This window comes from Stegostoma tigrinum, chromosome 46 (genome assembly GCF_030684315.1).
Source record: "Stegostoma tigrinum isolate sSteTig4 chromosome 46, sSteTig4.hap1, whole genome shotgun sequence".
In the NCBI taxonomy this organism is placed as follows: domain Eukaryota; kingdom Metazoa; phylum Chordata; class Chondrichthyes; order Orectolobiformes; family Stegostomatidae; genus Stegostoma; species Stegostoma tigrinum.
Window position 1 is genome coordinate 2,093,206 of NC_081399.1, and position 144,179 is coordinate 2,237,384.

Below are 144,179 nucleotides of genomic sequence, written 5' to 3' on the forward strand. Positions count from 1 at the left end.
ATTGTTCAGTCTGGTTCACTGTCACTTTCTGCTTTGATCGATTTGTGGTAATGTGCTGCCAGAAGATGAAAATTAAATATTGCACTGAGAAAACTGCAGCTGCTGTTCTACTGTTTATGAAAAATATTTATTCTACTGTTAATGAAAAATATTCCTTTCTACTTTGTATATCAGCCTGATGAATTAATTGGGAGTACACCATGGTACTGTTCTGTAAAGCCTAGTTTTTATAATGAGCTGAAATGAACGACGTTTCTTTCAACTCAATACAATTTTAACCCCATTACCACCATTTGTATTAATCATATTGTTGAACGCACTGACAGTCAGGCACATTCTATTGACAAGTCGAGTCCGAAAAGGACTGAGGAGTGTTAATAAGGGCAAAAATACTAGCGATCCAGAAATGCAGAGCAGAAGGAAGTCTGTGATTTTACTCTTCACCATTTCTGGTAGTTTCATACTTTTGTGGCTTGTCTATGTTTTATATTCCTTTGGTGTTGCACGTTACTTTGACGATTCTTCTTTTTACATTTTTGAACAAGTTGGGTACATGCTGCAGAACATCAACTGCTGCACGAACACATTTATTTACATGGCAACTCAGTCCAGGTTCAGAGAGCAGTTGCAGAGTGCTGTGAAGTGTCCATTCACACTGATTATTCAGTCAATTAACAAGCAGAAAATATGTTAGGAGGCTCTTGTGGTGTCCCTGCCTCTGAGATGGGGGGCCTAGCATTAATTGAACAGGCTCCAGAGGTATTCAGTAACATCTCTAAAGAAAATGTCGAGGCTAAGTAAGCTAAGGTAAGACCAGCAGTGAGCCTGAGTGATTCTACTGCGTGAGTGTTGTATTTTCCATCAACCTTCATCAACAAATCACCAACAACATTGTTGTCTCGATGAACAAAATGAGCTTGGCACCCCAAGTGTTGGTGGCCATGATGGGGAATGGACATCAGGGCTAGGATTGGGACAGCAGCCTGTTTGGGAATGAAGGCTTAACTGATTAGCTGTTCCAATACTTCCTGCCAGGACAGGAGGAACAGTTTACTGCGTTCTACCTGAGTGATTTCAAAACCGTCCATTCAGTGGAATCTGTGACTCAATTGAGCAGTAAATTCTAAATGAACCAATTGGTTTTCGGCAGCTCTAGGTTGGAAGATGGAGCACGTGTTCTCGGCCCAGTTTTCCATGGTTGCATACGGCTCTGCCAGCATGTTTTGAGGGTTTCCAAATAAATATCCTGCAAACTTTCTCGAGGGTTTTCATATACTTCCTTAAATATGATGCCCCGAACTGAACACAATACCACAAATGTGATCTGACCAATTTGTTGTCAATGTGCAGCATTACTGACTGACTTGTATTTTTAATACTCTATACTCCTGTTTATAAAGCCAAAGATTATATAAACCTTCTTAACTGCTGCTTCAGCTTGCCTTGCCACCGTCAGAGATTTGTGCTCTTGGCTCCAGATGTCCTTCTGCACAAGTATTCCACTCTAATTGGCACGGTTGAGCCTGCATTGTCTCTCTGTGTTTCTTCTAAGAAAAGGTATCAGTTCACATTTCTCTGCATTGTTAATTCAAGTGCCAGTTGCCTGGCCATTTGGTTGCTTGTCAATGTCCTTCTGAAGATTCTCAGCGTCATATTCACAATTCACCATTATCCCCAGCTTGGTACTATCTGCCAATTCTCCCTCAATAACTACCTCCACATTGTTTATATCAATCAGATAAAGTGAGTGTCCATATCGGATTCCCAATGAACACTATTTTCAAAACAGCTCCATTGATAGGAGTGCACACCTACACTCTGTTTCTCATCTTTTAGACAACTTGTAGTCCATGCTGCCAAGGATCCATCTATCCCAGAGGTTTCTAAATTGGTAACCAATTTGCCACGAGGCACCATTTGAATACTTCCTGAAAGTTTCGTTGCACAACATCAGCAGCACTGCGCTCCTGCACTGTCTGCATTATCTCGTCAAAGAACTCAACTAAATTTGTCAGATATGCCACACCCTTGACAAAGCAATGTTTTCTGTCCAGTATAAACTTACTTTCTTCGAAGTTTTTTTTAGCCTTATTCTGTATTGTAGTGCCCAGGTGTTTCCCCAGTCTTGATGTCAAGCTGACAGGTCTGTAGTTTCCTTTTGACCTTCTCTTTACCAACAGTGTCACATATGCAATCGTCCAGTCCCCAGAAATTAATTTTGAGTTCAGAGAGGCTTGGGAACTTTCTGTGAATGGCTTAGCAATTTTTTTCCCTCGCGTACCTCAGTAAACTAAGATGCATCCCATTTGGAACTGGTGTATTCTCGACCGAGAGTGCTTGCAGCCTTTGTATCACCTCTTCTTGATCTATCACGATACTGCTCAGCAGCCACATTTTCAACTGGGATATTATCAACAACTTCCTTGATTCTTGCCTTAGCATTTGTCACCGGTCCTTACTAACTCATCATCGTTTGATTTTACTTAAGAGCTCTGGTAAACTTTCTGAACGGGTTCTGCTATTTTTCATTTGCCTGCATCCTACCTCATGGATTGGACATGGATCAAATGACTTGAGCTCAGGGAGACTCTCTGCTTCCTATGTCGATGTTGAAGATATCCTGGTTACAATCTGACCAGCACCAGCAGCAAGGTTCGCTTTTAGTATAACAGCAAACACAACACCATTGTTATGACAGTGTAATGATTATTATTGTTATGTATCTTTACCTGTCATTGATTTTGAAGAATAGAATTGAACTGCCTTATGACATGGTGGGAATGTTGTCCAGTATGTTAAGGTAGCAGGAAAGGTGAATGAAGTGTTTAAGAAGTGCAGATGGGAACCTTGCCTTTCTTCGCCTGGGCAGAGAGCTTAAGAGCAGGAAGGCTATGCTGGAACTGTATAAAACATTGATTAGGCCACTGCCAGCATATTGTGTGCAGCTCTGGAAGCCACAATATAGGAGGGAGGTGACGGCACTGAAGAGTTTGCAGAGGACATTCATCAGGATGTTAGCTGGGCTAGAAAGTTTCAGTTATCAAGAGAGATTCTGAAGAAGTGTCTAGGACAGAAACATCAGCTTTCCTGTTCCTCAAATGCTGCTTGGCCAGCTGTGTTCATCCAGCTCTACACCTTGTTATGTCAGATTCTCCAGCACCTGTAGTTCCTCCAATCTCTTGGTCAGACTGGGATTGTTTCCCTCCAAGCAGAAGAGATTGAGAGGGTCACAGTTGAGATGTGTAAAGTTATGAGGGGTATAGACAGACAGGAAAAAACCTTTCCTCTTGATGGAGGGTTCAATGATCAAGGGAGCATTGATTTCAGGTAATGGGGGAGGAGGTTTAAGGGGATAGGAAGAAAAACCATTTCACCCAGAGCGTGGTAGAAATCTGGAACTCGGTGGCTTTAAAGTTGGTAGATGCAGAAGCCCTCGTAATATTGAGGAAGCATTTTGATGAGCACTTGTAATTCTAAGGCACGCAAGCTTTTGGTCAAGTGCTGAAGAAATAGGATTAGAATCAGGATTAGAATAAGGAACAGTTGTTGCGAGTGATGAGTAAATATGTCCCTCTGAGACAGGCAAGAAGGGGTAAGATAAAGGAACCTTGGATGACGAGAGCCGTGGAGCTTCTTGTGAAAAGGAAGAAGGTAGCTTACATAAGGTGGAGGAAGCTAGGGTCAAGTTCAGCTAGAGACGATTACACGCAGGCAAGGAAGGAGCTCAAAAATGGCCTGAGGAGAGCCAGGAGGGGGCACGAGAAAGGCTTGGCAGAACGAATTAGGGAAAACACAAAGGCATTTTACACTTACGTGAGGAATAAGAGAATGGTCAAAGAAAGAGTAGGGCCGATCAGGGATAGCATAGGGAACTTGTGTGTGGAGTTTGAGGAGGTAGGGGAAGCCCTAAATGAGTTTTTTGCTTCTGTCTTTACGAAATAAACGAACTTTGTAGTGAATGAAACCTTTGAAGAGCAGGTGTGCATGCTGGAATGGATAGAGATAGAGGAAGCTGATGTGCTGAAAATTTTGTCAAACATTACGATTGACAAGTCGCCAGGCCCGGACCAGATTTGTCCTCGGCTGCTTTGGGAAGCAAGAAATGCAATTGCTTCGCCACTTGCGAAGATCTTTGCATCCTCGTTCTCCATTGGAGTCGTACCTGAGGACTGGAGAGAGGCAAATGTAATTCCTCTCTTCAAGAAAGGAAATAGGGAAATCCCCGGCAATTACAGACCAGTAAGTCTCACGTCTGTCGTCTGCAAGGTGTTAGAAAGGATTCTGAGGGATAGGATTTATGACCATCTGGAAGAGCATGGCTTGATCAAATGCAGTCAACACAGCTTTGTGAGGGGCAGGTCATGCCTCACAAACCTTATCAAGTTCTTTGAGGATGTGACTAGAAAAGTTGATGAGGGTCGAGCTGTGGATGTGGTGTATATGGACTTCAGTAAGGCATTTGATAAGGTTCCCCATGGTAGGCTCATTCAGAAGGTCAGGAGGAATGGGATACAGGGGAACTTAGCTGTCTGGATACAGAATTGGCTGGCCAACAGAAGACAGCGGGTGGTAGTAGAAGGAAAATATTCTGCCTGGAAGTCAGTGGTGAGTGGTGTTCCACAGGGCTCTGTCCTTGGGCCTCTACTGTTTGTAATTTTTATTAATGACTTGGATGAGGGGATTGAAGGATGGGTCAGCAAGTTTGCAGACGACACAAAGGTTGGAGGTGTCGTTGACAGGAAAGAGGGCTGTTGTAGGCTGCAGCGGGACATTGACAGGTTGCAAAGATGGACTGAGAGGTGGCAGATGGAGTTCAAGCTGGATAAATGCGAGGGGATGCATTTTGGAAGGTCGAATTAGAAAGCTGAGTACAGGATTAAGGATAGGATTCTTGGCAGTGTGGAGGAACAGAGGGATCTTGGTGTGCAGATACATAGATCCCTTAAAATGGCCACCCAAGTGGACAGGGTTGTTAAGAAAGCATATGGTGTTTTGGCTTTCATTAACAGTGGGATTGAGTTTAAGAGTCGTGAGATCTTGTTGCAGTGCTATAAAACTTTGGTTAGACCGCACTTAGAATACTGCGTCCAGTTCTGGTTGCCCTATTATAGGAAAGATGTGGATGCTTTGGAGACGGTTCAGAGGAGGTTTACCAGGATGCTGCCTGGACTGGAGGGCTTATCTTATGAAGAGAGGTTGACTGAGCTCGGACTCTTTTCATTGGAGAAAAGGAGGAGGAGAGGGGACTTAATTGAGGTATACAAGATAATGAGAGGCATAGATAGAGTTGATAGCCAGAGACTATTTCCCAGGGCAGAAATGGCTAACAAGAGGGGTCATAGTTTTAAGCTGATTGGAGGAAAGTATAGAGGGGATGTCAGAGGTGGGTTCTTTACACAGAGAGTTGTGAGAGCATGGAATGTGTTGCCAGCAGCAGTTGTGGAAGCAAGGTCATTGGGGTAATTTAAGAGACTGCTAGACATGCATATGGTCACATAAATTGAGGGTTCATACATGAGGATCAATGGTCAGCACAACGTCGTGGGCTGAAGGGCCTGTTCTGTGCTGTACTGTTCTATGTTCTATGTTCTATGTTCCATGAATCGTTTGGGGCCTTTTTTCCTGACGCACAAAGTTCATGAACTGATAGGGCTTTTTCTGTACTGCCGCCCTCTATAACTATGAACATAAGGGAATCCATTCACTTGGTATTTAAATTGGGTCTCTGAAGCCAAGCTCTATCAAGCATCAAGAAGCAGGATTTCTGTCTGACTACAGTCACAGTCCAGGCACACAATTCCTTGAATCTGCTTAAATCTAGACATATAAATGTGGTCACCTCGTTTTGATTCATTCACAGTGCTTTAGAAAGCAAAGTGCAAAAAATCCTTTGAATACCTGTGAAGAAATGGTACTTTCATTGCAAATACTGATCACTTGTGGCTGAAAAATGTACATGGTGATGGCATTTGTCAGCTTTGTGTGTCCCTCTCGCTGTTTTCTGTCTCAGGTATGTCATGTGTGTGCATGCAGATTTACAGATGTTTAACACTCAATGCCATTTTGCACATTTTGTACAATGTTGGGTCATGATTAATCTCCCTGCCCCGATGCATCTGCCTAAGGCAGCATCGGGAAGAGTAACAATTACGCAGTCCCTATTTAGGCAAGAACTCGCGATCATAATTTAGAATTCTCATCATGTTATGTGGCACGAATACTGTTTGAAATGAGACCGATTTCGAACTGATTTACAAACTGAAGACCGGGAATCCATGAAGTGATGTGGGCCATCAGCAGCAGAAGAATTGTACGTTCACACGAGCTTCATTTTGTGACTCAGCCTATTCCCTGCAACTGCATTCTGTCTCATCAGTTAGCTATAAGCACATGTCAAGTGGTACATCAAAACATCCACTTGAAGACTGGTTATCAGTGACACATGAATTCTCTCAGCAGCAGTGAACTCATCAGAACTCATCTCTGATGAAGGGTCTAGGCCCGAAACGTCAGCTTTTGTGCTGAGATGCTGCTTGGCCTGCTGTGTTCATCCAGCTCCACACTTTGTTATCTTGGATTCTCCAGCATCTGCAGTTCCCATTATCACTCATCAGAGAATTACTATTTTGCTGAACAGAGAAAGAGAAAGGGAACATTCTGCCCAGGCCTCTCAGTATTCTGTACGATTCAGTCAGATTTCCTCAACCTTCTAATCTCCATCAAGCACAGACCCAGACTTCTCAACAGTTACTCATATGATAAGACCTTCATCCCCGGGGTCACTCTTGTAGTTGAGTTGAAATGTAGATAACTGTGAAATGAGGGTAACTGAAGAAAACGTAGTCTCCTAAGAGGGATTTGGACAAGTGTAATCGAGCAGTTGTGAGCTTTTTCTTTCATTTGCTGAGCTACCCAGCACTACCCCTCCACTTAGGAACACAGCAATGTCATTTTCCAAGCACCCACATCATTTAGGAAGCACATTAATGCTGACAGAAATGCCGGCCACAAGCTAAAACACTCTCAAAGGCAAGGTAAGGCCAATGCTGGACACCTGAAACCTGGAGAATCACAAAAGGTTTAGCCTTGTTTGTGTATTCGGAACAAGACTTGAAATGTTCAAATTGTTGCTCTCTCCACAGATTCTGCCAGGCCAACTAAGTTTCTCCAGCACTTTATTTTTCGTCTCATCCGAAATTATCGATAAAATGCCTGCATCAAAAGCAGGAAGCATTGTGGAGGAGGAGATGTTGATAATCAGGGATAGCCCTGCTGTCAGGGTTACTGAGACTGTAATCATTACTAGGGTACATAAGGTTACAGGACTAATGGAGATAATGCCAAATTGATTTCATCCTCATGCAGTTTCCCAAAGGGCCTGAAGGGCAAGTAGATCAGATACCCTCTCTGTACTCAGCCAGATGCGAAGTTATTGAGTGGACTGGGAGTTCCTCAGCTTCTATTGTTGCTTCTAAATTTGACCTGGTCATGCCCAATACTGTTCCAACTTGTATTCTATTGGAATTATAAACAAATCAACTTACACAATAGCTCGTGGTAAAGCCCACATTTGAACAGCCCAACAATGTGGTATTGAGGTGTATATTGGAACTCGATTATCCAGTTACACATATACAAGAAGTTGATTTGATAACAATGAGCTCAGGAGGACAGTCACATCACAGAAAGCTGGGGAGCAACTCTGAGTAAGAGGCTGTCATACTTGGAATTTAATTATTGAAGGGCCAGTCTAAGAAAATTATGAATTCCAACTGATGGCGTTTTTCAGCCGCCAACAGTATTCCTCGAGGAAGCAAAATTGATATTTACCTATGGGCTAAATATTGCAAGTAGAATTATATGAATGACGTTCAGTGCTAAATATATTTCAGCACAACAGTGAGCGAACTTGTGGCTGTATGTGCGTTCATCTGTTCTTATTTTGTCAATTTATTTCGAAGATGTTGCAATTTCAATATTCCCTGGAGATGCAGCCAGGTACAAATTAAAAGGTCTGTGGTTGCAGTAACTTGGAGTTTAAGGCAGAGGAGTTCCTACAGCACATACAGACAGTGACCCCTAGAAAGGAAAAATGTTTGAGACATTTCTTCGTGTCATGGAAATATATTACACAACGCTTGCTTTTATTGGCGTTCCTGGTAAGTGATTGACGTGAAAGTATATGTGAGAAATAGGATGTGGTTTATGTTTCACCTCGAATGACAAAATTACAGGCAAGGTCCTTTTGATTTGTGATGATTTATTTCCTGAATTCAAAAATACTTAATTCGAAAGTGCCCTGAATTTCAAATTTTATCCCATTGGAGTGATTGAAGATCAATATTGCTCAGCAATTCACAGAACGGCAGCTTTATTACTGTTCGCGGAAATGTCATGTGCTGGTGAATCTGTCCGGAGAACAAGCAGGTTTCTGAAGGAACTTCTTCAGATCAGTACTCGTCATTGTAAAGTTCAACGAGAGAGGGTCAATATCAAGAACAAAACATCTTGTTGCTTTAATTTTATTTTTTTCTCCCTTGGGGGAAGTCTGTGCTTGTGGATTTATTTTGGTTGGGTAATCACGCTGATACAGAGTGAGCTTTTCGTTTTAAATTATTAGATTGAAAACTGATTCTCCTGTGAAGGACCGGTTCTGATCGATCGTTCAATGTTTTTACATTTAGCCTTGACTAATCTGTTGCTATAGTTCAGTGCGTTCCATCCCTGGGAGTACAGACTCCTATCTTTTTATTAAGATGAATGATTGGAATTTAATAGCAGGTATATCAAGCCCACGCAAGGAATACCAATTTTGGTAAATGCAACACAATGGAATAAATTGAAAATCTGTCTCAGTTATTGTATCAGTTTGGATAATCAAATCCCTTGAAGCATTTGCCATTGTATAATTCTGCATAACAGAGCTAGGAGTGGAACTTGTATGTATTTTCCCGGCTGACACGCTTGATGCAAATAACCATGTGTAGTTATGAATACTTAACATACAGCCATCGTTCATCCAGCACAGATACAGGCCTTCAGCTCATCGATTTGCAACAAAAACAATTTTCTGAACTTGGCCCACAAGGCCTTCAATGTTACGACTTTTGATGTGCTTATCCAGGTACTTTTTCAAAGGTTATGAGGTTTGCTGCTTTCCTCCCAAGCAGCGCATTCCAGAGCCCCTGTCACCCTCCTCTAAACCCACCCTCTAAACCTCCTGCCTTTCACTTTAAAACAACGCCCCTCATCATTAACGCTTCAGTTAAGAGAACAGCTACCTCCTAGTCAGAGTGCCCATGCCCCTCATAACTTATACATCTCTGCCACGTCCCCCCTCAGCCTCCTCTGCCCTCTAGAAAACAACTCAACCTTATCCAGTCTCTCTTCATCATGAAACTGTTGCACCCCAGGTAACATATTGGTGAATCTCCTCTGCAGCCCACCTCACCCTTCCCAGTACAATCACATTCTTCCTGTCCTGTGGAGATCAGAACAGCAAACAGCACTCCAGCTGAGGGCTAACCATGCCGTTTTCAGCTCAGACATCACCTCCATGCTCTTGTTATCTGTGGCCTCAGTGATAAAGGCAAGCTTCCAATATGCCTTTTGACTACTATGTTAACCTGCCCTGCCACATTCAGAGATTTGTCGGCCACCACCCCAAGACCACTTTTTTACTCTGAGCTTGCTTATGTCATTCTATATTCCTTGCATTCAACATTCCCTCGTCTTCCAAAGTGCGTCACCTCACATTTAGAAAAGCTAAATTCCATCTACCATTCATCTGCACATCTGAACAATCGGTCTGTGTCTTCCTGCAACCAAACAGCTTTCCCCTCACTATCAGATACTTGGCACGTTTTTTGTTTTTGTGCTCTAGAACTACAAGATGTTACTCCAACTGTGCCCTGACCAAAATCCTGGTCCTGCATACCTTCAGCATGGCTTCTCTGTTCATATAATGCCACGCTTGATAAGACATTGTGGAGAACAAATGAGCAAGAATCAGTATTTGGAAAGGGAAGAAACAGCTGCTCCAATGAATCCATTATTTCAATTCCTTGAATCCATTCCGCTGTCTCTTTTGCTCTAACGGTATAAAAAGTTGGCGCTTAGGCTTTCCCTGGCACATTGTAATAATTCTTTAAATCACTCTACTGTTTTCTTTAAAACACATGTTCAGCTATTTCACAGAAACAAGGCCGTGCTGCTCGGGATGTCTTCCCCCACCCCCACCCCCCCAATTCCTCATGTTCATTTCAGAGATGATGATTGTCCATCTCATGATAAATGCTCTGTTGGTAAAATTTTCAGGACGGTCCAGGATTTTAAACAGTTAAGGAATAGCTTTAATTCCAACTCAGGGAAATACGTGATGTGGAGTGTAAGTTGGAGATGGCGATATTCCCATGCATTATCTGAGGATAATCCAAAGAGACTGTACAAGAGAGAACGACCAGAGTGAGAGCAGAGCCGCTAAAGGATCAAAGATGTTGATGTGTTGAACCTCAGGAGATGGGAGAGGCATTAAATTAACATATTGCATCAGTTTTTACTGGGGGGAAAGAAATGGAGTTGGACAGCTCAGAGAAATGAATATTGATATTTGAAAATCGGTCACATTACAGAAGAGGAAATACTGGAGGTTTTAGATAATATAAAGGTGGATAAATCTCTAGGACCTGATCTAATGTATCGGAGCACTTTGTGGAAGGTTAGAAAGGACGTCGCCGGGCCTTTTTGTAGAAATAATTCTGTCATCTACAAATTTGGGTGAGGTGCCAAATGACTGGAGACTAGCTAATGTTGTGCCTCTGTTCTTGAAGAGATGTAAGGAGAATCCTGGGAACTTTTAACCTGTGAGTCTGGCTTTGGTGGTGGGTATATTGTTGGCGGTGATTTTGAAAGATAGGATTTATATGCATTTGGAGAGGCAAGGAATAATTAGGGATATGGCTTTGTGCGACGGATATGGTATCTCACAAACTTGATTAAATTTTTTTGAAGAAATAACCAAATGGATTGAGGAGGGCAGATCAGTAGGCGCTGCTCATTTGGACTTTAGTAAAGCCTTTGACAAGATTCCACATGACAGAATAGGTAGAAAAGTTAGAACAAATGGGATTCAGAGTGAGCTTGCCAACTGGACACAATATTAACTTAAAGATAGGAAACAGGGAGTAATGAAGGGTTTTTTTTTCAGACTGGAGACCTGTGTTCCATGGCGTTCAGTGCTGGGACTACGTTTGTTTGTGTTATAAAGCTGAGTTTGAACCACACCTGAATTCTCAAGAGGTGCACCTCACCCTAAAATCTGTTAAAAAGGAGCCTGAAAGATGGTGTAACCTGCCTTTCAGCAACTTCTAGTCATTAAATAAAATAAACCCCAGTACCACTTTTACACTCAACAAATAACACTTTATTTATCTTCCTCTAACAGGGAACAAATTGACTAAAGTATTAATAAACTGATTCTAACTACTAAGTATTCCCAAATAAAACAAGATTCTAATGGTATACTATTTCAATAAGTACAATCCTCATTCCTATAAAATGATATAAAAATACAGACCTTAGTCTCTTGAAATTGCAGAATGTTCTGTGTCTACTGTTTTGAATGTTCTAACACAAATGCTTTCTCTGTAAATTCTCCTATTAGGAATGCTTTCTCTGTGACTTCTTCTATAGGAATCGTAGCTAGGAGCATCGTGGTGAATAGATGGTGCTTCCCTTAAGAGCTCAGAACTGTTGTCTGTTAGAGACGGCAGTTTGCTCTCCTGTCTTTGCCCAGCTGCGCCTTCTTTTACACCTTTGATGACATATCAATTTCTTACAACAGGATTGATCAGGTTAAAATTTAATTGGTTTTTGGTATCAAACTGCCTGATTCAAATTGCTTGGCTAAAATCAAAACTTATTGTATTGATAATAAAACAATGCTGTTGCTTTGCTTGCTAACAGCATTGTTTCTTATATAAATGTTTATATTCTAGGTCTCTTCAGTACACATGCAAACACAAAAGTTGCTTCCACAGACATTTTGTTCAAATCATTAAGCATAGAAAAAACACAAACTTTTAAAGGGACCATACAGTGCTGCCCCACCCCACCTCCCAGAATTTTACAAACATCAGATTCTAACTTCTGGCATCCCAATCCATAAGTACTCCACCCAAGTTCGCAATATTTTCCATTTTTAGAAATGATTTTGATGAGCGTTTGGAAAACATGGCTGGTGAGTTTGTGGATGACACCAAAATTGGTGGAGCAGTGGACAGTGAAGAAGGTTATCTAAGATTACAAACTGACCTTTATCAACTGTGTCAATGGGCTGAAGAGTGGCAAATCCTGTTTACTTCGGATAAATGTGAGATATGTCATTTTGGCAAAAACGCCAATACTTTTACAATAAAAAGTGGTCAGTGTTGTATAAAAGAGATGCCCGCGTGTTCAGGTGCATAATTCTTTAACATTTGCATGATATACATTGCAAAAGGTGGTCAAGAAGGCATTTAGCCTGCTTGCCTTCAGTGTTCAGAATGTTGAATTTAGGATTTGAGACATTATGCTATGGTTGTACAGGATGTTGGTGATATCCCTTCTGGAGTACAATGTCCAGTTCTGGTCACGCTGTAATAGGAAGGTTATTATTCAGCAGGACAGAGTTCAGAATAGATTTCCCAGGATGTTGCCAGGAATGGAGATCTTGAGTTGTGAAGAGAGACTGGATAGGCTTACAATTTTTCCCTCGGAGCTTAGAAAATTGAGGGGTGACCTTATAGAGGTTTATAAAATCATTATGGGTATAAATGAGGTGAATGGCAGGTGTCTTATCTGGGGGCGGGGTAGTTGATTAGAAGACTGGGGGGCATATTTTTGAGGTGAGACGAGAAATATTCAAAAAAAGACATGTAAGAAAACGTTTCCAAATGGGGAGTGTGTTGAATGAATTTCCAGAGGAAGTGTCAGAAGTGGCTACACTTAGATCGGTTAAAAGCCATATAGATAAGTAGGTGAATAAGAAATGTTCAGATGGCTATGGGCCAAATACAGGAAGTTGGGTCTACTTTAGTTTGGGAATATGGTCAACATGGGCAGTTGGATAGAAGAGCCTCTTTCTGTGCTGTATGTCTCTCTGACACGATCTGCAGCTTTTCAATTGAGACCCTGACTTGGAATGTGCTATTGAAGGAGTCTTTGTGAATAGCTGCAAGGCATTTTGTAAAGGTCACATACTGCAGCCCATATGAATCGATGGTGGGATTGGTAATGAATGTCTAAGGTAATGAATGGGATGCAAATAAAGTGGGATGTTTTGTAATGCATAATGTGGATTGTGCACTGTAATATTGAAGCTGTGCAGGTAACAACGGAATATTCCATCACACTCTTGACTTCCACATTGCCAAGGATGAACAGGTATAGAGGAGCTAAGAGATTTCCAGTTTTATGTTTGATTGAAAATCATAGATTTCTTTTCCTCGTATAAGATCAGCAAATTACTAGACAATTCATTTGACATCCACCGCATCCAGCCTAACACCCCTTCCCATCAGTCGCAACAACGTGATCAGGACGCTTTGTCTTCATTACCTTTTTATTCCGACTGCCTCAGAATTCAAAGGATCATTCTCCGCCATTTCAGGTAACCTCAGCACAACATCACCACCAAACACACTTTGGTCTCACTCGTCTGTCTCCATTTTTCAGGGGCGATTCCTTTTGGGACACCATGGTCCAATCTACAGAATCAACACCACCTCCCCTTTCCATGGCACCTTTCAGTGTAACCTCGGACGGTGATGCACTGCCCCTTCACTTCCTCCCTGCTCACCATCTGAGAGCCCGAACAGTCTTTCCAGGTGGAGCAGCATTTCTTCTGCACCTTCTCCAATCATGTGCATTGTATTTGCTAAACCCAATGTGGTCTACCCTACATTGGTGACGCCAAACAATGTGGCCGACTGTACACTGGGGGAAAAAAAACACATTCTGGGTGACTATTTTGTCGAACACCTCGATGATGTTCCAGATTCCAACCACCTTTTGGGTGAAGGGATTCTCCCTCACATCTATTCTGAATCGTTTGCCCTCTACTTCAACTTGATGGTTTCTGAGTCATTGATCCCACCATCAGAGGGAAATGTCTTTTCCAATCAACTTAATTGTACACTTCATAATTTTGCACATCTCAATAATGTCCCTGCTCAATCTCTTTGATCTAAGTTAAATAACCCTGGTCTCTTCAATTTGGCTTCAAAAATGAAATTCTCATTCCAGGCACAACCTGGTAAATATCTCCTGCACCTTCTGCAGCACTATTGTGTCCCTTCTATGTAGTTGCAATCCTAATCAACGTTACATTTTTACTTTGTGAGTGGCAGTCATTTGAGGATGGTTGCTTCTCAGAACACAACTTTAAATAATGGAGGTAATATTTAATGCAGAAGTCAACAGCATTAATTTCTGCTTTTAATGAAGTAAATAGAACTCTCCTTAAATCTGGCATGTTATGTTTATAATAATTGCTGTAGCCCCAGAGCATAGACTTCTTTTTTGTAAAATGTCAATTAGAATTTTACATAATTTTTCATAGAACATAGAACGTAGAACATAGAACATTACAGCACAGTACAGGCCCTTTGGCCCTTGATGTTGTGCCGACCTGTCATACCGATCTCAAGCCCATCTAACCTACACTATTCCATGTACGTCCATATGCTTATCCAATGAAGACTTAAATGTACCTAAAGTTGGCGAATCTATGACCATTGCAGGCAAAGCGTTCCATTCCCTTACTACTCTCTGAGTAAAGAAACTACCTCTGACATCTGTCCTATATCTTTCACCCCTCAATTTAAAGCTATGCCCCCTCGTGCTCGCCGTCACCTTCCTAGGAAAAAGGCTCTCCCTATCCACCCTATCTAACCCTCTGATTATTTTATATGTTTCAATTATGTCACGTCTCTAACGAAAACAGCCTCAAGTCCATCACCCTTTCCTCGTAAGACCTTCCCTCCATACCAGGCAACATCCTAGTAAATCTCCTCTGCACCCTTTCCAAAGCTTCCACATCCTTCTTATAATGCGATGACTAGAACTGTACACAATACTCCAAGTGTGGCCGCACCAGAGTTTTGTACAGCTTCACCATAACCTCTTGGTTCCGGAACTCGATCCTTCTATTAATAAAAGCTAAAACACTGTATGCCTTCTTAACAGCCCTGTCAACCTCGGTGGCAACTTTCAAGGATCTGTGTACATGGACACCGAGTTCTCTCTGCTCATCTACACTACTAAGAATCTTACCATTAGCCCAGTACTTTGCCTTCCGGTTACTCCTACCAAAGTGCATCACTTCACACTTGTCTGCATTAAACTCCATTTGCCACCTCTCAGCCCAGCTCTGCAGCTTATCTATGTCTGTCTGCAACCTACAGCATCCTTCGTCACTATCCACAACTCCACCGACCTTAGTGTCGTCTGCAAATTTACTAACCCATCCTTCTACGCCCTCATCCAGGTCATTTATAAAAATGACAAACAGCAGTGGACCCACTGTAGCTTGCGGTACACCGCTAGTAACTGGTCTCCAGGATGAACATTTCCCATCAACTACCACCCTCTGTCTTCTTTCAGCAAGCCAATTTCCCATCCAAACTGCTATATCTCCCACAACTCCATTCCTCTGCATTTTGTACAGTAGCCGACTGTGGGGAACCTTATCGAACACCTTGCTGAAATCCATATACACCACATCAACCAGTTTACTCTCATCTACCTGTTTGGTCACCTTCTAGAAGAACTCAATAAGGTTTGTGAGGCACGACCTTCCCTTCTCAAAACCGTGCTGACTATCCCTAATCAATTTATTCTTTTCTAGATGATTATAAATCTTATCCCTTATAACCTTTTCCAACATTTTACCAACAACTGAAGTAAGGCTCACTGGTCTATAATTACCAGGGTTGTCTCCACTCCCGTTCTTGAACAGGGGAACCACACTTGCTATCCTCCAGTCATCTGGCACTATTCCTGTAGACAATGACGAGTTAAAGATCAATGCCAAAGGCTCGGCAATCTCGTCCCTGGCTTCCCAGAGGATCCGAGGATAAATCCCATCTGGCCCAGGGGACTTATCTAGCTTCACCTTCTGAAGGATTTCTAATAACTCTTCAGTGTGAACCTCAATCCCTCCTGGTCTAGTACCCTGTATCTCAGTATTCTCCTTGACAACATTGTCGTTTTCTCGAGTGAATACTGTTGAAAAATATTCATTTAGCGCTTCCCCTGTCTCATCTGTCTCGACACACAACTTACCATTACTATCCTTGATTGGGCCTAATCTTACTTTCGTCATTCCTTTATTCCTTAAATACCTATAGAAAGCCTTAGGGTTTACCCTGATCCTATCCGCCAACAACTTTTCATGTCTCCTCCTGGCTCTTCTGAGCTCTCTCTTTAGGTCTTTCCTGGCTACCTCGTAGCCCTCAAGTGCCCTAACTGAGCCTTCACATCTCATTCCAAAATAAGCCTTCTTCTTCCTCTTGACCAGAGATTCCACCTTCTTCATAAATCATGGCTCCCGCGCTGTACAGCTTCCTCCCTGCCTGACAGGTACATATTTATCTAGGACACACAGGAGTTTTTCCTTGAATAGGCTCCACATTTCTAATGTGCCCATCCCCTGCAGTTTCCTTCCTCATCCTATGCTCCCTAAATCTTGCCTAATCTCATCGTAATTGCCTTGTAATTGCATCATAATTCAATTATTGTATAATCATTTTCTGCAGTTTTTTTTGGTTATCTTTATTATTGAAGGTATGATCTGAACAGTGTTTTAGTTTTATGTTGATGTTGGGCAACCAGCTAATCTGTATTTTTACCTAGAATCTTAACTCTGATGTGGAGAAAAGCACATTACTCAGCAGAAAAGCAGTCATGATCCTGTGTGTGCTTGCGTATGGTCTAATAAAAATGCTTCACTTGCTGACGATATACTTGGAAATCAGGTTGAATTAGTCGCAGGAATTGCTTTTAAATATTTAGACTGGCGTGCAAACATCTCTAAATCATTCATTTGTAATATTGTCCTGATACCAAGATGTCTGCAGGTGTGTGGATTAGAAAATGATTACTGGTAATGTTGAAGTAAATTTTAAATTATCATCAGGATTTGGTATTAATTTTAGTATCCTACTGACTGGAAAAAGGAAGTAATTAATTTTAAACATACTACTTTTCCTTTCTATCTTACAGTTAATTTAGTGGCAGCTGTGATCCTCTCTCAGGGAAAGTGTGGTCTCTCAAAGTGTACGTCTCACTACCTGGTAGCCATGGCATTGGCAGATCTACTGTTCATTATCACTGAGGTCATTCTGTGGCGGATCACTTACTATTTTTTCCCTGGGTGTTTCCTGCACATTACTCCAGTATGCAGTATTATTAATGTTCTCAGTCGGGTCACCACAGACTATTCTGTATGGTTCACTGTCATTTTTTCCTTTGATAGATTTGTGGTCATTTGCTGCCAGAAATTGAAAACGAAATTTTGCACGGAGAAAACTGCGCTGGCAGTTCTAATAACAACCAGTATCCTGTTCTGTTTAAAGAATGTTCCGAATTACTTCACACTTGAACCTAGACTGGTCACTGAATATGTACCATGGTTCTGCCATGTAAAACCAGACTATTTTATTCAGCCTGGATGGGTAGCATTTGATTGGTTTGATACAGTCTTAACTCCATTGCTTCCATTTGTTTTAATTCTGTTGCTCAATGCACTTACAGTTTGACACATTTTAGTGGCCAGTCAAGTGCGAAAGGGATTGATGGGTCAGAGCAAGAGAATGAGTCACAGTGACGCAGAGATGGAGAGTAGGAGGAAGTCAATGATTTTACTCTTCACAATATCTGGCAGTTTCATTCTTCTGTGGTTGACTTATGTTGTCGAATTTTTATATTATAACATTACGGGCACAGATCCCAAAGACTACACAGATTCAGAAAATATTTTTGAAAATGTTGGTGATATGTTTCAGGTTTTGAGCTGCTGCACAAACACATTTATTTATGGGGCGATGCAGTCTAAGTTTAGAGAACAGTTAAGAATGGTGGTGAAATTTCCAATTACATTAATCAATCATAAACAAAACTGAAGGCGTCACAGGTGTTTCCATGTTATGAATGAGACACACACCCCTTTCTCATGGGTAAAACACAGTGACCGGCATTGAGCATTGTTCAGTCTGTTTGGTGCAAAGGAATATTAGAATGTTTGAAGAACTGAACTATCTTATGAAGCATTTAATAGAGAACAATTTGTGTGTGTGATTTTATGGGTATGCATGGAAGTGCCTGTGGGTATGCGTTTGTGTGTGTCTGTGGAAGAGAGTGAGTGTCTGTGTGTGGGAGGGTGTGTGTGTTTATCGGTATATGTGTGTATGTGTGAGGGTGTTTGGATTGTGATACATTGTCAAGTTTGACAATCAAACACCTCATATTGATCTACGGCAATTGACATCCCTCCCATGAAGACATAAACATACACACATATATACATTCACACACACACACACACACACACACACACACACACACACACACACACACACACACACACACACACACACACACACACAGTCTTGCTGTCACTCACACTCACATTCTCGCTCTCACATACACACTCACTCTTTTAAAAACACACACGCACTCTCTCATACACAAACACACACCCACACCATGTACAGGCACACAGATTGTGTAATTGTGTGTGTACGCGTGTGTTTGTGTGTGCGTGCGTGTGTGTTTATTTCTGTATACATAATATGAATTACATATAATTGTGGTCACATTTTGAGGTACATCTTCCTTTTATTCCCATTGAACAATTGCTGCTCTCTCTGTGAATTTCAAAATCCAGGTGCTGAGGTGTACACTGTGGCACAAGAACAATGTAAAGGCTTGGCTCATGACTTACATTTATGAATCAGACACAGACTAGTAATTGAAAGCAATAACCCTGTCATCTGAGTTAGTAACTGCCCTCTGAAGCAGGAGGGTCCTGCAATGGTCCCCACATTTTCAATTTTGTCAAAGGTTCCCTTTTCTCAGCTTCTGAACAATTCTCTTTCAAGCTACCCCCATCAATCTCTCCTAGAAAAAAACAACACCTTGTGAGCAAGCACGCACCAGACAGGATGTAGGCACCGAAGTAGAGTTTTGGCTGTTCATGCCTGGTCTGTCATTCTGTCATATCACAGCTCAGCTATGTGTACTGTCATTTTTATATTTCCATCTTTATATTTCAATGGTTGGTTAGCAGAAGGATCTATCTTTTACCACCTTACAAATATTCGATGACACTGTCTCCACTACCTTTGGAAGCAGAGGCTATCTCTGAGATAAAATAAGTCTTCTCATCACAGTCCTAAATTAGCGTATCCCACTTTATCACAAGGTCTTTTAGTTCTGTATTCACCAAAAATAAATCCAAGTCCTTCTGGGGAAGTCCACCTTGCTAAAACCATTCAAGATCTTCCATACAGCAATCTCATCCCCCCTTTTACTTTCTAAATCCCAGTGAAACTAAGGTAAAACTAACATATATTTCCCCAAAAGACAATCTGCACATGCCTGTAAACCTCATTTGAGTTGTTTCCAATGCATTTGCAATCTTCCTTACATGAAGCTCAGAAAACTGCACACAGCATTTAGAATATGGTTTCACCAGTGTGCTTTACGTCTGTAGCAGAACGTCCTGAATGTCTCTGTTCAGTTCCTCAATGTAATAAAAGATAGCGTTTCATTAGCTTCTCAGTCACTTGTTGCATGTGTATACCAACGTTATCTATCTTGTACTCGAATACCCGGGTAAGTCTGCACTCAGTGTCAACAAGAACTGCAGATGCTGGAATCAGAGTCGATACAACGTGGAACTGGATGAACACCGCAGCTCAGGCAGCATTAGAGGAGTAGGGAAGCCAATGACCTGAAACGTTGACATTCCTGCTCCTCTAATGTTGCCTGTTTCTCCAGCTCCGCACTGTATTAAATATGTGATTTAATCCAGTGATCTGGATCTGAATCTGTGAGAATCCATGACCACCTGACAAAGACCCAAATATTACCTCATCCTTTTGCTTCCTTTTCACCAGCTACGATTCTATCCATGCTACTCTCCACAACATCAGCAACATTTTACATGACGCTTTATTAAATTCCTTCTTGAATTGTAACTATAGCTGACCACCAGATACCTTTAACCGACCGCATGCGTTACCTGTTGAAATATCTTCAACCGATTGTTCAGACATGGTAATCCACTCATTGAACCACGTTAGCGCTGATTTATGACCTTGAACATGTTCAAGTGCTCACTGACCTCCTCGAATCATATTTTCTAACATTTTGTTTTTTTAAAAATATTGAATTAATTTTCATTTCCTTCCCTGATCTCTCTCTCTCTCTCTCTCTCTCTCTCTGCCTCTATTTTGCGATGAAGGCAGTGCATCATGTTCGTTTTTTTCCACTCAATACATGTACATGTATCAAGGGAATTCTGGGAATTAAAACCAACGAATCTGCAATTTTGCGAACCATACCTTTTGAATTACGCGGATGATGACCATCAGGGTTCAGGAAGTTGTCATCGTGCGACTTCAATGATTTACTAAGCCCCACTGACCTGCCAGTTGTGATATTCACAAGTCCCTCACTCCAATCAAATTCCTCGTGCTGCTTCTGAAATGTTACCAGTGCATTCGATTGAAGCAATATACTATGAGGCCATAAGATCATCAGATGTCCATTCAGCCCATCGAGTCTGCTCCACGAAAAATATAGGACCAACATTAAGTTTGTTATTGACGTTCAACTTAAAGCAGCTTTCTGTCTACCCCGCCCAAGCCCCTCATGATCTTATGCACCCATATCAGATCCAAAGTGGCCAATGTGATCATATTCCACACCACTTCCCCACACTTTTCGTAAAACACCTGATTTTCTTGCTGATTAAAAATCGATCTCATGCTTCAATGCCACATGACTCAAACCTTTTCAGTTCTATGTATTAAAGTATGTGATAGATTGCCGATGCTGTGGGATTCCACAGAATCCTCCCCAGTCAGCCTTACATGGGCTATAATTCTGAGACCATACACTTTGGTACTAGACTGTCCCTGCAAAGGGAACTAACCTTTTCCGCATTGACCCTGTCGAGTCTTCTCAGAATCTTACACGTTTCAATCACGTCTCATAAAATTGTTCTGAATTCCAAAGTATGCATGCCAACGCCTGCAGTAAAATTCATCTGCCATTTTCTCATCTCATTTATTCTGAAATTTTGCTTTGGATGCTTCTTCAAATATTTAGAGAAATCATTCAATAATTTTTGATTGAACTCTGGTGCTCTTTCTGTCATACATTCCTCTACTTTTCCCCACCTTATCAATGGTTTGGCCAATGTTCACACAAGTAGCTTTGTTAAACAAAATCTATTGACCTGATGCCTGTCTTTGCCAACTTGTATTGGTTTACTCTTCGTGTTTGGCGTTATCTTTGAGAATTTTGTTTCACTACAGGTGGTGGGTCTATCCTTCTTACTGCTTCTAATGTCTACATTGCGTACATTGAAATTTCCCCTTAATGATCTGCTCCTACATCTCCATTGATCTATTCATCACCCAGTTTACCACTAGCAACCATAAGGTGCAGAGAAGAAGTAGGCTATTCTGCCCATCAAGTCTACGCCATCGTTCAGTGAGCTAATTGGTGATTTTTTTTTGTTCATTTGTGGGACGTTGGTATTGCTGGCTGTCCAGCATTTCTTGGACATCCCTCGTTGTCCTTAGAATGTACTGGTGTGCTGTCTTCCTGAACTGCAGTGGTCCACCTGATAGTTCTTAACTCCAGTTTCATGCCTTATTCTCCATTGCCCTTGCTGCTCGGACTGATTTTTATATTCAGTTGTGGGACATGGGCATCACTGCCTAGTTAGTCCATGAAGAGCTTGCTGCTTCAGGCTTGGAACCAAAACAGTGATAGCCCTCTGGTCACCATGTTACAGGAATACTGTGATCCCATTAAAAAGGCCACAATGGTTTGATCTGGGATAGAAGAAGAATTTTGTTTTGGTCTCTGAACTATTAATCCAGATTTCCAAGTGAAGTTCTTGGGGAGCTGGGTCTGAATCTTGCCATTGCAAGTGGGAGAATTTGAATTCAATAAAGATCTGGAATTAAGAGTCTAATGATGACCATGAAATCGTTGTTCATTGTCTGAAAAAATCCATCTGGTATATTCAAAAGTCTAATGATGACCATGAAATCGTTGTTCATTGTCAGAAAAAATCCATCTGGTATATTAAAGTTCTTCAGGGAATGAAATCTGCCTTCTTTACCTGCTCTGGTCTACATGTGACTCCAGACCCATAGCAATGTAGTTGACTCTTAACTGTCCCCTTCTGGGCGATTGCAGATGGACGACAAATCTCACCTGAGCCAGTGAAGCCCATGTGCTGTGAATGAGAAAAAAAAATTGACAGATACTGTATTTTTTTAATATTTTGGGAAAATATGTGAAGAGGTATTTCAGTGGCCAGTCGTGTCCGTACAGGACTGAAGGATCAGAACATAGACAAGAATCAAAATGACTCAGAAATGGAAGACAGAAGGCAGCCCACGATTACAATTTCTCCATATTAGGCAGTTTCATACCTTTGTGGTTAACATTTGTTCTATTCTTCATATACTATTACACTGCAGGAACCATTCCCAACGAATACGCTGGTTTTGTGCAAACAGTTTTGTATGTTGCACTTGTGCTGATGGGAATAAAATTGCTACACAGGCACATTAATTTCTACAGTGACTCGGCCTAAGTTCAGAGACCAGTGCAAAAGAATGTCGAAATATCCAGTCACACTATTGACACTGTGAATTAACGAAGTGTGAGCAGCATGGTGTCTCAGTGGTTAGCACTGCTGCCTCACAGTGCCAGAGACGGGGGTTCAACTCCACCCTCAGGGAACTGTCTGCATGGAGTTTGTGTGTTCTTCCTGTGTCTCTGTGGGTTTCCTCCAGGTGATGCAGTTTCCTCCCACAGCCCATTTATGTTCAGGGCAGATCAATCCGCCATGTTAAATTGCCCATAGTGCCTAGGGATGCTTAGGCTCGATGGCTTAGATGTTGCAAATGCAAGGGTAGGGGAATGGGTTTGGATTGGATGTTCTTCAGAGGGGCAGTGTGGACTTGTTGGGCTGAATGGCCTGTTCCACACCATAAGGATTCTAAAACTCGGAAATCCTAAAGGCAAGCCCCAGTTTTACCAGCACATGAAATTTAGATTTACCTTCCATCTTCTGACATATCCCTGCATCGAATCAGACCAATAAATGTTTGGGATGCCTGGCTAATCCTGGGGACTGCTATGTAGGGATAGAGTGCAGTCGCCTCCCTCCCTCTCTGATAAGATCAGGGGCTATTCCTGATTGTCAGGGGAGGAGACACATGACAAAGAATAGCGGTAAGAGTTCAAGAAGTGAATATGTGCAGAATTGAGGTAAAGGACTGATGGAGCGATGTTGGTATCAGCTGGTTGAGTGGTGACCATGTAGCCATTGTCATAAAACCCATTCAGTTCACCAATGTATTTCGGAAACAAAATCTGCCCTTTTTAATTGATCATGCATAGTCGTGGTTCCAGGCTGGCATCAATCTGCTTAACTCTAACCAGAAACTGACATCAAACAGTACAGGTACACTGAGAAGATAAATCTCCACTTTGCCAGCACCTCTCTGTATCACCCCACTGTCATTTATTTATCAGTCCTCACACTCAGCAGTATTGCAGAATTAGAAAGGTAGGAAGGAATGCATTCATTCCACAAAATGAGCTTGAATTTTTGAAGAGAATTTCAAGTCAGACTATTTACATTGTGAAGAAGTGTCCTTGGAGCAGAAACATTACCTGTGATTTCTCACAACAGATGTTGCCAGACCCGTAGAGCTTTGCCAGTAATGTCTGGTTTTGTTTCCAATGTAATGGTTGAAGGAGATCTTTGATTGAAATGTCTCGGCACTGCATTTGGAGTAAACAAAGTCAAGGACAAGAGATGGGGATTTCATCACTAAGCAGAAGATCCCATCAGTGTGTTTAATAATGTACCAGTGATGTGTAACATTCTCCTCAGAGAAAATGGTACAGTTTGGTATGTATCGGTGCGGGCTTGTTTCACGTAATGCACATCACATTTACACTCCTGAGGTAATTTCCCTCAATCATAACTGCCCTAGCGAATTTTTGTATGTTTTCACAAGTTATTGATTTGGAGAAATATATCCCATTAAAAGTTGTGCCATATTGAATTTCCAATGATTTTCAATCCATTAAAATTTATTACAATCATCACAATCCTTTCTATTTTTAATTTAAAATATTCATGGTCATCTACAAGGTTTTTAAAAATATTGTGATCATTTATTACACTTTGTATTTTTCTCTAACCTGTCATGAACGTTTTTCTGAGATAGATTTCTGAAGAAGGGTCTAGGCCTGAAACGTCAGCTTTTGTGTTCCTAAGATGCTGCTTGGCCTGCTGTGTTCCTCCAGCTCCACACTTTGTTATCAGCGATATTAAACGTGCTGACTTCTGTTTTGTAGTGCTGGGATTGGGGGGAAAGTTCTGAAACTCAATCCGTCCACAGTCTGTGGGCCATAGGGTTTTTGGAGCTAGTCTTTTTGACATGAAAGGTGTTTCTTCAGGAAAAAAAGTTTCGTGGACAGTTTTGATCAATAGTCTGTTGGGAAAAAAGGTCACAGAATGAAGTTAAGCAGTTTCAGATGTAGCTAATTAAACAGGAACCCAGGAAGGGGTCAAATCACCAATAGTTGGAGAGTGTACTTTAAAGTTGTCAGAAAGTGACTGAGATTCTTCAGCAATCCTTCTTCTTATGTTGCACAAGAGGTTTTGTAAAGGCCCTGAATTTGTTCTTGAATCTACCTTTGTGTTCCTTTAGCTGCCAATTGTTGTGTGTCTACAGGAGCTCAATGTAAAAACCTGAAGCCAGGTTATAACCTAACACCATTTGCGGGTGTGAGTTTAGCTTAATTAATTGAATGGTTACTTTGCAAAACAGTGCAGTGCTAACAGTATGGATTCAACCCCCTTTTACTGGCTGAGATTATTATGAAGGATTTCTCAGTCTCTCCACTAACCTGGTTCCTAGTGGTTCTCAGGTTGGATCACCCCCAATTATCTCTCTCTAATGAGAGAGTAGCTCTCTGGTCTGATAAGACTCTGGTGACTTGAATGCCATTACTATAACAATTATTTTAAGTAGGGAAGCCAACTCATAATAATTGTCACTGTGAGCCCTCCCAGGGTGACATACTGCTACTCCCCCTGTTTCCTGACTGCATTCACAATTGGAACACACCACATTGAGAAGATTTGAAACTGTGGCTCATATTCCAAAATATCTGATCGCATTCAGTCTATTGTTGTGGGTGATAAATTAAATAATTACTTCTTTGGTTCAGGAACTGCAATTATTTAGTGACAAATTTCCTTCATTTTATCTCCTGCTTTTACAGTCAATGTTTTAGCGATTGTAATCCTGTCGCTGGGAAAATGCGGTCTTAGCAAGTGCATCACCTGTCACCTAGTCGCTGTGGCAGTGGCGGATCTCCTACTCATTACCCTCGAGATTATATTGAGACCAATTAATGTTTACTATTTCCCACGGTATTTCTTGGACATAACCCCTGTATGTAGCATTCTCTGTATCCTCAGTTCTGCAGCAACAGACTGTTCAGTCTGGTTCGCTGTCACTTTCTGCTTTGATCGATTTGTGGTAATGTGCTACCAGAAGATGAAAATTAAATATTGCACTGAGAAAACTGCAGCTGCTGTTCTAGCAACGACATTAATTCCACTGTTAATGAAAAATATTCCTTTCTACTTAGTGTAACAGCCTGAAGAATTAATTGGGAGTACACCATGGTACTGTTCTGTAAAGTATTGTTTTAATACTGAGCCCAAATGATGGCATTTTCTCAATTCGCTACAGTTTTAACCACATTACTACCATTTGTATTAATCCTATTTTCCCTGACAGCTAGACACATTTTATTGACAAGTCGAGTCCGAAAAGGGCGGTGGAGAGTCAACAGGAATCCGGGTGACCCAGAAATGCAGAGCAGGAGGAAGACTGTGATATTACTCTTCGCCATTTCTGGAAGCTTCATACTTTTGTGACTCATTTAGGCCCTACATTCCTTTGGTTGAACGTTACTTTGATGATTTCTCTTTTTATATTTTTGAACAAGTTGGCTACATGTTGCAGAACATCAATTGTTGCACAAACACATTTATTGACATGGCAACGCAGTCCAGGTTCAGAGAGCAGTTGCAGAGCGCTGTGAAATATCCATTCACACCAAATCATCCAGTTAATTAACAAGCAGAAAATATGCTAGGAGGCTTTTGTGGTGTCCCTATCTCTGAGACAGGAGGCCCAACATTATTACAATCTGCACCATAGGTATGTAGTAACATTTCTAAAGAAAATGTCGAAGCTAAGTAACCTCAGGTAAGACAAGCAGTGAGCCTGAGTGATTCTAGTGCATGAGTGTTGTATTTACTATAAACCTACATCAAAGGATCACCATGAACATTGTTGTCCCGATGAATGCAAATGAGCTTGATGCCCGAAATGTGAATGGTGGTGATGGGGAATGGACAGCAGGGCCAGGAGTGGGGCAGCAGTATGTTTGCGAATGATTGTATGTTTGCTTAACTGATTGATTGTTCCAATACCACCTGACAGGACAGGAGTAACCGTTTTCTGCATCCAGTGTGAGCGATTTGTAAAACTATTCCTTCAGTGGAATCAGTGACTTAATTGCTTAGCAAACTCCAAATGAACAGCCTCACCAATTGGTACTTGGTTTCTCTGGTTTCGAACATGGAGCACTTGTTCTCTGCTCAGTTTTCCATGGTCACAAATGGCGTTGCAAGGCTGCCTCAAGGAGACTATGTTCAGTTTTTCTCATTCCAGTGTCATACAAATAAATCTCCCTTGAACTCTCTCTCAGATTTTAAAATTTTCCTTCAATTAAATGCTCAGAACTGAACACAATAGACCAAATGTAATCTGACCAATGGTTTTTAGAGGTGTATCATCATTGGCTTGAGTGTTTTTTTTTTAACTCCACACTCCGGTTTATAAGCCCAAGGATCATATAAGGCGTCTTAAGAACTGTTTCAACTTTCCTTGCCACCTTCAGAGAATTAGGAACATGACTCCAGGTGTCCTACTGTTCCAATACTGCATTCAACTTTGTACTGTTGAGCCTGCATTGTCTCTCTATGTTTCTTCTAAGAAGATGCATCACTTTACATTTCTCTGCATTGAAATTCATCTGCCAGGTGTCTGCCCATTTGGCCAACTTGTCAATGTTCTTCTGAAGTATCTCAACATCTTACTCACAATTCACCATTCTCTGCAGGCTGCTACCATCTGCCAATTCGCTCTCAATAACTAGCTCCACATCGTGTATATTAATCAGAAAAAGCAAGCGTCCCAACACTAATCCCTGGGGGACATAATTTCCAACATATCTCTATTCTGAGAAATGCCCAGCTGTGCTTACTCCCTGTTTCCCGTCTTATAACCAACTTCTAATCCATGCTGCCAAGGACTCATCTATCCCAAACATTTCTGATTTGGTAACCAATCTACCATGAGATTTCCCCTTTAAATGCTCTCTGAAAGTTTAATTGTACCATACCCATAGCACTATGCTCCTGCACTGTCTGCATTATCTCATCAAAGAACTCAATTAAATTTGTCAGATATGCCACACCCTTGACAAAGCAATGTTGACCATCTAGTATTAACTTACTTCTTTCGAAGTGTCTTTTTTGAACCTTATTTTGTATTGTAGTCTCCATAAATTGTCCCCAGTCTTGATATCAAGCTGACAGGTCAGTAGTTTCCTCCAGTATGTGAAGGACAGGCGAATAAAGTGGTTAAGAAGGCACATGGGAACATTGCGTTTTGCAGAGAGCTTAAGAACGGGAATGTTATGCTGGAACTGTACAAAACATTTATTATATCACAGACAGAGAATTGAATGCAGTTCTAGAATCCGCATGATAAGAGGGAGGTGATGGGACTGAAGAGGGTGCAGAGGAGATTTACCAAGATGTTACCTGGTCTGGAAAGTTTCAGTTATCAGGGGAGATTGGACAGACTGGGGTTGTTTCACTCAGAGAAGAGGAGATTGAGAGGGACACAGCTGGGATGCATAAAATTATAAGGGGCATAGATAGACAGGAAGAAACCTTTCCTCTTGATCGAATGATCAATGATTCAGCGGGTATTGATTTCAGGTAATGGGGGAGGAGGTTTAAGGGGATATGAAGAAATACCATTTCACTCAGAGGGTGGTAGAAATCTGGAACTCAATGCCTTCCAGGCATTAATGGGAAGGATTTGTGTCTGACTACTATCACGGTCCAGTCACAGAATTCCATGAAACTGCTTAAATCTAGATAAATAGCTGTGGTTCACCTCTTACATCCACAGTACCTTAGAAAGCAAAGTACAAGAAACCCTTTGAATTCTTGTGAAGAAGTTGCACTGTCGTTAGAAATATTGATTGCCTGTGACTGAAAATGGTGATGGTAGTTGGTAACTTTGCGTGTCCCTCTCGCTGTTTGAGGTCTCGAGTATGTAATGTGTGGGCGTGTAGTGTTACTTGCGGAATTATAGATGTTCTACACCACATGCCATCTTGCATATTTTATACATTGTTGCGATCATTAATCTCCCTGCCCCGATGCGTCTGCCTGAGGCAGTATTGGGAAGAGTGACTATTACACAGTCTCTATTTCGGCAAAATCTTGCCATCATAATTTGGATAGTCATCATGTTATGTGGCACGAGTACTGTTCGGGATGAGGCATTTTCGAATAGATTCACAAACTGAAGGCTGGTAACCCATGAGGTGATGTGGGCCATCAGCAGCAGAAGAATGGTGCGTTCACACAGACTTCAATTTGTGGCACGACATATCCCCGAGAACTGCATTCTGTCTTGTCAGCTAGCTGTAAGCACATGTCAAGTGGCACATCAAAGCCTCCACTTGAAGATTGGTTACCAGTAACGCATTAATTCTGTCTATGGAGGTGAACTCATCAGTGAATTACTATTTTGCAGAACAGAGAAAGAGAAAGGGGACTCCCTATCCAGTCCTCTCTTTATTCTGTAAGTTTCAATCAGAATTCCTCATCCTTCTAATTTTAACAAAGCACAGACCCAAGAGTTCTCAATGGTTCATCATATGAGAAGAACTCCACCCCAGGCATCATTCTTGTAATTGAGTTGGGAAGTAGATAATTGTGGAATGAGGGTAACTCGGGAAGGCATACTGGATTAAGAGGGACGATGACAAGTGTAATCGAGCGGTTGTTCTCCTTTCGTCTCTTTTGCTGAACTATCCCTCCATTTAGTGACACAGTAATGGCATTTTCCAAGCACCCACACACTTTTGGAAGCGCAGTAATGCCGAACGAAATGATGGCTGCAAACTTAAATGCCCCAAAAGGCAAGTTACTGCCGATGCTTGACATCTGGAACTTGGGGAAACATTCGGTTTTACAGCGTCTGTATGTTCAGATTAAGACTCTAAATGTTCATTTGGTTTCTCTATCCATAGATTCTTCCAGATCAACTAAGTTTCTTCAGCACTCATCTCATCCGAAAAACACAAATTAATTATCAGTAAAATGTCACCTTAAAATGGAACATTTGTGTAACCCGCTATAGGAAGATTATTGTCTGAACCATCTCTGCCTGTACAGATGGATGAAGAATGGACCAGTGGTGTGGGCCATTTAAAGAAGGAAAGAATGAAGAATAATCATTTGGTTGGGTTAGTCACAGAGATTGTCTGTCGAGGAAGAAATGCAGTTCAAAGATAAAGGAGGGTTGTGTCTACGAGGAAAGTTCACAAAAGCAGGAAGCATTGTCGATGAGGTCGCACTGATAGAGAGGGGTAGCCCTACTTCCAGGGTTACTGAGACAGTAATCATTATTTGGGTACATCAGATTACAGAATTTATGGAAATGATGCCAAATTGTTTTCACCCTCATACAGTTTCTCTCAGGACCTGCAGGACCATAATGTCAGATTTCCTTTAAGCACTCAGCAACATGCAAAGTTATTGAATGGACTGGGAGTTCACTCAGCTTGCGTTTTTGTTTCTGCATTCGACTTGAACATGTCCAATACTGTTCAAACTTGTACTCTTCTCAATTATAAACAAATCAGCTTACACAATAGAGCTCATCATAAAGCCCAAGTTTGAGCAGCCTGACAATACTTTATTCAGGTACATATTGGAATTCGATAATCCATTTACAGGTAATCAGTAATTTTATTGAATAACAGCATGTTAAGGCATACAGTCACATCATAGAGAACTGGGGAGGACCCCTGAGCAAGATGCACTCATATTTGGCATTTAAGTATGAAGGGCGAATCAAAGAAAATTGTGAATTTCAACTGCTTGCATTTTTCAGCCTCCAACACTATTTCTCGAAAAAGCAAAATTCATATTTACCTGCGGATTAATTATTGCAAGCAGACTTTTAGAAATGAACCTAAGTGCTAAATATATGTCAGCACAACAGCGAGAGTAATTGTAGCTGCATATGCATTCATTTGGGTTTATTTCGAAGATGTTGCAATTTCCATTTTCCCCAGAGATACAGCCAGGTACAAATTAAAAGGTCTGCGATTGAAGTAACTTGGAGTTTAAGGCAGAGGAGTTCCTACAGAACGTACAGACAGTGACCTTGAAAGGAAAAATGTTTGAGACATTTCTTCGTGCCATGGAAATATATTATGCAACACTTGCTTTTATCGGCATTCCTGGTAAGTGATGGACGTGAAAGTATATGTGAGAAATAGGTTGTGGTTTATGTTTCACCTCGAATGACAAAATTACAGGCAAGGTCCTTTTGATCTGTGATTTATTTCCTGAATTCAAAAATGCTTAATTCAAAAGTGTCCTGAATTAAATTTTTATCTCATTGGAGTGATTGAAGATCAATATTGTTCAGCAGCTCACAAAACGACCATGTAATTGCCTTTCATGGAAATGCCTTGTGCTGGTGAATCTGTCCTGAGGACAAACAGGTTTCTGAAGGAACTTCTTCAAATCAGTTCTGAGAAAGGGTTAGCGGACCCGAAACGTTAACTCTTTTTTTCTCCTCCACAGATGCTGCCAGGCCTGCTGAGCTTTTCTAGCAACTATGGTTTTGTTCCTGATTTACATCATCTGCAGTTCTTTTGGTTCTTCTTCAAATCAGTACTCGTCATTGTAAAATTCAACTGATCACGGGTCAATAGCTAGTACAAAACATCTTGCTGTTTTCGCTTTTTTTTTCTCCCTTGGGGAAGTCTTTGCTTCTGGATTTATTTTGTTTGGGGAATCACACTGACGCAGAGTGATGTTTACGTTTTAAAGTATCAGATTGAAAATTGATTATCCTGTGAAGGACTGGTTCTGATCGATGATTCAGTGTTTTTACATTTAGCATTGACTAAATCTGTACATATAACTCAGTGAGTTACATCCCTGGGAGGGGAGACTCCTGTGTTTGGATTAAGACAAACAATTGGAATTTTGTAACGGAAATATTTTACCCAGTGCAACGAATAGCAACTTTGGTAAACGCAAAACAATGGAATAAATTGAGAGTTTTGCATAGCTCTTGTGTCAGTTTGGAGCACCAAATCCCTTGGGGTATTCCTCATTGTATAATTGCACATAACGGAGCGAGGAGTTGGGCTTTTACCTATTCCCCAGGCTAAAACACTTGTTCCAAGTGACTATGCATTATTGTGAATATTTATTAAAGAGTCATCCTTTATACAACACAGATGAAGCTCTTGGGCTCATCTATCTGCAACAAACAAACTTTTCAGAACTTGGCCCACAAGACCTTCAATATTATAACATTTCAAGAGCTCATCCAGGCACTTTTTAAGGGTTGTGAGGGTTCCTGCTTCTCCTGCTCTACCATTCCACATTCCAGATCCCTCTGCCACCCTCTGGGTGAAAACATGTTTCGTCATACTTCGCTAAACCTCCTGTTTTTCACTTTAGTATAACACCTGTCATCATCAACCCTTCTGCTAAGAGAATGGCTACCTCCTATTCACTCTGTCCATGCCCCTCCTAACTTATATATCTCTGTCATGACCCTCTCAGCCTTCTCTGCTCCGTAGAAAACAACCTAAGCTTATCCAGCAGGCCAAGCAGCATCCCAGGAGCACCAAAGCTGACGTTTCGGGCCTAGACCCTTCATCTGATGAAGGGTCTAGGCCAGAAACGTCAGCTTTTGAGCACCTAAGATGCTGCTTGGCCTGCTGTGTTCATCCAGCTTCAGATTTTGTTATCTTGGATTCTCCAGCACCTGCAGTTCCCATCATCTCTGAGCTTATTCAGCCTCTCATTATCGCTAAACTGTTACATCACAGGGAACATGTTGGCCAATCTCCTTTGCACCCCTCCTCACCCTCACCCTCCCAGCACAATCACGTCCTTCCTGGTCCTGTGGGGACCAGAACAGCGCACAGTTCTCCAGCTATGGCTGAACCAAAGTTCTGTACAGGTCCAACATCAGGACCGTGTTCTCATTATCTATGCCTTGAATGATAAAGGCAAGCATCCTATGTGCCTACTTACTACCCTATTAACTGGTCCTACCACATTCAGTAATTTGAGGGCCACCACCCTAAGACCCCTTCATTACTCCGAGCTTGCTTGTGTCATTCTATATTTCTTGCATTCAAAATGCCCTCGTCTTGTTTCTTCATCCAAACTGAATTACCTCACAATTAACAAGGTTCAATTCCATCTACCATTCATCTGCCCATCTGAACAACTGGCCTGTACGCACCTGTAACCTAACAGCTTCCCCCTCATGACCAAATATTCGCTAAATATTTGTGTTGTGCTTGACTAGAACTGCATGCTGCTACTCCAGATGAGGTCTAACAGAAATCCTGGTTTTTCACAGGTTCAGCATGACCTCTCTGCTCTTACAATGCCACAATTGATAAGACATAGCAGAGACCAAATGAGCAATGATCAATATTCGAAGCGAAGAAACAGTTGTTCCAATGAATCCACAGTTTAAAGACCCTTGAATCCATACTGTCTCTATTGCTCTAATGGTGGCATCAGTTGCCACTTAGTCTTTTCCTCGTGCTTCATAATAACTCTATAAATCAACGCTCTGTTTTAACTTTGAAAAATATGTTCAGATATTTCACAGAACCAAGGCTGTGCTGATCTGGGCATCATTTCCCCCATTTCCAGCGATTATTCACGAGATGATGATTGTCCATCGCTTAATAAATACTCTGTTGGTACTTCTTCAGGGTAGTCCTGGATTTTAACCAGTTATGGATTGGCTTTAATTCCAAGTCAGGGAGATGTGTGTTCTGGAGTGTAAACTGGAGACAGCAATATTCTCATGCATTTTCTAAGAAGAGACCAAAGAGACTGTGCAAGTACATTAAATGTGAGGGAACAACTCGGGAGAGAGTAGTGCCCCTTAAAGATCAAGAAGTTCTTTGCGTTGAACCTCAGGAGATGGGAGAGACTTCGAATTAATATTTTGCATCGGTTTTGACTGGAGGGGAAGAAATGGAGCTGGACAGCTCAAGGAAATAAATATTGATGTTCTGAAAACAATTCATACTACATGAAGTATGGACTGTCTTATAAAATATAAAGGTGGATAAATTTTGAGGACTTGATCTATTGTATATTAACATTTTGTAGAAAGATAGAGAGGGAATTGGAGTGTCTTTTGTAGAGAATTTGTATTATCCGTAAATTAAGGTGAGGTGGCAAATGACGGGAAATTGACCAATGTTGTGCCTTTGTTTTAGAAGGGATATTAGGGAAGCCTGGGAACTACAGAAATGGGAGTCTGACTTTGGCAGTGGGTATGTTGGTGCAGGTGATTCTCAAAGATCGAATTTATATGCATTTGGAGTGTCAATGAATGATTAGGGACATCCAGCATTGCTTTGTGTGAGGGAAACCATGTCTCAGAAACTTGATTGAGTTTTTTTAGGAAATTAACCAGATAGATTACTGTGGGCAGATCAGTAGACCTTGTTCATTTGAGCCTTAGTAAAGCCCTTCAGAAAATTCCACATGATAGAGTAATTAGAAAAGTTAGCTTACATGGGACTCAGGGTGAGCTTTCTAATTGGATACAAAATTAGCTTAACTACAGCAGGTAGGGAGTAATGAAGCGTTGTTTTTCAGATTGGAGACCTGTGTTCCATGGTGTTCGGTGTTGGGATTGCTTTAGTTTGTGTTACAAAGTAGAGGACTAAACCCAAAATACTCACAGAGGAGAACCTTGCCCTACAATTTGTTAAAAAAGTAGTGTGAAAAGTGGTGTAACCTGCCTTTCAGCATATTGTAGACATGAAAGTAAACAAATCCCTGATCCTCACATTTACGCTGAGTATGTAACATTTTATTTATCGAACTCTAACTGGGAACAAATTAACTAAATTATTAGCAAACCAAATAAACCACTTGCAATGACAATTTTTTTTCATTAAAACAAGATTCTAATGATACGCTATTCCAATAAGCCCTAATGATATAAAATGATATAAAAAACACAGACTTTAGTCTCTCGAAATTACAGAATGCACTGTGTCTTCCGTCAGGAATCGTAGCTGGGAGTGTCATGGTGCCGTTATGGATAGATGGTGTCTCTCTAAGAGCTGAAATATGTTATCTCTAACAGATGGCAGTTTGCTCTCCTGTCTTTGCCCAGGTACCCCTTCTTTTGCACTTTTGATGACATATCCATGTCTTACAACATGATTGATCGAGAAATAGATAGGGCATGTCAGAAAGGCAAGGTCACGGTGATCATGGGGGACTTCAACATGCAGGTGGATTGTGAATAATGTTGCTGGTGGATCCAAAGAAAGAGAATTCATGGAATGTTTGCAGGATGCCTTTTTGGAACAGCTTGTGATGGAGCCCACAAGGGAGCAGGCTATTCTGGACTTAGTACTATGTAATGATCCAGGCTTTATAAAAGGCCTTAAAATAAGGGAACACTTAGGAGGCAGCGATCATAATATGGTAGAGTTCAGACTGCAGTTTGAAAGTGAGAAGGCAAAATCAGATGTAATGGTGTTACAGTTAAATAAAGGTAATTACAGAGGCATGAGAGAGGAATTGATGAAAATCGACTGGAAGCAGGGCCTAGCAGGGAAGACAGTAGAGCAACAATGGCAGGAGTTTCTGGGTGTAATTGAGGACACAGTACAGAGGTTCATCCCAAAGAAAAGAAAGATTATCCAGGGTGGGATTAGACAGCCATGGCTGACAAAGGAAGTCAGGAAATATATCAAAGAAAGAGACAGCCTATAAAGTGGCCAAGATCACTGGGAAATCAGAAGATTGGGAAGGCTACAAAAACAAACAGTGGATAACAAAGAGAGCAATAAGGAAGGAGAGGATCAAATATGAAGGTCGGCTAGCTAGTAATATTAGAAATGATAGTAGAAGCTTTTTTCAATACATTAGAAACAAACGAGAGGCAAAAGTAGATATTGGGCCACTCCAAATTGATGCTGGAAGGCTAGTGATGGGAGATAAGGAAATAGCTGAATAACTTAATAAGTATTTTGCGTCAGTCTTCACAGTGGTAGACATGAGTAGTATGCCAACAATTAGGGAGAACCAGAGGGCAGAGTTGAGTATGGTAGGCATTACAAAAGAGAAAGTGCTAGAAAAGCTAAAAGGTCTAAAAATTGATAAATCTCCTAGCACCGATGGGCTACATCCTAGATTTCTGAGCGACGTGGCTGAGGAAATAGAGAAGGCTTTGGTCGTGATCTTTCAAAAGTCACTGGAGTCAGGGAAAGTCCCAGATGATTGGAAAATTGCTGTCATAACTCTCTTGTTTAAGAAAGGATCAAGGCAAAAGATGGAAAATTAGGCCAATTAGCCTAACCTCGGTAGTTGGTAAAATTCTAGAATCCATTGTCAAGGATGAGATTTCTAAATTCCTGGAAGTGCAGGGTCAGATTAAAACAAGTCAGCATGGTTTTAGTCAGGGGAGTTCGTGCCTGACAAACCTGTTAGAATTCTTTGAAGAGGTAACAAGCATGTTAGACCAGGGAAACCCAGTAGATGTTATCTATCTAGACTTCCAAAAGGCCTTTGATACAGTGCCTCATGGGAGGCTGCTGAGCAAGGTGAGGGCCCATGGTGTTTGAGGTGAGCTACTGGCTTGGATTGAGGACTGGCTGTCTGACACAAGGCAGAGAGTTGGGATAAAAGGCTCTTTTTTGGAATGGCAACTGGTGATGAGTAGTTTCCCGCAGGGTTCAGTGTTGGGGCCACAGCTGTTCACCTTATATATTAATGATCTGGATGAAGGGACTTGGGGAATTCTGGCGAAGTTTGCCGATGATACGAAGGTAGGTGGACAGGCAGGTAGTACTGAAGAATTGGGGAAGCTGCAGAAAGATTTAGACAGTTTAGGAGAGTGGTCCAGGAAATGGCTGATGAAATTCAATGTGAGTAAATGTGAGGTTTTGCACTTTGGAAAAAAGAATACAGGCATGGACTATTTTCTAAACGGTGAGAAAATTCGCAAATCAGAAGTGCAAAAGGATCTGTGAGTGTTGGTTAGGATTCTCTAAAGGTTAACTTGCAGGTAGAGTCCGTGATTAAGAAAGCAAATGTAACGTTGTCGTTTATCTCAAGAGGGTTGGAATATAAAAGCAGTGATGTGCTTCTGAGGCTTTATAAGTCTCTCGTTAGGCCCCATTTAGAATACTGTGTCCAATTATGGGCAGCACACCCCAGGAAGGACATACTAGCCCTGGAGCGTGTCCAGCCGAGATTCGCACGGATGATCCCTGGAATGGTAGGTTTAATGTATGATGAACGGCTAAGGATCCTGGGATTGTACTCATTAGAGCTTAGAAGGTTGAGGGGAGATCTAATAGAAACTTACAAGATAATGTATGGCTTAGAAGGGGTGACGCTAGGAAGTTGTTTCTGTTAGCTGGGGAGACTAGGACCCGTGGGCACAGCCTTAAAATTAGAGGGGGTAAATTTAAAACTGAAATGAGACAATATTTCTTCAGCCAGAGAGTGTGGGGCTTGTGGAATTCATTGCCACGGAGTGCAGTGGAGGCCGGGACTTTGGATGCCTTCAAGGCAGAAATCGACAAATTCTTGATCTCAGAAGGAATCAAGGGCTACGGGGAGAGTGAAAGGAAGTGATGTTGAAATGCCCATCAGCCATGATTTAAATGGAGGAGAGTACTTGATGGGCCGAATGGCCTCACTTCCACTCCTATGTCTTATGGTCTTACCCCATGCTGCCAAAACCATCAGATTTAAATTTAATTACTTTTTGTTATCTAAGTGCCTGATTCAAACAGCTTGGCGAACATCAAAACTTATATTGATAATAAAACAGAAGTGCTGCTTGGTCTACTAGCTGCATGGTCTATGATACAAATGTTTCAAATCGAGGGCTGTCAGTGCAGATGCAAATCCACAAGTTGCTGCCCACAAGCACTTTCTCAAAGTAACTAAGCAGAGGAAAAAACCACAAGCTTTGAAAGGGACCACGCAATGCTCCCCCGACCCCCACAAAAACCCAGAATTTTACAAACACCAGATTCTAACTTCCTGCTTCCCAATCCATAAGTAGTGTGCCTAAGTTCGCAACATTTGCCATTTTGATGAATGATTTAGATGAGCGTGTAGAAAACATGGCTGGTAAGTTTACAGGTGACTCCAGCACTGGTGGTGCAGTGACAGTGTAGGGAGGTTACCTGGGATTGCAAAGAGATTTTTATCAATTGAGTCAAGGGCTGAAGCGTGGCAAATCCTGTTTACTTTGGATAAATGTGAGGTATTACATTTTGGTAAATGAAAAATGGCAAAGCCTTTCCAATTAAAAATATGGCCTTGGTGTTGTACAAAAGAGACACCCAATGATCCAGGACATAATACTTTGACATTTGCATCGCACGCGTTGCAAAACGTGGTTAAGAAGGTATTTTGCATGTTTGCCTTCGTGAATCAAAATGTTGAATGTCTCTTAAAGATAGTGGAATCAAGTGTTATGGGGATAAGGCAGGAACAGGATACTGATTGATGATGATCAGCCATGATCATAATGAATGGTGGTGCTGGCTCGAAGGGCAGAATGGCCTCCACCTGTGCCTATTGTCTATTGAATTTAGGATTTGAGACATTACTTTGTGTTTCTACTGGACGCTGGCGGGGCCTCATCTGGGGTGCTGCGTCCAGTTCTGGTCACACTGTTATAGGAAGTTTATTTTAAATCTGGACAGAGTTCAGAAGAGATTTACCAGGATGTTGCCAGGAATGGAGAATTTAAGTTGTAAGGAGAGCCTGGAGAGGATGACAATATTTCCCCTGGAGCATAAAAGGTTGACGGATGACCTTATAGAATTCTGTAAAATCATTATGATTATAGATAGGGTGAATGGCACGTGTCTTTTCTGGTGGGTTGAGGGGGCAGCGTTGCGGGTGTAGGTGATTAGAAGACTGGGTGGCATGTTTTTGAGGTGATAGGAGAAATAACTTAAAAAAATACATGAGAGAAAACTTGTCTACTTAGAGAGTGGTTCGTGTGTGGAATGAACTTCCAAAGGAAGTGTTAGATGTGGCAACAAATACAATGTTTAAAATGCATTTAGATAATTGCATGAATAAGAAATGTTTGAAGGGATACGGTGCAAGTTTAGTTTGGGAATATGTTTGACATGGACTGGTTTGACAGAACAGTCTATTTCCACGCTGTTTGACTCTCTGAAACGATCTTTCATTTGAGATTCCGACTTGGAGGTTGCGATCAAAGAAGTCTTTATGAATGGCTGCTGGACATTTTGTAAACGGTGCATCCTTCTGCCAACATGAATCACGGGGAGAATTGGTAATGACTTTCAAAGTCAACTAATGGGGTGGAAATGAAGTGGTCTGTTTGTTAATGCATAAAGTGGATTGTGCTCTGTAGTATAGGAGCTGTGCAGGTAACTAGCAAATATTCCATCTCACTCCTGACTTCTGCGTAGAGGAGCGAAGAGATTTCCTGTATTCTCCTGGTTTGAAAATGTTTGTTTTCTTTTAGTCATTTAAGACCAGGAAATAACTGGAAGATAGCTTTGATGTCGACCGCATGCGGCCTATCACCTTCTGCAGTAGCACATTCCCATCACTCACAACAACATGATCAACACCATGACCCCTTGTACTGATTTTTCATCCCACCAGCCTCCAAATTCAAAGGATCATTCTCAACTATTTCAGACAACTGCAGCAGAATGTCACCACCAACACACATAGGCCTGACTCCTCCATCTCTACTTTGCAGGGATGATTCCTTCCGGGACACCATCGACTACCAACATAATATTCCCTAGCAAGTTTTGAGAAGATCTGTAGCTCAGGTTAAGGTTCTGGATGTGAGTTTGCTCGCTGAGCTGGAAGGTTAGTTTTCAGACGTTTCGTCACCATTCTAAGTAACATCATCAGTGAGCCTCCAGTGAAGCGCTGGTGTTATGTCCTGCTTTCTATTTATCTGTTTAGGGTTCCTTGGGTTGGTGATGTCATTTCCTGTTCTTTTTCTCAGACGGTGGTAGACAGGCTCCAAATCAATGTGTTGGTTGATGGAGTTCTGGTTGGAATGCCATGCTTGCCTAGATGTTACCTAGAATGGTGACGAAATATATGAAAACAAACCTTCCAGCTCAGCAAGCAAACTTACATCCAGAACCATATTCCCTTTCCATGGCACCATCTGATGTAACCACAGAAGGTGCAAAGCCTGACCCTTCACCTCCTACCTGCTCACTGTCCAAGAGCCGAAACAACCTTTCCAGGTGGAGCAGCATTTCCTCTGTATCCTCTCGAATCCTGTGCATTGTATTCGCTGCACCCAATGTGGCTTACTCTACGTTGGAAAAACTAGGCACATCTGGGTCCCACTTTGCAGAAAAGCTCCAGTCTGTGTGTCAGCATGACCCTGGCCTTCCTATAGCCGGTCACATCAACACAACTCCAGTGCTCCCATGAATCACAGTGAAAACTGAAGGAACAACATCTCATCCTCAGACGAGGCACTTTACAGGTTTCTTGTCTTGAGTTCAATACCTTCAAATTGTGAATCAGCTCCAACTTCTTCCCTTCCTTTTAGCTGTACTTATTACATTCTCTGTCACTATGTCCTCTCTCTCCTCCTTTCCTACCCCTGTGGGACTGCCTTCTCTTTCCAGTCTGGTAGCTGGACACACCATTGTTTTGCTAGTTTCACATTCCAATCACTTAATCTGAATTATCAACATCTGTTCTCCACCAGCACTCTACACCTATTACTGCTTCGGTCCCCCAACTATAGAATACATATTTTTCACCCACCCTCCATACCTCAGCCCCGATGAAGTGATGTCTATACCTGAAACTTCAGCTTGCTCTCTCTCCACGGATACTATCTGACTCTCTGCGATCTCCAGAATTTGTTGCTTTGGGATACAATCCAGCATCTGCAGTAATTTCTCCTATTTTGAAGTATTTTGATTTGCTGGGTCGTAATTTATTTTTGCTCTCAGTATTGTCGTTGTGAACACTTTGTTTAATTTCTTGTCGGTAATACTCCAAGATGGTCAGGCGAATCTCTGGGTCATTGAGTGCTCAGTTCCACTCTCTTCCTTGGATGTTATACAGTCATAGAGTCATACAGCACGGAAACACACCCTTCAGTCTAACAAGCCCGCTCTGACTAGATATCCCTATCTGATCTAATCCCATTTGCCAGCATTTCATCCAGATCACTATAAACATTCTATCCATACACCTGTTCAGATGCATTTTAAATACTGTAATTGTATTGGGCTCCCGCAATTCTTCTGCCATTCATTCTGTGCACACACCACTATCTGCATGGTAAACTTTCATCATGGCTCCTTTTAAAAATCTTTTAGCTCTCACTTAAACCTATGCCCTCTAGTTATGGACTACCCAACTTTAGGAATTAGGCTTTCACTGTTCACACATTGTTCCATGCCCCTCATAGTTTTATAAAACCCTATAAGGTCACCTCCTGCGTGCTGGTTTGCATCATGCACTTATTTAATGGCTATGGTTTGACGTGACAACTCTCTCCGCTCCTTCTGCGAAAATGCATAGAGTCATAGAGATCTCCAGCATAGAGAAACAGCATTTCAGCCCATTGCATGCGCATTTGCTAAAAAATAACACGCACACACAACTATTCTAATGCTGCTTGCCAGCAATTGCTACAGAGCCTTGTTCTGTCTAGGCATCACAAGTGAACTTAAATACTTCAACATTATGAGGGTTTCCGTCTACCACCCATACAGGCAGTGGGTTCCAGATTCCTACCACCTTTCGGGGTGAAGGGATTTTTCCTTACATCTCCACTGAATCACTTGCTCTTTCCTTGGCTCCTGGTCATTGATCCCACCATCAGGAGGAAAAGGCTTTTCCTTTCTACCTTAGTTATGCCCTTCGTAATTTTATGCAACTCAATAATGTCCCTGCTCAATCCCCTCTGACCTAAAGCAAACAATCTCGGCCTCTCCTCTCTCTCTTCAAAATTGAAATTCTTTGCCAAGACAACATCCTGATAAATATCTTCTGCACCTTCTGCAGCGCTATCATATCTGTTCTATGTAGTTGCAATCCTTATCAACATTACGTTTTAACTCTGTGAGTGGTAGCCTTTTGTGGATGGATGCTTCTTCGATCACAACTTTAAATGATGGTGGTAATCCTGAATGCAGAAATTGACAATATCAATTTCTGCTTTTAATGAAATAAATAGGTATGTTACGTCTATAATAATTGTAGTATTGCCAGAACTTGGCTGTATTTTTACAAAATGCTGATTAGAACTTTACATAATTTTCTAATTATTTAATAATTGGTTCTGCAGTATTTTTTGTTATATTATTTTATTCTTAAATCTGTTCCATCAGATATAATCTGAGTAGTGCTTTAGTTTTATTTAGGATGTTGGTCAACCAGTTAACTGTATTTTTATGTCGAATCTTAACTCTGATGTGGAAAAATGCTCATTACTCAGCAGAAAACCAGTCATAATCCTGTGTGTGCCCATGAATGGTTTATTAAAATGGTTTACTGGTCAAAGACATACCTACAAAGCAGGTTGAATCAGTCACATCAATTGTTTTTAACGATATAAACTGGCATGTAAACTTCTTTCAATCATTAATCCATATTTTTGTCCAAGTCCAACATGTCTGCAGGTGTGTGGGTTATTAAATGATCACTGTTAAACTTGAAATAAATTTTAAGTCATGATCGGGATTTGGTATTAAACTTTTGCATCCTACTCACTGAAATAAGGAAGTAATTAATTTTACAAATGCTACTTTTCCTTTCTATCTTACAGTTAATTTAGTGGCAGTTGTGATCCTCTCTCAGGGAAAGTGTGGTCTCTCGAAGTGTACGTCTCACTACCTGGTAGCTATGGCATTGGCAGATCTACTGTTCATTCTCACTGAGGTCATTCTGTGGCGGCTCAGTTACTATTATTTCCCAGGATCATTTTTGGACATTACTCCAGTGTGCAGTATTATTAATGTTCTCAGTCGGGTCACCACAGACTATTCTGTATGGTTCACTGTCATTTTTTCCTTTGATAGATTTGTGGTCATTTGCTGCCAGAAATTGAAAACAAAATTTTGCACGGAGAAAACTGCGCTGGCAGTTCTAATAACAACCAGTATCCTGTTCTGTTTAAAAAATGTTCCAAATTACTTCACACTTGAACCTAGATTGGTCATTGAACATGTACCATGGTTCTGTGATGTAAAATCAGACTATTTCATTCAGCCTGGATGGGTAGCATTTGATTGGTTTGATACAGTCTTAACTCCATTGCTTCCATTTGTTTTAATTCTGTTGCTCAATGCACTTACAGTTCGACACATTTTAGTGGCCAGTCGAGTGCGAAAGGGATTGATGGGTCAGAGCAAGAGAATGAGTCACAGTGACGCAGAGATGGAGAGTAGGAGGAAGTCAATGATTTTACTCTTCACAATATCTGGCAGTTTCATTCTTCTGTGGTTGACTTATGTTGTCGAATTTTTATATTATAATATTACGAGCACAGATCCCAAAGACTACACAGATTCAGAAAATATTTTTGAAAATGTTGGTGATATGCTTCAGGTTTTGAGCTGCTGCACAAACACGTTTATTTATGGGGCGACGCAGTCTAAGTTTAGAGAACAGTTAAGAATGGTGGTGAAATTTCCAATTATATTAATCAATCAACTGATTCATAAACAAAACTGAAAGTATTGCAGATGTTTCCATGCTACGAATGAGACATGCAGCACTTTCTCAGAGATAAACTACACTTCTCAAAGATAAACCACACAAACCCACATTAGGCATTGGTCAGTCTGTTTGGTGTGTTGGAGTGTTAGAATGCCAGAATAACTGAGCTATCTTATGAAGCATTTGGTAAACAACAATTTGTTTGTCTGCCCTTGTGTATATGGATGTGTATATTCACGTCATTTCGTGTATGTGTGTGTGTGTGTGTGTGTGTGTGTGTGTGAGAGAGAGAGAGAGAGAGAGAGAGAGAATCTGTGTGTGTGTGTGTGTGTGTGTGTGTGTGTGTGTGAGAGAGAGAGAGAGAGAGAGAGAGAGAGAGAGAGTGTGTGTGTGTGTGTGTGTGTGTGTGTGTGTGTATGTGTAAGGGTATGTGAAAGTAATTAGATTGTGACAAATGGTCACGTTCGAGGATCAAGCACCTTATACACATCTACAGTAGAAACAGCAGTTGACATCCCTTCCACAAAGAGGTCCATCTCCCTTTTATTGCCATTGAATGATTGGTGCTCTCTCTGAATTTCTAAAGCCAAATAGTGCTGAAGGTGAACACTCTGGCATAAGAACAGCATAAGGGCTTGGCTGGGGACGCATATTGATGAATCAGGCACAGGCTGGCAATTGAAAACAACAGCCCTGGCAGCTGAGTTAGTGACTACACTGTGAAGCAGGAGGGCCCAGCACTGCCACCAATAGTTTCAAATATTGACTAAGGTTCCCTTTCCTCAGCTTCTGATCCATTCTACTTCAAATCACCCCCATCATTCACTCCTATAAATAAAGTATCTTGAGAACAAGCACGCATCAGCCAGAGGATAGGTACAGAAGTAAAGATTTTGGCAGTTCAAACCCAGTCTGTCAATCTCTAGTATCACAACTACATTGTGTGCACTCTGATTTTTGTATTTCCACGTGTCTTTCATAATGTTTGGCTATTAGAATAATCTGTCTCTTCCCATCTTGAAAATATTCAATGAGTTTGTCTCCACTACCTTCTGAACCAGAGGCTGTCTTTGAGACAGAATATGTCTTCTCATTACTGTCCTAAATGAGTGTATCCATTTTTAATGCAGCTTCCTACAGTTCTGGATTCACCAAAAATATATAAACGTCCTTACGGGGGTATCCAACATGTTAAGGGCATTCAAGATCTTCTATACAGTAATCTAAGCACCCCTTGTCCTTTTGAAACCCCAGTGAAACCAAAGTAAAACTGACCAAGCTTTCCCCACAAGGCAATCTGCACATTGCCATAAAACCTTATTTGAATTGTCTTCAAACCTTTTGCAATCTTTTTTTACATGAAGCCATCAAAACTGCCTGTGGTTTCATCAGTGTGCTGCATGACTGTAACATAACGTCCTGCCTTTTTATGTTCAGTTACTCCATCTGAAATAAAGGTGACCTTGCATTGATTTTGCAGTCACTTGTTGCCTGTGTATACCAACGTTGTCTATCGTATTTAGAATACCCAAATAAATCTGCACTCATTGATAGCGAGAAATGCAGATGGTGGAGCCAGAGCTGATACATTGTTGAGATGGAGGAACACAACAGGCCAGGCAGCTTTAGAGGACCAGGAATGCTAATGAGCTGAAACGTTGACCTTCCTGCTCCTCTGATGCTGCCTGGTCTTCCGTTGTCCTACAGCTCCACATTGTATTAAGTTTGCACTCACCTGTTATGCATTTATTCTGTAATGAAATAATATTCTGCTTTTTTATTCTTCCTATAATCTTCACAATTTCCCAAATTGTACAATTTGCGCCAGATAATTTCTATCTTACTTAAACCATCCCTGAAGCTCATCGCATTTCTTATCTATGCAAAAGTCTTCTGGAACTATCCTCGTGTTATCTGAAAATTAAATCACTATGCATTCCCTTTTCTCACTAAATTATTGCCATATAGAGACCAACAGAGACCTATGAAAGATCTCACTCAATACATACTGCCATGTGTGAAAGAAGGCCCATTGAAGAACTCTGTTTTCTGTTGGTCAGATGGCCTTTGTTGGATCCAACATTACCATGACCTCTTATTGTGTGCAAAAAAAAAACTTTCAGTGGAACTTTGTTGTATGCCTCTTAGAAAACATTAAAGGACTCCCCTTTATCCATAGACCATGTTACTGCTTCAAAAACTTTTAATAAATTGTTCCTATCTTTCATATTTCCTCATCACTAAATATATTCTCGCACGTCATCAGTGAACTTTGGCAGCCATATCTTCCGTCCCTCCATTTAAGTTATTTATACACGGGTCTCAGTAACCATTCTATTGCACAACACTTAATGCACTGCCACAGAAGGCTGTGGAGGCCAGGTCATTGAATATATTTAAGAACATAATAGATAGGTTCTTGATTTTTAAGAGTATTAAGGGTTCCGGGGAGAAAGCGGGAGAATTGAGTTGAGAAATTTATCAGCCGTGATTGAATGATTGAATGCCATAGCAGACTTGATGGGCTGAATGACCTAATTTCTGCTCCGATTTCTGATGGTCTTATCTTCCAATCATTAGTACAGAGGATGCCCTTCAGCCCATTGAATCTGCACCACCAAAACTATAGTACTAACATGAAATTTGTTATGAACTTTCAACTGATAGCTGCTTTCTGTCCAGCCCACCCAAGCCCGTCGTTACACCTAATATACACCAATATCAGACTCACCATTCCGCCAACTTTCTCTGCTCCAGTAAAAACAATCTGATCTTGTTCAGTGTCACTTCACTGCTGAAAAGCTCCATCCCAGTGAATCTCTTCCACACTCCCAGCAGTGCAAATACAATCTTCCAGAAATATGGGGACATCAACTTCTTCATTCGTTAATGAGATGAAAACATTGCTGACTAGACAGCATTTATTTTCTATCCCTAATTTCCCAGTGAGCTGTTTAAGAATCAACCACATGACTGTAAGTCTGGAGTCACATGGAGGCCAGACCACGTAAGATAAGAGCTTCCATAAGTAAAGAGCATCAGAGGTGTTTTCCCTACAATCAGCATGGGGCTTATGGTCATCATTAGATACTCAACTTCAAGAATTTTTATTGAATTCAAATTGCACCATCTGCTATGGCAGGATTAGAACCCAGGGTCCCCAGAATGCTATCCAGGTATGTACATTAACAGGCTAGTAACAATGCCACTAGGCTAATGTGTCATTACATTTCTTTATTTCCCATCCCGAGTTGCCCTCAGAAGGTGGTGATGAGCTGTCTTCTTAAGCGCAGTTGTCCACCTGATAGTTCTTGACTCCACTTTCTTGCCTTAACCCATTGCCCTTTTTGATCTCACTGATTTTATATTCAGTTGTGGGACATGGGCATCACTGGCTAGCTAGGCCATGCAGAGCTTGCTGGTTATGAGGCCGGACCATGAGAGTGATAACCTTCTGGTCACCAAATTACAGGAATACTGTGATCCCATTAAGGAGGCCACAACATGCTTCGTGTGGGCAAACAGTTTGACCTATGATGGAAGCCAAGTGGTTTTATATCTAAACTATTAATCCAGTGTTCCAGGTGATGTTCTTGGGGACCCGGGTTTGAAGCTTGACATGGCAGATTGTGGAATTTGAATTCAATCAAAATCTGGAATTAAGAGTCTAATGATGACTGTGAGCCCATTGTCGATTGTTGGGAAAAAACCCATCTGGTATATGAATGTCCTTTCGAGAAAAAGTATGCCATCCTCACCTGGTCGGGCCTGCACGTGACTCCAGACTGACAGAAATGTGGTTGACTTTTAACTGCCTTTTGGGCACTTGGGGATGGAAACTAAATGCTTGCTGTAGCCAGGGAAGCCAATATGGTGTGAATGAGAGAAAAAAGTTGACAGTGTTTTGCGGAAATATTTTAAGAGGTATATCAGTGGGTCAGTCATGCTCTTAAGGGACTGAAGGATAGAACAAGGGCAAGAATCAAAATGACCCTGAAATGGACATCAGAGGAAGTCCATGATTATACTTTTCTCCATGTCAGGCAGCTTTATACTTCTGTGTTTAGTATTTGTTGTATTCTTCATACACTATTACATTGCAGGAACAAATCCCAACTATTAGGCTGGTTCTGTACAAATCTTTTTGCATGTTTCACTTATGCTGACAGGACTAAGTTGCTGCTCGGACACTTTCATTTATACAGTGACTCTAGCCAAGCTCAGAGACCTGTGCCAAAGTATGTTGAAATATCCAGCACATTGTTGACACTCTTAGTTGGACGGCATGGTGGCTCACTGTGCTAGAGTCTTGGGTTCGATTTCACTTTTAGTTTGTTTGTGTGTGTGGCGTATGTGCATTCGCGCTGTGTCTGCTTGGGTTTCCTTCAAACGTGCCAGTTTCCTCCCACAGTCCAAAGATGTACTTTTAGGTCTGTCGGCAATGCTAAATTACCAACAGATGTTTAGTCTAGGTGGGTTGGACATGGGGAAATGGAGGTCTAGAGGAATGGGTCTGGGTGGGATGCCCTTCAGAGGGTTTAGTGTGGACTATTTCAGCTGAATGGTCTGTTTCCACACTGCCCCACAAGATGTTAGGAATGGAGGTACAGGACTAATGGAGTGATGTAGGTATCAGCTGGTTTAATGGTGGCCATGTAGCCATTGTTATAAAATCCATTCGGTTCACGAATGTTATATAGGGAACAAAATCAGCCCTTTTCAATCGATCACATCATTCATGGCTTGGGACTGGCATCAATATGCTTGACTCTTATCTGTTCAATGAAAAAGCTACATCAAACAGTACGGATACACTGTGAAGATAAGTCTTCACTTTTCCAGATACTCTCAGTAGTTCCCCACTGTCATTTATTTATCAGTTCTCACTACGTTTAGCATTGCAGAATTAGAAAGGGAGAAAGGAATGGATTCATTCAAGACAATGAGTTTGAAGTTTTCAAGAGAGTTTCAAGCCAGACTATCTCCATTCGGAGGAAGGGTCTCAGGAACATTAGTGCTGAGTTCACATGATAGTTGCTGCCAGACCGAGTGGCATGGTGGCCCAGTGGTTAGCACTGCTACCTCACAGCTCCAGGGATCCGGGTTCGATTCCAGCCTCGGGTGCCTGTCTGTGTGGAGTTTGCACATTCTCCCTGCGGCTGCGTGGGTGTGTTCCAGTTTCCTCCCACAGTCCAAAGATGTGCAGGCTAGGTGGGTTGGCCATGCTAAATTGCCCATAGTCTTCAGGGATGTGTGGGGTATAGGGGGACGCTTCAAGGGGCGGTGTGGACTTGTTGGGCCAAAGGGCCTGTTTCCACATTGTAGGTAATCTAATCAGACCTGTTGAGCTTTGCCAATAATTTCTGTTTTTATTTCCAGTGTAACAGTTGAGGGTGATCTTTGATGGAAATGGCACGTCACCGCCGTCTGGAGGAAGGAAAGGGATGGACACGAGAATCTGTTTTCACCATTAAGCAACAAATCCTTTCAGTGTGTTCAATCATGTATCATTGATTTGCAAAATTCTCCTCAGAGAAAATGATACAATTTGTCATATATCCATGCAGCTTCACGTAATTCACATCTCATTTACATTCGTCAAGTGGTTTCTCTTAATCATGACTGCTCCAGTGATCCTCTGCACGCTTTTACAAGAAATTGATTGAGAGAGATATATCCCATTAAGCATAGTGGAATATTGAGAATCGAAGCATTTCAATCCACTAAAATTTATTGCAATCTTCACAATGCTTTCCAAGTTTTTATTTAAAATATCCTCATCCTCTATAAAGTTTCCAGAAATGTTGTAATCATTTATGGCAGTTTGTAATTCTTTTAAACCTGTCATGATTGTTTTTGTAAGAATTTTTAGTGTTTCTCTAACAAGTCACGACATAACATATTCCCCACACTTCTAATACTTTATGAAGAGTATAATCATTTATTTTCTTCTATAATCCTTTTTAAAAATACTTTTCCACATTTCTTTACCAGCTATAATCCATGGTAACTTCGCACAACGAATAATCATCTAATTTAAACCTTTATAATACCTCATAGTTCCACATAAACTTTTCTAACTTTAAATTTGTTCTACACAATTTGAAAGAACTTAGAATCCTCATCATAATTGTTCCCTCCCTTGTAGGATTTTTCAACACTTTATTGTCATTTGTAATTTTTACAGAACAGGAAATAGGACCAGTCGTTCGTTTGTGAAATGAGGAGAAAGTTCTTCTCTCAGAGGGTTATGAGTGTCTGGAACCTCTTGTCTCAAAGAGCTGTGGGGTTATTACATTGTCCATGATCCTAATGAATGGGGGAGCAGGATAAAAGGGGCCTGTTCATGTTAGTATTTCGTATGGCCATATGGAGCTTGGCTAATTTTGTCACGTTGTGCACTCTTATAAGCCATTTAGATGCTATATAATTTTATATAATCCTTCATAGCCATTATAAAACTTATAATCCAATATAATCCTTCAAAACCATCACTAACAATAACCCTCTCTAACACTTCAGAATTATCTGTAACGATTTGCTGCATATTGTAATATTTCCATCTTTGTACAACCACTTTCACATTGGTTAGAATCCCGGTCATTACTTATGACATGTAATATTGAATAACCAATTGTCACACATCATTCCATTTGAGCATAAGTTATGTATTTTTATATCTCTTTAATCCACTGAATCAGGTATGATCCAAAACTTCATTTTTTCTATCCATCTTTGCACCACATATTCTCCTTTGAAATTCAGCAGCTTTAATTATTTTCTTTTTAAGTATTCCTATTGACTTAGAACCCATTAAGGTTCCTAAAGATGTTTTATGAGTGACAACCATTTCAAACCCAGTCAAAATCTTCACATGACCAATTTGCGGTACTATTCCCTAATAACATTTGCCACTTGGAAAAAATTGGCAACTTACTTTACTTTCAGGAAACGGGGTCTTCCCAATCCTTTGGCAAGACCACATGGAGTTGATGGGCCATGGTTGACGTGAGGGTTCAACTTGATCTGTCAACTATCAAACTATTAGCCAATTAACCTGCATTTGGGAAAATCAATGTTAGTTTGAGAATTAATAATAATAGGGAACGAGGCTGAAATTGAGACTTTGCACTACGATTTTTTCACTTTATAAAGTGCAAAGCATATGGATGGAGCCCCACTAGCGAGAAGCACTGGGTACTGTCTATGAATGCCAGCAGCTTTTGCTGGCTGGTTAGCTCAGTTGCCTGAATGTTTGGTTTGGAACGCAGATGTATGCCACCAGCGTTGGTTCAATTCCAGCACTGCCTGAGATTTCCATAGAAGGGCTGTCCTTTCCAACCTTACACCTTGCCTGGAGAATAGTGACTGTCAGGTTAGACCAGCATTAGTTGTCACTCTATTTTCCTCAGAGAGTAAGACTGTGGTACTTTTATGTGTAACTTCTCACACACAGAACTGAAATACACAATAAGACCACCTTTAACATTTGGAGTAAATTGATGCTTTTCTTCAAAGTTAAATTTCTTGAATCCTAGTCCTGACGAATTCAGGTTGAAAAATGTGAAATTCCGTTTATCTTTTCAGCAATTTATAACATCTGGAATTCCAAGCATAATCCACAAAACTATCAAAATGATACATTACAGAAAAGCCTCATTCCACCCAACTTGGCCATGCTGACATTGACACCTAGATGCCCTTTCTAACCCCACCTTTCTGCTGACAGCCTATTGCCTGTAGTTTACAGTGTTCAACATGCAAGTCAGGGTATTATTCAAAGGGGTTTAGTGTCTCTGATTTCACCACGAAATCAGGCAGTGATTTCCAGACAGCCACCACCCTCTGTGGAAAAATACATTTTCTCTAATTCTTTTGCCACTCAATTTTAATCGATGGCCAGGGATAACGGGAACTGTAGATGCTGGAGAATCTGAGATGAAAAAGTGTGGAGCTGGATGAACACAGCAGGCCAAGCAGCATCTTGCTCCTAAGATGCTGCTTGGCCTGCTGTGTTCATCAAGCCCCACACTCTTTTAATCGATGACCCCTGGTTTTTGATCTCATTGTGATGGGAATCAGGTCCCTCCTCTATCTACTCTATCTCTACCCCTAACAATTTTGTTTATCTCAATCATGTCACCCCTCAGACTTATCTATTACAAGGAAAACAACACCAACCTCTCCAATAGCTCCTCATGGCCACGTTCTTCATCTTGGCATCGTTCTAAACAAGCTTCTCTGCTCTCCTTCCAAAACAATTACGTTTTTCCTATTAATGTGGTGACCAGGATTGCACACCATACTCCAGTTTGACCTCAGCAGTGTCTTATACAGTTTCATCATTATACCCTTTGTAATCTATATCTCTGCCAAAGAGGAAGAGCATTCCATATGCTTTCTCTCTGTCCTGTATTGCTACCTTTGGGGACTTGTGTACTTGCACACCAAGATCTTTCACTTTATTTACTCCTTTCATTGTTTTACTGTTTATTGTTGCATTCATTTTCATTGCTTAACCTTTTTAAATGCATTAGCTCACACTTCTCAGAGTTGAAATCCAATGGCCACATTCCTGCAGACTCAATTAACCCATTCATATCATTTTCAAGCTTGCAGCGATCCTCTACCATTCTGCAGTACACGGCCAGTTTTTCTCAATGAGATTCCTTGGAGGATGTCCTTGCTGTTGAACTTTGGATCAGGACATTGTATCTCACCTTGATGCCACGTAAAACCTCCCTGATCTGTGGATATTGACAGGCAGGACCAAAATTGACTTCTGGACAAGCAGACAGCTTTTGTGTCCAGCACTTTCAGCAGGTGCTGATGAAGTCTTGGCTGCCTTGTTCCATTTGAGGAACATCCAGTGTAGCTCACCAGGAACCCGTCGAATGGGAAATATCCAGAAGGTTTCCAGTTGGGTCTCTCCACAGCTTTTCCCCCAGGTTCAGGGCACTTTGCGGAACCCAGATTGTGGAAAAAGTGGAGATTTCTTTTGGAGCATCACCTCCATGTTTCGTTTTGTCTTCAGCACATTGTCACTGACCTGGCCAAGCACACAGAAGACATGAGCACCATGAACTCTGGTCACAACAATCAATATGAAAGAATCCTCTCCTGCTCAGAAACCGAAGAGGAGACACAATGCTGGGTCCTAGGAGGTTCAGGGGAACTCCTATGGAATGGGTTGCTCCTAGGTGGTTGAGGGTGAGGTGAGCTTTTGTCTTAATTCAATCATAGGACGTGGGCATCTGTAGCTGAGCGATATGCAACAGCCAGCCCCTTATTCTGATTGGCTTCCTGCGGCCATTGCCGAGGGAAGTAAGAGTCTACTAGGCTTGGAGTCACATATAATTCACATCAGATGAGGACAGCAGATTTCCTTCCACTGACAGCTATTTGTGAATCACACAATAGAGTCACAGAACTGTTACGGGGCAGAAGGAGGGTATTCAGCCCATCATTCCTGTACTGGTACTATCCCCTAAAACCAACCTCCTGCCTTTATCCCATACCTCTGCACATCAGTCCTGTCCAAATAACCATCCAATGCCCCTGTGGCCTGCCTCAATGGACACACACACACTGCCACATTTCCAGGTAATGCATTCCACACCCCAACTACTGACTGAGCTTTTCTCCTACTGCTGTTCCTTCATTTGTACTTTATTTTAAATCGATGCCATCTTGTTCTATTTTCTTTTACTTCACAGGAGTAATTACTCCTTGTCTGATCTATGTGGTACATTTATGATACTAAAAATTTAGGAGAAAGGAAATTACAGCACAGGAACAGGCTCTGCAGCCCTCCAACCTGCACCAACATGCTCCCCGTCATGACTAAAACCCCCTAGTCTTCCAGGGGCAGTATTAATAGGCTTGGGGATATGTGTCCTAAATCTATAAATAAAAGCTGTGAGAAGTAAAAAATCTACTGAACTTTGGTTGCTTGTTGTTGGTTAAATCAAAAGTGTGGAATTGACTCCCAGCATTGTTAAATAGGTTCTGGAGATTGAAAATACGTCCCAAATTTGGCAAGAAAGTTTAGAAAAACCGAAAAAGGAGGCACTGTTAGAATTAGCAGACAGGCTAATGTTAAGTTTAACTCGGGAAAAGAAGAAAGTTGAAACTGTAAAGGAGTTAGCCGAGCTTTTAGATATATCAGAGAAACAGTCAAGTGCAGTGGAGTTAGAAAAGAAATTAAACTGCAAATTGGGCAACTGGAATTAGAAGAGAAAGAAAGGGAAATAAGAAGCGAGGCTGAAAAGACAGGGAGAGGAAGAACAGCCATGTTCGAAGATAAGTGAAGGGAACTGAAATGATGTGAATTAGATTACAAGCAGAGGAAAGACAAAAAGAAAAAAAAGGGAAGAAAATTAAGGGAGGAAGAGAGAGAGTTTGAATTTCGGAAGTTGCAAATTTGACAGGATAGCTGAATTAAAATGATGGAAATGAAGTTGGAACATAGGCTTAGTGAGAAGGAGGGTGATAATGAACAGACCCATCATAGCCAAAGACCTAGTAGGGGGTCTATATAAATGTGTCAAAACATTACTGAACTGTGATGAAAAGGTGGTAGAAGCCTTTTTCATTTCTTTTGTGAAATTGGCAAAACAGATGAACTGGCCAGAGAGCATGTGGCTATTGTTAATTCAGACCACATTGGTAGGCAGGACCAGTGAGGTGTTTGCAGCGCTGTCTGGGGAGGTGTTAGGAGAAGGTGTTATGAAGAAGCGAAGCAGGCTATTTTGAGTGCCTACGAATTGGCATTAAAAGCACAGGGGCAACAGTTTGTAAATATAAGGAAGGAACCAGGGCAGGATTATGTCCAGTTTAAAAGAATTAAACAGATCAACTTCACAAGATGGATGAGGACATCAAAGATAAAGAAGATGAAGGAGAATATTATATGAGGATGCTGGAGGATTTAAGTCAAAAGAACTCATTTTGTGGGACAGAAAGTTGAACAACAGGAAGAGCTGCAGAAATGGCAAATGAATATGCGTTGTGCACAAATTGAAATCTAGCTTCTGACAGCAATTTCAATCCTTTAGGGATAGAAATTGGGAAAAAAAGGGACATCCTTCAATGACAATGAAAAAGTAGATCACACTGGGAACAGTTTACAACATGTGAGAAAAGGAAACCCAAGAGGGTAGAAAAGAATTGATCGAGCTCAGGCGTTTTCACTGTAATGAAGTGGGACACACAAAGTCACAGCGCTGGTAGATTAAGAAAGGCACTGGGAAATAAGATGTGGCAGTAGAGGATAAACCAATGCGATTAGCTTAGGTGGTGAAGGAAATCCCAAGAGAAGTCAAGGAGTTGCAGGAGAGTGCACAGCCTCATCATGGAAAGTAAGAGGGTGCCGGATGTGTGTAAGGTTTACTCAGGTAGAACAGGGTGAGTAGCTAAAAAGGTTAATATATTTAGAGATACACAAGTTGGTCAGTCTCTAATAGTAAGAGATGAAAATACTTGCTCCTCTTCTGAAGTATTGCCCGAGAAAGTGCTTATCTATGGAATAAATTGAGAGGAATAGTGTTCCTCTCTGTAAGGTAAAGCTAGAAAGTCTAAACAAGACTGGGAAGGTGATAGTGGGAGTGATGGAAAATTTATATATTTCAGGAATACAGTTTATTTTTAGAAGCTATGGAGCTGGATCACACATGGGAGTGATGCCTTTTGTCTTGAGAAGCCTAACAAAAACCAGGAGACTGAGGAGTTATAAAGAAAACACCCTGGAATTTTACCAGACTGTGGCGAAAAGATCCCACAGCCATAAGTTGAAACAAGAAGGGAAAACAAAAGAGAAAGATGAAGGCATTGAGGTCCAGTTAGCTAAAACTTTGAGGAAATAGTGAAGGAAAAATCTAAGCAGGTAGAGGATCATGCAAGGGTGTTTAGTCCTGAAAGATGACTGGAGTCACATCAAAAAGATGAGACGATAAAGGATTTATATCAAAACGTCTACTCGGAAAATAAATCAGAATGTATTCCTGAATGCCTTAAGGATAAAATCTTAAGGCTGAAGTGGAGACCTTGGCAGGTTAGTGCAAATGGGAAATGGGTGGAAACTCACCAGAACTTCGCCAGCCTGAGTGCCGGTAGCACACAGACAGGAAGTATTGCGGGTAGAACACCAGTCACCTGCAGGACTGAGGAAGTCTCAGGATAAGACACAGATGCATTTCTATTGGCCTTGATTCCATAAGGATGTCACTGAATTTGGCCGTACCTGTCATACAAGTGAGATGGTAGGAAAGCCACAGGCAGTAGTAAAACCAGCACCTTTGATAACAATTCCCGCATTTGAAGAACTTTTCATGTGGGTTATGACTGATTGCGTAGGCCCACTTCCAAAGCCATGAGTTGGAACCAGCATTTGCTAACCATAATGAATGTCTCTACCAGATTTCCAGAGGTAATTCCATGACATAATGTCAAGGTAAAGAAGGTTTTGGGGAGTTACTTGCTTTCTTTACCCATTACAGCCTACCCAGTGAGATTCAGCCAGGACAATGGTCCAATTTTACTGCAAATTATTGAAGGAAGTCATGGGAAGATAGGTATCAAACACTTTAAATAAAATGTGTACTATCTCGAGTCCCAGGCAGCATTGGAAAGCTGGCATTAGACCCTAAAGAGAATGTTGAAAATTTCCAGCCAGGATTATCCAAATTATTGGGATAAAGGTCTCCCATTTATATTATTTGCTATTAGAGATGCCACAAATAAATCGACTCAGTTTACTCCATTTGAATTGATATTTGGACACGAAGTAAGAGGCCCTGTAAAGCCAATTAAGGAAAAGTCGTTAAGTCTAAAGTCAGAAATCTCACAGTTGGATTATGTATCTGAGGTGTGAGCAGTATTAAACAGAGTAGGTGAAGTTGCTGGACAACATTTGGAATTGGCACAACACATAACGAAGCAAGAAGCAAATAAGAAATCTAAAATTTATATGTTTGATCATTGGGATAAAGTAATGGTACTGTTACCATTGGTGGGAGATCCCTTAAAAGCAACGTTCAGTGGTCCTTATCAGGTTGAGAAGAAGTTAAATCAGGTGAATGATGTGGTAAAAATACCATTGGGGAAAATAAATGATGAGCTATCTCATGTGAACATTCTGAAACATTACTTCAACAGGGAAAATCAATCAGAGGTTCAGGTATTAGATACTGCCACTCAGAGTAAGAAATCAAACCCAGATGATGTGTATTTTGTTGTGCCCTAGAATAAATTGAATAAGGCGAAGTCTTTGAAGAATGAGATAAGCCGTGAGCTATCAGTCCCAGGAACAGAAAATGAATTAATATGTTTGTTATTGTGCTATGAAGACATGTGCATAAATAGAATGGGAAAGAGTAATACAATAGCGCATGAGGGTGAAGTAGAGAGTGCTGTTCCAATAAAACAACACCCATACAGGCTTAATCTTCTTAAAGAAGCACATGCTCTGAAGGAAGTAGAAACAATTCTCCAAGAAGACATCACAGAGCCTAGTTAAAGTAAATGGAGTTCGCTGATAGCATTGGTTCCTAAGCCTGTTGGCACTCAAATATTCTGCACAGATTATTAGAAAGTTAACTTTGTGACCAAGTCCAACTCATACTCAATTCCAAGGCTGGAGGACCTTATGGAAAAAAGTAGGACAAGACACTTACATCACAAAGTTGGACTTATTTTGTGGTTACTGGTAAGTACCTTAGTCAGAGTGAGAGCAAGAAGTTTCTGCTTTTGTAACCTCAAATGGGTTACATCAATTTAAAGTAAATCCCTTTGGAATGAGAAACACAGCAGCCTCTTTTCAAAGATTTATGAACAGAGTTGTGGCAGGATTGACTAATTGCACCGTCTGCATAGACAGTTTAGTGTTCTGTAGCCATTCGTGCAAAGATCACATTGAGGGGTGGTTGATGAATTGAGAGCACTCTGATTGAAACATTTGTGTGCGTGGTGCAAAGCTACAGGGGAACCAAAGCATGAGAGGACCGATTTAAAAGGGACCTGACAGGGAACTTTTTCACACAGAGGGTGGTGTGTGTATGGAACGTGCTGCCAGAAGATGTGGTGAAGGCTGGTACAATTACAACATTTAACAGGCATCCGGATAGGTAAGAGAATATGAAGTGTTTCGAAGGTTTTGGGCCAAATGCTGGCAAATGGAATGAGATCAACTTAGCACATCAAGTTGGAATGGATGAGTTGGGCCAAAGGTTCTGTTTCTGCGTAGTATTACTCAATTCCTCTATATCTCCAGATTCCACAATATTTTCTCTATAATTTAGAAAGAGGTCTTGGCTGTGGGATAAGCTTGTAATTGAATCAGTACTAGTGCCAAATGGGGATATGTATAGGAACAGAGGTGTTAATAGTACTAATATTCGTTGAACAGATGGCTCTGTTGTGAAATACTCCTACATGGGGAGTGTTGCAGGACATTTGGGTGAGAATGAGACAGCTAAATCATTTTTGTATTAACACAAGTTTATGAGCTGTCTATAAGGTAGTTCACTGTTCTGTGATTAATACGGATCACCGGGAGATAGAAGAAAATTTAGATCAATTTAGGATTACCACAAGTCAATAGGAAGTGAACGTGCTGAAGGATAACTTGAAGGTTAATTCAGGTCTGTCGACTGAGAGTGGAGCAGGGTGATAAAATTGATATTGACACAGGTTGAGGGAGAAATGCCAGCGCAGACATTGCTAGAGAAACTCAGAGCCAGTTCTGAAGAAAGGTCATTGGACGCAGAAGCTCAACAGCTCTTACTTTCCACAGACGCTGCCAGGCCTGCTGATTTTCTCCAGCAATTTCTGTTTTGGTTCCAAATCTCCAGCATCCACACCTCTTTGTTTTATTTAAGAAAAAAATGCATCTCGGTTAAGGAGTTTACTCAGCAAGCTGCAAATTACCAGTAACTAGGTTAACGTGGGAAAGGCTGAAAGCTACGAAAATGGGAAATTTATTAATTGATACAATAAACCAGCCCGGATGCATTTCAAGATATCCAATTCTCTTAGCCCTTAATGCGATGACGACACCAATTGATGTTGGGGAATTTGAAATGCCTGAGTATGATTATCAGATTATTGCCCTTACACACCTTATGAATTTTCTACATGTTTATTCCTTAATTTCCTGCTGACTCTTTGGGGGTCTGTGATACAAACCCAGTAAATTGGTTACCCACTTAAAATTCCTAAGTTCTACCCATAAAATCCTCTTTGATGGCCCTTCCAAGATTGCATCACTAATTGACTCCTTACCTAATAGCGTTATGCTATCACCCTCTTTACACCATCCTCTGTATCACCAATACATCCTCTACTCTCAAATGTTGAGTTGCCAGTCCAGCCCTTGCCCCAAACATGTGACTGTCATGCCAACAACATCATACTCCCATGCCTTTAACTCACCAACAGAAATGGCTGGAAAACCCCAGCAGGTCTGACAGCATTTGAGAAGGGAAATCAGAGTTAACGTTTTGGATCCAGTGACCCTTCCTTAGTTTCTGATTTAGAGCATCCGCTGTTCTTTTGGCTTTCTCTTTCACTCATTAGTTTTACCTATTACACTCCTGCGCTTTAAAAGCCACCCGACCTTGCTCTACTCTCTTGACACTCAACACGGCTGAACTCACTCTGACTTTCTTTCTTTGCTGCAGCTACATATGTCCCTATTTCATCAATATTCTGTGTCCCCTCCTCCTGCCAAACACCTCCCAACTGCACTAACACACCTAGGACGTTAGCCCTAATGTGGTACAGGAGCAGGCTGTCCCATGTGCACATGTTCCACCTTCCACAAAAAACGGTCGGAGGAATCCAAAACCTTGCCCCTTGTATCAGCTGTCAAGGGACATATTCATCTGCCTGATTTTCCTAGTCCCGTAATCTCTAGCACTGACGGTGGGCGTAATTGAGAGATTACAGCCGTTGAGGTTCCACTTTTTAACCTACTGCCTAGCAAGACCTTATTCGTCACTTTGTCCACATCATTGATACCAACATGTACCACGACATCTGACTCATCACCTTATCCATTGATCTGCAGCCATTCAGTGACATTTCTGACCCTGGCACCGGGGTTTAACACACCGTCCTGGGACCAAGTCTTCAGTTGCAGACACACCTGTCTGCTCCCCTGACTAAATAATCCACCATCACTACCGCAGCTACTGCCTGAACAGCCATTCTGCTTGTGGTGCCAGAAGCATGGGTCTGCCTGAATTCTTTTGAGGTACCAACATTCACATCAGCTTCTAAAATGAATAGCCGCACGATGAGTGGGGTCCCAGGTGACTCCTGCCCACTTGCCTGCTCTTTCTGGGCTGTGTGGTCATCACCCATTCCCTTCTTTCCTCTGGTCACTTGAGCTGCTGTGTGACCACTCCCCTAAATGTACTGCCCATGTAACTCTCAGCTTGGAGAATGTGCCACAGTTTCCCCAGCCGCTGCTAGAGCCCCAAGACCCAGAGCTCCAACTTGTGCTGCTCGGAGCACTTCCTGCACATGTGACCATCTTGGGCGCAGGTAGTTAATTAGGTCCACTTCCCTTCCCTGGCTGTATTAATCTTCACCACACAGTAGATTTCTGACTCCTTTGTCACAAAGGTTAGGAATGGGTTAACAGGGACTAAGTAACTTGAAATCTGTCCAGATAAGGAAAGATAAAAAGGGTTACATCCAGAATCAAACTTAACTGAAGCTGGAAAGATCCAGCCTGCATTGGTATTATTGTCCATTCAGACTCAATGGGCCGAGGGGCCATTTCTGCGCTGTGTGATTCTATGTTTTAGGTCACAGAATCTCTACAGTGTGGAACCAGGCCCTTCAGCCCAACAAGTCCACACTGAACCTCAGAGCATCCCACCTAGACCTATCCCCCATCACCTAACTAATCAACACATCCATGAACACTATGGGCAATTTAGCATGGCCAATCCACCTAGCCTACACATCTTTGGGCTGTGGGAATAAATCAGAGCACTTGGAGGAAACCTGCACAGACTCAGGGAGAACGTGCAAGCTCCACACAGACAGTTGCCTAAGGGTGGAATTGAACCCGGGTTCCTGGCATTGTGAGGCAGCAGTGCTAACCACTGAGCCACTGTGCCACCTGAGATCCTTCTAGCTGCAGGATCTGAATCCAGGAATGAACAGCAGCCAAAGGCGCCTTGCAGACATCTACAGAACAAATTCTTTCCCTGAGAGACTCAGGAGACAACACTGGGCTTCACCGATCCCTTCCTGATCAGTGACTTGTGACAGGTGAGCCAGTAACTTCATGGCAACTGTAGTTATACAGGGCCTTGTTGAGGTCACACCTTGATTATTGTGCAGTTTTGGTCTACTAATCAGAGGAAGGGTATCCTTGCTATTGTGGATTCCAGCAAAGATTTACCAGATTGATAACAGGACTGATATATTAAGATAGATCAGGTTGACTGGGTTTGTACTCAATTTAGAACAACCAGGGGAGATCTCATAGAAGCATAGATTAGACTGGAGAAACTAGATCCAGGAAGAATGTTCCTGCTGTTGGAGAGGTCGAGAATTAGAGGTCACAGTCTAAGAATAAGGGGGAATCCATTCAGGACTGAGATAAAGAAGAATTTCTTCATTGAGAGAGTTGCAAACCTATTGAATTCTCTCCCACAGGAAGCTCTTGGGCTGGTTCGTAAGATATGTTCAAGAGGGAGATGGGCGTGCAATTTGCAGCTAATGTGATCAAGGGGTGTGGAGAGAAGGTGTGAATGCAATACTTAGATTGCATGATCAGCCATGATCATATTGAATAGAGATACAGGCTGGAGGGATAAATAACCTACTCCTGCACCTGTTTCTGTTTCCGTGCATGGTCTATTTATGCTTCAGGTTAAGGTTCCCATTCATTTCAATTGAAATCAAAAAGATACTTGGCATTTACAATCAACAGGAGATTGACTTTGAAATTTGGTTTGAATTCAGTGCTGGGGTAAGAACTTGAAATATCGTTTAAGTGAAAGCCATGGCGATGAGGAGTTAGGATGAGCATCACAGCCCTTAGTCAGCCTTAGAGTTGCAGTTTAGATTTATTTATAAAGTTAAAATTATACTGAGCCTTTGGGTTATTTTAATGCTGAGTTTCGGATTAGAGTTACAATTTGTTTGCTGTTTGAATTTGAAAATTTGGGATCAGAGTTAGAGCTGGGTGCAGACGTACATACTGGCTTAATGTTAAGATACTGTTCCAAATTATCTCAAATTAATACTTACAGGTCGATTTAGACTTCAGTTAGGATTAGGAATGCATTTAAAGTCTGGATTTGTGTAAATGTTTGTTTGTTCTCACTGTAGGGTGAAGATTAATTGTGTAATAGGGCTGTGGGAGCAGTAAGCCTTAATGGGATTGGTAAGGTTTGGGTTAGAGATGGTTGTCAGAATTTTTGATTCAGAGGTTTTTGTCTCTGTTCGGAAGAGACTTAAGATTTTGAACTCAGTTAAGAAAGAAGCCCTGAGAAAAATGCAAAGACAGTGTAATGGAAATCACAGCAGAAGCAGCAACAAGAGCTTTTATTTTTATTTTCTGCACCAAAGTGTCCAAAAGCAATTCAAACCAACACTTCGAAACATATTTTCACCCCAGGTCACAGAAACAGATAGAAATGAAGAGGTGCACAGTTTGGAAAAATCACAATGCATTCGAGTGTAAGCCAGAGTATCGAAAGAGAGTGAAGCATAGAGAAGAGAGAGAGACATGCCGAGAGAGAAAGACATGCCGAGAGAGAAAGTGAGACAAAGCAAAAGATAGAGACAGAACCGCAGCGACAGAGGCATAAAGAGGGAGATGGAGACAGCGAGAGACAGCCAGAAACGGAGTGACAGACATGCACATACAGATTCAGAGAGAGAGAGAGAGAGAGAGAGAGATAGAGAGATCAGGGGCACGGGTGGTGGAGAGAGAGAGAGAGTGAGAGAAGCAGAGATGGACAGAGAGAATAAGACATAGAGAGAGACTGAAATTAACAACAGAAAAAGAAAAAGACAGACAGAAAAACATACAAGCGCACGCACGCAAACACACACACACTCTCACACACACACACACACACACAGACACACACACACACACACACACACACACACGCACACACAGACACACTCACACACAGACACACACACACACACACACACACACAGACACACACACAGAATCTGTGAGGGATAGAGAGACAGTGAGACACAGAGAGACAGACGGAGAGAGAGGGGCAAAGAAAGGTAGAGAGAGAGAGAGAAGTAGAGAGAACGAGACACAAATAGAAGCTGAGAGACAGAAAGAGAGAGAGAGAGAAAGAGACAGAAAGGGATGGAGAGAGACTGAGGCAAAGAAAGGAAGAGAAATATATAGAAAGAGACAGAGAGGGAGGGACAGAGTGGAGGACAGAGAGAGACAAAGAGAGACAGTGACAGAGTGAGACAGAGAAAGACATAGAGAAAGAGAGAGAGAGAGAGTGAGTGAGTGAGACCTAGAGAGAGAGAGGGCGGAGAGCAAGAAACAGAGACAGGAAACAGAGAGAAGGAGAAGGAGAGCCAGAGTGAGAGAGATACAGAGTGAATCAGAGAGACAGACAGAGTGAGGCAGACAGAGAGCGAGAGACAGAGAGAGCGCGATCCCTCAGGAGGAGCTGGATGTGAAATTAAACAACTACGGCCATGCTGAGGTTCAACCAAAGGGTCTGCTTTGCATGCCTGCCTTGAGTCCCTTGTGTGGAGTGAGGAACAAAGGAACACGTAAACCTTTTTTCAGAGGAGAGGACATATCAGCCACTCAAAATAATGTTGAAGAGACAGAGTGATGACAGTTCAGGCATGGCCAAGACTTTTGCGCAGTTTGGTCTCTTTGCCTGAGGAAAGATGTTTTTGCTGTACAGGGAATGCAATGAAGTTTTACCAGAGTGATTCGTGTGGTGGCAGGCCTGAGGGTATGAGCAGAGATTACGTCTGTTAAGATTGTTTTCACTGGAGTTTATGAAGAGTGAGGAGGTAATCTCGTGGAAGCCTGTAAACCCATGCAGGATAAGACAAGTTCTCGCAAGGAATTAAGGGCTACAGAGAAAGTGCGGGTAAGTGGAGTTGAAATGCCCATCAGCCATGATTAAATGGCGGCGTTGACTCGATGGGCCGAATGGCCTTATTTCCACTCCTCTGTCTTATGGTCTTATGGTCTTAAGTTAGATGCAGGAAGGATGTTCCTGATAGTGGGGGTTGCAGAAGCTGAGTCCTAGTTTAAGGATAAAGGGTAAACTCTTTTGGAGTGAAATGAGGAGACATGACTTCACTCAGTTCATTAGCATAGAGTATAGTTTAAGGCAAAAAACACTTTTTAATCATAAAATCAAGAATATAGAAGATGCAGTTCTTGTAGCTGAAAGGAAGAGGGATATGGGAGGTGGATAGATAATGGCAATGAACTCAATGGTAGCCATGATCATGTTGAATGGTGGAACAGGTTTGAGAAGCCCAATGTCGTGCTACTGTTCTTATCTTCTATTTAACTCCGTTTCTTTGAAGAGAGAGGAAATGGCCAAAGTATTTTCAGTAACCAATAAGATTAGATGTGAGAAGTGAAAATGGAACTGGTGAAGGGGAAATCACCATTAGCTCTAATCCTCCAAGCATAGCTTTTGTTTACTGATGAACTGGTCTTTCTGTGTATATTTTTTGGGAACTGAACTGGAAAGATTTCACTCAAGGCCTGGAACAATAGGGAGAAATCATTTTTTTCCTTTCACAGCTAATCGAGTAATTGATGCAAATGAACATTTCACTGCTCTCCTGACCTGTTCTCTGAACTTGGATTGAGTTGCCCCATAAATAAATGCATTTGTGCAGCAACTTAAGGTCTGCAGCATGTACCCGACCCGTTGAAAAGCTATTTGGAAGTCATTATAATGCATAGGTTTTTGCCCTGTTACCTTATAATACACAAAATCTATGACATACACTAACCAAAGAAGGATGAAATTGCTGGATATGGTGAAAAGTAAAATCATTGACTTCTTTCTGCTCTCCATCTCTGTGTCTCTGTGATTAACTTCTTTGCGATGACCCCTCAGTCCCTTCCGGACTTGACTGGTCACTAAAATATGTCTAATTGTTAGAGCATTGAGCAACAGAATTAAAACAAATGGGAGCAATGGCGTCAAAACCTTATCAAATAAGTCAAATCCTTTCCAACCCGGTTCACTATAATAGGCCGGTTTTGGATAGCAGAACCATGCCGTATTGTCGATTATCTCTCCAGGCTCAATTGCAAAGAAGAAGGGGATGTTTCTCAAAAATAGCAGAACACCAGTTGCTGTTAGAATCATGATTGACAATCTTTCAGTGCAATATTTACTTTTGAGTGTCTGGCAACAGATAGCCACAAACCGGTCAAAAGAGAATGTGACAGTGAACCAGACAGAGCAGTCAGTGGCAGCACACAGTAGGACATTGATCACACTGCACACAGGGGTGATATCCAAGAAGCACTGTGGAAAATAATAATCCCGGAGCCGGTTCAGTATAACCTCAGTGATAATGACCAGTAGATCCCCTGTTGCCATGGCCACGAGGTAATTAGTAGTGCAGGTGGAGAGACCGCATTTTCCCTGGGACAGGATTACAATCGCCAATACATTAGCTGTAGAAAACAGGAAAAAGAAGCTGGAAAGCCAGGAAGTTAGTGATTTAAACATTCTATGTTTCTAATGTAGACTGTGTCCTTATTGACCAGACCAAACATCCTCAAAATAGATCAAGGAGACAGCGTAGGCCTAACTTTAATCTTGTTTAAAAGCAGTTGTAAGGAGCACCATTCTATATTTTATTTGATTGTTCAAATTAGGCTCTGAGAAAAACAGACTTTATTCTTTGTCTACAGTTAAAATACAAACAGAAATGTCATGACTTTAACTCCATGGAAATACTTAACAAATAATATATATTGTTACTGCTACTCGTCAACTCTACCAATTTCAAAGCATCCCCTAAGCACGCCCTTGGCTTAGGAAAATTCAGCAAAAAAGTGTCAGTCTCACATGCAGTCTCCTCACTCTAATCCAGCAGAAAAAAAAGCAGATTGTCAGCGGAGAGACAACTCAAGTTCTTTTGCAACAGCAGAGAGAGAGAGAGAGATCAGTATCAAGCAGATCCAACTCCAAGACCGGAACTGAAATCAAAACTAAAACCTTGTGTCTGTGTGAGCCTGACTGTACCCCATGCATTCATGTTTCTTTCATCTACATTAAAACAGCCGCACAGCTATTTATCCTGCTTTTCATGGAGTGAACAGTTTGGCACTAGGTTCATAACAGTTGCTTTCAAGAGACCCACATGATAGCACAAATCCCTCTTAAAGCCAAAGCTCGTCATAGTATAGCAAGAATCTTAGCATCAAAAATGATTTCCATGACTCTCACGATGGTACAAACCTCTATAATTCACCCCTCAGTCTCTGACACTCCAGGGAAAACAGCCCCTGCCTATTCAGCCTGTCCCTGTACCTCAAACCCTCCAACCCTGGCAACGTTCTTCTAAGTCTTTTCTGAACTCTTTCAAGTTTTGTAACATATTTCCATAGACATTCAGACCAGAATTAAATGATATATCCCAAATCTGGCCTTTCCGATGCCCTGTACAGCTACAACATGACCTCCCAACACCCACAAACAATGCACTGACCAATAACGGCAAGCTCACCAATGCCTTCTTCACAACCATGTCTACCTGGACTCCACTTTCAATGAAAAATGAGCCTGCACCCCAAGGCTTCCTTGCTTGACAACTTTGTCAAGGACATTACCGTTAAGTGCATAAGTCCTCCTATGATTTGAATTTCCAAAATGCAGAACCTCACATTTATCTGAATTAAATTCCATCTGCCACTCCTCAGCCCATCTGATCAAGGCCCCATCGTACTCTGAGATAAACTTCACTATCCACTACATCACCATTTCGGTGCCATCTGCATCATAGTTTGAGAGTTCAGGATTGTGTCTTAGTATGCGTACATGTGTTTCTGAGGGAATGTGATGGAGATTGTTTAGATCGAGTTCAACTCTACATATCTGCTTGAATTATGCCTGTCCTTCAAAGATATGACTAAAATATATGCTCAGGAGCCAGCAGAGTGGCTCGGTGGTTAGCAGTTCTGCTTCACAATGGTAGGGCCCTGGGCTGAGTTCCCATCTCGGGTGGCTGTCTGTGTGGAGTTTGCACATTCTCCCTGTGTTGGTGTTGGTTTTCTCTGGGTGCTCTGGTTTCCTCCTGCAGTTAAAATGTTTGCAGATAAGGTCGATTGGCTGTGCTAAATTGCTTCTAGTATCCAGGGTTATGTAGGCTAGGAGAGTTAGCCATGGGAACTGCAGGGTTGCAGGGATTGGATATGGGGGTGAACCTGGTATGGTCTTCGGAGAGTTGGTCAGGCTAGTTGGGCTGAATGGCCTGTTTTCACACTGTAGAGTCTATGAGACTACCATCGACAGAGCTCCCCTTGCTGTTTTTGTCCTGACAGTGTCTGACTACACAGGAAGCTTAACCCAATGTCTAACTCTATTCTCGATTTGCTCTGTGTGGTTTAGATGAGTACAAAATTGGGGAAGCTTTACTTTGAATGCTGTTTATGCCCTGATGTTGTTAGCTTGGAATGATGATAGCATGCGCTATGAATTTTTATTGGAGGCAGAGTGAATGGAGATTGTTGGGATAAAAGGGGCAGAATGGATATGACATCACGAGTAACTCAATGACATAGAATCCTAATTTCCCACACTTTCTTATCTTTTCCTATTCATAACGTCAATTTAACTTGTTCCCCTTATCTAACGTACCTGCCTCAGGCATATGTTTTCCTCAAAATTTCTTTGGCTCCCATTTCCAGCCACCCAACACCCCCTCCACCGCCCCAACTCACTGACGAAGTTTAAAACCACCCACGTAGCACTAAGCAATCTCCACACAAGGATAGCACTCCCCTTCCAATTCAGGTGCAAACCGTCCTTCTCATAGACCCCAAAAGAGATTACAATGATCCAAAAAAATGGAATCCCTGCCCCTATGCGCCAGCTCCCCAGCCAGACAACCATCTGTTCAATCCTCCTATTCCTATTCTCATGAACACATTGCACAGAAACGTCTATCTGAGCCCCTGACTGGACAGCCCCCTATCACAATCAATTACTTGCACTCTGAAATACTCTTCATTACAATAGAGCTGGCCTTGCTACCATAAACCTCGCTGTCAAGGCTCCATTCCCCTGAAAGTTCATTACCCCATACGTTTTATAAAAGAGCAAATGTAATTGAGATAGGGATAGCCTCAGGAGATTCCCGCACTCCCTTCTACTTTTCCTGCCTTTTTTAGATGAAACCCATCTTCCTGTCTGCATCTGCAGTTTTTCTATCTTCCTGAAAATGCCGCCTGTCATACCCCATGGTTCTTGAAAATTCCTGATTGCCTCTAACTGCCGCTCCAACTCATCCATATGATCTGATGGGATTCTCAGTCAAGCACGCTTCCTGCAAATATAATCTTCAGGAACATTGAGCTTCTCCCTAATCATGTTCTGGATAGCGGGTGAGTTCAGAGCTGGGGGTCACAGTGTGAAGATTGGGGGTAGATGATTTTGGACGGAGATGAGGAGGCATTTCTTCACCCACAGAGTTGTGAGCCTGTGGAATTCCTACCCTCGTGAAGCAGCTGATGCCAAAACATTGAATATATTCTAGAGGCGACTAGATATAGCACTTGGGATGAATGGGATCAAAGGTAATGAGGAAAAAGGAGGATTAGGCTATTGAGTTGGACAATCAAACATGATCGTGGCAAATGGCGGAGCAGGTTTAATGGGCTGAATTGCCTCCTCCTGCTCCTAACTTCCGTATTTCTCTGTTATCCATCAGGGACAACACATCACTGAAGGCCGTCCCATCACCTTAGGCTACAGACCCAGACAATAGCACAGTCTAACTGCTCTAAAAAAAACACTCCTCTAGTACAACTTATCATCCCCTGACTCAACGTTATAGATTTGCAAATAAAAAATAAACAGATCAAGTTTTATAAGCGCTATAAGTCTTAAAAACAAACACAATTGCCGACCAATTGAATTGTGACACTCCCATCAGTGTGTAGCTCTGATTCTGGGGTCTCTGCATGGTTAGCTGTGTATTTCACTCTTTTTGTGATAATGGGAACTGCAGATGCTGGAGAATCCAAGATAATAAAATGTGAGGCTGGATGAACACAGCAGGCCCAGCAGCATCTCAGGAACATAAAAGCTGATGTTTCGGGCCTAGAAAGGGTCTAGCCCCGAAACGTCAGCTTTTGTGCTCCTGAGATGCTGCTGGGCCTGCTGTGTTCATCCAGCCTCACATTATATTATCTATTTCACTCTTTTTGTCTGTTTCTCTTGGACCGAACGCCGATTTGAGAAAATAGAATAAAATTGCAGAGCTAATTGAAGACTTTTGACTCGGTAATATGACTGATTATGTCTTTGAGTATCTTTGACAAATATATGAGGATAAAATATTGACCAGTCAGTGCAAAACCAGTGACCAGCTCACTTATGGATTTACATAACTTTAAAAGTTAGAATCACTTACCAGGCACACCAACAATTGCAAGAGTCAAGTAGAATATTTTGTCGATAATTTTAATAGTTTCCTGCATTTTCTGTGTGAAACAATCTATCCCGATGGGATGCTAGATATTTACCTGTATTAAACTCTGTGGGAAGAGTTTCTCAGAACCTTCCTTTTATATACAATGTGAGTGCCACAGAATTGTTGGTTACAACATCAGTCAATTCTCAAAGCATTTAGAACAAACACGTCACAAAATTAGGGTCAGTCCCTCTTGTGTTGTGTTTATTTTCGATTTTCGCTTGGAAAATTCCACAAACTAATCAATTCCTCATGGATGAACGAATGAAAATTAGAAGCTGCATTTTGGTTGCAAAAACGTTGTTGTTTTGAACACGATCAGTCACAGCTTTAGATGACATATTATTATTTCAGCGCACTTTTCACAGCAAACTTGTCGCTGCTCAGCCATTAAATTCCAGATATTCGAGGCTTCCTCACACAACTGCTCCTCTACAGTCTTTGACGCAGTTCAACATAAGACCATAAGAAACCAGAACAGGAGTCGGCCATTCTGACCCTCGAACCTGCTCCTTCATTCAAAAGGATTGTGGACGATCGAGCATACGTCACGCCAACTTTCCTGCACTTGCTCCCTAACACTTGTTTCTCCAACTGATCAAGCATCCAGCCGTCTCAACTTTGAACATTCACAGACACGTTTCCCCCGCAGCTGGCTGTGACAAAGAATCCCAAAGACTCACAGGTTGCCTCATTAATTGTGGATATTAATCCAGTCATTAAAACAGGTAATTCTCACTGTGAGTTGCACGTTGGAATGAATGCAAACTCTGAACATAGTTCGTGCCTGATGTTACCTTAGGGTCCTTGAGAAAGTACTGATAAATTGCTTTCTTGAACCACTGCAGTCCAAAAGTCAATAGGACAATGAGATTCCGAGACAGAATTTGGGCCATTCGGACTATCATGTCTGCTCTATCACTCAATTGTGGCTGATATGTTTCTCAACCCCATTCTTCTGCTTCATCCCCATAACCTTACTAATCAGTAGCCTATATATCTCTGTCCTACGCACACACAATGACTTGGCCTGCGCTGCCTTCTGGGGCAATGGCTTCCACAGATTCACCTCAACTGGGCGAAGAAGTTCCTACTCATCTCAGTTCTGAAAGATTATCCCTTGCCACTGATGATATGTCCCTCGGGTTGTAGTCCTTCCTACCAGTCAAAATATCTTGTCCATCTCCACCCTTTATAGGCCTCTCAGCATTCTATAAGTTTGAATACCGTCCCCCTTTATCCTTCTAAACTCCATGGAGTACAGACACATTATCGACACAGAACCCTCAACTGTTCCCCTTGTGACATGTTCTCCACCCCAGGGATCATTCTTGTAAACCTCCTCTGGACACCTTGCAAGGCCAAGAAATCCTTCCTGAGAAACAAGACCCAAAACTAACCAGAATATTCCAAATACAGTCTGACCAGATCTTTGCACAGCCTCAGCAATGCATTTCTGCCATTGTCCTGTAGGCTTTTCGAAAGGCCTAATATTACAATGCTAATGCTAATATTGCAATAGCCTTCGTAACTGTCAACTGAACATGCATATTAATCTTAAGGCAATCCTGATCAAGGATTTCCAAATTGTTGTGTTTTAGATTTCCCAAACCTGTCCCTGATTTGAAATAGTCTAAATCTCCATTTATCCAGTCATTGCATAACTTTGCACATTCCCACATTGTACTCCATCTGCCACTCCTTTGTTCACTCTCCTAACTTGCTCAGCTCCTTCTGCATTAGCCTTGTTTCCTCAACACTGCCCATCCATCCACCTATCTATGTGCCATCAGCAAACTTAGCAACAATACTGTCAGTGACTTGAACACATCAATGTATAATGTGAATGATGTTGTCCCAATACTAACCCATGCAAAACTTCACTAGTCCCTGGCTGACATCCTGAAAGAGACTACTTTAACCTCACTCTCTGTATTTTGCCAATCAGCCAATTCTGTATCTATGCCACTACCTTGCCACTTACACAAAAGCATTTGTCTTTTTTTGTAGTCCTCTATGGTTGAAAGCTCCCTCAGCACTGACCCTCTGTCAGTCTGGCGCTCACTCAGTAGTGGCCCTCTGACAGTGTGGATCTCCCTCAGTACTGAGCACCCGATAGTGTGATGTTCCGTCAGCAGTGACCCTGTAACAGTGCGACACTCCCTTAGCACTGACCATCCGACGGTGTGGTGCTGCCTCAGCACTAACCCTCTGACAGTGGGGCACCCCATCACCACTGATTCAGAAACACTGCGGCACTCCCCCACCACTGACCCTCCGACAGTGTAGCACTCCCTCAGGACTGACCCTCTGACAGTGCCCATTCCCTCAGCACTGACCCACTGACAGTGCGGCGCTTCCTCAGTACTGACTCTGCGAGAATATACCACTCCCTCAGCAGTAACTCCCTGACACTGCAGCACACACTCACGTTGACCATCTGACCATGCAGCACTTCCTCTGCACTGATTCTCCAATTGTGCAGCATCGCTCCCCATTGACCCCACCCACAAACCATTCATTCAACAGTTCAATATTCCCCCAATGTTGGCTGTCTAAGAGTGCACCTGGAGCACTGTAAACATTTAAGCCCATATCTCGGGAATGAAATATCAGCAGTGGGGAATCCCAGAGAAGGTTCACTTGGCTGATCCCGGGTCTGGAGAGATTCTCTTATGAATAAATGTTGATTTTATTTGCCCTTTGTTCTTTGGAATTTGGAAGACAGAGAAAAGAAAAACAACTTGTTGAAACTTGCAAGATTATTTGAGGGCTTCACAGGGCTGCAGTGGACAGGATGTTTCCCCTTGTGGGTGAGTGTAGCAACTGGGGACATCATCTCAGAATAAGGGGTGTCAGTAATGAGGAGGAATTTATTTCTCTCAGAGCGTAATGAACCCACAGGATGCTTCGCCACAGCAGGCTGTGAAGTTTGGTCATTACGTATATTGAAGTCTGAGACGGACATATCTTAAATCTTCAACGCTGTCAGGGGTGACAGGAAAAAGGCAGGGGAATACAACTGAAGATTATCAGATTGGCCATAATCTCATTTAGAGACGGAGCAGGCTTGATGGGCTGAATGGCTAATGTTGAATTTTAACGTTCATGGTTCATGCGAGTGAAGAAGGTTGTGGGATTGGGATTGTCAGGGATAGTTTGTCACAGGTGTAAGGGGACGGTAGGTTATTGAGACTGGCCTGGGGTTGATTCAGGGTGATTGTACAGGACAGCAGGGTAAGGACTTCGTTTGGACTTGACAGTGGTCAATCATGGATGAGCAGATGCATGTTTGAGATTAACGTCCCCGGAGAACCCACAAGAAAAATAACAGCCCTACACTGAACGACATAGGGATACAGGGATGTAGTGATTGATACGAGGGCCAGTGGATCACATCGACTCTGAGATCCTTGAATGGGGTTGCTCACCTTGGTCATTGACGGCTCTCTGACTGATTGATAAAAACTGATAAGTCTCCTCACTTTACTGACTGACTCTGAGCGTGTCAGAGCCAGTGTATTGTGCATGTGTCAGTAAAGGCAACTTCATGATGGAATTCTGGCCTTTGTGCTGTTGTTTCAGTGTTAAGTAACCGGGGACCGGACCCCGCAGCCCTGACCCGCTCATTGCGACTTGCCACCCGCAGCCCTGACCCGCTGACTGCGACTTGCCCCCCGCAGCCCTCATTGTCTTGTCATAAATTAGAATTGTTCAGAAATCTGAACTGGAACAAAAGTGAGCAGTCACTTTTGTTTTGGCAGATTGAGTGTGGGCTAACAGTTATTGCATGTTCCTCTTTGATGCTTGAGAAATGGGGTGGGGTGGGGGTGTGCATGAGCTTCCTTCTTGAACTACTGCATTTCCTCTGTTGTAGGTAGATCTATAACGCCCCTTAAAAAGTGAAATCAAGGGTCTTGAACCAACAACAGAAGAGACAGAGATATATTTCCAAGTCAGGATGGGGAGTGGCTCGGAGGGGAACTTGTGTTCCCATGCATCTACTGCCCCTTGTCCTTCTGGATGGAAGTGCCTGTGGGTTTGAAAGGTGCTGCCTGAGGATCTTTGGTGAGTTTCTGCGGAGCATCTTGTAGATGGTACACACTGCTGTGACTGAGCGTCGGTGGGGGGAGGGACCAAATGATTGTGGAGGTGGTGCCATTAAAATGGCTGCCTTGTCCCAGATAGTGTGAAGCTTTTTGAGTGTTGTTGTGGCAGGCAATTAGATTAAGGGGGATCAGTTTCATACTGAGATGAAGAAGGATTTCCTACCTCAGATGGTAGTGTTATTTGAAATTCCTTTTTGCAGCGATCTGTGTAGATTTAAGTTTGATAAAGAGAGATAGATTCTTGAATAGTTGGGGAATCAAGGGTTATAGGGCAAGGACAGGAAGGTGGATGTGAGGGTGGTCGGACCAACCGCGATCCAACTGTAAGTTGGTGCAGCCTCGAGGAGCCGAACAGCCTCCTCCTGCTCTTATTTACTACAGCCTTATGGTCTTACAGATCGCCTAAGCAGCCAGCAAGCATCACACTTCCCTGGACAGAGACGAATGACTTAAGTCAATCACTTGACACACGTTCCATTCCAGTCGTGAAATTATTTAATGTGTAGCTGGTGGGGAGTGAATCATTGGGTTTACTGTGCACATATCCACTGAGCAACGGAGATCATGTACCTTTGCTTTAGCACATACTGGATGGTTCAGAATTTCCTTAAGAATGAATCTCTTTGACCAAGAACATTCTTTTTAGTTATCGCCTGTGTTCAATATTTCTTTCGCAGTGAATCTTGGCAGCCAGCCTCAATTTTCAGGGAGCTGTTCATATCTGGAGAGGTAAATTACCATCATACTTACTGTGCTTATAAATAAACCGGGGAGTGTAAATACAAAGCCTCACAATTTGGATAGGAACTGATTTGTTTTCATTTATTGTAATCACATCTACCCAGGCACAGCGAAAAGTTTTGCCCTGCCAGCAGTGCAGGCAGATCACAGCAAACAAACATATACAGATCACAGGGTGCTCAGGCACAGTGAGGTGTGCTAAACAAGATCAGCACCAGCGAGATCAAATTATTTGAAGTTAGGGATGTCCAGTCATCAGTCAAATAACAGCAGGGAAGAAGCAGTTCTTGAACACGTGGGTGCATATATTCAAGCTTCTGCATTTTCTGCATGCCAGAAGAGGTTGGAAGAGAGCATTTCTGGGGCAGGGGTGGAGGGGGGTGGCGGGGAGGGGAGTGGGTTGCTGATGGTGGGGGGTGTACAGCCGTTGTGTCTTTGATGCTGTTGGCAGCCTTTCCATTGCAACGGGATGTGTAAATGGAGCCCACGGATGTGAGGTTGGCTTCTGTGATGGTCTGGGCTCTGCACTCAACTTTCTAGAATTTTTTTTAAATGGTCCTGGGCAGACTGACTCCTGTACAAGGCCGTTATGGACTCAGGGACATTCCCTTTTATGGTGCATCTGTAAAAGTTTTTGAGGGTCCATACGGGCGTGCTGAAATTCCAAAGCCACCTTCGGAAGAAGAGGCGCTGTCTTCCTTTTTCATCATCATGTCTATGTGGGGAGTCGAGGATGGTTTTTGATCACCTCACTCCTCAGAATTTGACCCTCTCAACCCACTCTACCGCAGCTCCATTGATGTGAATAGGGGCCCATCCTCCACTTTTCGTTCTAAAGCCAATGAACAATCCTTTGTTTTGCCGACATTCGGAGGAGTTGTTGTCATTGCCTCAACTGGCCTTTTACAGCAGTTTAAAGAAATGCAAAATGCAATATACACAATGAAGAGGTTTCAGGAGACTTAACAACAGGGGAAATTAAAAGATGGATGGTGGGCGAGGCTATTCAACAATGGGAACAACTGGACGTGTTGATTTTCGTTTTTTCTGTATTCATTCCTGGGATCAGGGCATCGCTGCCCAGGCAGCATTTGTTGCGCATCCCCAATTACCAGAGGTAGTTAAGTGTCAACCACATGGCGGTCGGTCTGGAGTCACATATAGGCCTGGCCAGGTAAGAATGGCAGCTGAGATAATGGGAACTGCAGATGCTGGAGATTCCAAGATAATAAAATGTGAGGCTGGATGAACACAGCAGGCCAAGCAGCATCTCAGGAGCACAAAAGCTGACGTTTCGGGCCTGGACCCTTCATCAGAGAGGGGGATGGGGGGAGGGAACTGGAATAAATAGGGAGAGAGGGGGAGGCGGACCGAAGATGGAGAGTAAAGAAGATAGGTGGAGAGGGTGTAGGTGGGGAGGTAGGGAGGGGATAGGTCAGTCCAGGGAAGACGGACAGGTCAAGGAGGTGGGATGAGGTTAGTAGGTAGCTGGGGGTGCGGCTTGGGGTGGGAGGAAGGGATGGGTGAGAGGAAGAACCGGTTAGGGAGGCAGAGACAGGTTGGACTGGTTTTGGGATGCAGTGGGTGGGGGGGAAGAGCTGGGCTGGTTGTGTGGTGCAGTGGGGGGAGGGGATGAACTGGGCTGGTTTAGGGATGCAGTGGGGGAAGGGGAGATTTTGAAACTGGTGAAGTCCACATTGATACCATATGGCTGCAGGGTTCCCAGGCGGAATATGAGTTGCTGTTCCTGCAACCTTCGGGTGGCATCATTGTGGCAGTGCAGGAGGCCCATGATGGACATGTCATCAAGAGAATGGGAGGGGGAGTGGAAATGGTTTGCGACTGGGAGGTGCAGTTGTTTGTTGCGAACTGAGCGGAGGTGTTCTGCAAAGCGGTCCCCAAGCCTCCGCTTGGTTTCCCCAATGTAGAGAAAGCCGCACCGGGTACAGTGGATGCAGTATATCACATTGGCAGATGTGCAGGTGAACCTCTGCTTAATGTGGAATGTCATCTTGGGGCCTGGGATGGGGGTGAGGGAGGAGGTGTGGGGACAAGTGTAGCATTTCCTGCGGTTGCAGGGGAAGGTGCCGGGTGTGGTGGGGTTGGAGGGCAGTGTGGAGCGAACAAGGGAGTCACGGAGAGAGTGGTCTCTCCGGAAAGCAGACAGGGGTGGGGATGGAAAAATGTCTTGGGTGGTGGGGTCGGATTGTAAGTGGCGGAAGTGTCGGAGGATAATGCGTTGTATCCGGAGGTTGGTAGGGTGGTGTGTGAGAACGAGGGGGATCCTCTTGGGGCGGTTGTGGCGGGGGCGGGGTGTGAGGGATGTGTCGCGGGAAATGCGGGAGACGCGGTCAAGGGCGTTCTCAATCACCGTGGGGGGGAAGTTGCGGTCCTTAAAGAACTTGGACATCTGGGATGTGCGGGAGTGGAATGTCTTATCGTGGGAGCAGATGCGGCGGAGGCGGAGGAATTGGGAATAGGGGATGGAATTTTTGCAGGAGGGTGGGTGGGAGGAGGTGTATTCTAGGTAGCTGTGGGAGTCGGTGGGCTTGAAATGGACATCAGTTACAAGCTGGTTGCCTGAGATGGAGACTGAGAGGTCCAGGAAGGTGAGGGATGTGCTGGAGATGGCCCAGGTGAACTGAAGGTTGGGGTGGAAGGTGTTGGTGAAGTGGATGAACTGTTCGAGCTCCTCTGGGGAGCAAGAGGCGGCGCCGATACAGTCATCAATGTACCGGAGGAAGAGGTGGGGTTTGGGGCCTGTGTAGGTGCGGAAGATGGACTGTTCCACGTAACCTACAAAGAGGCAGGCATAGCTGGGGCCCATGCGGGTGCCCATGGCCACCCCCTTAGTCTGTAGGAAGTGGGAGGAGTCAAAAGAGAAGTTGTTGAGTGTGAGGACGAGTTCCGCTAGGCGGATGAGAGTGTCGGTGGAGGGGGCCTGGTCGGGCCTGCGGGACAGGAAGAAGCGGAGGGCCTTGAGGCCATCTCCATGCGGAATGCAGGTGTACAGGGACTGGACGTCCATGGTGAATATGAGGTGTTGGGGGCCAGGGAATTGGAAGTCCTGGAGGAGGTGGAGGGCGTGGGTGGTGTCACGGACATAGGTGGGGAGTTCCTGGACCAAAGGGGAGAAAATGGAGTCCAGATAGGTGGAGATGAGTTCGGTGGGGCAGGAGCAGGCTGAGACGATGGGTCGACCAGGGCAGGCAGGTTTGTGGATTTTGGGAAGGAGATAGAAACGGGCCGTGCGGGGTTGGGGAACAATGAGGTTGGAGGCTGTGGGTGGGAGGTCCCCTGAGGTGATGAGGTCATGAATGGTGTTGGAGATGATGGTTTGGTGCTCGGGTGTGGGGTCATGATCGAGGAGGCGGTAGGAGGTGGTGTCGGAGAGTTGGCGTCTGGCCTCGGCGATGTAGAGGTCAGTACGCCATACTACCACTGCGCCACCCTTGTCTGCGGGTTTGATGGTGAGGTTGGGGTTGGAGCGGAGGGAGCGGAGGGCTGCCCGTTCTGCGGGGGAGAGGTTGGAGTGGGTGAGAGGGGTGGAGAGGTTGAGGCGGTTAATGTCTCGACGGCAGTTGGAGATGAAGAGGTCGAGGGAGGGTAGGAGGCCTGGGGGTGGTGTCCAGGAGGAGGACTTGACACTTCGACACTTCCGCCACTTACAATCCGACCCCACCACCCAAGACATTTTTCCATCCCCACCCCTGTCTGCTTTCCGGAGAGACCACTCTCTCCGTGACTCCCTTGTTCGCTCCACACTGCCCTCCAACCCCACCACACCCGGCACCTTCCCCTGCAACCGCAGGAAATGCTACACTTGTCCCCACACCTCCTCCCTCACCCCCATCCCAGGCCCCAAGATGACATTCCACATTAAGCAGAGGTTCACCTGCACATCTGCCAATGTGATATACTGCATCCACTGTACCCGGTGCGGCTTTCTCTACATTGGGGAAACCAAGCGGAGGCTTGGGGACCGCTTTGCAGAACACCTCCGCTCAGTTCGCAACAAACAACTGCACCTCCCAGTCGCAAACCATTTCCACTCCCCCTCCCATTCTCTTGATGACATGTCCATCATGGGCCTCCTGCACTGCCACAATGATGCCACCCGAAGGTTGCAGGAACAGCAACTCATATTCCGCCTGGGAACCCTGCAGCCATATGGTATCAATGTGGACTTCACCAGTTTCAAAATCTCCCCTTCCCCCACTGCATCCCTAAACCAGCCCAGTTCATCCCCTCCCCCCACTGCACCACACAACCAGCCCAGCTCTTCCCCCCCCACCCACTGCATCCCAAAACCAGTCCAACCTGTCTCTGCCTCCCTAACCGGTTCTTCCTCTCACCCATCCCTTCCTCCCACCCCAAGCCGCACCCCCAGCTACCTACTAACCTCATCCCACCTCCTTGACCTGTCCGTCTTCCCTGGACTGACCTATCCCCTCCCTACCTCCCCACCTACACCCTCTCCACCTATCTTCTTTACTCTCCATCTTCGGTCCGCCTCCCCCTCTCTCCCTATTTATTCCAGTTCCCTCCCCCCATCCCCCTCTCTGATGAAGGGTCCAGGCCCGAAACGTCAGCTTTTGTGCTCCTGAGATGCTGCTTGGCCTGCTGTGTTCATCCAGCCTCACATTTTATTATCTAAGAATGGCAGCTTCCTTCCCAAAGAGGAAAGGTGCAATGTTATGGTCCCAGCTGCTAACAATACTGGTTAAATCAGATCGCAGAGTTAAAGAAATTGGTAACGCTTTAAGCTTAATTTTGCATTTGATTGCCATGGTTGTTCGTCACTGAAAACATTCACATGAGACTGCCACTGTCCTTTCAGCACATGAACATAAATGTATTAATGAATAAAATCAAAACTATAAATACATTAGAAATTTGGAAAAGTCTCAACAAGAAACACAAAAGCAAAGACACAGCCCTTCCACCACCAAATCCATTGCAGACACTTCATCTCATTGAAATATTCTAATATCAACTCGTTAATTCATTCCATAACTGATTATTTCCTATTTTAATGACTTGGAGGTTTGTTTCCAATTTTGAGAACATGGACTAATTTTTCATTTAATGCCACCATGGAAATTACGCAAACTCTTTCAAATTGGAGATCGTGTTGCTGGACTGGAAATACATCTTCAAATAGAGGTCAGACCTGTAAGCTTATTTGCATAGCTCAATAACTAGAGTAATCAAATATTTTACTCCATTGATTAACTCCTCCCTGAACGTAGCCTGTGTTAGAGTGTAGACGCAGGTCTGTGCATGAATTTAGAAGCCATAGCATGAATCCAATTTCTTGAAAGACAAATACTGGGTCATTTAAAGTCTTGTCTCCATAATTATAGTTTACTTCCTGCCAGTTCAAAGAGCGTACAACACATGTCATCTACAGCAGTATAAAATTAGCAGACAAAGCAAAGAGCAAGGTGGTGGACTTTCTCCGGTTTACCATCTCTGGATCAGTACTATCCTGTCCTTTTCCATGGACCTGGGGGTGACGGCGAATGCGATTAGCTGTTATAATATGCCTGACAGTCAGAGAATTGAATATTAAAATCAATACAATTGGAAGCAAAGGTGTAATTATACTGTCAATCCATTCATACACTTTCCAAAATAATGATGCATGACACTCTGATAGCATGACAGTTAGACCAAAGGGCCTGCTTCTGTGCTGGATGAGTCGATGAATCTATGCAGTTAGTTTTACAGCAAAAGGTCTGCTGATGTTTGAATAAGCAGCTTACTGCTACCTTCTCAAGTGTAACTCGGAATGGGGTATAGAAACTGACTTAATCTGCTCTGCATTGAAAATCGAGCAACTCTGTTGAACATTTATGAATAAATCCTATTTACGCAGATGGAGGGAAACAATAACAAAATTGAACTCATGGTTTACAATTTGCGACATTGGAATGGCATCTGTTCAATTGTAAATAAAAACCAAAAGAACTGCAGATGCTGTAAATCAGGAACTTTTCTAGCAGCTCTGTTCAATTGTTACTTATGAGTGAGACAATGTATTCAATAAGCAAACATTTTCTGATGAGCTATTCTAATTAATTTCGTCAGAACTCGCCGAAGGGTTTGATTTTGATGGAGGCTTACAGAGGTTCCAAGCTGATAGCAATGACCCAGAGGGAAATTCGATTACCCCAAACAATTCCTTTCATTTGTGCTACCAGCTCAATTCTCTTCCAGTATTTGGATAAAGACTCTCTGTCAGAAGTGTGATACTCCACACTTGTGTGCATAGGTGCGGTTCCAACGGCACTCAATAACCCTGACACCATGCATCCACTTGATTGGCGACACGCTGTGGGTAGTAATAAGAGTGAAATCTCCTTAGTATGACATCAGTGATAATGACCATCAGATTGGCAGCTGCCATAATCATTAGGTAACGATTAGGACAAGGAGAAATGCCACACTTCCCCTGGGAACAGAATCGCTAGAGTGTGGAAAGAGGCCCTTCTGCCCAACAAGTCCACACTAAACCTCAGACCATCCCATGCAGACTCATCCCCCTGTAACCCACATCATCTAGGGCAACTTAGCATGGTCAATTCACTTAACCTGCATGTCTTTGGACTGTGGGAGGAAACTAGAGCACATCCACACAGACATAGGGAGAATGTACAAACTCCACACAGACAGTTGCCCAAGGTTGGAATTGAACCTGGGTCCTTGCTAACGTCTGAGCCACCATGCCACCTCAAGATAACAGTTGACAACAATTTTGCTGTGATTGACAAATGAAAAATGAAGCAGTTGAATTGCAGGTTTGTTGCTGTTTTTCAAATTTCTGTCAATGAACAAACTAATTACAACAACGAGCATCTTCTAGATTATGAAGAAGAGTTGCTACCGAATACGTCAAAATGAAATAATACAAAAAAAACAGAATTCAAAATCTTCTAGCAACAATGCTGTCCAATCAAACGCTATGAGCCATATCCCAACATCATAAATTACATCTACTGATGCTGCATCGAGGCACTTTATTCAAAGTCTGAAAATAGGTCTCAGAGATGTTCTTCTTTCAACAAGAACATTTCACGCATTGATTGAAATGTAATTTGTCTCATTCAGAAGTTCATGATGATTAGAATTCACAATCACAGAGTGCGATGGAAACTCAGTATTTGTTTAAGACAGAGATAAATAGATATTTGATTCCAAGTGGGCTCACGGGATTGTGGAGATGTTTTGAGTAAAAGGCATTGTTGCTATCCATTAGCCATGATTGTATAGAATGGCAAAACAGACTTCATGAGCTGAGTTCTCTGTCCATTTTGTATGACCCCATCCTGACCTTAAGAAATGTTCCTCTAAGTCTGAGACCATGCTGCTTGATCCTGGCCTCACCAGCCAAAGGAATCATCTGATTTCACATCCATTGCCTCTCATTCTTTCAAATCCTTGAGAGTACAGGGCCAGTTTCCTCCAACCACATCTAACCTTGTCGTAAATTTCTGCTGAATCTTATTTCCGCTGGACCTGTCATTTCATTATTTCATGGGCTTTCGTGTTGTGCTTGGTAATAGCTTCTTTTTTGGTTCCCAACAAATGAGTGACTTCTCTGCCATTTGCAAAACAAGAATGAATCAGCAAAACACAAAAGCAAAGAATTGCAGTTGCTGGAAATCTGAAACAAAAACAAATTTCTGGAGAAACTCAGATAACAAGGTGTAGAGCTGGATGAACACAGCAGGCCAAGCAGCATCAGAGGAGCAGGAAAGCTGATGTTTCAGGCCTGGACCCTTCTGAAGAAGGGTCTAGGCCCGAAACATTAGCTTTCCTGCTCCTCTGCTGCTTGGCCTGCTGTTTTCATCTGGCTGTACACCTTGTTATCTCAGATTCTCCAGCATCTGCAGTTCCTACTGTTTCTGGAGAAGCTCAACAGGTTGGCAGCACGTGTTGACAGACAGTGCGTTGGGTGTCAGTGTTTCTGTGTGTGTGTGTGTGCGTGTGTGTGTGTGTGTGTGTGTGTGTGTGTGTGTGTGTCTGTGTGTGTGTCTGTGTGTGCGTGCGTGTGTGTGTGTGCGCATGTTTGAATTCCGCTCCCCTACCTTTCTACCTCTGTCTGTGCCTGACTCTATCTCTACATCTCTATCTTCTCACTTTGTCTACCCTATCATTTCTTCCCTGTCCATCTCTGTCTCCACCTATCTCTCATTTTTGCTGTCTGTCTGACTTTCACTTTTAATCTCTATCTTTTTATGTCTCTTTCTCTCTCACCCTTCTCTATCAATGTCTGTCTCCCTCCCTGCATAATTGATGCAATCTCTCTGACTCACTCTCTCTCTCTCCCCCCCCATCTGTCTGTTACTCTACCTTTCATGCCCCTTCCTGTCCCTCTTTCTCTGCCATGCTTGAAATTATGACCCTACAATTCGGTGGCATTGCTGATAAGCCAGTATGATGCCATCTTTTTGTTCTGTATATTCAGTTACATTCAGTTGTGTTCAGAAGTATTGAATTAAGCATGAATAATTGGAGAATAAATCATAGAATTCCTACAGTGTAGAAACAGGCCTTTCAGCCCAACAAGTCCACACCGCCCACGTAGACCCATCCGTCTTCTCCTGTATTTCCCATGTCTAACCCACCTACCTTAAATCTCTCTGGGCACCATGGCCAATTTAGCATGGCCAATACACCTATCCTGCACATCTTTGGACTGTGGGAGGAAACCAGAACACGCAGAGGAAATCCATATAGATGCAGCAAGAATATGCAAAATCCACACAGACCATTGCCCGAGGGTGGAATTGACCCCATGTCCGCGGGGCTGTGAGGCAGCAGTGCTAAGCACGAGCCACTGTTCCACCCCATGTTGCTGTGGCCATAAAAACTGGGGAATGAAGGGTCAGTTTCCCCAATTATTACTCAGAAAGAAATATTCCTTCCCAGCGATTCTCCTCGTGGTTCTCTGCTGCACCCCTTCTATGACAAATGTATCCTTCCTCAGACGTGGAGACCAAAACTGGTCCAAGTACTCCAGGAGAGGTGAATCCAGTTTTGCTGGATTTGCAACCTCTGTAACATTCCCTCCTGAGCTCAAGTCGATGAACTCTATAGTATCATTTGCCTTCCGAAAACCTTGCTGCAGTTAGATGCTAGCTTCCAGTGACTCAGTAACAAGGACAGAGAGATCCCCTCGGTGATCAAAACGTCTCAAACTCCCTACTCTCCTCTTTCAGTTTGTTTCTCCTTTAACAAAATCAATAATATCGCATTTATTTATGTTTGATCTCCATGTAATTGTCCAGGCACAGAGTATGACCAGTCACCATTGAATTCTCTCTCCATCCCCTTCGCAACCCATATTCCAAAAGCGTTTACTGCCATCAGTAAATTTGGAAATATAATGTTTAACCCTCCATTCAATCTGTTCAGGTCAATGAATGCATACAATTGTGCAGGGGAACAGAAAACTTAAAGCGATGTTGTTATGTTATATTTTGTTTTATGGATACAAGCAGAAAATGTCTTTTTAAAGTAAAAATTGTCGATGTTCCCTCAGTACTGAATCATCCAAACAACCTCTTGTGTGACAAAAGCAAACTGTCAACATGAAAATCTGGACATTGATAAGCTGTGTAAATTTGCACAATGTAGCATTTACTGGAGGTTTGAGAAGAAAAAAAGAAATACATTGAGGATGATAGTGTGCAAAAGATGTAACGTAAATTCAATTTATTTCAAAGGGACAACAAAGCCTGAAAATACTCTGGAATAGAGAGACAAATTTCCTTTGCATTCTAAATCCCATAGAGGCTGAAGATCTCTTCACACACTGTGGCATTCATTTATCGATCAATATGGTGAAGAGAAAATAGAGAGGGGATGAACATAAGCTGGGGTGGAGATGACTCTCAATGTATGTGGGGTTAACATGGTAAAGCTGTGATAATGTCGACATGTCATCATTTATGCAGGACCAGGCTCTTCTGTCAACTGTCACTTGGTCCAAGTCAATCTGGAAAGCCATTCTGAAGGTGGCAGATAATGTTCTGGGAACCCAGATTCAAACCCACCACAGCAGATGGTGGAACTTGAATTCAATAAGTATCTGGTGTTAAGAGTCTAGTAATGGCCATGAATCCATTGTCAATTGTTGGCAAAAAACCATTTGGTTCACTGATGTCCTTTAGGGAAGGAAACTGTCATCCTTATCTGGTCTGGCCTACATTTGACTCCAAATCCACAACAATATGGTTGACTCTTAACTGCCCCCTGGGCAAATAGGGATGGGTAATAAATACTGCCTGGCCAGTGACATCTTCATCCCATGAATGAATACAAAAAAATACCCAATTATATAAAATGATGACCATGCTACCACGATGCCCAGCAAAGGCATCTTCACTGTATGAGCTTGAGACAGAGTTATTCTGCTGACCAGAGAAGCTCTTTGTGATACAGTTTGGATAGGTCTATTGTCAGTTTACTTTTTCTGAGCAGTGATCAATGGATGTGATCGAGAAGATTTTGAATGAGCTATTCAGTGATTGGGAGGTAAGTGACCACCAAATTGTACTTCATATGCCTGAAATAAACATGAGAAAGTAACAAAAAGGAGTTACAATTGTCAAAAGGAACCGAAACCTCAACTGACATTTTAAAACAGCATTGAAAAAGAAAATAAATGCAAGGCACACCCAATGAAAAAGGTTCAGGAATGTTAGCCATGGGGTACATTTAAAGATGGATGGTGGGAGATAGGATACAACAATGTGGACAATCGGACAAGTTACGTTTCAGAAGCACTATCAGAGACTGAACCTGAATTGTGGAGAACACTTCTGAATATTATGTGCTGTAGTTGAGACTGCTGTTGCTGTTACTCATTAACTCAAATCCCAGAGTAACAGTAGGTTAGAAGATTTTCAGTTCAACCTTTGCATTTGGTTGCTATTGTTGTTAGTCACTGAACATATTCACATGAGGCTGCCACTGTCCTTTCGACAAAAAAAAAACTTATTAATGAGAGAAAAAAATAATCAAAATAGTAAATTCATTGGAAATTGGAAAAGGCTTATCATGAAACAAGAAAACAAATTCTCAGTCTTTTGAAAATCAATATCCTTTACAGATGTGTAACCTCAGTGAAATGGTATTCTAATCCCAATTTGCCAATGTTTTGCATAACTGATTATTTCCAATTTTAGCCACAAACATGCTCCTTTCCAATTCTGAGGACATGGGCTTCTTCTTGGTTTATAAATCAAAGGAAATTCGACAGTCTCTTTCATCCTGGACATACTGTTACATGACTGGGAATGTATCTTCAAATTGGAGGTCAGAACTCTATGCTTATTTGCATAGCTTAACAACTAAACTAAATGGATACTTTACTCCATTGATTAACTCCTCTCGGAATTTAGACTGCGTTATAGCGTATATACAGGTGTTGGTGCATGAATTCAGAAGCCGTAGCATGAATCCAATCTCTTGAATGACAAATATTGGATCATTTAACGACTTGTCTACATAATTATAGTTTACTCCTTGCCACGTTAAAGAGCTTACGACATATGTCATCTACAGCAGTATAAAATTAGCAGACAATGCAAAGAGCAAGATGATGGACTTTCTCCGGTTTACCATCTCTGGATCAGTACTATCCTGTCCTTTTCCATGGACCTGGAGGCGACAGCGAATGCGATTAGCTGTTGTAATATGCCTGACAGTCAGAGCATTGAATATTAAAATCAATACAATCGGAAGCAAAGGTGTAATTATACTGTCAATCCATTCATACACTTTCCAAAATAATGATGTATAGAAGTCTGGTATGATGATGCAAAACCATGGTACTTTGTCAATTACAACTGAAGCAGTAAGTACAAAATACCAAGTAATTGAACGCAAACAACTGACGACACTCACAGTTACTATAACCACCAACGCAGTCCTTGTATTACAATATCTCGCTCTTAGTTTCTGGCAACAAATTGACACAAATCGATCAAATGTGAAAGCAACTGTGAACCAAACTGAGCAGTCCAGGGTTGCAAGGAACACAGCAACTCTCACAGCACACACAGGAGTGATGGATAAGAAAGTAACTGGGAAATAAAGATTGGCAATTCGATGTAGTAAGACATTAAGGATGACAAGAAGTAGATCTGCTGTGGACATTGCCAACATATAGCGTGTGATGCATTTGGAGAGCCCACAATCACCTCGATTCAGGATCACAAGTGCCAAAACATTAACTGCAAGAAAAAACAAAGAAACAAAGTCTGCATGAGTAGAATCACAGGAACAATAACATCTGCTTAATATATCTGCTAAATCATATCAATTGCCTCTGCTGAATATATTAACTCAATTCTACGATACATGGTGAAAAATTACAAAGGAATTGTTGACTCAAGCAAACCAAAATGAAATAAATAAATGATAACAAAGCGTGGGGCTGGATGAACACAGCAGGCCAAGCAGCATCTCAGGAGCACAAAAGCTGACGTTTCGGGCCTAGACCCTTCATCAGAGATCATCATCTCCTGAGATGCTGCTTGGCCTGCTGTGTTCATCCAGTTGCACACTTTGTTACCTTGGATTTTCCAGCATCTGCAGTTCCCCTTACCTCTGAAATAAATACATGTTGTGAACCAATAAACAAACAGCATACCAAATAAATAGCTAAATAAATGATGAACAAAAGCTATAATGAGTATAATATTTTAGTGCAAGTCTCTCCTGCTGTCAGATTCACAGAAATAGTTTTTACACTTTTCATGATAATCAAACTGCCAGTGGGGAAAATCATAGCAAATCAAAATGGTAATAAGGGTTAATAACATTTTACAACAATGGACCCTAATCAGAAACTTAGCACATGCGCCACCACAACACTCTATAATTTCTGGAGATGCACTGAGCTGGTTGATTACAAAGTTTACAAGTTGCTGGATAGGTCTGTCACTGAATGCGGTCCTACACTTTCTCTCTTATGTTCATCACAAATATATAGAGTCTGTCAATAAGGGAAAGTAGAAGCCGGAGGTGAGGATGCATAGCCGCAGAGGAGAATCAATGTGAAAATTGCTAAATATGGTATTTTGTCAAGACAGTAATTCTATAATTGTGATTATAGCCCACATGATTGGCATCACATCCACAAAATATATCTACCCTTCAATCACCAACAACACTCAGCCGCAGCAGTGCATCCTATCTACAAGATGAACTGCAGAAATTCACCAAAAATCCTTCGATAATGCCTTTCAAAACTCACCATCCCTTCCACCTTCCAAAGGACAAGGCCAGACAATACATGGGAACACCACTCTCTGAAACGTTCTCTCAGCAACTCAACATCCTGGCTTGGAAGTTCATCCTTGTTCCTTCACTGTTGCTGGGTCAAAATCTGAGAAATCCCTCCCTCAGGATCATCCCGCAGCACATGGACTGCGGCAGTTCAAGATAACAGCTCACCACCACCTTCTCAAGGTGCAGCTAGGGAGAGGTAGTGAATGCTTGTTGGCCAGTGACGCGCACATCACATGCACGAATGAAAGGAAGGAATGGTCAGAATTTAAATTCCAGTTCGATTATATAAATCAATGTTAAGATAACTTGAGTCGGTAAGGTAAAATTTTTGGAGTGAAAATAACAGGGTGTTGGTGAGAAATGACTCAACAAATCATACAACATCTATAGTCCACATCCAGCATCAAAGAGTTTATTGATGTTTTGCCAGTGGGAAGACACCTTTAGAAGTCCAGAAGCTTCTTCTCTGAACAAAGGAAATACATACATTTTTACATATTTAATTTATGCCAATGTGATGATGTTACCCAGCAGGGGAATGAAATGTTTGCAAAACAACGAACCAGCTCAGTGAGCCAACTAACCACAACATCCATAACCTGAGCCACAAACCTAATCAAAAACCTTACATCGTATTGATTTTTTTATTTACACACCCATTTATGTTGCTTTCAGTTGTGGGCAGTCCCAACAGCAGCAGTGAAAATACACAATTGATTGCATCTGATGAATTATCACTATCCAATGAATGAGTGAAAGAAGCATCCTCTGACCCTTGACTTGTTGACACAAAGGTAATCTCGAAACTACCAATTTGGGAACGAGCAAAAACAGAATTTGCTGGAAAAGCTCAGCAGGTCTGGCAGCATCTGTGGAGGAGAAAACAGAGTTTACGTTTTGGGTCCCGTGGCCCTTCCTCGGACCTGATGGTGGCTGGGGAAACACCAGTTTATATGCAGAAAATAGGGAGCTGGGTGGGGTAGGGAGTAAATGATAGGATAGACTCCAAAGAGAGAGAGAGAGACAGTTGGACAGACAAAGGACTTGCTAACGATCAGGCTGGGAGGGTGAAGAGTTGTTTTTGGGGACTGTTAGTGACTGCAACAGGGGGTGTGTAATGGCAGGTTACGTGGTAACAAGGCCTGGTGTGTGGAGTGGGGTCTGGGACATGGGAGAGTTTAGGCCCTAAAATTATTGTGTTACACTGTGTTCCAGTGTTCCAGTGAAGCCCAGAGCAAGCTGAAGGAACAGCACCTCATTTTCTGCTTGGGGACCCTCCAGCTGGACTCAACATTGAATTCAATAATTTTAGAGCCTAAACTTACCATTTACTCCCTACCCCACCAACCTCCCTATATTCTGCATATTAACTGAGGTTTTACCAGCTACCATCAGTTCTGAGGAAGGGTCACCGGACCCGAACCGTTAGCTCTGTTTTCTCCTCCGCAGATGCTGATTTACGGCATCCGCAGTTCTTTTAGTTTTAATGTGGGAGTGAGTGTCTGCTGAGCTGGACAAAGGCTGGAGTGGACCGGAGAAGATGTTTCCACTTGTAGGAAACAAGAGACAGCTTCAGGGGAAAGGTCAGGCCCTTTATAGATGAGATAAGGAGGAATTTTCACAGCCTGAAGTTCGTGAATCTGTGGAAGTTATTGCCGTAGAATGGCTGCAGAGGCCCAGTCGTGGATTGTACGTAAGACAGAGATAGATAGTTTCTTGATGAGTAAGGAGATCAAGGGCTACAGGTATGAAGGTGGGGCAATGGGGTTAAGAAAGATATCAGCAATGAGTGAAAGAAGGAGCAGTTTCGTTGATTCAAATGGTGCCCCTATACCTTAATGTCTTATATCTTAAAATTATCAATGTCTTATTACTTGAAAGAAGGAGTAGTTTCATTGATCCGAATAGTGTCCCCATACCTTAATGTCTCATATCTTAAAGTTATTAATGTCCTATGGATTAGATTAGATCCCCTACAGTATGGAAACAGGCCCTTCAGCCCAACAAGTCCACACAGCCCCTTGAAGCACCCCACACAGACCCATTCCCCTACAACCCACACACAACTCTGAACACGATGGGCAATTTAGCATGACCAATCCACCTTAACCTGCACATCTTTGGACCATGGGATGAAGCCAGAGCACCTGGAGGAACCCACACAGACACGGGGAGAATGTGCAAACTCCACGCAGACAAGCGCCCAAGGCTGGAATTGAACCCAGGTCCCTGGTGCTGTGAGGCTACAGTGCTCACCACTGAGCCACTGTGTTGCCCTAGTAGTAAATAGTAGTTATCCTAGTTAGTAGTAAATAACATTTTATCCACACCAGCATCAGGAAATTACCATCTCCAACAAAAGAAATTCTAACTATTCGCCTTTGATATTCAATGACAGTATTATCATTGAGTCTACAATTGTCAACATCCCAGGGAGCACCTTTGACTCCAAACTGCCCTAGATTAGCCACAGCATTATTGTTGCACAACAGCATGGCAGAGTCTAGGAATCTTGCAGTGAAAACTGACCTCCTGACTCCCCAAAGCCTTCCACCATCTACCAGGCACAAGTCATGAGTGGGATGGGATGCTCCCTACTTGCCTGGATGGGTGCAGCTCCATCAACACTCAAGAAGCTTGACACCAACCATATCTTTATCCTCATTCCAGGATATATCAGCCCACTTGATTAACACAAGATCCTCAAACGTTCTGTCCATTCTGCCATTGTTGCTCAGTAACAGCACTGCTTATCATCTAGAAGATGCATTCCAGCACCTCTCTCTTAACCTCACAGTTACTGTTGTCTTGAAGAAGCATGCGTATGGCTGTGACACCCCCTGCAAGTTCCCTTCAAGACACTCACCTTCCTGGCTTGGAAACACATCACCTTTCCAACAGTCGCAAAAACAGAAGTTGCTAAGAAAAGCCCAGCAGGTCTTCACAGTAACTGTGATTAGATATCAGAGATGCTGCCAGACCTGCTGAGACTTTCCAACAACTTCCGGTTTTGTTTCTGATTTGCAACATCTATCATATTATCTTTATTCCGGGATCACATGTGGCACTGAGTTTAAAAGTTGTCAGGTAATGTTGCAGTTTTACAGAACCTTAGTTAGATCACATTTGAAATATTGTGTTTAATTCTGGTCACCACACTACCAGAAGGATGAAGTGGCTTTGGGCAGGGTGCAGAAAAGATTTACCAGGATATTGCCTTGTATGGGGTGCATTAGCTATGAGGGGAGGTTGGAGAAACTTGGGATTGTTCTCACTGGAACAACTGAGGCTGAGGGTTGGCCTTATAGAGGTGTACGAGATCATGAAGGGCATGGACAGAGTGGACAGCCAAAAGCTTTTTCCCAGGGTGGAAGAGTCAGTTACCAGGGGCCATAGGTGCGATGTGGCAAGGTTGAAAGGTGATGTACGAGGCAAGTTTTTAACACAGAGCGTGGTGGGTGCCTAGAACTCGCTGTCAGGGAAGGTAGCAGAAGCTTTTAAAGGGCATCTTGACAAATACATGAATAGGTGAGAATAGAGGGATATTGTCCCTGGAAGTGTAAGGCTTTTAGCTGTGATGGGCAGAGCGTGGTGGGTGCCTAGAACTCGCTGTCAGGGAAGGTAGCAGAAGCTTTTAAAGGGCATCTTGAAAAATACATGAATAGGTGAGAATACAGGGATATTGTCCCTGGAAGGGTAAGGCTTTTAGCTGTGATGGGCAGCATGTCGGTGCAGGCTTGGACGGCCAAAGGACCCGTTCCTGCGCTGCAATTTCCTTTGTGTTTTTTTATAGCAGCTGCCGTTCTTTCAGTTTTTATACTGTACCTACTGTGCTGCTGGATCAGTAAAAAGACATTTGGACAGCGACATGAATTGGAAAAGTTGAACAGGATATGGGCCAAGTACGTTCAAATGAGACTAGTTCAGCATAGGGCACCCAGTCGGAATGACCAAGCTGAATCTCGAGATGCGGATAAGTGCTGACCCAGCCCGTTCTGTATTGGACCTAAATACTCCACAAAACATTCATAAATAAATTTGTTTCAGCAGACCGAAGGAAACAAGAATAAAAATGAACTACCATTGAAATCGTTAGGAATGCATAGGTTAGAAATGACCAAATCCAGGGAAAAGGGCATCAAACGTCAATAAAGAAGGAGGACGTAGAGTTAAAAATGTGATCTACAAACATAACCGGACTTAAACACTTACCAATAATGCCAACAACCGCCAGTATCGGGTAGTAAATCCGTGCTACCTGTAAGATTCCTGAGAATTCCGTTATGTCCTGGTCAGGTCTACCTGTCATTGTGTAGTCAACGATTCTATCCATGGAAATACAACAATACTGTTCATACAACTTCATTTTATTTGGAAGATAAACATCCAATAAGTTAAGTCAACAAATCGGGTTGAATTACTAATTACATTAGTCGCAGGAAACTGAACTAACAGCAAATTAATCACTTTCCCCTGAGACTTATTATGCATGGGAATCTATTTTGAAGACTGAAATGTCACTATTTTCTTGACAATAAGAATTGGATTTTATTGTCGCATGCACTCAAACACAGAAGAGTATGAGCGCAATGAAAAGTGTATAATGTCGGCATTCCCAGTGTCATTTTTTGGTTTAGAGGTACCTAAGTACAAAATCTTAGTTACATAGTTGAGAAGGAAAGAAACAAGTTAAAAGTCAGACATTACAGTCGTTGTTGGGAGTAAGTCAAAGAATACAGGAATAAAGTTAAAACTTAAACGTCTAGTTTTGAAACATTTTTGAAAGATACTTCAACACACCACAGTTTGCAATAAAATTATTCTATACTATGCTGAGAGGTGGCTTTTCCTTCACTATTACCTTTTAAATCAACAAAACATGGACAAATTTTCCAGGGAGTGGAAATCTCACACAGATTGCCATTCGGGAACTTTTCATTCTGATGAAAGTGCAGAGCTCTGCATTTCTGGGCACCTTTTGGGAATGCTGAGCCATATTTCCATCCTAAAAGATACGTCCTGTCTGGAACTGTTGTATAATGCATGAAGGAAGTCTGATTTGACAGCTTTTCTGAGAGTAAGGTGCCTGATGGCAAAGATGTCTGCAAACAAGTTAGTGCACGAGGTAGTTAAGATGCAAAGTTGCCAGGCATGTATAATTGCTAAGTGGGAAAGTGGTTAGAATGCCAACTGGGATGTTGGTAGTGTAGTAACACGCTCAGCCAGATGGACACAGCAGTATAAGATTTGACTGACTGGGGCTGTTAACATGGTCCAATCAGGGAGCCCTGGCTGACAGACATAAACAGGAGTGTCAAGGGTTCTGTTCACTCTGAGAGCTGGCTCTGGGAAAGCCAGGCCAGTGTCGAGTGCTGTGCACATGTGAAAAAAAGGATGAATTGGTGAGTGGGTACCAACTGAAGTGGAATTATTTCAGTGGTGATGAAAATGGGATTGATGATGCAAACCATGCAGAAGAGCCTAGAATCTGAGGTCCACCTGGACTTCCAGCTGGCACTTTAATTGCATTTCCCTACAGGAAATGAGGTAAGTGGAGAATGTGAGTTTCAGAATACGATCAACTGACCCTGGGGCACCATAGTAGTGAATGCAATTGTGTAGCCTCACTTTGGATATATCCTGAATGGTGCGAGCCCACGGCAAAACCTGAAAACAAAACCAAGCATCAGTCAAGTAGTTCACATTTTATTTAGGATCAGGAAAGGCAAACCACATTAGTTGTTGCCAGTTTTCAGGCTCGAGACGAGAAAAGAATGCCACTCAGCTTGAATTGAGCAAGAGAACTCATAGGCTGGTATCCAGGAGAGGGCACACGCTGGAAAGCCCACCTGCAGCTGGCTTGGAACAGACAAACTGCTCAGCAACCTCCAAATCAAAATAAATGCCTGGTTAAGTGGTCCCTCGGTTTCAGCGGAGGTCTGTGCCTGCGCAGGGATTTGCAAACCAGTCTTTCAGAAAATTTGAGATAACAAGGTGCAGAGCTGGATGAACACAGCAGGCCAAGCAGCATCAGAGGAGCAGGAAGGCTGACGTATCAGACCTAGACCCTTCTTCAGAAAATCTGCAGTTCCTACTATCTCTGAAACAATTTTAACACCTTTCACAAAATTTTCCCTGGACTCCAACCCTTAGGTCTGCACAAGAGCTCGGAGGAGCTTAGAATCCACACCAGGGAACTGTTCCAGATTAAAGGTACAAAATTGTCTCCAATTTCGTATGGACAAACAGCTGGTTCAATTGCTACTATTGTAGTGAAAGGCTTAGGTCGAAGGCTGATGGGATGAAATTGGTTGATAAAGATTCACCTTGATTAGCTCCTCATTTTTTTAATTAGAAAATGGTTGCCTGAGTGAAGTCCTAATTAAATACTCAGACGTTTTTCAGGAAGTCCTAGGGGCTATCAAGGGGCCCATGGATACCTTGAGTTGTGACCAGGAAGTAGTCCCACAATTCTGCGAGGCACACCCAGTGCCATTTGTGTTACGGGCAAAAGTAGAGGCAGAAATCAAGAGGCCGGAAAGTGAAGGAATTGTCAAACCGGCACAGTGTGTGCAGAATGGACAGGACCAGTCGTAACGATTGTGAACGGGTTGGTTTGCCTTTGTGGTGGCTTTAAACAAGTGACAAACTGCTTCTTGAAGCTGGATATCCCTCACTGCAGAGGGCGTCATTTTATTGTGGGGAGCAAGGGTGATTGTCCCAAGCAGAGGTGACCCTTGAATTCGGTTACACGTCAACTCTGATATTCCTTTCATTGGCTCAATGTCCTCGGCTTTATGGATGCCCTTTCAAAATGTTTGGACGTGTACAGAGTTATTCCAGCAAATGTAAGTGTGATGACTGAAATCCTGCAAGCATCACGTGTGATACATAGATTCCCGGAAGTACTAGTCAAGGGCGAAGAGTCATCAGTTACCAATAGGTAATCCGAGCATTCCCTAGAGTTGAATGGCATTAGGCATGTTTGGAAACAACCTACAGCTTCACTCAATAGCCCCTGAAGTGAGGGGCTTCTGTCTCTCCAGTTTAAGACTGTCAACCAGGGCTCACTGATTGGCTCTAGTTAACAATCACAATCAAGGGCCTCATAGTCAATAAGATGCACTTGGTTCCAACCACTATATCATTCACATTCTGCCCCCTACACCCTCCACCGCATACCCACCCATCACCACAACTCCCGTCACAAGACAGTCCTTTTTGATTATAGAAGTACCCTCACGCAACAACAGGAATAGGGCCAGCAGAGTTGCCAATGGGGAGAAAACACTGCATTAGGTTAAAGCTGATACTCCCGGATCAGGGAGTGAACTGCCTCAGGAATGTGAATGCTGACAACATGCATCCTCTAAGACAGAGAGGCAGTTTATTTCAGGGGACAGAGTCTGGTGTCAAAAGCATAGAAATGGCCCTGTGTGATGGGTGCAGGGTAAGGTCGATGCGAGGTCAGGTCCTGTGATTTGTAAAGTTCGGGTAAGTGGAGTGGTCCTGAAAAAGGATCACTCTGATAGCTGCTACCTCATGAAAGGGATAGGAGAGGCTCATACCTGACCCCTCAGAACAGCCACAAGGCCAGTCATCATCTGTAGGTTCCCCCACTCGGTCCAGTATCAAGGGAACATCAGCAGCCTGGATACCATCACCACAGGAAGAAGAGGAGAAATCTCTCCCAAGACGTTCCAGGTACAAGATGAGGACTACAGCATCGTCGAAGCTGTCCATGTCAGTGTCCGAAACACAGGAGTCGGGCGTGTTATGAAAATATCGCACAAAAGGTTACCTGAAAAATACAGGGCCTACATTATTGGACTTCTTGTGACGGGAGTCGTGGTGATGGGTGGGTATGCAGTGGAGGGTGTAGGGGGCAGAATGCGAATGATATAGTGGTTGGAACCAAGTGCATCTTATTGACTATGAGGCCCTTGATTGTGATTGTTAACTGGAGCCAATCAGTGAGCCTTGGTTGACAGGTTTAAACTGGAGAGACAGAAACTCCTCACTTCAGGGGCTGGGTCCAAGGTGGTTGACGACAGTCAATGTACTGTGCACATTAAATAAACGGGGATTGGTTTTGGGATATCGGCGTCCATGCAGTTATTTCATCATTCTTTCACTTTCTTCACAAACTCTTTCCTCTATTTTAACACTCGGTCTCTCCACTGTAAGGATTCTTCAGGCAACCACACTCCACTGGGTAACCTAACAGAGTGGATTATTGTCGCCATCCTTGATTGCATTGCCCTTATTGGACAGGAGCCTTTCTTTTGTGTCCATTCACTGGATGAGGGCATCGTGGTCTAGGCACCATATATTGCCCACCCTTAATTGCCCAGAGGGTAGTTAAGAGTCAAACACATTACTAAGTGACTGTAGTCACATGTAAACCAGATCAGATAATCCCCCTCCCCCTACTGCATCCCAAAACCAGCCCAGCTCGTTCCTGCCTCCCTAACCTGTTCTTCCTCCCACCTATCCCCTCCTCCCACCTCAAGCCCCACCACTATCTCCTACCTACTAACCTCATCCCGCCCCCTTGACCTGTCCGTCCTCCTTGGACTCACCTGTCCCCTCCCTACCTCCCAACCTACACTCACCTTTACTGGCTCCACCCCCACCTCTTTGACTAGTCTGTCTCCTCTCCACCTATCTTCTCCTCTATCCATCTTCTCTCCTCCTCCCCCTCTCTCCCTATTTATTTCAGAACCCCCATCCCCTCCTCCATTTCTGAAGAAGGGTCTAGGCCCAAAATGTCAACCTTTCCTGCTCCTATGATGTTGCTTGTCCTGCTGTGTTCCTCCAGCTCTACACCTTGTTATCTCAGGTAAGTATGGCAGTTTCTTTCCATAAAGGACATTAATGAGCTAGATGGGTTCTTCAACAATCGATAATTGATTCATAGTCAACATTAGATCCCTAAATCAAGAGAATACCCCTTATCATTTGATTGGAAAGTCATTGAGCATCAATTAAAGATGTATCATCTTTAATGGACATCTGGGTCTGGAATGAATGTTAAAGAAACATCTTGAGAATGTAAATTGAATGAATTGTCATAATTCATATCATTGCAGGCACTCATTACAAGACAAAATTGCATCAAATTCCTAAAGTCTTGACCAGTCAAGAATATTTCACAGTACAATTAATTACAACATGTCGTGACCATAGAAAATGATTAGAGAATATGTAAATATAGAAAATACAATGATTTCTTTCTGTTAAATGAAGTCATATTTTCACTTTCACTCTTACATACATATTTCCTCACAGGTTATCATTTTGGCGTCTTGACAACTGGATTTGTTATACTGTATAATTGCTGCCGTTATGAAGCTGGTGAGGTACAATAACAAAAAAATGACGCGATATGTCAATTGCCCTCATTCAAATGTCCAACACTTCCTTGATTTTGTGAATTAATTGACTCAATATACAGAATGTATTATCCACAGTTGCATGTGGCAGGCTTATTCCAGAGTGAAGTAAAATGGTCCTATGAGAGTCCATACAAATTCATAATGCAAAGATGAAATGAGTTCATTTAGACAAGGACCTGAGAACATTGATAAGTTGAGTCTGTGATGTTTTTGTTGACAACACCATTGTCGTGCCAGTGCAGTCAGTTTTATTTTAACTGTGTTCAGAGTTGTGTAGTTGAGGCTGAGTGCCTCAGTATAGACAGAATGAAATGGGAACTATGTCATGGCCATTATCTCCCCAGTTCATTTTTTAACGTTAAATTTGGATAGCATAATGTTAACCGATGCTACATGCTCAATATTCCTACAGAAATCTCACAAACTATCAGTCAGTAGATCTGGGATTTGATTGCCTCAGATCTGAAAGCAGAAGGATTACTTGGACTGGTTCTAGACGTATTATTAATGCAGGAAAGTATTTTCATATGGAGGACTTCCAGAAACTGTAACACTGTAGCTGGTCTGCTTGGGGAGTGAATATAAGTATTGAAGACCTGCAAAATTTTAAACTGTGATGGATGAGATGATCACACCAGGCTTTCATTTCTTTGTTCAAATGTCTTGCCTTCTGTTTGAAATATTGTGCCACTTCTTGTGTGATAATAAACCTTGATTTGGTGCTCATAGATTTTCTGACCTTGATTTCCTGCCTTGACTATAGTGCTGTATAATGTTAAAATGGACAATATCTGTAGAATTACTAAGGATATTCCTGGGAATATCTTTTCATGTTGAATGGTACAAAGCCTATGTCACAATAGGGAGTAGAAGGCCTGATCACATCTTTCTGTACTTTGAGAATATCCATCAGTGTCTAATTGTCCTGAGGATCTTTATTAGTTCACACTGCATAAAACGGTAGTATTGTGAAATTGCTTTTTCTTTCTCTATTCCACTGAGCTGCATCTTTGATTTTTTTAATGGAATAATTAGATAACAGCAGGGGGTTAAAGTAATTGCAACATTGTTCAGTGAGTTTAAGAAAAGCAACGCTGTCAATCCAATATCATGAAATAACAGGCATTACTGGGTAATGCACAGGTAATTAGCTAACACAGATAAGGGAATTAAATCAGAGGCTTGTCAAAAGTCCAGTTGAGCTACTGTCAACTAGAAACGAATGTTCAGCGGCAATCAACCAGTTTCATTGAATTTCTGGCACCATTACAGCCTCTGTCCAAACATGGCATCAGCGAGCTCATGGAAAGATTTAAGCTAATGGGAGTTGCATGAAGTGGCCCAAGAAAGGCAACAAAAAAAAAACTCAGTTAAATGGGAGTGAGTGTGAAATATTGCCAAATGTTGCAGAAAAAAAAAAACTATTGAAAGGAATACGGTGCACTTGTTGAAAGCATTTCTCATCAATCTGGCACCTTCTTGACATCATTCTTCAGAGTACAAAGCCTGGCCAGACCTCATATGCTGTTTCATAATTCAAGTGCCTTCATTTATAACTTCAATCATATTGTTATTGCGAATGGTTTTGAAAAATACTGTTTGTTTCGTGACAATGACAGATTGAATTAATCCAAGTCTGTATGCAACAAGACACAGACAGCATTCACTAGGAGGATGATACTTGGGAAATTATGACATGCCAGTAATGGGTAATAGCCATGTAATGCATAAGATAGTTTAATTATAGTTCATTTATTGTAATGAAAAATTTCTGTCGCAGTATCATTCTTTGTCAAGAGCCTAAGGATATCATTGCCGGTAACTAGGATGCACTAGCAAAAATATGTGAATTATAAAATGTTGACAACAGCACAAGAGAATGCATTTATACTGTTGGTTGTGTGTCTTTTGTCATGGAAACTTGAATTGTTAGAAAGAATATTGGCAAGTACCATTGTAAAGAGAGCACAGCAAGCTTCAGCAATTGTCACACCAATGTCAGTCATGCCATTTGGATTTAAGAGTGCATTAGCCTTATATCGATGATTATTGAATAAAGATAAAGTTCAAGCACATAATTTGGTAGTTTATTTGGATGACATCATGTAATATAGTCCTAAATTGAAGAAAACTATGGAATAGTCGAGCCAGAGATAGTCTATCCATATTGTGATGGCACCGAAGGCTGGAGACTGATCACCATTTATCAAAAGGAAAGCAAACAGCAGGTACAGTAATAAAATGTGAGGCTGGATGAACACAGCAGGTACAGTAATAAAATGTGAGGCTGGATGAACACAGCAGGTACAGTAATAAAATGTGAGGCTGGATGAACACAGCAGGTACAGTAATAAAATGTGAGGCTGGATGAACACAGCAGGTACAGTAATAAAATGTGAGGCTGGATGAACACAGCAGGTACAGTAAACCCGGGACACCTTGGAGTTGTCTAACATGTCTGAATTTTTGTGGAGGGAAAGTCAAAGGGACATTATGGAATGGTGCATGACAAGTAGCATTGTGATAGTTGGTGATTCCAATTATACTGGGGAAGACTGGAAAACAGGATAGTGTGTGGGGCATGGAAGGGGAGACATTCCTGCTATAAGGTGCTGGAGAACTTTCTGGAGCAGAATATTTCCAGTCCTACCAGGTATGAAGCAATGTTGGATCTGGTCCTGGGCAATAAGGCAAGTCAAATGGAGAACATCAAAGGAGGTGAGCATTTGGGAAATATCAATCATACCATCAGAAGTTATAATTGTAAATTATTAAAATCAGTCAATGATTAAGATACCAGACCGTAGAGGTCTGACAGATGAACGGGTGCATGCTGATTAGAATTGCAATTTGGCAAATAAATAAAGTGAATGTAAAATGTAAAACTTACAAAAGAGATGTAGATAGGGTGGAAGCTTGGTACATATTTGTGTGAAATAAATATAGAGTATCCTAGGTGACTGAGGATATTGAGGAGAATAAAGAGAAAAAGGTATCATGTATATTTACCAGACAAATAACAATATAAATTAGGAAGACTATCTGAAATGCAGGAGAGATGCTGAAGTGGGAATGATGCAGGCAAGGAGGGGAAACATAAGAAAAGAATGGGAAGATGTACTAAAACAAACAGTTAAATATTCTTCCATCTTTTACAGTAAAAGACTAATGAAGGATAGCATGGGACCCATAAGGAAAAAAAGAACAGAAGATTGCTCACTGAAGCAAATCGTACAGCAATGGCAATAACTGAATCTTGCTTTGGACTTTACATGATTAGAGAAGGGCGATGAGGGCACAAATGGAAATGTGAATGTTGAGCAACTGAGTAGAATCGCGACAGACAAAGAAGAGGTGCTAAGAAGACCAGCAGCACGCTGGGTAGAAATTCACCAGGCCCAGATTGGGTGCATCTTAGAGAGAGCTAAAGGAGCACAGGATTTGACCCAGGGTCTGGAGGATTACAAATGTGATACTGTTGTTTAACAAGAGACAAAAGGAAATCCAGAAAACTACAGACCTGTCAGCTTGATATCAATAGTGGCCAACAGAAGGTGGTAATGTTGGATAAGGGAAATAGACAGACAGAAAACAAAAATCCAAACTAGATATTCATCTTAGCTTTGTCAAGGGCAGGTCATATTTGACAAATTCAACTTGAGTTCTTTGGCATGGTGATCTTAGCGACGACATATTTTCCCACATTAGTCTTGGACAGGAGTTCATTATCCACTCAACCCTTCTATGTTTGTCTGCAACATCCGATTCCATCTTGATGACTTATTGCGCTATCTATCAAGATACGATATTCAGATTTGCAGACCAAGTTATTACTGACTTCATAACTACAGACACATTAGTGTACTTCTGAGTCGTCAATTCTCTGTGAGCTCATGCACCCGCTGCAACATTGGTTACCCACTGATATCTTTCACACACATTGTATCCCTGCAACTGGTGCAGGGAATGCAAAATAAAACGTGAAATTGATGTATGGTTAACGAATGAATAAAACAAATTATTACGTGCATTTATCAGAAGAGAGGGTCATTATCTTTGTCATATGCCCTCTGAATTTTGCCTGAGTTACAGAGTAAATTATTGCATCTGTGCAGCAACTCAGGAGATGTCGTAGCCTAGCTCCCTAACTAATGAAAATGTCCATGCTACCATGAACCCCATTAAATACATATGTTACTGTTTAGTACTCAACACCGTCATTGCCCACAACAGGATGAAGGTAGCTGAGATAGCAAACAGTAAAAGGACTTTTTTTGCACTTCTCCATCTCTGGATTGCTGAGACTTTCACCCACTGCAACGAGCCCTGAGTCTCCTTCGCACTCTGCTGTTCACTAAAATGTACCTGATGATGAAAGCATTGAGCAGCAAAATCACAGCAAATGTGAGACATTGAGTTATTATGTTTTGGAGGAACTCGTCAACACCCCACGCCAGTGAATATGCCTAAGTAAGCATCAGATCACAAAACTAGGGTCCCAGTCTCAATAGACATTGACCCCAAAACATAAAATACCAAAAAATGCTCTTCAAAAAGCTCAGCACATTCATGGTGCCCAAAATCACCGATGATGTTCTCACAATGCGATAGATACTTTTCAGATAATGCAGAGCTACACATCGATCTGGAGTAAAAGTTGTCAGTGAACCAGACAGAACAGTCAGTGACTGCATAATGCACTATGACATAGATATTGCACAGCCTCATTGAACCCATAATTGGTTGAAACTGTTTCTGAAATACATAGGGAAAGCGACTCAGCAAGACATCGAAGATGACAGTCAGTAGATCCGACTCTGTCATAGCCACCAGGCAATAAGTGATACATTTGGAGAGACTGCATTCTTTTAGAGCCCTCATGAAAATTGTCAATATGTTAGATGAGGGGATGGAAAATGCAAAGAGAAATTATTGACACATTTGAAGACAAATATATCATTTCGATTGTGGACAGGAAAGTACTTTTCAAATGCTTTCCTTCATTCAGTTCTACTCTCCCTATGAGAGGAATGATGCTGTGAAACTTGAATGGGCTCAGAAAACATTGACAAGCATTTTGCCAGGATAGGTAAGTTTGTGCTACAGGGAGAGGTTGAATAGACTGGGGCTATTTTCACTGGACCATCGGAGGCTGTGGGGTGGCCTTAAAGAGGTTTATAAAATCATGAAGGATGTGGGTAGGGTGAATAGCGAAGGTCTTTTCCCTCGGGGTAGGGGAGTCCAAAACCAGAGGGCATAGGTTTAAAGTGAGGGGGCAAAGATTTAAAAGGGACGTGTGGGGCAATGTTTTTGCACAGAGGGTGTCATGTACATGCCAGAGGAAGTGGCAGAGGCTGGTACAATTTCAACATTTAAAAGGCATCTGAATGGACATATGAATAGGGTGGGTTTAGAAGGATATGGGTCAAATGCTGACAAAAGGAATTTGATTAATTTATGACACCTGGTCAGCATGGATAAGTTGGACAGAAGAGGCTGCTTCCAGCTTCTTCATTTGATCTCTTATTGTGATGTTATTTTCTTATGAAGGGATAAAGGATTTTGTGTTAGCAGTTGAAAATTTTGCCATCAACTCTTAGTTTCAAGTCTCAAATCAAAGTCATGATATGCAGCTTGGTGAGAATCTTAATACTTGGATGGGAATACCGGTCCGCAAAGAGTCAAAATTAAATGAATCTATGAATCTACGATAATAAAATGTGAGGCTGGATGAACACAGCAGGCCAAGCAGCATCTCAGGAGCACAAAAGCTGACGTTTCGGGCCTAGACCCTTCATCAGAGAGGGGGATGGGGGGAGGGAACTGGAATAAATAGGGAGAGAGGGGGAGGCGGACCGAAGATGGAGAGCAAAGAAGATAGGTGGAGAGGGTGTAGGTGGGGAGGTAGGGAGGGGATAGGTCAGTCCAGGGAAGACGGACAGGTCAAGGAGGTGGGATGAGGTTAGTAGGTAGCTGGGGGTGCGGCTGGGGGTGGGAGGAAGGGATGGGTGAGAGGAAGAACCGGTTAGGGAGGCAGAGACAGGTTGGACTGGTTTTGGGATGCAGTGGGTGGGGGGGAAGAGCTGGGCTGGTTGTGTGGTGCAGTGGGGGGAGGGGATGAACTGGGCTGGTTTAGGGATGCAGTGGGGGAAGGGGAGATTTTGAAACTGGTGAAGTCCACATTGATACCATATGGCTGCAGGGTTCCCAGGCGGAATATGAGTTGCTGTTCCTGCAACCTTCGGGTGGCATCATTGTGGCAGTGCAGGAGGCCCATGATGGACATGTCATCAAGAGAATGGGAGGGGGAGTGGAAATGGTTTGCGACTGGGAGGTGCAGTTGTTTGTTGCGAACTGAGCGGAGGTGTTCTGCAAAGCGGTCCCCAAGCCTCCGCTTGGAAACCAAGCGGAGGCTTGGGGACCGCTTTGCAGAACACCTCCGCTCAGTTCGCAACAAACAACTGCACCTCCCAGTCGCAAACCATTTCCACTCCCCCTCCCATTCTCTTGATGACATGTCCATCATGGGCCTCCTGCACTGCCACAATGATGCCACCCGAAGGTTGCAGGAACAGCAACTCATATTCCGCCTGGGAACCCTGCAGCCATATGGTATCAATGTGGACTTCACCAGTTTCAAAATCTCCCCTTCCCCCACTGCATCCCTAAACCAGCCCAGTTCATCCCCTCCCCCCACTGCACCACACAACCAGCCCAGCTCTTCCCCCCCACCCACTGCATCCCAAAACCAGTCCAACCTGTCTCTGCCTCCCTAACCGGTTCTTCCTCTCACCCATCCCTTCCTCCCACCCCCAGCCGCACCCCCAGCTACCTACTAACCTCATCCCACCTCCTTGACCTGTCCGTCTTCCCTGGACTGACCTATCCCCTCCCTACCTCCCCACCTACACCCTCTCCACCTATCTTCTTTGCTCTCCATCTTCGGTCCGCCTCCCCCTCTCTCCCTATTTATTCCAGTTCCCTCCCCCCATCCCCCTCTCTGATGAAGGGTCTAGGCCCGAAACGTCAGCTTTTGTGCTCCTGAGATGCTGCTTGGCCTGCTGTGTTCATCCAGCCTCACATTTTATTATCTTGGAATCTCCAGCATCTGCAGTTCCCATTATCTATGAATCTACGACTCTTCTTTTGGTAACCATAAGGCCATAAGACATAGGAGTGGAAGTAAGGCCATTTGGCCCATCAAGTCCACTCTGCCTTTTAAATCATTGTTCATGGGCATTTCAACTCCACTTCCCTGCACTCTCCCCGTAGCCCTTGATTCCTTCTGAGATCAAGAATTTGTCGATCTCTGCCTTGAAGTAACACAGTACAATAAATGTATCTTGGAGATAAAAGGCAGGTCTATGAATAAATGAATAATGTGATACGTTAAGTGACAATAACAGAATATGAGGATGCCAGAGACAGATTTTGCTGATGATGGAGACATATGTATGGGCTGGTTAAATTGAGGGAATTGGAGAGTTGGAGTATCATGCACAAACACACGTGTACTGAAATACTCAATTACAACCATAAACTCACACAAAGCCTAAAGTACAAACATGTAAATACACACAGACTCTCAGAGAGTGTGTATTGTAGCTGAGATAAGCTTGATTAAATTGAAATTTCACTATCAGCACACTGCAGCAATGCAGCCCAATGTTCTATGTTAATGCTTTAAACTCTCAGTTCAGCATTTTGTACCATCTAAATTGTGGAATATAAAGTTATTTTGAATAATGGTGCCAATCCACTAATGCTTCATTCCGAAACACTGCAGTTTTCCTGATATCCATTAGGGAAATGCATCTGCTATCAACACCTGATTTGGAATACTTGTGACAGCGGTCATAATCAAAGATACAGGGTAATTCATTCTGACTGACATGACAATAAGTATCATCAATCAGAGAGTAGTAAGTCTGTGCAATTCTCTGTCTTAAAAACGAAAGCAGTTATGGCATAAACAATGAATGTTTTCAAGAAGGAATTAGATATAATCCTTAGAGATAAGGAGATCAAAGTGTTAAGGTGCAATGTTCCGATCCTTTTGAAAGACATCTCAGAAGCTGACACACAGAAGACTCGCTGGTGAAAATCTAACACAATGGACTGGTGGCAACTTGACTCAGAAATTGTCCAATCTGCAGCAACATCAGATCATCCATGGATGGCTGTTTCTGGGAGCTGAAGGAAGTGAACCCTATTGTTCCCCAGGGTCAGCGTTGGCGTCTCTGTGATTTAGGAAAGCAGATATGGTGGGAGTCATTGCAGCATGACTTTGAGTGTGCCATGGTTTAGGTAAATTTGGAGGTTGGCCAGGGTAGGTTTAATACAGTGGACATGTTCTAAATCACACTGGAACAGGTGAGAGCTTGTTCTGACATTGGCACCAGATCAAACACTACATGCTCCACACAAATCTCACTATCCTCCATATGCTTCTCCCGAGCGAACGCTGACACAAAGTATTCACTTAGGATCTCACGCTCGTTCTCTGCCTCTAAGCACAAGTTTCCCCCCTTTATCCTTGAGTGAAGCTTGACATTTGGGCTGCCTGAATATGATATTCGAGGGTTGCTGCAGGAGTGATTGAAAAAATTGCAGAGGGACTGAACAACTCTTTTCAAGCTTCCTTGGGTACTAACGTGGACTGCACAAAAATCCCCAGCGTGTATCTAAACTAAGAGAGGGATAACTCCTGGAGCTACAGGCCATTTGCGATATCAATGGTGAGGGAATTTCTCAAAGTCTCAGTATTTGCTGTTGAGAAACATGTGTTCATAAGTGATAAGCAGTTCAGAAATGTCAGCGGAAAATCACACTTGACAAAGCGATTTGGTTCTTTGCCAAAATACTGGAGAAAGGATGAAGAATCATTAGTGCATTTTGCATTTCAGAGCGACAAGTAAAACTGTGTGATCAGGTACAAATAAATTGGACATGTTTAGCAAATTTAAGCCTGATTGAAATGAGCAGAGACACTGCCAAAATTATATTGTCCTGTGTAGAAATGAGAGTGTTTTGTTGCACAATTCTCTCTGAGACTGCGAGGGATTGAGACATAGTGTGGTGATCCCAGACATTGGTGTTATCACCTGCACACTTCCAAAACACTTTTGATTGACATAGGCTTCTAGACAATGGAGTGTATTAAAGATTTGGTGCTGTGAAATAAGAAACAACTAATTTATGATCTTGCTGTAAAGATGCCTTTGAGATATGTTGACGTTAATGTTGCATAGCACATGGTAACGCTTTCAAGGTCATCTTGAGACACTGAACTCTGATTTGTTTTGCGTTTATGTTTCTCTAACTTTCAGGGCAGGATGCAAATGCAGAATATTTCCTGGGTTTCTGGAGTAATAACCTTGTATCAATGCCGTGAGACCATTGCAGCCCTCAGTGTACAATTTGACATTCTGTCCCTTAATATTGCACCATAACTAATGTTACCTTTGAACCCTCAAGACTGGAAAAAGCTGGAACAAAGCTGTTGCCAGTCACACAACAATAACCATGTATGAGTCTTTGTAAGGTAGAAGAAACTCTGGGGAGATATATCAAAATACTATCGCTGGACTGTTAATCCAGAGACCCACTTAATGTTCTGGGCATCTGAGTTTGAATCCTGCCACAGCAGATGGTGGAATTTGAATCCAATAAATATCTGGAATTAAGGATCTAGTGATGACTGTGAATCCATTGTCAATTGTCAGGCAAAACCCATCTGCTTCACTAATGTTCTTTAGGGAAGGAAACTGCCATCCTTACCTGGTCTGGCCTACACGTGACTCCAGACCCACAGCAAGGTGGTTGATTCTTAACTATCCTTTGGGCAATTAGGGATGGGTAATAAATGCTGCCTGGCCAGTGACACCCTCGTTGCATCAATGAATGGAGCCAAAAAAGGAAGGAGTCTGAATGTTCTGAAACAGCAACAAAATACACTGTGAAGCTCACTCAGAGATATTAAGAACTGCCAGTTCTGGAGTCAGATAACATAGTGTGGGGCTGGATGATCACAGGCCAGGCAGCATCAGAGGAGCAAGAAAGCTGATGTTTTGGTTCGGGACCGTTCTTCAGAAATGGGGGGAGAGGTAAGGGAGCTCCAAAATAAATAGAGCGAAGAGGCGTGCACTGAGGAAGGTACATGGGATGGTGATAGATGAGTGCAGCTAGGCAGTGGTGGGTATTGGTCAGTGAGGTGGGAGGAGCAGAGAGGTGGGCGAGAAGGTAGACAGACTGTGTCAGGTCAAGGAGGCGGGGATGAGAGGGAGGGTTGATCACGGGACGAGGCCGGAGGTGGGGAGATTTTGAAACTGGTAAAGTTCACATTGAGACCATTCACATGTAGGCTCCCGAGGTGGAATATGAGGTGCTGCTCCTTCAGTTTCTGGGTGTTGTCATTGTGACACTGGAGGAGGCCCAAGATGGACATGTCACCCAGGAAGTGGGAGGGGGAGTTGAAATGGCTCACGACTGCAAAGTGCTGTCACTTGTTGCGAACAGAGCACAGGTGCTCTACAAAGCAGTCTCTGAGCCTCTGCTTAGCCTCACTGATGTAGAGGAGTCCACAACGGGAGCAACCGATGCAGTCAATCACATTGACGATGTGCAAGTGAACCTCTGCCTAATGTGAGGGGCTTGTTGCCAGGGATGGAGGTGAGGGGGATGTGTAGGGCCAGGTGTAGCACTTCCTTTTTCAGAGCTCCCTTCTCCCTCCTCCATTTATGAAGATGGGTCCCAGCCTAAAGTGTCAACTTCCCTGCTCCTCTGACGTTGCCTGACCTGCTGTATTCCGCCAGCTCCACACTGTGTTAAAATACATGGTGTTTTCATTTTCATCATGGGATATGCCCTTGACAAAGTCATACTGTTTACCTAGCACAAACCTATTTTTCCCATTAACTGTATATTTACCTTATCCTGTATTATGGTCTCCAACATTTTTCTCTTTACTGATGTCAAATTGACTATTAATTCCAGTTTTTGTGTCAATTGAATTTAAATTCCATCATCTGCCATGGGTGTGATTTGAATTCGGGTCCCTGAACATTACCTGGTTTCTGGTTCCCCACAAACGCCGCCCCCCTGACTCCTGTTGGATATTTACATCCCTCCTCACCTTCCGCTCGCTGATGCTGAATGCTCTGTACTCAGCAAAGGCCTCAGCTTTATCCCTCTGCGACCCACCTTAACGAATTTCAGGCACGGCACTGTTCTTCTGCCGCCTTCACCTCTGTGCTCATTTCTTTGGACAAAAGTCCACTCCCCGTGCCACAGACCCCTTTGCCCAACTCCAACACTCTCCTTCCACCAGGACCCCTCCCTCCAGCATTTTACCTGCACTCAATCTTTTCAATGAGAGCTGTCAACGTGACATCAGACGCCTCAATTTCACTGCCCCCTCAACAAATCCAACCTGTCTCCCTCTGAACTGACTGCACTCCGTGCACTCAGATCTAACCCTGACTTTGTCAACAAGCCTGCCAGTAAGGGTGGTGCTGTTGTTGTTTGGCATACTGACCTCTACCTTGCAGAGGCTGAGCACCAGCTCTCAGATACCTCCTCCTACCTTCCCCTGGACCATGACCTCACCATGGCACATCAGGCCATTGTGTCCACTGTGGTAATGGATCTCATTTCATCCGGTGATCTCGCCAAATCCGCTTCCAAGCTAATAGTCCCCCAAACCCACACAGCTCATTTCTACCTCCTGCCAAAAATCCACAAACATGTCTGTCCTGGCAGACCCATTGTTTCAGCCTGCTCATGCCCCACAGAACTCATCTCTTCCTACCTTGACTCAGTCTCCACCAATCCCACCCCACCTGGTCCAACCCCTACCCAAATACATCCATGATTCATCTGACGCCTTACGCCGGTTTCAAAGCTTCCAGTTTACTGGCCCCACCCACCTCCTCTTTACCATGGATGTGCAATCCCTTTACACATCCATTCCCCACCAGGAGGGTCTTAGGGCTCTCCAAGATAACAAAATGTGAAGCTGGATGAACACAGCAGGCCAAGCAGCATCTCAGGAGCACAAAAGCTGATGTTTTGGGCCTAGACCCTTCATCAGACCCTCTGATGAAGTGTCTAGGCCCGAAACATCAGCTTCTGTGCTCCTGAGATGCTGCTTGGCCTGCTGTGTTCATCCAGCTTCACACTTTGTTATCTTGGATTCTCCAGCATCTGCAGTCCACATTATCTCTTAGGGCTTTACGCTTCTTCCTGGAGCAAAGACCTGAGCCATCCCCACAAAGCATCACCCTCCTCCGCTTGGCCAAGCTTGTCCTCACCCTTGACAACTTCTCTTTCAACTCCTCTCATTTTCTTCAGGTAAGAGGGGTTGCCCTGGGTACCCACATGGGCCCGAGTTCTGCCTGTCTCTTTGTGGGGTACGTGGAGCATTCCTTGTTCCTGTCCTATTCCGGCCCCCACCCACAACTCTTTCACCGATACATCAATGATATCATCGGTGCTGCGTCCCTCTCTCATCAAGAATTGGAAAACTTCATCAATTTCACGTCAAATTTCCACCCTGTCCTCACTTTCACGTGGTCTATCTCTGACTCCTCCCTTCCTTTCTCTGACATTTCTGTTTCCATTTCTGGGGATAGCCTGGCCACTGGCCATCCATTACCAACCCACCGACTCCCACAGCTACCTGGACTATACGTCCTCATACCCCACTTCCTGTAAAGACTCCATCCCATTCTCTCTGTTCCTCCGTCTCCATCATACAGATTAAGATAAGGCCAACTTCAACAAGGGAGCCTCCAAAATGTCCACATTCTTCCTCAACTGAGGATTCCCCAGCTCCATTGTTGACAGGGACCTCAACCGGGTCCGACCCATCTCGCGCACTTCTGCCCTCACCCCTTCTCTTCCCTCCCGGAACAGTGATATGGTTCCCCTTATCCTCACCGACCATCCCACCAGCATCCATATCCAGAAGATCATCAGGCGTCATTTCCGCCACCTCCAACAAGATACCACCACCAGACATTCCCCTCCCCTCCCTTGTCCCCTTCCGCAGGGACTGTTCTCTCCATCACACCCTGATGCACATTTCCATCACCCCCAACACCTCCCCACAGCCCTATGGAACCTTCCGCTGTAACCAGTGAAGGTGCAACATCTGCCCATTCTCCTCCTCCCTCCCCAGGCCCGAACATACTTTCCAGGTGAAGCAACACTTCACCTGAACTTCCAAGAATCTAATCTACTGCATTCGCTGCTCACAATGTGGTCTCCTCTACATTGGGGAAATGAAGCATAGAGTTGGTGTCTGCTTCACAGAATGTCTACGTTCTGCTCGCAAAAAGAGACCCTGAACTACCTGTTGCCTACCACTTCAATGCACCACCCTGCTCCCTGGCCAACATATCTGTCTCTGGCTTTCCACAGTGTTTCAATGAAGCCAACACAAGCTGGAGGAACAACACCTCATCTTCCGCTTGGGGACCCTACAGCCCTCCGGGCTCAATATTAAGTTCAATAATTTTAGGGCCTAAACTCTTCCATGACCCAGACCCCCCACCCCACACGCCAGGCCTTGTTACCACACAGCTTGCCATTACACACCCTCTGTTGTTCGTCACTAACAGTCCCCATTAGCGACTATTCACCCTCCCAGCCTGATCGTTAGCAACTCCTTTGTCTGTCTAACTGTCTTTCTCTCTCTTTGGGCTCCATCTAATCGTTTAATCCCAACCGAACCCACCTTGCTATTTTCTGCATATAAACTGACATTTTGCCAGCCACCATGAGTTCTGAGGAAGGGCACCAGACCCGAAATGTTAACTATGTTTTCTCCTTCACAGATGCTGCCAGACGCTGCTGAGATTTTCTGGCAACTTTGTTTTTGCTCTTGATTTACAACATCTGCAGTTCTTTCGGTTTTTCCTGAATTAATATATTGATAATGTCTCTGGGTATCACCTTGCTTAAATATTTACAATATTTTAATGGACATTTCTCAAACCCATGGTTATTCAGCTTATCTTTTATTTCATATTTTGCTTGCAAAGTGTAATATTTGATACACCAAGAATAGTCACTGGGCTACGTCGCCAGGGCAACAAATTTCCTGTTTTGTTTGTGCTCCTTTTTGTTGACGATATCCTTTCCAGGTATTGAAAGCCTCACATTGTTACAGGCCTGGTGTTGCAGAGGCGACATCCAGAGTGATGCACTCATTAGGACTTGTCATTGGCCTGTGAAGGGAAATGGGACTCACATTAGAGCCCATACTTGTCACGTACACAGCTCTCGCTGCTAAAGAGATAAAAGGGTATGCTGGAAAGTAGGAAAAGGTTATTGAGTTGCATGATCAGCCATGATCATATTGAATGGTGCAGCAGTATTGAAGGGCTGAATGGCTAACTCCTGCTCTGACTTACTATGTTTCAATCTGCGAATAAGAAAACTGATGAATATGGTAATGACCATTTTGCTTTGGGATGAATGAAATTCCGAGTGACTCAGAATCTGGAGAACTTTTCAACATTTTGTGTTCCAGTCATTCAAGGAAAAGTACAGTCAGAGGTGCTCTCACTTCTGATGTTTGTGAAAAGAGTCAGTGACAAACTCTGTGAATGTGGCAAAACTTGTACAGCAGGCACTGCTCAATCTATAAGTGGAAATATTCAGATTAGCGTTTAACTTAACTGAGCGATCACAGTGTTAAAAAGAACATATGACACATTCAATCGTATAGCATTCAATCATAGCATCCCCACAATGTGGAAACAGGTCCTTCGGCCCATCGGTCTATAACCCAACTAATGCACACATCCCTGAGCATTGCTGGCAATTTTGCATGGCCAGTCCACCTAACCTACACATCGTTGGTTTATGGGAGGGAACCGGAATATTTAACATCAACAAGCGGGCATCTTCTGGTCCAGACAGAAAGCAGATTTCATGACAATCATCTCTGTGTTTTTAAATAGTTTCTCCACTTTCATGATCCCTGAATTTCCTTCCACAGGGCAGTTCATAGAGTGATAGGATCATTATAGTGTGTAAGCAGGCCAGTTGGCCCATCAGTTCCACACCAACCCTTCAGCAAGCATTAAATCCAGAACTCCAACCCCCAGCCCTATCCCTGTAACTTTGCACTTCCTATGGCTAACCCACCATCCTTGAACACTATGGGACATTTGCCATGGTCAATCCATCAAACCTGCACACCTCTGGACTGTGGGAGGAAACTGGAGCACCCGGAGGAAACCCACGCGGAAACGGGGAGAATGTGCAAACTCCACACAGACAGTTGCCCGAGGCTGGAATCAAATCTGGGTCCCTGGCGCTGTGAGGCTGCAGTGCTAACCACTGAGCCACCGTGCCGCCCCAAGTTGCTCGATATCAGATCATGAGCCGATCAGATCTCATTTTCAAACTCCATCTGGCCTGTGGTGGAGTTCAAGAAAATTATTTGTGCTCAAGCCTAATGACGTTAATTTGAAGACCATCTCAGTTGACCACAACGAATCATTTGTAGCATTTCCAACCAAATTCCCAGGGACAATGGCTACAGCCTCAAACAGCATGTATCAAAAATAATCGAATTTTAAATACACTTGAGTACTAGGACATTGCATTCTTCCTTCTGAAGCATTTTTGAATGGTAAAAGGCACACTTTGCGAGTCCAAATGGTTTCCTTCCTCCTCAATTATTAAATCGCCATGGTGCTACCAAGAAATAGGGCTGCTGTCTTATTAGAGGTGACTGGTGGGTGTTTAACCAAAAGGTCACTATGTATCGTGTGAGGTGAGAGGTTGCGAAGGACAGTCCTTTAAGGCAACCTCAGGCGGTGCAGAGATGGAGCTCATACTTTTGGTGTTTCTCTCTATCACCAACTGGGCTAACAACCGTAGGTTTTTATCAGAATCCATATGATTACGAACCTTGTCAACTGGTCTCTCAGAATTGATGCCCAGCTCCTTACATCCGAAAAACAAAATGACAAATGACGTTATCAGATCCAATGTCACCAGGGACCATGGAATGAATAAGTTCTTCCAAAAAGGTATCTGTATGTCAACGGTAAGAACACGTTCAGATCATTATGAGATTTCTGAGGAACCTTTTCTGGAAACATACATTTGACATCCGATCTTATAAAGCAATTGATGAAAAAAGTGAACCCAAGACAAGGGTCAGAATATATGGTCTTATCTGGAAAGTGATGATGATTGAGCGTAATTCTGATCTTCATCATATGTGTCCCCTCCCTCAATAATTGGAAAACCATTTTCTCCTCCCCCAAATTCCCGAACAATAGACTTCACTGACACTTCAATTTTAAGGTTTTGTGTTGTTGACTTCGAATACAATATTATCCCTCATGTCAGGATTTTCAAATGTTGAATTAAGAATTAATAGGTAGGGGAATTAAGGAAAATATGCAGCACTTCGGTAAAAGTTTAAACCCATTGAGTGGATTTTTGTTTTCTCATTATGCCTACGCACCCCATTTTACCCCCCTCCATTAATTGCATTCTTTTTAAAATCATCGATGCATGCAATCCGATTGTGAAAAAATGCTAGTTAATTTTGACATTTCTGAAGGCAACAAATTAAAGTTATTTCTGTTGATTTGTGAGCCACTGACTGGGCCAAGCTTTACTGTTTCTCCCTCATTACTCCTGCGAAGACTTACTTGAACAGTTGCAGCCTTTGGGATTTCCAGAGAGCGACAGTTAAAGAGGTAGTTACAGGAGTTTGACCCACGATAGCAACATACAGCAGAAGTTGATTATAGAATCATGGCTAGACAGGCCCTCTTGGCCCAACTTGTTCACACTGCCTAGTTTTTGCAATTAATCTAGTCCAGTTTATCTGCATTTGGCCCCTATCCCTGCTCACCGACCTCTTTCATGTGCGTGTTCAAATATTTCTTAAATGAGAAAAGTGTTCTCGCCTCCATTATTACCTCTGGCAGTCTGCTCCAGGTACTCAACTCACTCTGTGCAAAACGTTGCCCCTCTGGGCCCTGAGATAATAAGAAATGCCGATGCTGGAGTCAGAGATAACCCAGAGTACAGCTGAAGGAACAAGGCAGCATCAGAGGAGCAGGAAAGCTGACATTTTGGATCGACACCCTTCTTCAGAAATGGTCCAGACCCGAAACGTCAGCGTTCCTGCTCCTCCGATGCTGCCTGGCCTGCTGTGTTCTTACAGCTCCTCTGGACCCTTTTGTATCTCTTCCCTCTCACCTTGCACCAAGGCTCTCTGATTTTACACTCCCCATTGGTAAGGTCACATTTGGAGCACTGGGTGCAGTTGTAATCATCCTATGATAGAAAGAATATAATTAAGCCAGAAAAGGTTTATGACATGCTGCATGAACTAAACATTTCGAGTTATCAGGAGAGGTTGGATGGGCTGGGAGCACAGGAGACTGAGGGGGCGACCTTACAGACACCTATAAAATCATGCGATGCACAGGTTAGCTGGATAGCCAACTGCTTTCCCCGTGGTGGAGGATGTTGCATTTGATAATGCCCAAGAGACAAAAGCAGGACACTTATAATGAAAAATCTCCAGCTGTACAACATTTCAATCTTCTCCAAACTACATTTTACATGAAGATATACCTCTCTTCGGAACTACAATACTCCTGCATTATAATCAAATATGTGTAACAGATGTCCACACTTTCTACAAGTGTGGAGGTCTTGGACGGGAATGTGTGAGCGCTGGTGATCACACATCTACTGCCCTTACGCTTCAAAATTCTACAATCTAGTGCTGCTCTGGAAATATTGGTGAGTTGCTGCTGTTCATCATCTAGCTGCTGGACATTGCTGACACTGTCCATTAACAGTGAGGGGTGGGAGATCTGAATTGTCACATATGCAGTGCCAATCAAGTGAGCCACTTTGTCTTTTCTTGTCTAGAGAAGCGGAGAGTATGCTATCACACTCCTGACTTGTGCCGAGCCAGGCACTCAGCTATGTTCATATGGCAGGTCCAACTCAGTTTTTACTCCAAATAAAAACCGAAAGAACTTCGGACGCTGTAAATCAGAAACAAAAACTGAAGCTGCTGGAAAATCTCAACAGGTCTGGCAGCATCTGTGAAGATAAAAGAAGCCAGAGTTAACGTTTTGGGTCCAGTGGGTCACATTACCTCTGATTTTTTTCTTCATGGATGATGTCAAACCTGCTGAGCTTTTCCAGCGACTTCTGTTTCTGTTCCCCATGTCCCTCCCTCGCAGTGGATGCTGATAAAGGGAATTCAGTATTGGTAGTGCCGCTGGATTTACTGTTAAGATGGTGAGACTTGACAATTAGTCTCAACGCAGAAATAATTGTCAACTTCTAGAAAGCAGCAACATAAGCAGCGGTGAGGTGATGTGATGTGATGCACTTGCAATAGACGATCCCCAAAAAAACCTGCGTTCGATTCCAGTCTTTCATCGGGTCAAAATCCTGGCATTCCCTCCCTAAGAGCATTGTGGGTCAAACTACAGCTGGTGAACTGCAGCAGTTCAAGAAGGCAGCTCACCCCCACCTTCTCAAGGGGGGCAACAAGGGATGGGCAAAAAAATATGCTAGCCAGCAACACCCACATCCCGCAGTTGAAAAGAGAAAAGACTTCCTCAAGAAGTTCATTCCACATGTGAAGCACTCTCTGTGTAAAAGATTTGCCTATTATGCTTTTAAAAAATTTTTTCTCCTCTCACCTTAAAAATGTGCTCCCTAGGCTTGAAATCCCGCATCCTAAGGAAATGCTAATTACTTTTAACTCTGTCCATTCCTCTCATTGTTTTATAAACTTCTGTCAGGACTCCTCTCAATCTCTGATGCTCCAGTGAAAAAAAAATCTCAGCCTATCCAGCTTTTCTTTACAACTGAAACCTTCCATACCCAGCAACATCCTGGTAAATCTCTTGTGAACTCTCTCAAGGTTGATAATATCCTTCCTTTAACTGCGCGATGAGACAGTATTCCAGAAGAAGCCTCGCCAAAGATCTGCACAACCTCAACATGACTTTCCCAACTCCTGTACTCAAAGGACTGAGCAATGTAGCCAAGCATGCCAGATGCCTTTTTAACCACCCTGTCTATATGTGATGCAAACTTCAAAGAATTATGTACTTGCATTGCTCAGTCCCCCTGTTCTTCAACGCCACCCAAGGCCCTACCATTAAGTGTATAAGCTCTACACTTGTTTGTTCAAATATCTTGCAACTTTCCAGATTGAACTCCACCTGCCAGTTTTTCCCAGCCCATTGACGCATTTGATCAAGATCGTTCTGTATTGTTAGAAAATCTTCTCACTGTACTATTCCACTAATTTTGGTGTTGTTGGCAAACTTGTTAATCCTGCCTTCTATACTCTCACCCAAATCATTTATATAAGTGACAAACAAAAGAGAGACCAGAGCCGATCCCTGCGGAACACCATGGGTCACAGGCCTCCAGGCTGAAAAGTAACCCTTCACCACCACTTTAGTCTCCTGCCATTGAGCCAGCTTTGTAAATTGGCAAGTTCACTCTGAATCTCAAGGCTTTACTAATTAATCTACCATGCAGAACTTTGACAAAGGCTTTACTAAAATCTAAATAAACCACATCTACTGCTTTGCCATCATCAATCCTTTTGGTAACTGCCTCAAAAAACTCAGTTGAGTTTGTGGGGCACAATTTTCCTCACACAAAACCACGCTGGCTATCCTTAATCAATTGTTGCCTCTCCAAATGTCAATAAATCCTATCTTTATTAATCACCCCCAACAACTTACTCACAACTGAAGTCAGACTCACAAGTTCCCCAGATTCTCCTCACAACTTTTCTTAAACAAAGGTACAACATTAGCCACCCTCCAGTCATCAGGCACCTCACCTGTAGTTATAGATGATTCAAATATTTCTATGGAGGGATGTGGCCTTGTAATTTCCTTCCTTACTTTCCTCAATGTTTTGGGATACATTAGATTAGTACCTGCAGTTTTATCCACCTTTATACTCTCTAAGAACTCCTGAACACCTTCTTCTGTAATGTGAACTGTTTTTAAAACATTAAAGTTCATTTCTCTGCATTCTCTAGACTACATTTCTCTCTCCGTAGCAAAAACTGACACAAAATATTCATTTAGTATCTCTCCCATTTCCTTAGCTGGAACAAGGGTCAGTATAGCAGAGGCAATGGAGGGGACTGCTTCTGTTCCATACATTCCATCAATTCCATGCAAAACAGAGCCTATGGAAGCAGCTCCTTATTTGTAAATGCGTCTTGTACTTTAGGACTATAATTTTTTCTTTACTTACTTCAAATATACAAGGAAATTTGATACTTCCAGAGTCAGGGTTAATGTTTGGCATCAGCATTCCACATTCTAAAGTAGCTATGAATGCGTCCACGACCACCAAGATGACACTGATCATGTTCACAATTAGACATGTCCACACCTTCAAAATGAAAGCAATAATTTATTTTCATATCTGAACACCCGGACATAAGAACACAAGAGCTAGGAGCAGGAGTAGGCCATCCAGCCTCTCGAGCTTGCCCATGGCTGAGGTTTTTGAGGGTCAGCTCCACCTACCCCCTGCGCACCATAACCCTTAATTCCTTTACTGTTCAAAAATTTAACTAGCCTTGCCTTAAACACATTCAGTGAAGCATCTTCAACCGCTTCACGAGGCAGAGAATTTCACAGGTTCACAACCCTTTCCTCCTGACCTCAGTCCTACATTTGCTTCCCTTTATTTTGAGGCTTTGCCCCCTAGTCCTAGTTTCATCTGCCAGCAGAAACAACCTCCCTGCCTCCACCTTATCAATTCCCTTCATAATCTTATATATTCCGATAAGATCTCCCCTCATTCTTCTGAATTCCAATGGGTACAAATATCACAAAGCCTTTGGCTGTTTGGGTGAAAGTACGTGAGACCAGTCAGATGGGTGAGGATTATGCTGGCCAACATTGCAATAGAAAAGTGTGCATTATTTGGGGAGGGAGGATTTCAAATATCACAGAGTGACAGAATTGTTATTGCGCAGAAGGAGGCTATTTGGCCCAGTGTCTCTGTGTGGTTCTATCACCCAAAACCAATCTTCTGCCTTTCCCCCACACATCCCTGCACATCCAAATGGCCATCCAATTCCCCCCTTGAATGCCTCCAATTGGACCTGCCTCCTCCACAAATCCAGGCAGTCTATTCCATTCTATAACTACTGGGTTTGTGAAAAAAATCGTTCCTCTCATAGCAACCTGCTTCGTTTGCACATCCGTTTAAATCCAATGGGCTCTCACTCCTTTTATGAGCAAGATCGAGCATCTCCCTCTCTACTCTGTCCAAGATCTTCATGATTGAGAACCTCTATTAGATCTCCCTCTCATTCTTGGCCCCAAGGGAAACAGTCCCGAATCCTTCAATCTGCCCTAAAATCTGAAGTTTCACATTTCTTTAACTATTCTTGTGAACCATACCCTTGCCCACCCTCTCAGATACATCACCCGCTGTTTAGAATCCCCACAGTGCAGGTGGAGGCCATTAGGCCCATCAGGTTTGAGCCTATTCTCCAAAGACCATTCCACCCGGTCACACACTCACCAGCCTGTCCCTGTAACACTCCATTTCCTATGGCTGATCCACCTAACCTGTAAATCTTTGGATTATGTAGCCATGGGAAGTACATGCAACCTGCACACACGTAGACTTTTGAGGTTAGAGTCGAACCCGAGTCTCCAGCATTATGCTGCAGCAGCGTTAACCCCGGAACCACTGTGCTGTCACACATTGTTAAAGAACAAAAGCGTTCTCAAACACATTCTGTTTATGGATTTTTCGACCTCCGTCATGTACAATCTTTTCTGTTACAGTGTTGTAAATATAACAAGTAGTCCACATCCTAATTTATGTATTTTCCCTGTTGTGACATAAAAATGCAGAGGAATAAATTGCGATCATTTCAGTACCAGAGCTTTTACAGGTTTATTATTCTAGCTACTGTATGACTGAACGGTGCAATATGGACTCTGTTTGCCCAATTGACTTTATCACAAACCGGGACATTAGTGTAGGAATGGCCAGGTTGCACATTTTCAGACAGCAGAGCTCCAACATAGATATACTTACCAGGCGTGTACTCGGCGCTATTTCCAGAAAACATGAGCAGATCCCGCAGAACATAACCTGGAATACAAAACCAGCTTGTCAATTTTACTTCACCAAGCCCAATCACAACAATTACAACTATCTATAACTACGGGTCATCCTTTCCATTTAGATTCTAAGTCTTTGAATCAGGTAGTAACCCACCTCAACAAACAAGAAACAGAGCTTTTTTTGGAGAAACTCAGCAGGCGAGGTGGTGGTTGGGGGGGGGGGGCGGGGAGGTGGTGCAGCTGACTTTCTCCGGCATTTTCTGTTTTCTTTGTTTCAAATCTCCACCATTCCTGCTCTTCATCTGTTTCAAACTTCCAGCAATTTCTGTTTTTAATTGTTTCAGATCTCTAGCAATTCGGTTTTTTCTTCAAAAATGGTTTCGAATCTGCAGCAATTTCTGTTTTTGTTTGTTTTAGATCCCTTGTAATTTCTGTTTTTGTTTGTTTTAGATCCCTTGTAATTTATGTTTTTGTTTGTTTTAGATCCCTTGTAATTTCTGTTTTTGTTTGTTTTAGATCCCTTGTAATTTCTGTTTTTGTTTGTTTTAGGTCTCCTGCAGTTTATGTTTTTGTTTGTTTTAGGTCTCCTGCAGTTTATGTTTTTGTTTGTTTTAGATCCCCTGTAATTTCTGTTTTTGTTTGTTTTAGGTCTCCTGCAGTTTATGTTTTTGTTTGTTTTAGGTCTCCTACAGTTTATGTTTTTGTTTGTTTTAGATCCCTTGTAATTTCTGTTTTTGTTTGTTTTAGATCCCTTGTAATTTTTGTTTTTGTTTGTTTTAGATCCCTTGTAATTTCTGTTTTTGCTTGTTTTAGGTCTCCTGCAGTTTATGTTTTTGTTTGTTTTAGATCCCCTGTAATTTCTGTTTTTGTTTGTTTTAGGTCTCCTGCAGTTTATGTTTTTGTTTGTTTTAGATCCCTTGTAATTTCTGTTTTTGCTTGTTTTAGATCCCTTGTAATTTCTGTTTTTGCTTGTTTTAGATCCCCTGCAGTTTATGCTTTTGTTTGTTTTAGATCTCCTGCATCTGCAGTCCTATGTTTTAATTTCCTTCGTGTTTCCCACTGACTTGTGTTGAAGCAATTTGTACTTTTCTCTCTCTGTCTGGATTTTTGTCCAGAATTAGGTGAAGGAACAAAGAGGCAATTGGCAAGTGACTGTGAGAAAGCATAATGCTACAGACAATTGAAACAAATCGAGTAACATGCTGAGCTTTTAACTGAAAATGTTCCAACACAACATCAATATCTTATGCGGAAGTGTCGCAGACTGAGCTGTATAGAAAGGCGCTTTTTTTTCACCAGAAATTTCCACAGATTATTTTGCAAATAAAAAAGTAGGAAACCAGCAACAACAGAGAAGAAGGGTCCAAGTGAAAAAAAAAAGCTGCCGGTCAGTTCACTGCAAGTATGAAATAAAAACTTTGGCTTGGGGTTTTGAAGCTAAAATGTTGAAGTTCATGAATGAATGCTAGTTAGGAGATATGGTTAGCCTTGAGGATAACTGATACAAAGTGCTAGAAATACATTGAGGTGTAAGTAAAGATGCTGGAAATCTGTAAAAAATGGAGAAGAAATAGCTGGAGAAACTCAGTAGGCCTTGCAGCATCGGTCGACAGAAAGTGGCATCACCAGGCCTGAAATGAAGCCGTTGACAAATTTGAAGACGAAACATTGATTTTAATTTCAATATGATTTGGGACATTTTGCCACGTTGAACACTGGTATTTTCTCCCTACGTGAGAAATCTTCATGGAGCTTGAAGCGAACACTTAGAAAAGCGTTCACAAAATATTGCAGCTAATTCCAAGTAGAACAGAACTGAAGATCATTGTAATTAAAGGGATGTCATCTCTTCAGTTCACATCTTCCCGTTCCTTCTAACATTTTGTTTTGCTCCAAATCACCAAGAAACTTACCGACAAATTGCTGCACCAATGTATCCCAGCTATCCTTGTTCGGGGTATTGTGTTCAGAAAGAGGAGCATCCAATTCAACACGTACCAATAGAGTGTAGACAGAACTCCCAAGACAATCTGAACGACCTGAACGATATAAAAGTAATATTGAGCAAAGTATGCATGATCAAAGAAAGAGTTAACTGCTTGTGGGAAAGAGGTGATTAGAAGAAGAAGATCCCTGATCCAGAACTGAATCAAATGCAACTCCCTGATATATGTTAGGTTATTGACGCATTCAGAGGACGAACACCTCACAAATCATTCTCACCAACTTTGTCACAAGTAGGGACGATGCATTCGCACTGTGCAATCACCAGGGAATGGGCAAGAACAAATCTACCCATCAGCCCGGCAGTACCATCCTCAAATTCACCAGTCTCCACACCTTGGGAACTATTATTCTGAACGGAACCAGTCTGAGTGATAATATACCTTGCAGGGCAGGTGAGGGAGGCTGAAAGCCACTCATCCCGTCTCTGTCATCCCTGCCCATCATCTACAAATCAGGAGCGTGGAGGAATACTCTTGAATTTCCTGGATGAATGCAGCTCTAAGCAACACTGGAGACACCTGATAAGTACGCTGACAATTCAGCCTGTTTGACTGGCAAACCCAGTGACAAGTTCAAAAATTCGCTGTCTCAAAAGTTGTACAGAGAAAGTATTGATTACCGTGTACAAGGTGCTCTGCAGTTGCCTTCCCAGGTTTTATTACTGTTTTTATTGTTTCTTGGGTTGTGGATATCTCTGGCTAGTCCAGGTGGCTGCAGAGGAAAAGGTAACAGGCAGCGAGCAGAATGTTTCCGTTTTCTGAACAAATGCAACCCTCTGCTGAACCTTTACCAGAAAACTTTACAATGCTGAGTGAAGTGTCACAGGGCACAACTAAATGCTTGTCATGTGAAAAGGCGCTAGTTTTCGCTCAGAAATTCCCACAGACCATTTTACGAAAAAAAAGGTCGAGGAAACCAGGAACAACAGAGAAACAGAGCTTGTTTAAGGAACAAGCAGTCTCTGAGCTTGCTATGAACATGGCATGATGAAGGGTCTAGGCCCGAAACGTCAGCTTTTGTGCTCCTGAGATACTGCTTGGCCTGCTGTGTTCATCCAACTGCACACTTTATCTTCGATTTTCCAGCATCTGCAATTCCCATGATCTCCCGGGTTTGGTTTCTTGAGGCAAAATGTGGAAAGAAATAAGATCAGGAGTAGCTCGACCAGCCCTCTGGGCTTGCTCCACCATTCACTAGAGTCAGGGCTCATCTGACCTTCCTAACATGCACTTTTCTGCCCGTTCCCCATAGCCGTTGATTCCAATGACTGATCAAGAATTTATCTATCTTGGTCCTAAATATACGCACACACAGCTCTCTGTGGCAAGGACTTCCAAAGACTGAAGACCCTCTGAAAGAAGAACTTCCTCTTCAGCTCAGTCTTAAATTCGTGCGGCTTAATTCTGAGACTATGCCCGCTGGTCCTAGGTTCTCCCACGAGGGGAAGCACCCTCTTGGCATTTACCCTGTCGAATCCCTGAAGACGTTTCAAACAGTGATGGTGATCTGCCTTGTAAAACTGCGGCGTGAGTGTAGGTACACGCACGCAGAGCGCTACTACTGAGAGGCCCCAGGGTTTCCAAACAGTTACTTATGATACAGGATTTCCCGCGTGGTTCCAATTCGAGATGGTGAGTGAGACTCGGAGCAGAACTTACGTGTACTGCTGTTCCCTTACTTCATCTACCCTCGTCCTTCAAATAGCGGACAAATGAGGGTTTTAAGGTCGTGTTGAAGCAGTGTTGGTGTTTGTTATTTGTCCTTCATCTTTGCTGGTTCATTCCCACTACCTGATGAAATGGTAACATTTCTGATGGCATCATTCCTGTTGCATTGACAGCGGTGGGAGGCTATGATCCACTGGTATAATTAATGGGCTGTTAATCCAGAAGCCCGGTTAATAGGACCTCAGTTCGAGGAATTTGTAATTCAACTGAAAGAAACTGAAGTTAAGAATCTTATAATCTAACGAGGCTCATCTGATTTACTAATGTCCCTCAAGGAAGGAAACTGCCATCAGTATTTTGTCTGGATAACATGTGACTGCAGACCAACAGCAATGTGCTTGACTCTTAACTTAGGTATGGACGATGAATGCAGCCGGTTCAGTAACCCCTTGAATGAATAAAGAAAAAAAAATTGGCAGAAGTTAAAGAGGAAAATCTATTTCGATGCCCTCAAAGGCAACCATTGAAAATGAAGGTATAATGTCGAGCTCATCAATGGTATTGACTTAGAAAGGAACAAAACGCATACTTTCAGGTATTTTTCGCATTGTTGTCACCATTGTGGTTATACCCGTCGGGATTTCTACAGACAAGTGAATAGAACATTCTTTTTCATACACTGTTTTAATAACGATCTTATGTACAACAGCTTGATATGTTTTGGTCATAACGAACTGATTGGGGATAGATGCCTGCTCTCTCGTTAATCTATCCATGTAGGACTAAATTATATTTTAAAAAAAGATTCAATCTTACTCCCAGCGCTTTCAGTTTTCCCATCTTAAATCTTCCAGTTGATGGTAAAACAACTTCTTCACTCAAGCTCACAGTCTCTTCCACTTTGCTGTACCGTTGGTTTATAACAAATTCAGTTTCCGTGCTCTGTGGATTGGCTCTGTTTCAAATAGGGGACGAAGAACGCTCCTTTAGTGAATTAAAAAAAGAGTTCTAATTACTTTAGGAAGTGAACATTTTGAACAGGAACAATTAACACGTTCCAGACTGCTAACCACATTCATGAAATTATAAGCATTTATCAATGAACACAGAAATATATATTTTACGAACCAATTAATTGGACTGTTCCCAATGTAACAGTTAAAAAAAATCTTGTGTGACATCATTCAATTTTTACATTTTCCCCCCAGAAAATCACTGGGTACTGAATTTCCATTCATTAAAACATCAGAGGCTCAACATTTTACAAAGACCGACAGTCGGCAGACTGCATTTGAGACTAATCGATTGTATCTATTCCCAAAGTGACTTTTTTTTCATTTGTCTGATTCTTTTTCGAGAAATTGGAAGGGTGCATGCTAACAAATTAGACTTTCATTGCAATAGTAAACGTCCCCGACATTCCTATGACAAATTACCAAACCATTCCAACGAGATTTTGTGTGCTTTCTTTAACAACGAATGGCATCGCCAATCATACTATTGCAATATTTAAACGTTTTTCCATTAAATCTGACTCTCACGTCTTTTACCAACAAATGCATAACTGCATTGATGAAAGAAACAAAACACCGAAATTGCTGGTGAAGGCCAGCGTCGATGGAGAGACAGCAGAACCGAAGAATGGCCACTCGACCAGAATTTTTTTTTCCTGTTTTTCTCTCTTCACAGATGCTGCTACAGCCGTTAAGTTTCTCCAGCAATTTCTGTTCCTTTTCATTTGCCTGATCTTCAGCATCCGCATTTTTGTTTGTTCTAGTTCAATGTGAAAATGATCGATTCGATCATTGAATACATTCTGACTGTTGGATTGCTGCAATTCAATATCGCATATGTGGCAAGTATTTAACTGTTACAAAAAAACAATTGGGCATGGTCCTGTTTGTAGTGCAGGTACAGAGCATATTCAAAAGATCTCATAAATAAACAATGAACAAAAAGAATAAAGAACAATAAATTGCAGGAACAGACCCTTCAACTCTCTAAGTCTGCACGAATACATTTTGCCCTTCCATATTAGAATTGTCTTCACTTACAGGATCCTTATCCCTCTGTTCCCTTCCTATTCATGTTTCTGTCCATGTGTTTCTTGAATGCTGTTACTGTGTTTGCTTCCACCACCTCCTCTGTTCCAGGCACTCACCGCCCTTTGAGTGAAAAAGTGCCTGCCTTGAACCGGTGTCCCCCAGCAACTGGAGGAAAAGGTCTCACACTTTTCATTCAATCCATGCCGCTCACAATCTTATAAACTTCTATTAGGCCACCCCTCAACCTCCTGCGTTCCAGTGAAAACAAAGCCAGTTTGTCCAACCTTTCTTCACAACTAAAATCCCCCATACCAGGCAGTGTTCTGATAATTCTTTTCTGTACCCGCTTCAAAGCATCCACCTCTTTCTGGTAGTGTGGTGAACAGAACTGTAGTATAATATTCTAAATGTGGCCTAAATACAATTTTACAAAGCAGCAGCATGACTTGCCCCATCCTTATACTCAACGTCCCCTCCAATGAAGGTGAACATCCATAAAATATGCATGTCCATTTGGCTAAAGCAATAAGCAAAGTCATCGAAATTGCATATTTAGAAATGAAAATACACAGAGAAGATTAAATTCGGAACAACAGCAGCAAGAATTCATTCAGGTAGTCAGTCCCTTGATACGGAAAACTTAAAGGCAGCACATCGTAAACGAAAATACTTTTGCAAACCTGTTACCTGGCTTCCAGTATGTAAAGAAAAGGGAAATTGCTGGAGAAACTCTGCAATTCTGGCAGCATCCGAGGAGAGTGAAACAAAGTGCATGTTTCGAGCCTATTGGTTTTATTTTAAAGTTTATCTTGCTCAGCCCCTGGCCAGTGCTGGGGGAGTCTATGACAAAGTGTAGTTTCTACGCAGGCAGCACAGCTCAGAAATGTCTTAATACTACAGATGGGATAGAGAAAGAATGAAATAAGGCTAAAGTACTGCAGATGTTGGAGGGCCAAAACAAACAGAAATTGCTGGAGATCTTAAACAAACAAAAATAGAAATTGCTGAAGATCTTAAACAAACAAAAATAGAAATTGCAGGAGATCTTAAACAAACAAAAATAGAAATTGCTGGAGATCTTAAACAAACAAAAATAGAAATTGCTGAAGATCTTAAACAAACAAAAATAGAAATTGCAGGAGATCTTAAACAAACAAAAATAGAAATTGCTGAAGATCTTAAACAAACAAAAATAGAAATTGCTGGAGATCTTAAACAAACAAAAATAGAAATTGCTGAAGATCTTAAACAAACAAAAATAGAAATTGCTGGAGATCTTAAACAAACAAAAATAGAAATTGCAGGAGCTCTAAAATAAACAACAACAACAACAAAAATAATCAATTGCATTAGGTTTGAAACAAACAGCAAAGAAATTACTGGAGATTTGAAACAAACAAAAAAACAGAAACTGCAGAGATCTAAAATAAACACAAACAGAGATCGCTGGATTTCAAAATAAACAAACAAAATCAAGTGCATGAGATTTGAAACAAACAATGTATAAATTACTGGAAATATGGAACAAACAAACAAAAAACAAACAGTAATTTATGGAACTTTAAAACAAACAAAATAGAAATGGTTAAAAGTTTGAAACAATATAAAAACAGCAATTGCAGGAGACCAAACAAACGAAAACCCATGTAGCTGGCGATCTGAAATAGATGAAGACATATATCGCTGGAATTCCGAAAGTAAAAAACGAAAACAAAAAGTGTGGATCAAACTCAGGAGGTCTGGCAGCATCTGTGGAGGAAGAAAGTGTTAAGATTTTTCGAGCCGAGTGATCCTTCTCACATTGATCAATATCCACACAGACCGGTTGTGAAAATTGTCATGTTGCTCCCAAGACAAAAATTGTAACAATGATAAAAGAATTAGACTATGAAGACTGCAAAATTTCACACTGGATAACAAATCACCAATGCCCTGCTCTGGTTGAGGTTGTAGTCTGATTTAGTTCAAACTGAGACAGTCTGATGGGGGTGGGATTGTGTTCAGTGGAAATAAGAGATTGGCTCATAAACCTGTTTTGTCCTGTTGTCTGGTGTAGCTGTGAACTCATTGAGCACACTGGGTTGGATCACTACAGAGTTTTTATCACTGACATACGTCACGCAATGTCAAGATGAGGTGATGGCCTAGTGGAGGTATTTTTGGACCATTAATAAAGAGTCCCAGGTAATAATCTTTGGACATCGGTTCAAATCCCCCATGGCAGATGGTGGAAGTTAAATTCAACAAAAATCAACATGAAAAAGTTAAGTCAAATGATGACAACAAAGCCATTGTCTATCGTTTGAAAACCCATCTGCTTCACTAATGCCCTTCAGGGAAGGAAACCACCATCCTCACCTGGTGACGCCAAAATGTAACTTGAAACTCACCGCAAAGCAGTTGACTCTTCAATGCCCTCTGGGCAAATAACAATGGGCAATAAATGTTGCGTCAGCGAGCCATGACTGCATCTCATGATTGAATTTTTAAAAACCTGGACTATACATCCTTGTACCCTCTCCCAATTCCTCCGTCTCTGTCACTTTTGTTCTGATGATGCCAACTAGGACAAGGGAGCCTCTGGACTGTCCACTTTCTTCCTCAACAGAGGATTCCATGACACTGTTGTCGATAGGGCCCTCAACTGGGTCAGACTCATCTCCCACACTTCAGCCCTCACCTCCCTCCTCCCTCCTACAACAGTGATAGTTACCCCTTGTCCTCACCTACTATCCCATCAGCATCCACATCCAGAAGATCATTAGCCACCATTTCTGCCACCTCCACTGAGACTCCACCACTAGACACATTCCCCTCCTTTCCCTTGTCAGTCATTCTGCAGGGCCCATTCACTATGGGACTCCCTGGTCCACTCTTCCTTCACTCCGAACACAGTCTGTGGCAACCACAGAAGGTGTAACGCATGTCCATTTACTTCCTCCCTCCTCTGTATCCAAGGGCCAAAACACGACTTCCAGGTGAAGTAGCTCTCCACCTGCCCTTCATACTCTATAGTCTACTGCCTTCGCTGCTCATAATGGGCTCTTCTCTACATTGGGGAAATGAAGCATAGGCTGAGTGACTGCTTTGCACAACACTCACATTCTGTCTGCGAAAAAGACTATGAACTTTCAGTTGCCTACCACTTCAACACACCGCCCTGTTCCCTGGCCAAAACATCTGCCTCAGGCTTGCTGCAGTGCTCTAGTGAATCTCAGCATAAGCTGGAAGAATAGCACCACATTTTCTGCTTGGGGCCTATGTAACCTTTTGATACAATATCTTGAGGACTTGAGCTCTCCCATTTACTTATCCCAACCCCACATATGAGGCCTTTTTAAAATCACATAGTTTGCTATTACATACAATCCATTGTCAGCCACAAACAGTCTCAGTTAATAGCTATTCACCCTCTTACTCAATGGTTATCCATTCCTTTGTTTGCCCAACTGTTCTCTCTTTGGGTTCTATCCCCACCTCTCGTTTACTCCCTACCCCTACCTTAACTTCTGCTTATAAACTGCCATCTTTCTACCTACGATCAATTTTGAGGGCGCCTCAAAACATAGGCTCTGATTTCTCCCAACAGACACTGCCACACCTGCTGAGCTTTTCCAGAAACCTCTATTTCTGTTTCTGATTTACACCATCCACTGTTCTCTCAATTTCTTTAATTAAAAATCCATCCATTTTACCAACACTGGATTCTTCTCAGATGAATGAAGAGAGGGACAGTTGAGATATTAGGTAAATGTTCATGGTAATTTTCATCTGTGTCATCAGTCTGGAAATTTGACTGCATGTGTTCAGGAAACATTATACGATGTGGATCTAAATTTATTGTTATGGACCAGACCAAACCCCTTAAAATCTATTAAGCCAATAGTCTAGGCAATAACATTCTCTTAGTTTAAAGATACTTGTAAGGTGTTGAGTTACAGATGCAATTTGATTAGTCAAACTATCAACTTTAAGCAAAACACACATTACTTTTACACAACAGCTAAAATGCAGAGAAAATAAAAAGAATCAGCTTAACTGTAATTCAAATGAAATGCTTACCAAGATCAAATATACATTAATTACTGCTGATCACCTGTTCTGATATAGCAACATTCCATAAACACACCCTTGGCAAAGGTAAATTCAGTAAAATAGATTGTTCCATGTGCAATTCTAGCAACCGGAAGAGAACCCCAGTTTTCACCTGTAACAGGGGGAGCTCCCATGTCCAGCTTTAAGATGCCAGAAACTGCAGAAAGTTAAAACTAAAAATCCTGGTTCTGAGAGTGTTTGGCCCCACCCATTCAGACTGCTTCTATTGTTCCAAACTTCTAAAACAAAAACGAGGCCTCATGAGCTGTTAATTAAATTGGCTTTGTGGAGATTGCTCATTACCTCAATCTCAAACTTTCTTTGCAAAAAAAAGGCAAAAATATATCTCTTAAAGATCTCTATACATCTCTTATGTATATCTGTACATAATTTGTCAAGATTGTAACCTTTGGAATTCCTGCATACAAGTTCAATGAGAGTAAACAGGTATACAGTAATTATTTCAAGATCAAGCATCTTCTCTCAGAATATTTGATCTGGATGCTGAACTCTGGACCATGGTGTGGGAAAAGCAGGTTTATAAGTGCATTATAAGTGTTTATAAGTGAGGCAGGCTATTAGGGGGCACAGCGGGGGCAAGAGCACAGTATTGTAAGCATATGTAATTATCCAATAACCTTGAGGTGGAGCTGAAGAACAGTTATGCAAACTGATTACGCCCCCATGGAAGATGGTATATAATGAGACTAAGCAGCTAGTTTTAGTGGGTAAAACTAGGATTGGAGAAGTGCAGCAAAGTGCAAGGGCCCAGATGACTGAGTTTCCTGGATGATATCAGGGTTATCAGGTTTGGAAAGGTTTTTGAAATAGGAGAGGAAGGAAAGAATGGGCACTCGTGGTCCATATTGACAGCAATGATAGAGACAGAACTAGAAAACTACTTCTGGAGATAAGGTAGGAACTCAGAGTTAGGAACTAAGATGTTTGTAATTTGGATTGCAAGGGCTAGGCATAAATTTGAAAAGCAGAACACCAAGTTACAATCTCTCGATTATGACCTCTGCCACATGCAAATGCACCCAGGACACATGCAGTCAAATAGATTAATAATAATGAAACAAAGGAAATCAGAAACAAAGAATCAGAAATTGCTGGGGAAATCTCATCGGGTCTGGCAGCGTCTTTGGGGAGAAAGCAGAGTTAATGTTTTCTTCAGAACAGAAGGGTAATTGGGCCCAAAATTTAGATAGATTAATGCACAGATCATAGGCTGGTCTGGGAGCTATGGGTTCAGGTATATAATTCCACGAGCACCTGCGTTGGGGTAAGAGAGGTGGCCTTATCTTTAGGATTGTTCACTTAGTCAGCATGGTTCTGTCTGAGGAAAGCCGTGTCTCACAATCTTGATTGAGGTTATAAACAGAATAATCAGAAAGGTTGATGAGGCGAGACCAGTCATAGTTGTTACCTTGGATTTTAGCAAAGAATTTGATAGATTCTGCTTAACAGTAAAGTTAGATCCTTTGAGGTTCACGGTGAATTTGCCAAATGGTTACAAATTTTTGGCTTTATGGTAAGAGACAGAGAGTGAAGGTGGAGTGTTGTTTATGCACTGGAAGCCTGTGACCAGCGGTATTCCACAACAGATTGGTACTTCATGACCTTTGTTTATCATTTATATAAATGACTTGGATGTGAATACAGGAGGCATGGTCAGTAAGCTTGCAAATGGCCTCAAACATCTTAGTAAGGTGGACAGTGAAGAAGGGTTATCAAAGATTACAAAGCAATCTTGATCAACTGAGTCCATGGGCTGAGGAATGGCAGATGGAATTTAATTTGGAGAAATGTGAGGTGTTGCATTTTGTAAAACGATCAAAGACAGGACATATACAATTAATGGCGAGACCCCTGGGTAGTGTTGTAGAACAGGGAATTCTGTGAAATCTACATCACAGGTGAGAAGAGTGGGGTTAAGGGGGCTTTCGATATGTTTGCCTTCACTGCTCAGACCTTGGGACATCATGTTGAGATTGTACAGGGCGTAGATGAGGTTTCATTTGGAATACTGCGTGCAGTTTTGGTCGCCCTGTTGTAGGAAGGAAGTCATGGAACTGGAACGCGTTCAGAAAAGAAATACCAAGAATGGAGGTTGGGAGGTACAAAAGTAGACTCAGAAGACTGGGACATTTTTCACTGGAATGTAGGAGATTGAGGGGTGACCTTATTGAAATTTATAAAATCATGAGAGATGTAGATAAGGTGAATGGTAAAGGTCTTTTCCCTAAGGTGTGGGAGCTCATAACTGAGGGGGGGGGGGGGGCGGGGGAGGGATATTTTAAAGGTGAGAGTGAAAGATTCAAAAGAAACACAAGGGGTGATATTTTTGACACCAAGCAATTTGTGTTTGGGATGAACTGCCAGAGGAAGTGGTGGATGCAGGCAGTTACAACGTTGAAAAGACATTTGAGCTATCAATGTTGCACAGATAGAGAGAGGAATAGAGAGGAAAGGCACAACTGTGCTGGTGTAGGACTGAAGATTAAAACAGCCATTGGCTAGTTAAGGACTGGACTGACAACATTGTTAGAAGGGACATGATGAGAACTTTTATTATCCCTTTCTGCAGCTGTCACGTCTCTAAGTGAAGACTTCTATCATTGAAACCTACTTATTTGTTTTTCACAACTTCTCAAAAACTAAAACCGAATCTTCCAACAGGGAGAGGGGGGTTAGAACTTACCTCCTCTGGGTTCTAAAAGGCAGGCAGTGAGTTACTAACTGTTGAAACTAAATTATTACTTTGTTCAGCAAAAAGCAGAACACAGAAATAGTCGTGAACATAACTACAAACTTATACACAAACTATATCTAGTCTCTGCGAGCTGTACGCAAACTAAATCCAGACTCTGTAAACGGATACACAAACTACACCTAGACTCTGTAAGCTGGTACACAAACTGTATCTAGTTTTTGTAATCTGGTAAACAAACTATACCTAGACTCTGTAAGATGGCATACAAACTATAAATAGACTCTGTAATCTGGTACACAAACTATACCTAGACTCTGTAAGATGGTACACAAACTATAAATAGACTCTGTAATCTGGTACACAAACTATACATAGACTCTGTAAGATGGTACACAAAGTATAAATAGACTCTGTAATCTGGTACACAAACTATACCTAGATTCTATAAGATGGCACACAAACTATAAATAGACTCTGTAATCTGGCACACAAACTATAAATATACTCTGTAAGATGGCACACAAACTATACCCAGACCCTGTAAGCTTGTTTCAAATAGACTCAAGGGGCTCTGGGAAATTGTAATATACCTGATTATACGGCTGGCACAACAATGTACTGGTGTAGATGCTGATCAGTCAGTCCTTCATTTTAACAGTGCACTGTACACCCAATCCTTCAATAAAGGAACAATACATTTTTTTTCTCTGATACCAGAGTTCAAACGATCAGTCCCCAGGCACTCATGGAAATGGAGCAATTTTTAAAAAAAATCTAGTTTAAACAAAATGAAATATTAATGCCAGCACTGGGTCAATGAACTAAATGGTTTTCTTCTGTTCCTGTGTACTGTTATGATCCCCTTACTTGAGGAGGGACCCGTTCGTATTGGAGTAAATTCAGAGGAGGCTCACTCCATTGTTTCCAGAGACCAGAGATCTGTTTTATGAAGAGAGTTTGAGAGATTTAGCCTGATACTCCCTGGAGTTCAGAAGAATGAGAGAAGATTTAATTGAAGTAACTAATAAGGATTAAGAAAGTCGACGTTCATGTTTCCTCGTGTGGGAATATCTGGAATGAGAGGTCACAGTAGTTGCAGATTTAAAAACGTGACAATGCGTCGTGATTTTGTGAAATTCTCTTCCCCAAAGCACGGTAGTTTCTGGAACATTGAGTAAATTTGAGGAGGAGACTGACAGATTTTTAAAATTGGTAACAGGTTGAAAGGTTGTGGAGAGCTGACAGGAAAGTGAAATTGACAGCGAAATGAGATCAGCCATGATCATATTGAGTGGCGGAGCAGGCTCAAGGTGTTGAACTGCCTAATCCTACTCCCAAATCTTATTTATTTATTACTCAGTATAACCAGGAATGTTCTGATCTGACGAAATAGAAGTGGCTATCTTCGAATCATAAGCGCTTCAAACTAATTTACATTTTCAATACAAAGTCGTTGAATAGCTGGTAGAGATGAAGTAATGGTCACGATCACAGCACAATGTTCATTCATCAACTGCATTGATGATGTGCAGTTTCTGTATGAACAAGTTGTGGTTGAACCTACATACACGCATGCAATACAAAGGCAGTGGCATCTTTGGAAGAAATGAGAGTCATTGACGCATACCGCCTGTTCTTGGCTAAACCTCAGGCGTCCTCCTGCCTGCACAGAAGCGCAGGGTGAAATTGAAAACAGGAAGTTAACTTGGAACAAATGCTCTTTCTCTCACACAACCACACGCTTGCTTTTGTGAGAACCATTGTTTTTTAAAACCATTTATCACAAGTACACAGGGTAACATAACTCCTGAAACTAAGCAAAACGCAGAAGAAACACCTCTGAAGAGAACCAAACAGCGAAACAAACACCTCATCACGCTGTGATTTTTAGAGTGCTGAGCCACTTGACCTCTGCCGCTGTTAGGCTCAATAGAATTCAGTTGTTTAGAGGCTTTTATTCAAAGTATAACGAGGAGTGTATCTTGTGGTGCAGTGCTTGCGCACCTACATAGATCATGAGACCATACAAAATGGGATCAGAAGGAGACCCTTCAGCCCCTCGAGCCTGCTCTAGCATTCAGTAGGATCATGGATGATTTGACATTCCTCACGTGCACTTTCCTGCCCTTTCCTAATAAGCCGCGATCACCCAACTGATCAAAAATCTATATCAGCATTGCATACACACAATCTCTGTCCCCACAGCTCTCAACGGCAAGAAATTCCAAAGACTCACAACCTCCTGAAAGAAAATATTTCCTCTTCATCTCAGTCTTAAATTAATGCTCCTTTATTCTGACTCTATGTCCTCTGGTTCTAGATTCTGCCGTAGGGGAAACATCCTCTCATCATTGACCCTACCAAGCCCGCTAAATCCTGCATGTTTCAGTGAGATCACCCCTCATTCTTCCCCATTAACTAATGCCCTTTTACATTTCAATGCTGTACTGCTGATAGCTGGGCCTGTCTGGCACTGTCTCATTCTCCTGGTACAGCAATACGCGGATTTGCTAATTCTGCATCCTATGCTTACAAATCCCTCTCTGGCTTTATCCCCCCATCTACCTTCAAGCTGCTCCATCTCTTCATCTGTTCAGATGTTTTACGCTTCTTCATTGTAGATGTCAAGTACACTATAGATAGCAGAGAATAATTCACTCCTATCTGCTGCTATACAGTTCGTCTGTGTTTTGGGGTTCGTCATGAAACATCTCCACCACACTAAACATAAATTTATTTCTATAATAACAATTTTTTATTTGTGTCATAAGCAGGAGTTCCATTGTGTTAAAAGAAGTGTATTCGTTGGTGTCATAAATGAGATTTCATTTACACTTACATTCATGAAACAAAGGTATTAATCCTTTTGTAATAAATGAATGTTCATTAGTATTCATTCGTACTGTAGAAATGTGTTTATTTGTGTAACAAGCATATGTTCATTTGAGTTGTTTTTGCTCTCAGTTTTACACAGTCTCACAGCATTTGCCGTACTGTGCAGTACGTGCTGCATGGGTCTATAATGACACGAACCCCTTAATGCAGTCCGCAAACACGTTGATTCTAATGAACATTCCCCACAACCCGTACAAAACCATTTAGTAAGCCGCCCTTCATTCTGTCACTACAGTTAAATATTTTGATATTTGAATCCAGTCCAACTTTTTCAGTTCTTCCTCAGATCATTGATTGCGTGACAACCTGAAAAATAAATCACTATAATTACTGATAAGGGATAATAAGAACTGCAGATGCTGGAGGCAGAGATAGCACAGTGTGGAGCTGGAGGAACCCAGCAAACCAGGCAGCATCAGAGGAGCAGAAAAGTTACCGTTTCGGGTCAGGACTTCTCTTTTTCTCTGACTCCAGCATCTGCAGTTCTTATTATCCCTTACCAGTAATTATTGTGATTTATTTTTTGCTGGAGTCAGAGAAAACGGAAGCCCCAACCCAAAACGTCAACTTCCCTGCTCCTCCAATGCTGCCTGGTTTGCTGCGTTCCTCCAGTTCCACCCTGTGTTATCTCTGACTCCAGCATCTGCGGTTCTTACTATCTCTGGGTAAGAATGTGACCCTTTCTTCATAGAGTGATTGTTTTTATTACACTTTTCAAAACACAAATAAAGCCAAAAAAAACTTTTATTTATCTCTGAATGGAGGCCGCCATTGGTCAGTTGAAAGTTCCTTGAGAGTGGTGTCACATTTAGTCGAGGTGTGGAAGGCGCTTGGCACGCTTGCCTTCATCAGTCAGAGCACTGAGTACGGGAGTTGGGTGCAAAAAGAAAGATTTCCCAGGATGTAATTGAGGTTAGAGGGTTTGAGTTACTAGGTGAGGCTGGATAGGCCGAGACCTTTTACCTTGAAACATAGGCGGCTGAGCGGTGACCATATGGAGATTTAGAAAATCATGTGGGGCGTACTAAGGTCATTAGTCCTTCATTTCCCCCAGGGTAGGGGAGTACATACCTAGCGGGCGAAGGCTGAAGATGAGTGGGGATAGATTTAAAAGGGGCCTGAGCACCATTTTGTTTCGCACAGAGGGTCGTGCATGTACAGAATGAGCTGCCAGACATAGCAGTGGAGTTGGGTACAATTATAACATTTCAAAGACGTCTAGATGAGTACATGGATAGGAAAAGTTTAGAGTGGAATGGACTCAAACACAAACAAATGGGAATCGTTCAGTCTGGGATATCTGATCAGTATGGTCTTTCACTGCCATAGGTTCTATTCCCAGGTTGTGTGACCTTATGACTCGATGTATAAAGCTATTGAAACTTCCCACTTGTGTTTGAGAAGCGAGCTATTTGTGGTAGAGTCCCGTAGTCGTGAAGGAGCAGAAAGAAAGTTCCAACCAGCGTGTTATATAACTTGGCGCCAAACGTGTTGGCGTTGGCAGAGATATCCGAGAAAGTTCTCCGGGCCCTTTTGCTACGTCTCTAATATACCTTGTATCCTCCAGTTACTGCAGTCAGAAACGGTGCAATTTCTAAAAATTAATTCACCTCTCTTTATTCTGCAAACCCATGCAAAGGAATCAGGGAAAAGGAGATTTTATTTTACAGTATTTGCACGGAGAGCGGCGATTAGGATTTCCACATAGTCATCTGAGGGGTGATTGGATTTTAAACTGCATTGATTGAAGAAAAACGAAGTCATTAATTATATTTACAGAAACATTGCACACTACTAGAGAGGCATAAGTCAAATTAAACTCTACTTGCAAACCATCATAGTGAAATTCTATACTAATTGGAACAGTTGTTCACATTTTATGCATTGTGCTCAGTTCTACATTTCTACAATATATTAGAAATGGAGAAGTCATATTTACTGATAACTACCAATATGGAATTTGAAATCCATGGGGACAAATAACTTGTGCTGTTTGACATTTTAAACATAATCACTTACGACAACAGTTTTCTTTCTTCAGAATAGCAGAGGCACGTGAAGGGACTAGGCCCGAAATGTCAGCTTTTGTGCTCCTGAGATGCTGCTTGGCCTGCTGTGTTCATCCAGCTCCACATTTTGTTATCTCGGAATCTCCAGCATCTGCAGTTCCCATTATCTCTCACTCCCGAATCACCCAGTTTTATTCATGTTCAGAGCAATAAAGAATAAACAGAATTGACGATTACCAGGGAGATCTGAGTAGAAAAGGAAACATTTACAGAGGGGTTTCTGTCACATAACGATGTTAACATGCTGCTGAGCCATTGTGTTGCATTACCTGAGTAATTCATATTTATGAAGCACTTGGTGGATTCCCTCGCCTTCTACAACACAACTGTCCAGTTCCAGCTCTTGAATCTCCTGTAACATCATTAACACCTTTGAGGCAGTGAAGATAGTGAAAACCGTAAAGTCAAACGTTGTAAGAGGGCCCTTTGTGAATGTTATTGTCTTCAATGGAGCGCGGGCATCTTCCATCAGTGTTGCGACTCGAAAGTCAAGAAGACAATCCACTGTCTCAAGGAAACTCTTCTGGCTTCTCTCACTTTCCAAATTCTGCACACAACTGTAGATTTTATTTTTCTTTCAGCCAGACAGATATATCTGAGGCCGCCTCACAATGCATTCCCACCTGAAAAATAAACAGTTTGTTCGATTGATTTTGGTGACGTTAGGCCAACGCGAAAAAAAAAACATGACACGAGCTAAATCTGTCATCGGTGCAGTTGTTCCATTCAGTAAGCATTTCCCCACTGGTGTACTTTGAGATTTAAATAGTGCAGCGTCAAAATGCTTCAAAATGGAGCGCCAGGCCATGTATCCAACACCATCATAGCTTCAAACTGCCATCATAAATGCAGAGGTCCAACTGGACACAGGGAGCGTATGCTGCTTGAATCAGCCTCTTTTAAATGTTTGGTGAAAACACTCCAGGGGCTCAAACTACCCAAATTCAGAAGCAAGACATGAGCATTGACATCTCCATAACAAGATTTCTTCAAAACACATGTGAGGCAAGTGAGGAACATTCTTGTATTGCTGGATAGTTAGCCTCCTTCTCTCTGCTGCGCTTCCAGCATTGAACACAGAATTGAGCATTATGGTCCATGGTGTAAAACATCTCATACTGCTCAATATAATCTAGAACGTCTGAGGCAAGATGCCCAACTGCGGAGCAGCATCGAAAATATTGCTTTATTGTGGCTGCGTTGAATCCCAGGATATCGGCAGCTTGATTTGGTTCCAAGAGACTTTTGTTTCTGTGGGGAAATTGCTCTCATTACTGCGCAAGCTTTCAGCGATAGCCCCTTCATAAGGCAATGCGCAGTGTGGGATATTTCAGAGAAATGTTCAGGCCCTGAACTTTGATATTCATAATTTTTGCCGCTCACTGCTTTGGTTTTCTCTGGTTCTTTCCACAGAAGGCAGAACCAGTTGGTGAAATGGGAGAGTGAGCTCTTGGTGTGACACCAGGCGGTGTGAGAGGATGAAGGTGCCAGGAGGCCAACCAACAGGTGGCCCTGCAGAAGAAGAGTAAATTTGGTCACAGTTGATGACACTTTCTCAGTCACCCTGCAAACAGCCGAGAACCTGACCCTGGTCCTCGTGGGGCACCAGAAATAATCCAGGACTGTACAGTGTTCATCCAGCTCCACATTTTGTTATCTCGGAATCTCCAGCATCTGCAGTTCCCATTATCTCTCACTCCCGAATCACCCAGTTTTATTCATGTTCAGAGCAATAAAGAATAAACAGAATTGACGATTACCAGGGAGATCTGAGTAGAAAAGGAAACCTTTCGGCGTCATTAAATTCACAGGAAATCTGAGGCTGAGAAGGTGGAAGGAAATGGAGGGGGAGAATTTTGTGTGTCAAAAAGTCAAAGAATAATCATGAAGAGGAAATGGCACCATCCCCCCATTTCTAGGTTGGAGAATAGATCAAACAATGATAGATTGAGGGCGGGGCGAAGAGAGTGGAAGAGTTCATGGAATGGTTTGTCACTGAGAGGTGGAGCAAGGGGAGGGAGCAGATTTTACAAACGTCGAATGCTGATTGGAAAAGCAGAGAGAGAGGCAGTGAGAGAGACAGACAGAGTCAGATGGGGACGATGAGAATGGCGTCACAAGTAATATTTGGTGATGCAGGCAAAGTTGCAGCCCTCACTCATGAGGTTCAGAACATTGTCCATTAATGTTTCTTCATATGCCCTCTATCTTGTACAGCGCTCCCTCAGCACTGACCCTCCGACAGTGCGACGCACCCTTAGCACTGACCCTCCAACAGTGCCTAATCCCTCAGCGATGACCCTCCGACAGTGCGGCGCTCCCTCAGCACTGACCCTATGACAGTGCGGCGCTCCCTCAGCACGGACCCTCTGATAGTCTGGCGCTCCCTCAGCACTGACCCTCCGAAAGTGTGGCGCTCCCTCAGCACTGACCCTCCGACAGTGCCCGCTCCCTCAGCACTGACCCTTTGACAGTGCCCGCTCCCTCAGCACTGACCCTCCGACAGTGCCCGCTCCCTCAGCACTGACCCCCCGACCGTGCCCGCTCCCTCAGCATTCACCCTCCGACAGTGCCCGCTCCATCAGCACTGACCCTCTGACTGTGCGGTACTCCCTCAGCACTGACCCTCCGACTGTGCAGTGCTCCATCAGCACTGACCCTCCGACAATGTAGCGCTCCCTCAGCACTGACCCTCCGACAGTGTGGCACTCCCTCAGCACTGACCCTCTGACAGTGTGGAGCTCCCTCAGCACTGACCCTCCAACAGTACGGCGCTCCCCCAGCATTGATCCTCTGACAGTGCCTGCTCCCTCAGCACTGACCCTCTGACAATGCGGCACACCCTCAGCACTGACCCTCTGACCATGTGGCGCTCCCTCAGCACTGACCTTCAGACAGTGTGGCCCTCCCTCAGCACTGACCCTCCAACAGTATGGTGCTCCCCCAGCATTGACCCTTTGACAGTGCCTGCTCCCTCAGCACTGACACTCCGACAGTGTGGCACTCCCTCAGCACTGACCCTCTGACAGTGTAGAGGTCCCTCAGCACAGACCCTCTGATACTGCGGCGCTCCCTCAGCACTGACCCTCCAACAGTATGGCGCTCCCCCAGCATTGATCCTCTGACAGTGCCTGCTCCCTCAGCACTGACCCTCTGACAGTGGGGCTCTCCCGCAGAACTGACCCTCCGACAGTGCCTTCTCCCTCAGCATTGACCCTCCCACAGTGCCTGCTCCCTCAGCACTGACTCTCTGGTCATGTGGCGCTCCATCAGCACTGACCCTCCGAAAGTGCGGTTCTCCCGCAACACTGACCCTCCGACAGTGCCCGCTCCCTCAGCACTGACCCCCCGACAGTGCCTGCTCCCTCAGCACTGACCCTCTGATCATGTGGCGCTCCATCAATACTGACCCTCAAACAGTGTGGCTCTCCCCCAGCATTGATCCTCTAACAGTGCCTGCTCCCTCAGCACTGACCGTCCGACAGTGCCCATTTCCTCAGCACTGACCCTCCGACAGTGCCCGCTCCCTCAGCACTGACCCTCCGACAGTGCACACTCCCTCAGCACTGACCCTCGGGTAGTGCGGCTCACCGTCAGCACTGACCCTCCGACAGTGCCCGCTCCCTCAGAATTGACCCTCCAACTGTGTGGCGCTCCCTCAGCATTGACCCTCCGACAGTGCGGTGCTCCCTCAGCACTGACCCTCCGACAGTGCCCGCTCCCTCAGCACTGACCCTCGGACAGTGCGGCTCTCATTCAGCACTGACCCTCCGATAGTGCGTGCTCCCTCAGCATTGACCCTCCGAAAGTGCGGTGCTCCCTCAACACTGACCCTCCGACTGTGCAGTGCTCCATCAGCACTGACCCTCTGACAGTGCGGCACTCCCTCAGCACTGACCCTCTGACAGTGCGGCACTCCCTCAGCATTGACCCTCTGACCATGCGGCACTCCCTCAGCACTGACCCTCCGACAGTGCGGCTCTCCCTCAGCACTGACCGTCCGATAGTGCGCGCTCCCTCAGCATTGACCCTCCGAATGTGCGGTGCTCCCTCAACACTGACCCTCCGACTGTGCAGTGCTCCATCAGCACTGACCCTCTGACCATGCGGCACACCCTCAGCACTGACCCTCCGACAGTGTGGCGCTCCCTCAGCACTGACCCTTCGACCGTGTGGCGCTCCCTCAGCACTGACCCTCTGACAGTGCAGCACTCCCTCAGCACTGACCCTCTGACAGTGCGGCACTCCCTCAGCATTGACCCTCTGACCATGCGGCACTCCCTCAGCACTGACCCTCCGACAGTGCGGCTCTCCCTTAGCTTTGACCCTCCGAATGTGCGGTGCTCCCTCAACACTGACCTTCCAACTGTGCAGTGCTCCATCAGCACTGACCCTCCATCAGTGCGGCACACCCTCAGCATTGACCCTCCGACAGTGTGGCGCTCCCTCAGCACTGACCCTCCGACAGTGCCCGCTCACTCAGCACTGACCCTCCGGCAGTGTCCGCTCCCTCAGCACTGACCCTCCGACAGTGTGGCGCTCCCTCAGCACTGACCCTCCGACAGTGTGGCGCTCCCTCAGCACTGACCTTCCGACAGTGTGGCGCTCCCTCTGCACGGACCCTCTGACAGTGTGGCACTCCCGCAACACTGACCCTCTGACTATGCGGCGCTCCCTCAGCACTGACCCTCTGACAGTGCGGTGCTCCCTCTGCACGGACCCTCTGACAGTGTGGCACTCCTGCAACACTGACCCTTCGACCGTGCGGCGCTCCCTCAGCACTGACCCTCCGACAGTGCGGTGCTCCCTCTGCACGGACCCTCTGACAGTGTGGCACTCCTGCAACACTGACCCTTCGACCGTGCGGCGCTTCCTCAGCACTGACCCTCCGACAGTGCCCACTCCCTCAGCACTGACCCTTCGACCGTGCGGCGCTCCCTCAGCACTGACCCTCTGACAGTGCAGCACTCCCTCAGCACTGACCCTCTGACAGTGCGGCACTCCCTCAGCATTGACCCTCTGACCATGCGGCACTCCCTCAGCACTGACCCTCCGACAGTGCGGCTCTCCCTCAGCTTTGACCCTCCGAATGTGCGGTGCTCCCTCAACACTGACCTTCCAACTGTGCAGTGCTCCATCAGCACTGACCCTCCATCAGTGCGGCACACCCTCAGCATTGACCCTCCGACAGTGTGGCGCTCCCTCAGCACTGACCCTCCGACAGTGCCCGCTCACTCAGCACTGACCCTCCGGCAGTGTCCGCTCCCTCAGCACTGACCCTCCGACAGTGCGGCGCTCCCTCAGCGCAGACCCTCCTACAGTGCCCACTCCCTCAGCACTGACCCTCCGACAGTGTGGCGCTCCCTCAGCACTGACCCTCCGACAGTGTGGCGCTCCCTCAGCACTGACCCTCCGACAGTGTGGCACTCCCACAGCACTGACCCTCTGACAGTGTGTCGCTCCCTCAGCACTGACCCTCCGACAGTGCGGTGCTCCCTCTGCATGGCCCCTCTGACAGTGTGGCACTCCTGCAACACTGACCCTTCGACCGTGCGGCGCTTCCTCAGCACTGACCCTCCGACAGTGTCCGCTCCCTCAGCACTGACCCTCTGACTATGCGGCGCTCCCTCAGCACTGACCCTCTGACAGTGTGGCGCTCCCTCAGCACTGACTTTCTGACAGTGCGGCTCTCCCTCAGCATTGACCGTCCGATAGTGCGCGCTCCCTCAGCACTGACCCTCTGACTGTGCAGTGCTCCATCAGCACAGACCCTCCAACAGTGCGGTGCTCCCTCAGCACTGACCCGCTGACCATGCGGCACTCCCTCAGCACTGACCAGCCGACAGTGTGGCGCTCCCTCAGCATGACCCTCCGACAGTGCAGCTCCCCTCAGCACTGACCCTCTGACAGTGCCGGCTCCGTCAGCACTGACCCTCCAACAGTGCGGCTCTCCCTCAGCACTGACCCTCCGACAGTGCCCGCTCCCTCAGCCCTGACCCTCCGACAGTGCCCACTCCCTCAGCACTGACCCTCCGACAGTGTCCACTCCCTCAGCACTGACCCTCCGACAGTGCCCGCTCCCTCAGCCCTGACCCTCCGACAGTGCCCGCTCCCTCAGCACTGACCCTCCGACAGTGCCCACTCCCTCAGCACTGACCGTCGGACAGTGCAGCTCTCCCTCAGCACTGACCCTTCGATAGTGCCCGCTCCATCAGCACTGACCCTCCGACTGTGCGGTACTCCCTCAGCACTGACCCTCCGACTGTGCAGTGCTCCATCAGCACTGACCCTCCGACAATGTAGCGCTCCCTCAGCACTGACCCTCCGACAGTGTGGCACTCCCTCAGCACTCACCCTCCGACAGTGTGGCACTCCCTCAGCACTGACCCTCTGACAGTGTGGATCTCTCTCAGTACAGACCCTCTGACAATGCGGCACTTCCTCAGCACTGACCCTCTGACCATGTGGCGCTTCCTCAGCACTGACCTTCTGACAGTGTGGCCCTCCCTCAGCACTGACCCTCCAACAGTACGGTGCTCCCCCAGCATTGATCCTTTAACAGTGCCTGCTCCCTCAGCACTGACACTCCGACAGTGTGGCACTCCCTCAGCACTGACGCTCTGACAGTGTAGTGGTCCCTCAGCACAGACCCTCTGATACTGCGGCACTCCCTCAGCACTGACCATCCGACAGTGTGGCGCTCCCTCAGCACTGACCTTCTGACTATGCGGCGCTCCCTCAGCACTGACCCTCTGACAGTGCGGTGCTCCCTCTGCACGGACCCTCTGATACTGCGGCACTCCCTCAGCACTGACCATCCGACAGTGTGGCGCTCCCTCAGCACTGACCTTCTGACTATGCGGCGCTCCCTCAGCACTGACCCTCTGACAGTGTGGCGCTCCCTCTGCACGGACCCTCTGACAGTGTGGCACTCCCGCAACACTGACCCTCTGACTATGCGGCGCTCCCTCAGCACTGACCCTCTGACAGTGCGGTGCTCCCTCTGCACGGACCCTCTGACAGTGTGGCACTCCTGCAACACTGACCCTTCGACCGTGCGGCGCTCCCTCAGCACTGACCCTCCGACAGTGCGGTGCTCCCTCTGCACGGACCCTCTGACAGTGTGGCACTCCTGCAACACTGACCCTTCGACCGTGCGGCGCTTCCTCAGCACTGACCCTCCGACAGTGCCCACTCCCTCAGCACTGACCCTTCGACCGTGCGGCGCTCCCTCAGCACTGACCCTCTGACAGTGCAGCACTCCCTCAGCACTGACCCTCTGACAGTGCGGCACTCCCTCAGCATTGACCCTCTGACCATGCGGCACTCCCTCAGCACTGACCCTCCGACAGTGCGGCTCTCCCTCAGCTTTGACCCTCCGAATGTGCGGTGCTCCCTCAACACTGACCTTCCAACTGTGCAGTGCTCCATCAGCACTGACCCTCCATCAGTGCGGCACACCCTCAGCATTGACCCTCCGACAGTGTGGCGCTCCCTCAGCACTGACCCTCCGACAGTGCCCGCTCACTCAGCACTGACCCTCCGGCAGTGTCCGCTCCCTCAGCACTGACCCTCCGACAGTGCGGCGCTCCCTCAGCGCAGACCCTCCTACAGTGCCCACTCCCTCAGCACTGACCCTCCGACAGTGTGGCGCTCCCTCAGCACTGACCCTCCGACAGTGTGGCGCTCCCTCAGCACTGACCCTCCGACAGTGTGGCGCTCCCTCAGCACTGACCCTCCGACAGTGTGGCACTCCCACAGCACTGACCCTCTGACAGTGTGTCGCTCCCTCAGCACTGACCCTCCGACAGTGCGGTGCTCCCTCTGCATGGCCCC